Source organism: Aquarana catesbeiana, linkage group LG07 (assembly GCF_042186555.1).
Source record: "Aquarana catesbeiana isolate 2022-GZ linkage group LG07, ASM4218655v1, whole genome shotgun sequence".
In the NCBI taxonomy this organism is placed as follows: domain Eukaryota; kingdom Metazoa; phylum Chordata; class Amphibia; order Anura; family Ranidae; genus Aquarana; species Aquarana catesbeiana.
The window spans coordinates 27210923-27355101 of NC_133330.1; the positions used below are offsets into that span (position 1 = coordinate 27210923).

The 144179-nt window shown below is 44.2% G+C and overlaps 1 protein-coding gene across 1 annotated transcript; it reads left to right on the forward strand.

Annotated features, from left to right (window-relative positions):
- The first annotated feature begins 27582 nt into the window (after positions 1-27582).
- IP6K2 (inositol hexakisphosphate kinase 2) lies at positions 27583-88682 on the forward strand. The gene is made up of 6 exons (XM_073591837.1): positions 27583-27717; positions 71763-72049; positions 74158-74383; positions 77339-77511; positions 79934-80109; positions 85189-88682. The coding sequence occupies exons 2-6, from the start codon at positions 71848-71850 to the stop codon at positions 85699-85701; spliced, it is 1290 nt and encodes a 429-aa protein (XP_073447938.1). The 5' UTR covers positions 27583-27717; positions 71763-71847; the 3' UTR covers positions 85702-88682.
- The last annotated feature ends 55497 nt before the right edge of the window (positions 88683-144179 follow it).

Consider the following 144179-nt stretch of genomic DNA (forward strand, 5'->3'; position numbering starts at 1 on the left):
AGCTTTATTTTGGTGGTATTGGATCACCTCTGTTTTTTTTATTATATAAATGAAAAAAGACTGATAATTTTGAAAAAATATATATATATATTTTTACTTTGCTATAAAACATATCCAATAAAAAATACAAAAAAAATCTAATTTCTTCATAAATGTATGCCAAAATGTATTCTGCTACATGTGTTAAAGCGGAGTTCCAGCCAAATTTTTGTTTATTCAAAGTCAGCAGCAACAAAAACTGTAGCTGCTGACCTTTAATAAACAGCCACTCACCTGTCCCGCGACACAGCAGTGAGCGCTCACCCGCGCTGCATTCTCCCTGCATTCTCCCTCGGCGGTTCCAGCATCTCTACTATGGGCACCTGGCTGTGACAGCTTGCGGCTTCACAGCCGGGTGCCCACTGTGCATGCACGAGGGGCGCTGCGGTCTGTGACTGGTGCTGACATCTTCTAGGTCCTGTCATGTGTCCCAGAAAACTTTGGGAGGGAAAACGTCCACTTCCGATCGCCTAAGGCAACAGGAACGGAAGTGGGAGCAGGTAATAGACATGTGCAATTCATTTCTTTCCGAATTCGTCATTAGTACAGTGACAGTGTATAGTATTATCACTGATCACTGTATTAGTGTCACTGGTGATGTCAGTGTCAGTCAGTTCCCAACCAGTGTCAGTTAGTGTCGGATTTCACGCTGCACTATCATAGTCCCATTATAAGCCACTGATCACCGCCAGTACTAGTACAAAAAAAAAAAAGTCCCAGTATATATATCATAATTTGTAGATGCTATAAGGCAAGGGTGTCCAAACTTTTTGAAAGAGGGCCAGATTTGAAGAAGTGAACGTGCATGAGGGCCAACCATTTTGCCTGACATTCTTTGAACCATTAAAATTCGGTATAAGTGTGTTCTTCTGAGAAGTAATACACCGCTCAACAAGAATTACCTTGCCTTTGTGGCTGTGTGTGGGGAAGAGATGAGCTTGGGCGTGATATTTGGCTATACTGTATTTATTAGAGTTTAACGCGCACCTTCACTTTAAGAGGGAAGTTTCAGGAGAAAAATTACATTTTAAATAAAGAACTGTGAAGCAAAATAAGGGTCAGTGCCCCTCTGCTGCCCCACCGTTGCCATGAATGCAGCAACACCATTGCCATGAATACAACACCACCATTGCCATGAATGCAGACCCACCGTTGCCATGAATGCAGACCCACCGTTGCCATGAATGCAGACCCACCGTTGCCTTGAATGCAGCACCACTGTTGCCATGAATGCAGCACCAACCTTGTCATGAATGCAGCACCCAACGTTGCCATGAATGCAGCCTTACCATTGCCATGCCTTACCATTGCCAGGAATGCAGCACCCCTATTGTCAGGAGTGCAAAACCCCTATTGCCATCAGTGCAGCCTGATTGATGCCCATCTGCAACCTCGAAGGGGACAGAAAGGGGGCGGGATGAGCACCAACAGATTACATACAGCAGAATCTGTTTTCTCCGCGGCCTCTTTAATAGAAAGTCTTGCCTCCTTTGATGGACAGAACAGTCGTCCAATGGCAGCGCAGGAGATGGCACTTCCTATTACAGAGGCCACCATGCAAACATTAAAATCTCCTGTATGTACGGTACTCGTTCCGCCCCCTCCCCTCCAAGGCAGCCAGCATTTATATCTTTTGGAAAAAGATATACATGTCCAAATCATCAGGCGGGCCGTTCGAAACTGGAACGGACTTTGGACATGCCTGCTATAAGGCTAAGTTCACACTAGCATTAAGTGGTTGTAAACTCTCCCCGACAACTTTGTCCCATGTAAATCAGCATAAAAACCCTAATGAACACTGCTTGTAGATATCTCCTTACTTGCTTAGTATTGTTGTAATCCTTTTTGTTTTTTAGAATGACTTTACTGAGCATGACCAGATCTCCCCTGATTTACGGCACACTCTGTGTACTTGTCTGTCCATTATCAGATATTCCTATGGCACGACACTGAAATCCCACGAGACTGCATAATCACTCAGAGCTTCCTACTACACCCCATGTGACCATGTGACATCACATGGAGTGTAAACTTGGGCATTGGACAGGATTACTGCAGCCTTATCAGCTGAAGCTGATAAGACTGACACAGGCAAACACTAGATAATCGGCACAAGTTAATACTATAAAATAAAACAAGTCAGCTATGAGCAGTGAAGCAGGGTTGCCATAGAAAAGTTGGATTGAGAAGGAGGCTTGGTTAACAGTACAGGAAGTGCTCAATGTAAGGGCGGAAATACACTCTACTGTGGACTCAGAAAACAATACTTAAGATGGCGCTGCCTTACCCCTGGAAACAAGTTTTTTAAAGTTTCTTTAAACAGTAAGTAATATGCGATTTGGGCTGGATTACAGTGGCTATAGTTTGATAATTACTTATTATAATGGACTAAATGAAAAGCAGCATCAGAGTGGGAGAGTTTACTTCCTCTTTAAAAGCAGGCGTTTCAGTAGTCTAGGAGTGTTAGCAAAACAACCAGTGTGCATGAGGCCTGAGCTAACTCTGAAAACGTAATTGTACTTTTCCTTTTAGGGAATTAGGTTAGAGGTTGCCCTTCAGAAAGAAAAACAAAATCATTAAGATAAAACCCATCAGTCCTGCCAAATTTGGTTTGCTGAGTCAACCCATTATGCAGAATTTATTATATTAGGAGTCTACAGACGCTCAATTCACATACTAACTGGTCTGCACTTGTCGCTTGGCCAGGCAGCAGAAATCGCTCAGCAAATATACACGTGTATGTAAATATCATAAAGCACATGAAGATTGTAAAATTTAAAGCGATGATCCCTTTATCACAGCCTATGACCAGAAACTTAAATAATAACCATTTTTTCTAACCATTTATGTAATAATCACCTTCCTACATGTTAAAATCCCTTTGACGCAGGATTGTGGTTAGAGAAAAGCAGAAGGAGTTTGCCGGAAAAATACCAATTTTGGAGTGGGCGAAATTTTGCTAAAATGTTGTCACTCACTGATAAGAAAAAAATTGCTGCAAAAAAGATCTACTTTTGTTTTCTTTATTTAGTGGGTGTGTGGTTTTCTTGGAAGGGTGGGTGGATTTAGGGTAGTTTAATTGAATTTACTTAGTCTGCTTTGTATTTGTGTTTTTTTTTTTTTTTTTTTAATTTTGTTAACTTTTTTGCTATTTACATACACTTTTTATTCTACTTATTTTGCTGTCTGTGTTTTCTTTATCTGAAAAAAACAAACATAAAAAGTGAGACAGATGAGGGATTGTTTTACAGCCCAAGAAGAGATAAAGGATAGTTAAAGTGAACCTTCACCCCTTTTTTAGTGTTCTTCAAGATCCCCAACTCCCCTTTCTTTTTCAGAATTGGGGCAGTTTTTTTATTAATCCGGCTCCACACTTTCTGGTTCTCTCGCCTAGGTAAGAATTACATAGCCTTGCTGCTCACATCATCCTTGGACATTAATGGTATGCATCACAGTAGGCTTTGGAGTTATCTACCAAACATTTTGCATGAGCAGTGGTGCACAAGGAACCAGCTACAGGAACCCAAAAAAGACAAAAAGACAGCGGCTCCCGATGATGAAACAAAGGAAGATGGCAGATTGCACCAAACAAGGCTGGATTTGGTAGGTTTGTGATAATGGAACTTTACTCCACTGGCTTTAAATCTGCCCTCTGTTTGTCCCTCTGGTCCTCACGTGTCATACTTCCATAGCTCCCGGGGCACACGTCCCTGGCGATTACCATTCATAAGTGATGCCATGTTTCGTTTTTAGCTGATTTGTAAATATTGGGTCCATAGGTGTGCACAGCCTATTGCATTAGAGTGTGCACCCCAAAGATCAAATACATACAGTATGCGTTTTTTTCTGCATGTGTATATATACTAATGGTTTCAGTAGAGCAATGGTTGGTGTCAGTAGGGCAGAGAATGGTGTCAGTAGCAGTGGACGGTACTGTATCAGTCATTTTTATTTTTATTATTTTATTTTTTATTATTTTTTAAAATTTTATTTTATAAATTAATTTTTTCAATTTTTTTTAGAAGCCCCATTAAGCAGGCTTTGGTAAAATAGGGGGAATCTGCGACACACAGGGTGATTAGGGTGTTCCCAGGCACACCTGACACACTTTGTGCGCAAGCCTGTGATTAGGTTTTTTTTGGTGGCCCTTGGGGTTGGAATAGCTTTATTCACTATGTGATATTATCAGTTTTGCTACATATTATATAATCAATATTCTATATATTTGAATTTGCATCCTGAGGAAGTAAACAGAGATTCACAAAACACGTCAAGTTTTCGGATGCATTCTTTTACTTTAATCATGTGCTAACATCTGAAATGTACGTATATGTGATTGTGTAGTATATTGTATATTGTGTTTTATATGTAATGAGATTTGTATCCATTGATTAATAAATTGGTAATCATGTGCAACAATTATTCATTGTTTGTTTGTTATGCGCCTCATATAAAGCCCCAGGGCAAATGTATTGTGTTTTGGGATTGTGATTATGTTTTTTGAGGGAAACCCAACTGAAAAATAAAATTAAGAAAGGGGGGTGAAGTTCATTATTAAGGAAGCTTCTGTGACCCTCAGGATTTATTAAAAATAGAAGATTTTTTTTTTTCAGAATCATATTTACCTAGGTGAATGCAGCATCTCTCCAGCGCTGCATCTGTCCCCCACTAGCTCTAAGACTGAGGAGTCGGACCGAGTGATCAATCACTGCTGATCGTTTGGTTCTCAGAGCTGCGTGAACAGAGAGCTTGTGACTGTCAGTCACCGGCAGTGGCGGACTGTCCATGCGGGGCGCAGGGGCGCCACCCCCCTAATCCATGCGCCCATCCCCTAATCTACATGTAGGGCGTCGAACGCAAGAATTCCAAGGTTTTTTTTTTTTTTTTTTCCTGAGGCTCTAATTGGCTTAAAAAAATGGTGGGGCTTTGGACCGGGCTCGGGGCCCCCCCATACTCACCAGAGCTCTGGACTGTAGGGCAGGAGTGGCTGACTCAGGCTCTCAGTGGCTCGCTGAAAGGCTGAGCCAGATGTCGGTCCAGGGTTGTGGGCAGATCCAGACTTCATTGTTGTGATCTTGCCCCAGCCTGCACCAGCTCTGTGACGTCAGCCAACAGCAGGCTTCAGCCCGCTGTCTGCTGAAAGTGGGTCAAAGGAGTGCAAAACAATCTGCACCCCTGTGATCCCAAGGAGAAGTTCAGCCAAACAAGCTTTGGCTGTACTTCTCCTTTAAGTACTTCCCGATCGGCACATATACATATAGGTCGGCAGGTTGCCAGCCCTGCGCAAAACGACTTACAGGTACATTGACTCCTTTAAGAGCTTTAGCAGGCGCGCGCCTCGCTGCATGACGGGGGACCAAATGTGCGTGGCTGGCGGTTGCGATGACCGCCGGCCACCCGCGACCACCGGCACAAGAGACAGAACGGGGATCTGTGTGTGTAAACACACAAATCCCGGTTCTATCAGGGGAGGAGAGACAGATTGTGTGTTCCTATTAGTTAGGAACAGCAATATGTCACCTCTTCTAGTCACTCCCATCCCCCCACAAGTAAAACGCACACTGTGGGAACACATTTAACCCCTTGATCGCCCCCTAGTGTTAACCCCTTCCCTGCCAGTGACATTTATACAGTAATCAGTGGCTATTTTTAGCTCTGATCACTATATAAACGTCAATGGTCCCAAAAAAGTGTCAAAGTGTCCGATCTGTCCGCCACAATGTCGCAGTCCCGATAAAAATTGCTGATCACCGCCATTACTAGTAAAAAATAAATAAATAAAAATGCCATAAATCTATCCCCAATTTTGTAGACACTTTTACTTTAACTTTCGCGCAAACCAATCAATATACGCTTATTGCGATTTTATTACCAAAAATATGTAGAAGAATACATATCGGACTAAACTGGTGAAGAAATAATTTTTTGGGGTTTTTTTTTTTTAATTTGGCATATTTATTATAGCAAAAACTAAAAAAATTTTTTTTTTTTTTTTTTTTCAAAATTGTCGCACTTTTTTTTTTATAGTGCAAAAAATAAAAACCGCAGTGGTGATCAAATACCACCAAAAGAAAGCTCTATTTGTGGGAAAAAAAGGACGTCAATTTTGTTTGGGTACCGCGTCGCATGACTGCGCAATTGTCAGTTAAAGCAATGCAGTGCCGTATTGCAAAAAGTGGCCTGGTCAGAAAGGGGGCAAATCCTTCCGGGGCTGAAGTGGTTAAAGTCCAATTGTGCCATTAAAATCACCCAAACCACCTTAATTTGGCTCTCTCAATAATGTACTTCACCAAAATTACCCAATTTTTGCTAATGCCTGATTGTCGTCATTTGAAAAAGTTGTCTTACTTTCTCCCATAGCATGTTATAGGCCTTATGTCTTAGTGGAAAAAGGATCTTACATGAAGGTCTTCAGTTCATTAGTGGTTTGCAGAAAGAAAAGCAGGAAGGAAAAAAATGACAAACACTAGGAAACCAATTACATATAGTGTAGCTCATCAATACTGTTGTTATTACACTTTAAATTTTTGTTTTTGTCATTGGATTGGCCAAAAGTTGGTAACCTTCCCAAGGCGTTTGTTACTGTTGACTACCAGCGTATAGGACTAGAAGGCAAAGATAAAAAATTTACTTAGATTTAATAATAATCTTATAACAATGTATCAATCAGTGTTTTCTAATTCCATTAATAGATAAGCAAGAAGTGAAACTTCCCAATTAGTAGGTGAGTTATTACAATTGGAACGATTATCCCTCTTACATAATACCGTGTCGTCCAACTGTTGGATATATACCTTCCTTCTTTGTTTTTCAACTAGGGCAATCCCATTGAAACTTTGTTTTGACGCCTTCACCATTTTACGTCACTAATATGACCTTGAATGGCTTCATTCATTGGGTGCCCCGGGATACATTCACGATAACTAATATTCAATCATCGGGAATGTCGTGCACAACAAACAGAAACCGGACCCACAGAGCTTGTGCAATCCGTGACACAACAGAGTGATTATTCAATAAGGAATGTCATTAGACAGGGATTAGTGGATCTTGAGGTAAAAACTGTTTATATGCCAAAAATATTATCTATTCCAGCTGTGCCTATTATATCTAAAGACAACAAAAAAAATATATTTTGGTAAAGATACAAAGAGATTCATTGTTTGTAAAGAAAAAAAGTGAATCAGCCAGTAAAAACTGGCAATAATGGAAAGGCATCATGTGCCTTATGAAAATAAATATTAGGATCCCCTACCCCAGCATTCAGAAACTGTTTCCATATTAAGTATCAACTTACATGAATTAGACACAGACGTGGCATTGAACAATAGTGTGTCATAGTCCCCAGATCAGCCCCAATCACTGCACCTTCACAGCTCAGATCAGCTCCAGTTCCTGCGCCTTCACACCTCAGATCAGCCCCAATTCCTGCACCTTCACACCTCAGATCAGCTCAAGTTCCTGCGTCTTCATACCTCAGATCAGCTAAAGTTCCTGTACCTTCACACCTCAGATCAGCTCCAGTTCCTGCACCTTCACACTTCAGATCAGCTCCAGTTCCTGTGCCTCTGCACCTTCACAACTCAGATCAGCTCCAGTTCCTGTGCCTCTGCACCTTCACAACTCAGATCAGCTCCAGTTCTTGCACCTTTACACCATAGATCAACCCCAATTCCTATGCCTTCACACTTCAAATCAGCCCTAGTTCCTACACCTTCAGACCTCAAATGAATCTTAGTTCCTGCACCTTTAGATTTTAGATCAGACCCAGTTTCTTTATTTTCAGACCTCAGATCATCCCCAGTTCATGCACTTTATGACCTAAGATCAGAGCCAATTTATGAACCTGCAGACCCCTGATTAGTCCAAATTCCTGAACCTTCAGACCTAAGATTGGCCCCAATTCTTGCACCTTGAGACTTCAGATCAGCCCCATTTCATGCACTTTTGGACCTAAGATCAGACCCTATTCATGCACCTTTAGACCTCAGAACAGTCCAAATTCATGAACCTATAGACCTCAGGTCAGCCCCAGTTCCTGCACCTTCACACATCAGATCAGCCCCAATAAATGCACTTTCAGATTTAAGATCAGAGCCAATTTATGAACCTGCAGACCCCAGATCAGTCCAAATTCCTGAACCATCAGACCACAGATTAACCCAATTCTTGAACGCTCAGACCAGTCCCAACTACTGCATCTTCACACCTCAGATCAGCCTCAGTTTATGTGATTTTGGACTTCAGATCAGCCCCAATCAATGCACCTTCAGACCTCAGATCAATCCATAATTCTTGCTCCATTAGACCTCAGATCAACCCTCATTTCTACACCTTCAGACTTCCGATCAGTCCCAATTCCTGAAATTTAAGATCTCGGGTCACCTTTACCAGGTCTTAAGACCTCAAATCAGCCCCATTTCCAGAACTTTCAGACCTCAGATCAGCCCCAATGTTTGCACCATTAGACCTCAGATCAACTCCATTACCTGCACCTTCAGACGGTCATTCCCGATTTCTGTATCTTCAGACCTCAGATAAGCCCCAGTTCCTGCATCATCAGGAACGCAGGGTTTTTATACTCATACTTACTTTAGCTGGTGGTTACACTAGGAGGAGAAAGAGAGTAGGCAGGGATCTTCTTCACGTAACATTCACAGTTGTAGAGAGGCCTACTCTGGTACTGGGAGAACTTTAAACTTCAGTTTACACAAAAGTTATATCTCACTTTTTTGCAGAGTTAAACATGGTTTCTTTTTGAACTCTCAGAGAAATGTGGACATTTTTTTAACCTAAATCCTTGGTCTTATATTTATGGTCAGTGGGAAGAATTACCCTTAGGCCCCTTTCACACTGGGGCGGTTTGCAGGCACCATTGCGCTAAAAATAGCACCTGCAAACCAACCTGAAAGTGCTGCTGTTTTGTCTCCAATGTGAAAGCCCCGAGGGCTTTCACACTGGAGCGGTGCGCTGGCAGGACGGTAAAAAAAGTCCTGCTAGCAGCATCTTTGGAACGGTGAATCAATGTAATACCGCGGCAATACTGCCGGCAAAGCGCCTCTGCAGAGGCGCTTTGCGGTGGTTTTTAACCCTTTCTCGGCCGCTAGCGGGGAGTAAAACTGCCCCGCTAGTGGGCAAATACCAACGGTGAAGCGCCGCTAACAATAGCGGCGTTTTAGCGCCGCCCCCTCCCCAGTGTGAAAGGGCCCTTACAGTTAGCTCAAAAGATCTTTTATGTTGCTGGTTCTTATCTAAGAGGCAAAAATTACCCATTGCTCAAGAAAGCCCCAAGCAACCTCGAAAGGAGCCCTAGGATTCCATGGAAGTCTGGTTGAGAAAGGCTGATATAAATAAGGAAAATAACATGGAAATTGCTACAAAGGTTGGGAAGGTCCCAATTTACCTGTTAGTTTCTGTGTTTATATCAGTCTTTCCAAACCAGGGCTCCATGGAACCCTAGGGCTCCTTCAGAGGCTGCTAGGGTTTCCTTGAGAAATTAGACATTTCTGTACCCACAGGGGTTCCCTGAGACCCAAACGTTATTTCAAGGGCTCCTGAATGTTAAAAAGGTTGAGAAAGACTGTTTTATATTATAGAGCAGTGGTTCCCATCCACAGTCCTGAATGTTTTCAGGTTTGCCTTCACCTTGCACAGGTGCTTTCAATCAGAGTCAATGGCATGGTATTTTTTTTTCCAAAAACATGTCCTGTTGGGAATACTTGGAGACTGATGTTGGGAACCATTGTAATGGAGAATGCTGAACAGGGGGAGTTGGAACACAAATCCTGGGTCTTATATTTATGGTCAGTGGGAAGAAATCCCCTTACCCTTAGATCTAGTATGCCCCATATAACCTCAGATGGAGTATGGCACGGCCCTCACTGCCTGGCCTACAATCACTATGGGCAGTGCTTACACCTGTTTTTTGGCCAGTGGACCAGTGTTGCAATTGCATGCATTAAGATAAAAGCCTTCTGTGTGCAGCAGCCCCCCCCCTCCCCCAGCCCCCCTAACACTTAGCTGAGGTCCCTCTCTGTCCAGCGATGTCCACGAGTGTCTCAGCCGTCCGAGATTCTCCCTCCTGATTGGGTAGCAGCGCCATTGGCTGTCGCTGCTCTCAATTAAAGTCAGTTAGTCAACCAGAGGAGAGAGGGGGCAGGGCCAGGTTGGGGCTCCTTGTCTGAATAGAAACAGGGAACTGTGATTCGGCTTGGGTGCCCCCATAGAAAGCTGCTTGCTGTGGGGGCACTGAAACAGGAGGGAGGGGCCAGGATCACAGAAGAGGGACCTGAGAAGTGGAGGATCAGGCTGCTCTGTGCAAATCCACTGCAATAGAGCAGGTCAAATGGGGAAAATAATTATTTGATCTCCTGCAGATTTTGGGGCTGTTTCTCTGCTAAAGGTACAGACCGACTTTGCTGCATTGAGGGGCCAATGGACAGGGCCAGGTATTGTAAAATCTTGGATGAGAACCTTCTCCCCTCAGCCAGAACACTGAAGATGGGTCATGGATGGGTCTTTCAGCATGAGAATGAACCAAATGACCCATACCGCGAAGGCAACAAAAGAGTTGCTCAAGAAGGTCATGGAGTGACCTAGGCAGTCTCCAGACCTTAATCCTATAGAAAATTAATGGAGGGAGATGAAACATCGAGTTGCCAAGTGACAGCCAAGAAACCTTAAAGCGGGATTCCGGCCAGCTAAAAAAATTTTTTAAAGTCAGCAGCTACAAACACTGTAGCTGCTGACTTTAATTAAGTAAACTTACCTGTCCTGGGTGCCCGCGATGTCAGCCGCCCGAGGCCGACCCGTCCCTCGGCTCTCGGGTCCTGGCACCGCCATCCTAGGTAAAGGAAACAGGCAGTGGAGCCTTGCGTCTTCACTGCCAGTTTCCTACTGCGCACGCGTGAGGGGCGCGACGATCTGTGAATGGCCCCGTGGTGTTCTGGGAACACACACAGTTCCCAGAAGACAACGGGGCCGCACACCGAGGAGCAGAACACACCGCAGAATAGGAAGAGGCAGATTAGGAAGACTGCCTAGCAACAAGGGTTTAGGTAAGTATACATTTTTTTTGTTCAAATGTTTTTTAAAAATTTTTTTTGGGTGGAATTTTTTTTTTTCAGGGTGGCCCTCCACTTTAAGTTTGGAGAAGATCTGTAAAAAAGAGTGGACCAAAATCCTTCCTGAGATGTGTGCAAACCTGGTCATCGACTACAAGAAACCTCTTACCTCTTACCTCTGTGCTTGCTAACAAGGGTTTTTCCACCAAGTACTAAGTCATGTTTTGCTTGGGGATCAAATACTTATTTTACTCACTGAACTGCAACTCAATTTTTAACATTTGTATCATGTGTTTTTTTCTGGATTTTGGGTTGCTATTCTTTCTCTATCATTTAAAATATACTTATGATACACATTATAGACCCTTCATTTCTTTGTATGTGGGCAAACCTACAAAATCTACAGGGGATCAAATAATTATTTCCCCCACTGTATGTATTACATGTTTGTTATTTTTATGGGGGAAAAAAAATTAGACTTTACAATCACTTTAAGGTATACTACTGTGGCTTCTCACTCAGTATTAGTGTAAGTCAATTTAGCAGGCCTCAACTGCTAGTTAACACTGTAGCTTAATGAATTGGGGGCAGTGGCGGCTGGTGATCCATTTTTTTTTGGGGGGGGGGCGGCAAACAAACCACCCGAACCCCAACCCCCCCCCCCCCGGTGTGGGGTACCCACGTGGTCGGGCTCTGGCTTGTGTGTTGGCGGCAAGCAGAGCAGAGAGATCGCTCCGATGAGGACGGTCATCTCCCTGTACATCCTCCCCGGTACCAGAAAATACAGTCGCTTATCCTCTCAATCAATCAGGTCTTAAGGTCTTAAGGTCTTCCTGATTGGTCGGGAGGAGAAGCAGGAAGACAATAGCAAATATTAATTCGCTATTGTCACACAACTGGGTGGGCTCAGGGCGCAGTGCTCTGCGCAATGAGACCACCCTTTTTGGAGCCAATTTGAGCCTCAGGCTCTAATCATGTGCTTCAAAAAAAAAAACCCCATTGAAATCCATCTGTCCGCCACCCTGCATGCAGATTAGGGGCCGGGCGCATGGATTAGGGGGGCCCCTGCGCCCCTAATGGAGCGGCCACCACTGATTGGGGGCCAATGCCTTAATCCCTATTTTACAGCTCAGATAGCTGAAACGCCATCATATATTATCACACTTAGTAGATGCCGTGTATTTAATAAAATCTGTGATGCTAAATTTCATCAAACTCAGGCTTGTCTAATGCTATTTTTGCCTCACTGACTTTCTGTAGGGTTGCAGAGAAGCAAAATCTGTCAAGGTGCCAGAAGCCATAGACCTGCTTAGATTACATAACAAGCTTTTTAAAACCCAGGTATCTGAAGATAATGGAGATGCAAATATATTCACAAATTTAAAAGGCCCTTTAAAGAGACGGTAACTAAGAATATATATAAAAAAATAAAAATAAAAAAAGGATTAAGGAAAGATATAAATATAACGCATGAATAAAAATAGCAAATATTAGATTTAAATAGAGTGATTGAAATGTAGCTGCTTCATTGTCTTTGCTTACATAAGCATTCGACTTTCAGTGGGAAGACAGCAATTGTGCACACTGCATAATCCATAGCTGACAGCGTGAGGAGAAAAAAAAGCCGATCGCCGGCTTATGTTAAAGGGACATCGGTCCCGAAGAGGAAGGAGGCACATATGCCTCATCTGAGCCTGCCATTGCCACCTGCCAGTTCCCACAATGCCCAACAGTGCCACCTATCAATGCCCACAAGTGTCACCTATTAATGCCCACCGGTGGTGCCAATCAGTGCCACCTAGCAGTGCTGCCATCAGTGTAAGTAATCAGTGCCCATTATTGCCACCCATCAGTGCCCATCACTGCCACCTATCGGTGCCCATCAGTGCCGCCTCATCAGCGTACATCACTGAAGGAGAAAAATTACCTGTTTGCAAAATTTTTAACAAATTATAAGAAAAATATAATTTTTTTTTTTTTTAAATTCGGTCTTTTTCAAAAACGCCGCAAAAACGCTGCTCAAAAACGTGGCAAGCATGAAAAAAAAACCTCCAAAAACGCCCAAAAGCAACATGCATAGGTGTGAATGGAGCCTTACAAATTAAATAGATTGATTTTTTTTTTTTAAATTTAGCGCTTTTTCAATGTGAAATGTGTAAATATATGTTAATATATATGTGTAAAAATATTCACAAAGTAAACAAAAAAAAAAAGTTTTAATTGTTTATCGTTTATAAAATAGACGTGAACAAAAGAAAAAAAGCAGGAAAATAATAATTATATGGAGGAGAACAGGGAGTTAATTAAGGCTGATTAGAGTAAATTAAGGGTTATTAAGGGGTTAAAAAGAGGAACATTTGTTCATCCCTTTGATCTGCAGATGAAGAAACAGAAATATACACAAAGAAACAATGTTTCTTTTTATTTTAGTGTTTCAGGGCTGAGCAATGTTGGTAATAAACATGGCAGCTTTTTTTTTATTTTGACAGCTCCAATTACCGGACTTCTTTAACACTGGGGAGACCCACTGACAGCTCAAAGAACCGAGCCTGAAAGTATTGGTTTCAGGTATTGGTGCATTTGCATGAGTCCCGATACTTGTGCAAATACTCGGTATCGGCACCGATATCGATACAAGTATCGGTGCAACCCTAATTTAAATAATTTTAAGAATTTTACCATATCTGATTTTTATTTGGTTTACTACTTCAATGAATACCATGCTCTGAATTTTGTAGTCTAATAAAATGACAAAAATTCAGAAAAACATTTTAATATCACACAGGTTCTAATCCATTTTATAGACTTTTGTAAATACCGTATTTATCGGCGTATAATACGCACTTTTTTCCCCTTAAAATCAGAGGAAAAGCGTGGGTGCGTGTTATACGCCGATCCCCCGCCGATTGTGAGCCTCTCGTCGGCTTTCGACCGCTCTCGGCTGTTCTCGGCGGCTTTCGGCCGCTCTCGGCCGTTCTTGGTGGCTTTCGGACGCTCTCGGCCGTTCTTGGTGGCTTTCGGCTGCTCGCGGCTGTTCTCGGCGAAAGCTTCCGAGAACAGCCGAGAGCGGCCGAGCGCTGCCGAGATATACAGGACATCCGACTCTGTATCTCGGCGCCGCCATTTTTAAATGGCTAGGTACTGACAGTGTACAGACTGTCTGCAAATGACACAGGGGCAAGGCTGCAATTGACACTGACAAGGCTGCAATGATGGACACTCATAAGGCTGCAATAATGGACAAGACTGCAGATGGACACTGATAAGGCTGCAAATGACACTGACAAGGCTGCATTGATGGGCATTTAAATGTAAGTTTTTTTTTCCTTAAACTTCCCTCCTAAAAGTTTTTTTCCTTAAAATTCCCTCCTAAACTTGGGGTGCGTATTATACGCCGGCGCGTCTTATACGCCGATAAATACGGTGAATGTATCACTGTCAATTTTAATCCTGTATTTCAGTGCAGCTGTCATTACACCTCTCTCTCTCTCTCTCTCTTCCAGACACAGGTACAGCTGAGGTGACAGGTTTGTTTTTTTAAACAACCCCATGTAATCACCATTATGGCTTATGAATAAGATTGCATGAAACGGAACCAATCAGTGTGGTTCACGATCATCAGTGTCAGACCAGTGCTGATAGTGAATCGGTTAAGAAAACCTGCACTGAGAGATATATATTTAGGCTGACACAGCTAACCTCTTTTCCTTGCGATGCTAATTGTCATTGGTGTCATTGGTGACCCAATTGCTTTACTATTCCATTGTATTTGTATTGTATCTGAGTCACTGACCCACAACAAGTATCTCTGGTTTATGCCTTACTTACCTTGTGGCATTGTTCCCAGTGACTTCAAAAATATTGAATCTAGAGACAGATATATAAGTACAGTAGTACCTTGGATTACGAGCATAATCCGTTCCAGAAGAATGCTTGTATACCAAAGCACTCGTATATCAAAGCGAGTTTCCCCATAGACATCAATGGAAACTCAGATAATTTGTTCCACAGCCACTGCTTGTCTATGCAGTACCGCTTATGGCCAGAGGTGGGGGCGCTGGAGATACTCTGAAACACTCTGAGAAGCTTGGAGACCACTCGGGGACGCTCGAAGACACTCGGGAACGGAGACATATGAGCGGAAGTTTGACTTTTGGGTGGAACTCTGCTTTAAAGAAAAGGATGGCTGTACTTCTCCTGTAGATCACAGGATAGCAGTTCGTTCTGCGCTCCTGTGACCTGTTTTCAGCAGACAGAGGGCTGAAGCCCACTATTGGCTGATGTCACAGAGCCGGGCCAGGCTGGAGAAAGATTGCATCCATAGGGTCGAGATCCACCCAGAACCCTGGACCGGCACCTGGCTCAGCCTCTCAGCAAGACCCTGAGAGCCTGGGCCTGCCGCTCCCACCCACTCCACAGCCCAGAGCTCCAGTGAGCACTGGGGGGGGAGGGAGCAATGACTGACAGGCACCAAGTCTCTGCTTACGGAGCTCTGAGAACTCAGCGATCACCAGTGTTTTATCGCTCGGTTCTCAGTCTCAGAGCCGGCGGGGGACAGATGAAGCATCAGACTGATGCTACATCCACCTAGGTAGGTATGATTCCTTGAGGAAAAAAAAAAATCCCAAACTTCTCTTTTAACTCTACAAAAAAAGTGAGATATAACTTTTGAGTAAACTGAGCCATTAAATACCGCAGGTGGGAAGCATACTGTGAATTTATTTATACACTGTCTCAGCTGGCAATGAACAAAACACCTTGTACTGTCCATTACACAGTAGATAAATCTTACCACCCGGGTTGTAATTGTGGATCGATTGGACTCCTTCAGTCAATATGTTTTACTATGCTTTGGACTGCACTCAACTGTAATAATAATCAGCTGCAATTTTTGGATCTTATCGTGAGGAATTGTGCATTTCCCTGTAATGACAGAAAAGAGAAGAATATAGATGTCGCTTGAAAATAGCTGGATGTCTCGAATATTTAATGCGTTCGTTATATAAGGAGATGAAAGAACTCGGTGTCTCGTTGACAAGGTACAAGAAGATCAGTGTGATTGATATCAGGTACTTCCAGGAAAGCTACCGAGATACTTCAGAAACTTTGATGTGTGGCTCTGGGATCTCTCTGTCCTCACCCATGAACAACATTTTCTATTAGTCACGCATCCAAGGCTCTCCATATTTCCATGTGTGATCATATGGATATAATAAACGGTTATTTACTTTTTTATGAGAGCTGTTTGTTTTTTTTTTTCACAGTGTTTCTAAAATTAGTTTTTACATCGGTTTATGCGGTTAAATCACATGGCTCATTTCCTGGCACCAGCAACAATACAATGCATAGGAACAGTCCAAGATAGGTTTTTATATATTTTTGCCAATAATCTGCATATGAGTAAGCCACCTGTCATTTTGAAGGCCATTGACTGCTAACTCCAGCATTGTGCTAATGGGATGCATAGGCGTGCGCATAGGGTGTGCTGGGTGTGCCTGGGCACACCCTAATCATCCTGTGTGCATGTGTCTGTATGCCAGCAGGGAGATGGGAAAGATCTTCCTCTTACAGGTTCCACCATAAGGCCCCTTTCACACTGGGGCGGTAGGGGGCGTCGGCGGTAAAACAGCGCTATTTTTAGCGCTGTTTTACCGCGGTATTCGGCCGCTAGCGGTGCGGTTTTAACCCCCCGCTGGCGGCCAAACAAGGGTTAAAACCCCTCGTATAGCGCAGCTATAGCTGCGGTATTAACGCGGTATAGCCGTGCTGTCCCATTGATTTCGATGGGCAGGAGCAGTTTAGGCGCGGTGAATACACCGCTCCTTCACCGCTCCAAAGATGCGGCTTGCAGGAGATTTTTTCTTCTCCTGCCAGCGCACCGCTTCAGTGTGAAAGCCCTCGGGCTTTCACACTGAACAAACAGCGGAGGCTGTTTAGGGGCGGTTTGCAGGCGCTATTTTTAGCGCAATAATGCCTGCAAACCGCCCCAGTGTGAAAGGGGCCTAAGAGAAGTGCTTACACACTTCTCTTTCACTGTGCTGGCAGGGAGATCAATGCTGGGTCCATATATCTGTAAACACACGCGCATGTGTGTTGGAGCTTTGGGGTGCTCACCCTAATGCAATAGCCTTTGCACACCTATGGATGGAAGATGAGGTCGGAATAGGGACACGTTACCTGTAGGCTTACTTCTATCATCATCAGTAGTGATGAGCTGAACTGCCTTGGGTTCAATTTGAGCAGGGTTCGGCGAACTTCAAAGAGATTCAGATGCTGAACCCAGACCCGACTGAATTCAATGGAAGCCGAATTTGTCAAATTAACCAGCTCCCGCCCACACTATAACCAAACGACGGCCTAGTTTGCTGGGAGGGCGTCCGTGGATGTTCCCCCGTGATTGCGCTACCTGCACGCCCCCTGCGGCATGCGTGCGATGCGCTCTGTGATCGCCGCATCTTTAGGACACAGCTGATCACAGATCGGGGTAAAGGACCAATCATAGCGGCCTTTTACCACATGATCAGCTGTGTCCAATGACAGCTGATCACAAAGTAAACACAAGCAGGTTATTAGCATTTCTTTCCTCATGCTGACAGCGTGAGGAGAGGAGAGCTGATAACAGGCTTGTGTAAAAGGGACATCTACACTGATAATCAGGGCACTGATTATCAGTGTGCTGATTATCAATGCAGTCGCAACAGTGCCCACCAGTGCTGCCACTCAGTGCCCACCAGTGCTGCCAATCAGTGCTCATCAGTGCTGCCAATCAGTGCCCACCAGTGTCTCCCCATCAGCAATGGCATCCCTAGGGGGGGTCAGATGGGTCCCTGACCCCCTCAACATTATGGTGTGCCCCACCATGTGCCCCCCCTTAAAAATTTTTTTTTTTTTTTTTTTTACAAAAAGGCAATGTCTTTTTGTTTGCATTTGTAGCGGATGCGCCGCATCTTACTCGGGCCACCGCTGGAGTAACACAGTCTCTATTGAGAGGGAGAGCATCCCCAGTCAGCTCCTGTGGGTGATTTATTTCTCTCCCCTCCCTCTGCTTGCTGACACTACAAAATGTGAGCGCTCACACAACCACGGCCGCCCGATCTGCTCCTTCCCCGGCATCCTCATTGGCAGGGAGAAGAGCGAGTTGCATGAAGGACTCCACCAGGACTCTCAGTTACTGAAAAAACAGACTGATTTCTCCAGTCCTTAGGACAGGAGAACCAGCCTGTAAATTCCAAGAGATGCCAGACCAGCACTGTCAATAGCAGGGGTAGGACAGCAGGTGGAGGCTGGGGAACCCCACAGTGGCAGAACACCAGGGCCCGGTGGCAAGACAACCTTTGCAACCCTGATAGTTCTCCCACTGCTTTGGACCCTTATATTTTCTTGGTATGCTGGTGACATATATGTCTTGTTTTCTGCCACTCTGGGGGGAACCCCAATACAGTAGGAAGGGAACTCACTGCAGAACATGTGAAAGGGCCCATTGTGGGAACGTAGAAAAGGGCCCCAGGATATATATATAGATAAATCTATATATATCTATATATAAATATATATATATGATTGCATTTTATAGTTGCCCCCCTACTTTTGTCCCTGTCCCCCCATGTGCCCCTCCTAAATATGAAAGCTGGAGACGCCACTGTCCATCAGTGTCACCTATCAGTGCTGCCCATCAGTGCCACCTACCAGTGCCCATCAGTGCCACCTATCAGTGCCCATCAGTGCCGCTTATTAGTGCCCCTTATCAGTGCAGCCTCATCAGTGGCCACCAGTGCCGCCTCATCAGTGCCCATCAATGCCGCCTATCAGTGCCACCTCATCAGTGCCCAACAGTGCAGCCCATCAGTGCCCATCAGTGTATCCTTATCAGTGCACATCAGTGAAGGAGAAAAATTACCTTTTTGCAAAATTTTAAAACAAACTGAGAAACTGTTTTTTTTTTTTCCAAAATATTCGGTCTTTTTTTTGCTTGTTTAGCAAACAATAAAAAAAACAGTAGTGATTAAATATCACCAAAAGAAAGCTCTATGTGTGTGTAGCATGACTGAGCAATTGTCATTCAAATTGTGACAGCGCTGAAAACTGAAAATTGGCCTGGGCAGGAAGGGGGTAAAAGTGGCCAGTAGGCAAGTGGTTAAAAATGCCCATTTTCTGAGCCCTAAGGGCTCGTTCACACTTTCTTCAAAATGTGGCATTGGACATGTTAAAGCCCTCTGAATGCCAGTGAAAGCACCTGTCACTAAATAAAATGGTAAGCTTACAGTCCTGTTCACACGTTGCATTTTCTTTGCTTTGCTTCACTTAAAAAAATGATCCCCCATGTCGCTTATTGGTGCTTCAAAGCATATCCAAAGCCTCCACAGAAGTCTATGACAAAGTCACTAGCAGCACCTGCAGCTTTTGAGGGGGATTTTATTCAGCTTTAGCTTCGCTTTGTTTTGGAGGTATTGGAGGTATGAGATATCCCAGGATGCACTGGGAAACCAACAAGCGAACCTGAAAGACGTCATCAGCAGTCACTTCTGGTTCATGTGTATATATTCTGGGACTGTCTGGTGCAGACGTCACATCTAGTGTGCAGCGTGGAGCAGCAGGAAGGTGAGCGGGGTGTGGACTGGAGAGAGGACTGAGCGGTGGTGGATCAGCAGGACTGGGGGACCAGAGCAGGAGAAACTAGCAGATGTCAACTGTGGTGCGCAGCATGGGAGCAATATAGCTGGAGGTGAGCAGGGACCAGAGAGAGAGGAGGATCAGCAAGCCAGAGGATCAGCAGAGCTGGGGGTTATTACTGAGGGGGAGATCAGCAGAGCTGGGGTTTGCTACTGAGTGGGGCATCAACAGAGGTGGGGGTTATTACTAGATGGGGTATCCGCAGAGCTGGGGGTTACTACTGAGCGGGGCATCAGCAGAGCTGTGGGTTACTACTTAGCGGGGGATGTTCAAAGCTGGGGGTACTAAGGAGTTGGGGCATCAGCAGAGATGGGGGTACTAATAAGCTGGGGATCTGCTGAACGAGGGTACTAATAAGTTGGGAATCTGCTGAACAAGGGTACTTATAAGCTGGGGATCTGCTGAATGAGGGTACTAATAAGCTTGGGATCTGCTGAACAAGGGTACTAATAAGCTTGAGATCTGAACGAGGGTACTAATAAGCTGGGGATCTGTTGAACAAGGGTACTAATAAGCTGGGGATCTGCTGAACGAGGGTACTAATAAGTTGGGAATCTGCTGAACAAGGGTACTAATAAGCTGGGGATCTGCTGAACGAGGGTACTAATAAGTTGGGAATCTGCTGAACAAGGGTACTAATAAGCTGGGGATCTGCTGAACGAGGGTACTAATAAGCTGGGGATCTGCTGAATAGGGGTACTAATGAGCTGGGGATCTGCTGAGTTGGGGTACTAATGAGCTGGGGTTCTAGTGGGCCCCTTTAAAACAAATAGAAAATTAACACACAGAGCATTTGTGAAGGATCATTAAGCCCTCGTTCAAAATTGCACGACAAGTCGCACCCCACTGCCGGCAATGGAACCGTTCAAATTACCGTGACTTGTGTCGCAGCGACTTTGAAAAAGGTTCCTGCACTACTTTTTTCCTATTTCATTGTGACTTGCATAGACTTTCTGTTAAACGAAGTTGCAAGCTGCAATTAAATTGGAGGTGCAAATCGCACTAATCTGCTGCTTTGAAATCGTGCTGAAGTAGTGCGATGTCAAAGCCGCCCCAGTGTGAACCAGGGCTAAAGCTTCAAAAAAAGCATCACAGAAGCATTAAAAACACATTAGAAAAGCATGTTGAAGCAGTAGGTGCTTTAATGTGTGTCAGGCTGGGTTCACACTTGTGTAATCCCAGACATCGCATGTGATTCGCACCGCATAGCTGTGCAGACCACATGCGATGTCTAAGCGTTGTGAATTCAGCCATACAGTTTGTATGGCTGAAATCGCATTGCATTCGCACCAAAATGGTGCAGGACCCTTTTTTTTGGTCCGCACTGGAATCGGATCGCATGGGTGTTCACACCCATGTGATCACAATTCCTGACCGATTTCACAGTCCGCACTGCAATCCGCGAACTGAGTTGGGGGTGTCATTAACTTTACAATGACATCCGCAGCGGTTCGCAGAGAGCAGTGTGAACTGCCTGCGAGTGAGATGCGATGCCGGAACCCGCGCAGGAATCGTGCTGCTTCCCGCATCCAGCCTAGAAAAAGGACCACTTCAAACGTTAAAAGTTTGAGATTCATTATTTTCATGTAGGCTTTATAGGGCTGCCTATGAGCCCACATTCATACGTTTCAGGGAATATGTTTTTTATAGCGCCATCAATTACACACGCGCAATTCGTTTCATTGCGAATTCGTTTTTTAATGAATTTCGACAAATTTGGCAATTCGTAAGTATACGAATGAACGAAAACCCGCTTTAAGCGGAGTTCCACCCAAAAATGGAACTTCCGCTTTAAGGGAGGTGACCCCCTGGCATGCCACATTTGGCATGTAATTATTTTTGGGGGTGGATACCATCTTTTTCGAGGGTCCCAGCTCCCACTTCCTCTCCCCCCTCCCCTCTCGATCTCAGCAATCATGTGGGACACGTCATAGGTCCCAGACGATTGCCCGGCCAGTCACGGCACGTGGCACGGCACGGCTTGCCTATGCGCAGTGGGTGCCCGGCTGTGAAGCCCACAGTTACAATGCTGGCGCTGCAGAGAGGAGGGGGAGAAGAGCGGGGCTTCGTTCCCCCACATTACTGGACCCTGGACAGGTAAGTGTCCGATTATTAAAAGTAAGCAGCTGCAGTATTTGTAGCTGCTGACTTTTAATTTTTTTATTTTAAGCAGAACTTCGCTTTAACGAATTTTTCCAAATATATAAAAATATAATATATAAATTTGAATATTCAAAAATTCGGAAATTCGGAAATTTGGAAATTCGAAATTTGAAATTTCGAAAATCTGAAATAATAACTAACTAATAATAACTTAACTTTTACTAACTATTAAATTATAGGTTTTGGGTCTTTCATTTCAAATTTGGCTGTTAGTGGACGTAACAAATACGAATTTATCCGAAGTTACAAATTATCCGAAATAACGAATGCCGTATCTAAATGAATGGAACATAACAAATTACTATTAATAGATAACAATAATAATAATAAAAATGTATTATTATTATTTATTATTCATTAGTTCCGTTCCATTTGTTTAGATGCGGCATTCGTTGTTTCGGATAATTCGTAACTTTGGATTAATTCGTATTCGTTACATTCACTAACAGACAAATTTGAAAGGAAATTCCAATACCTATAATTTTATAGTTAGTTATTATTAGTTAGTTAGTTAATCTTTCGAATTTTTGGATTTTCTTTATTATTTTCGGGATTTCAGATTTTTGAATTTTCGAATTTACGAATTTTTATGAATTTTCGAAGTTACGAATTGCGATCATAACGAATGACCCGAAAAAACGAAAAAAATAAAAAAATAAAAAACGAACGAAACGAAAACAAACAAATTTTTTGGCAGTGCATATGTGTACCATCAATTTATACAGCACTTCAGATAATACTGTATATATTTTGTACTATCACAGCTTACAGTCTAAGGTCCCTAAACTCACATTCATAATAGGGCCAATTTAGACAGGAGCAAAATGGCCTACCAGCTTGTCTTTGGGGGGTAGGAGGAAATCAGAGTACCCGGAGGAAACCCACGCAGGCACAGGGGAGAACATGCAAACTCCAAGCAGGAGTTTTCTAGAAATAGGCCCTTCAGGTAGTTGAGATGTCAGTAAGGCAGGTACTAATAAACAAGAAACCAACCAGCATAATATTTGGATAGTGTCATACAACTGGCAAGACGGGATATAGCCCGGCTATAAAACACAATTGCTTTGATACAGAATAAATAAGGTCACTGATTATTTTTATTGTTATTAGGAACTTGGCATTTGTGTCCAGCGGAAAAAAGCTTTTTGCAATCTGTAGCAGTTGTGAGATTGTGAATATGATTACGGCCAGATCAACTACTACGACTGTTACTTTTATGTACCCACCAAGCCCCACTATATTGGGGTTTGTAGCTGGCCAAGGTGCTGGGTCCCAAGTTCTAATAGGAACTCTTTCATGGGAATCTATCCACTGTCCACTGAATGTCCACTGAGGGATAAGATGATGGTTCTTGAGGTAGTTAGGGGACTCTATAGCAGACTTGGTGGCCCTCTAAAGGTATGAGATTTCTGGAGTGAACTGGGGGAAAATGCGGGAGATGGGGGTCTCTCCAGGAGGCTGCTTGATTTGAAGGGGCACTGTAAGACTTTGTTGGAAGTTGGGGGCTCTCTGGGGGGATGGAGGCTTCGTGGCTATCTAGGGGCACTGAAAGGGTCTGGGGGGCACTGTTGGAGGCTTGGTGGCACTGTATGAGGTGGGGGGGGGGACAGTAGGAGCTGAGGGCTAGCAGAGGTCCTGCAACCATGTGGGAGGCCAAGGGGCACAGCGGATCACAATGGGAGCTGGGTGGTGATGTGGTAGGCCGAGGGGCAATGCAGGTCACTATGGGAGGGTTGAGGTGGCACTATGGGAGCTGGGTGGTGATGTGGGAGGCCGAGGGGCACTGCAGGTCACTATAGGAGGGTTGAGGTGGCACTATGGGAGCTGGGAGGTGATGTGGGAGGCCGAGGTGCAACGGAAGGTCACTATGGGAGGGTTAAGGTGGCACTATGGAAGCTGGGTGGTGTTGTGGGAGGCCAAAGAGCACTGCAGTCCACTATGGGGGGGTTGAGGTGGCACTAAAGGAACTGGGTGGTGATGTAGGAGGCCGAAGGGCACTGCAGGTCACTATGGGAGGGTTGAGGTGGCACTATGGGAGCTGTGTGGTGATGAGGGAGGCCAAAGGGCACTGCAGGTTACTATGGGGGGGGGGGGGTTGAGGTGGCACTAAGGGAACTGAGTGGTGATGTAGGAGGCCGAAGGGCTCTGCAGGTAACTATGGGAGGGTTGAGGTAGCACTATGGGAGTTGGGTGGGAGTTGGGTGGTGACATGGGAGGCCAAAGGGCACTGCATGTCACTATGGGGGGGTTGAGGTGGTAACTCTAGTGCTCCCAGGTAGAAGTAACCACTTAGCCACTACGCTGCCCATAGCATTCTATAGTAAGCTTAAAATCCATAAACATCTAGAACCATAATTTGTTGAGAACATGTTTATAGAGTACTTTTCTAAATTGCAGAAGGACAACAAAATCAAACTTTTGAAATGAAAACAAACATGGACCTTACATTTCTATAAATAGGCCCTTCAGGTAGTTGAGATGTCGGTGAGGCAGGGACTAATAAACAGGAAACCAACCAGCATAATATTTGGATAGTGTCATACAACGGGCAAGACAGGATTTGCAGTAATTGCCCGGCTATAAAACATAATTGCTTTGATACAGAATAAATAAGGTCACTAATTATTTTTATTGTTATTAGGAACTTGACATTTGTGGACAGCGGAAGGAGGTTTTTGCAATCTGTAGCAGTTGTGGGATTGTGAATATGATTACGGCCAGATCAGCTACTACGACTGTTACTTTTATGTACCCACCATAAGCTCCACTGTATTGGGGTTTGTAGCTGCCTGGCCAAGGTGCAGGGTCCCAAGTTCTAATAGGATCTCTTTCATGGGAATCTATCCACTGTCCATTGAATGTCCACTGAGGGATAGGATGAGGCTTCTTGAGGTAGTTAGAGGACTCTGTAGCAGGCTTGGTGGCACTCTAAGGGATGAGATTTCTGGAGTGAACTAGGGGAAAATGTGGGAGATGGGGGCCTCTCCAGGAGGCTGCTTGATTTGAAGTGGCACTGTAGGACTTTGTTGGAAGTCGGGGGCTCTCTGGGGGGCTGGAGGCTTCGTGGCTATCTAGAGGCAATGAAAGTGTCAGGGGGGCACATTAGGAGCTGAAGGTTAGCAGAGGTCCTGCGACCATGTGGGAGGCCAGCGGATACAGCAGATCACTATGGGAGCTGAGTGGTGATGTGGGAGGCCGAGGGCCACCGCAGGTCACTATGGGAGGGTTGAGGTGGCTCTATGGGAGCTGGGTGGTGATGTGGGAGGCCAAGGGGCACTGCAGGTCACTATGGGAGGGTTGAAGTGGCACTATGGGAGTTGAGTGGTGATGTAGGAGGCCGAAGGGCACTGCAGGTCACTATGGGAGGGTTGAAGTGGCACTATAGGAGCTGGGTGGTGATGTGGGAGGCCAAAGGGCACTGCAGGTCACTATGGGGAGGTTAAGGTGGCACTAAAGGAACTGGGTGGTGATGTAGGAGGCCGAAGGGCACTGCAGGTCACTATGGGAGGGTTGAGGTGGCACTATGGGAGCTGGGAGGTGATGTGGGAGGCCAAAGGGCACCTCAGGTCACTATGGGGGGTTGAGGTGGCACTAAGGGAACTGGGTGGTAATGTAGGAGGCTGAAGGGCACTGCAGGTCATTATGGGAGGGTTGAGGTGGCACTATGGGAGTTGGGTGGTTATGTGGGAGGCCAAAGGGCACTGCAGGTCACTATGGGAGGGTTGAGGTGGCACTATGGGAGCTGGGTGGTGATGTGGGAGGCCGAAGGTCACTGCAGGTCACTATGGGAGGGTTAAGGTGGCACTATGGGAGCTAGGTGGTGATGTGGGAGGCCAAAGGGCATTGCAGGTCACTATGGGGGGGGGGCTAAGGTGGCACTAAGGGAACTGGGTGGTGATGTAGGAGGCCGAAGGGTACTGCAGGTCACTATGGGAGGGTTGAAGTGGCACTATGGGATTTAGGTGGGGATGTGGGAGGCTAAAGGGCACTGCAGGTCACTATGGGAGGGTTAAGGTTGCACTATGGGAGCTGGGTGGTGATGTGGGAGGCCAAGGGGCACTGCGGGTCACTATAGGAGGGTTAGGGGGCACTATGGAAGCTGGGTGGCGATATGGGAGGCCGAGGGGTACTGCAGGTCACTATAAGAAGGGTTGGGGGGCACTATGGGAGCTGGGTGGTGATGTGGGAGGCCGAGGGGCAATGCTGGTCACTATGGGAGGGTTGAGGTGGCACTATGGGAGCTGTGTGGTGATGTGGGAGGCCGAGGGGCACTGCAGGTCACTATGGAAGGGTTGGGGGGCACTATGGGAGCTGGGTGGTGATGTGGGCGGCTGAGGGGCAATGCTGGTCACTATGGGAGGGTTGAGGTGGCACTATGGAAGCTGGGTGGCGATATGGGAGGCCGAGGGGCACTGCGGGTCACTATGGGAGGGTTGGGGGACACTATGGGAGCTGGGTGGTGATGTGAGAGGCTGAGGGGCAATGTAGGTCTATGGGAGGGTTGAGGTGGCACTGTGGGAGCTGAGTGGTGATGTAGGAGGCTGAAGGGCATGGCTGGTCACTATGTGAGGGTTGAGGTGGCACTATGGGAGCTGGGTGGTGATGTAGGAGGCCTGAAGGGCACTGTAGGTCACTATGGGAGGGTTGAGGTGGCACTATGGGAGCTGGGTGGTGATGTGGGAGGCCGAGGGGCACTGCAGGTCACTATGGTAGGGTTAGGGGGGCACTAGGGAAGCTGGGTGGCGATATGGGAAGCCGAGGGGCACTGCAGGTCACTATGGGAGGGTTGGGGGGGCACTATGGGAGTTGGGTGGTGATGTGGGAGGCCAAAGGGCACTGCAGGTCACTATGGGAGAGTTCAGGTGGCACTATGGAAGCTGGGTGGCGATATGGGAGGCTGAGGGGCAATATAAGTCACTATGGGAGTGTTGAGGTGGCACTATGGGAGCTGGGTGGTGATGTAGGAAGCTGAAGGGCATTGCTGGTCACTATGGGAGGGTTGAGGGGAGCACTATGGAAGCTGGGTGGCAATATGGGAGGCTGAGGGGCACTAAGCTTGAAGTCTAGGAGGAGGGAGACCAGGTCCAGCAGTGGGTCATGGCCTTGGTGACAGTGAACCACTTTCTGGCAGTTTTTCCAGTCAGGCTTCATGAGGTACGTAAACGGTGTACATCTATAGCAAGGGCATTATGCAACGCTGCAGTGTGTTTTTTATCTACAGGAGCCCCTGTACTAGACTATTTTCTGCACTCAGGCCTAGGTTTGTTTTGCTCCACCATTGTCCAACACACACAGGGAGGTGTGAAGGGTGGAAATGGCCTATAAATCCCTAATGGCTCTTCAAATACCTAAGTGTACACAATTTCATCCTTATCCAAACCCTGCTAATCCCACTACAGCTAACACCCCTCCTCCTTATTGTGTGAGGTGACAGGTTCCCTCCTCCATTATGTGAGGTGACAGGTTCCCCCCTCCATTATGTGAGGTGACAGGTCCTCTTCCCTGTCTATATACTGGGCCCTCTTTTTCTGGTAACAACAATCCCCCGCCCCCTCACTCTCCCCCCCCCCCTCCTCGCCCTCTGGCACATTCTACCCCAGCAACCAGCCGTCCCTTAGCAACACGGCCGACGCCTCAGCCAATCTGACAGCGCCGCACACGCCGGGCCAATGGGAAGGCGAGGCCAGAGCGAGGCCAGGAGAAGCCAGAGCCGCCATTTTCATTCCGCTGAGAGACAAAAGAGAGGAAGCAGCCGGAGAGCCGGGCCGAGGGAGGACCTCAGGTAAAGAAATGATCGAGGCCTTCATACACCGAACCGGGGGGGGGGAGGGCACCGGTGATGTGAGAGGGAAGGTCTGCATTGTGTATGGGGGAAGGTGACAGTAATGGACGGTGACAGGAGAACCTGTCGGGGGACTTCAAGTCCCAGTATTCCCTGTCAGGTCTATTAAAGGAAACCAGTGGGGGAGTAGAAGGATGCCTTATGTCTATTAGAGGTGAACAGGGGGACTACAAGTCCCAGAATGCCCTGTCTTGTCTATTAGAGGCACCCAGTGGGGGACTACAACTCCCAGCATGCACTGTCATGCCTATTAGAGGAAACCAGTGAGGGACTACAACTCCCAGCATGCCCTGTCATGCCTAGTAGAGCTTTATAGGGGGATTACAAGTCCCAGGATGCCTTGTCAAGTCTGTTACGAGGAGAATAAGGGGGACTACAACTCCCAGCATGCCCAGGCAGGCCAATTAGAGCAGATCTACGATTCCCAGTGTACCCTTTTAGGTCTATTGCAGGAGAACAAGGGGACTACAAGTCACAGAATGCCCTGTCAGGCCCATTCGGAGACCAGGGGGGTCTATAAGTCGCAGAATATCCGCTCTGTTAGAGGTGACCAGCGGGGACTACAAGTCCCAGGATGCCTTGTCAGGTGTGGTAATGGGAGAACAATGGAGACTACAACGCCCGGTGTCTCTGCTCCTCCTCTCTGTCAATCCCCCTCCACTGGCCTCCGCTCACCCAACCACTTGAGTTCAAAATACTGACAACTACATACAAAGCCATCCACAGCTCCGCCCCCAGCGACATCACTGACCTAGTCCCACAATACCAACCTAATCGTTCTCTGCGTTCCTCTCAAGATCTCCCGCTCTCTAGCTCCCTTGTCACCTCCTCCCGTGATCTTCTCCAGGACTTTCCCAGAGCCTCTCCCATCCTATGGAACTCCTTACCCCAATCTGTCCGCCTATCTCCTACTCCTATTTAGCTTTTAGACCAGGGATATGCAATTAGCGGACCTCCAGCTGTTGCAAAACTACAAGTCCCATCATGCCTCTGCCTCTGGGTGTCATGCTTATGGCTGTCAGAGTCTTGCTATGCCTCATGGGACTTGTAGTTCTGCAACAGCTGGAGGTCCGCTAATTGCATATCCCTGTTTTAGACGATCCCTGAAAACCCTCCTCTTCAGAGAAGCCTCCCCTACCCACGCCTAACAACTTTACTTTCATTTTCTCCATCAGCTCACACAGCTACTGCCCTTTGTTCCACTTGACCCTCCCTTCTAGATTGTAAGCTCTAACGGGCAGGGCCCTCTGATCCCTCCTGTATTGTATTGTAAGTGTACTGTCTTCCCTGATGTTGTAAAGCGCCGCGCAAACTGTTGGCGCTATAGAAATCCTGTATTATAATAATAATAATAATAATAATCTGTCAAGGCCAATTGAAGGAGGTCAATGGAGACGACAACTCCCAGTGTGCCCTGTTGGGTCTATTGGAGAAGAACAAGTGACAGAATGCCCCATTGGTTCACTTAGAGGGGATTAGCGGGACTACAAGTCCCAGGATGCCCTGTCAGATCAATTTTATAAGAGCAGTGGAGGGTTACAAGTCTTAGCATGTCCAGGGTGGATAAAAATTAATGATTGAAAAAAAAAAAAAAAATAGAAACAAAAAAATTTTTTTTTTATTTAAAGTGGATGTAAACCCAATGTCATTCTTTCTAAACTACCGCCATAGGGGTTATCTACAAGGATATACATGCCTCCTCCATGTATCTTTACCTGTCAAATGTCTCCCCTCTGTCTGTTATTAGACCCAAAAAACTGCAGTTTCTGTGGGCGGGTCTGTTGTCTGGAGCTCGGTGGGTGGAGTTGTGATGTCAGTACACTCCCCGCCCACCTCTACACTCCCCGCCCACCTCTACACTCCCCGCCCACCTCTACACTCCCCGCCCACCTCTACACTCCCCGCCCACCTCTACACTCCCCGCCCACCTCTACACTCCCCGCCCACCTCTACACTCCCCGCCCACCTCTACACTCCCCGCCCACCTCTACACTCCCCGCCCACCTCTACACTCCCCGCCCACCTCTACACTCCCCGCCCACCTCTACACTCCCCGCCCACCTCTACACTCCCCGCCCACCTCTACACTCCCCGCCCACCTCTACACTCCCCGCCCACCTCTACACTCCCCGCCCACCTCTACACTCCCCGCCCACCTCTACACTCCCCGCCCACCTCTACACTCCCCTTGTCAAATATGCATTTTCTCCTGTGTATTTCTAACGCTGAACTTCTGCTATGATCTCTAACATCCAGTGAAAAGACAGGAAAGTAACCACATGACTTCAGCATGCCAAATCATGCTGAGGTGTGGAACAGCCAATCCTTGCAGAGCTGCTGAAGAAAGGAGTGGGAGGGAATTAAAAAATAATGCATGTCTTAGGCTAGTGCACGAGATATGTAAATCACCTGTCACTCACAGCAAGGGGGAGGATTTGACAAAGTTTTTCTCAGTTTGTCAAGTTTTATCTCACTGAACAATAAAAGAGGATTGCTCAGAGATGGATTAACTCTGTGTGGAAAGACTGGGCTCAAATGATAGGAAATCTTATACTCTACATTATGACATTTAAAAAAAAAAAAAAATGACATCCACTTTAAATCCTGATTTTTATCAAATTAATTTTAATAAAAATATATCTAAAGGATATTTTTCTATTTAAGATACATTAATAATTTTAGTTTATTCAGCATGAAATGGAGCTTGGTTATGTAGCATGAGGCTGTATATTCTGCAATATTTACATTTTTTTTTAAACACATTCAATAAATGCAAGCTGAGATAACATGCACTGCATTGATGCATTCACACAATGTCACAGTAACCATGAGATAAAACAAAGTTCGGGAATATTCCTTTATCCCATTGTTTTGCAAAATTATGTACACTACAAACTGTATGATTGGATCGGTTCTGATATCGCTGTTTTATTATCCTAAATAGGAAACCTTAATTTTGTTTGCAAATATTAAAGATTCTAACTACCAGCAAGAATGAGTCCTTACATTTTAAAGAGCATCTGTCATTTCAGATCCATCATGGCAGTGCCTGTTAGCGGGCATCCACTCACCTGCTGCCGCCACGTCCCTCACCTTGTTGAGTCACTGCCACATCACCAGCCGTCCCATTAAAGTGAATGGAACTGTTGGTGAGTCAACAGCGGGTCAGAGGAGGAGGAGCTGCTGCGGGACAGAGATGACAGTTGCTCTTTAAAAAATAGGATTTAAATCAAATCCACCCTGGTCCCATCAAATCTATTAGAGGAGAGTGGAGGGAGGAGTCCCAGAGTCCCCTGTGGGGCCAATTAAATGAGACCAGTGGCGGACTAGAAGTCCCAGAATGTCCTGTCAGGTCTATTGGAGAGCTAGATGGCCCACTCAGGTCTATTTGGATAAAGCCAGCAGGGGACAAAAAAAAAAAAACCCGGCATGCCCTTGTTGGGTTTGTGAGAAGTGACTGGCAGGTGACTACAAGTCCCAGCATGCCCTGTGTCAGTCTTTAAGGGGGACTTGGCTCTTGGAAATGTCATAGTGGAAGGGAAGAGCCCAGTGAGGAGGGGATTTAGGCTCATTTTTGCAATGGGGCTTTAAGGAAAGCCCATGAAGATAGAAACTTGGCTCTATGGTTTCTGTCCCCGCAGGTTCTCTTTTATTACTGATGCGTGTTCTCATCTATGTTGCGTCATATTGTTTGCATCCGCCGTCCCCTCCCCCCCTCTGCTCCCATGGGGGGGAGGGGTGATGTAACACTGGTGACAGGCAGCACAGATGTCCACATCCTGCATGTAGGATGGAGGTTCCCGGAGACCCTGGAGGATGGAGGAGCTGACAGATCAGCAGATGGGAATGTCCTGAATTTAATGGAAAAATAGACCCCCAGAACGGCTGAACACCAAACAACATTAATGTCCTAAGCTCAGCAATGAGGGCTCTGTGACCCCCCCCCCCCCCAACCATTCCACCACATATCGGCGTACTTTCCTTAATCCGCCTTTAGCGCCTGTGCTGACTGGCTTTTGTTTGACGGGTTTTGCTTTCCCATATAAGTCATTGGAATGCAAACCTCCGCTTGAAGCAGAGCAACAGCAGGTTCGGTGGTCAACGGCAGGTCAAGTGCATCCAACAGTGAATTTTAAATGATCTCCTAATCATCTCAAACTGTTGTCATGGACACAGGCCCCTTAAAGTGGTTGTACAACCACCTTTACCCACAGGTAAGCCTGTATTAAGGCCACGGTTTAGGAGATATTTACAATAAAGCCGTGCGCCGATGTCTACAGTGCATGCGCACTTTAGAAAGGGCAGATCGTGCCGTATTCTAAACGGGGTCATGCCGTGACTGGCGGCTCCCGTGCGGGAGTGACGTCACGTGACTTCGGCCAGTCACAGAGCTGGAGTTCGCGGCCCCGGAAGGAAGAGGGGTGAAGATGGACGCTCGCTGCTAGTGGGGACATCGGTGACATCGCAGGCTTCGGTTTCAGGTAAGTGACACATAATGGGCTGCATAGTAGCCCATTATGCTTTAACTTTGAAGGGAAATAAAGAAGTAAAACCAATCAGGGTTTACTTCCTCCTTTTAAAGTGGGATTTTAGTCAGAAAATAAAGTCCTGCTAGATGACTTCAGGCTGGCTGCTTTTGCAGGTATAGTTATGTAAAACATTAAAGAGGAAGTAAACCCTGATGGGTTTTACTTCCTCCTTCATTTCCCTGCAAAGGTAAAGCATAATGGGCCGCTGTGCATCGCACAGTAGCCCATTATGTGTCACTTACCTGAAACCGAAGCCTGCGAGGTCCCCACTAGCAGCGAGCGTCCATCTCCCCCCCCCCCCCCCTCTTCCGGGGCCGTGAACTCCGGCTCTGTGACTGGCCGGAGTCGTGTGACCTCACTCCGCCGCCATGACCCAGTTTAGAAAGTGACTGGCTCTCAATGGAGCCGGTTCACCCAGGTCCAGGGCGGCCGAGGTGTGAATTCCAAAAAGGGTCCTGTGCGTTTTTGGGCCTGGTTCAGGTGCGTATGCAGGCAAAAATTCGGGACCTGAACCAGTGAACAGAAACGCACCCCATGCTGGGAATCGCAGTCACACATATGTGAACCCGGCATTAAAATAAGTGTCTATAATGTTTAAAATCCAGTAATACTGTCTCATCCTGCTCTGCACATACTCAATTGCCCTCTTTTTTTTGGCACTGTGATGAATTTGTTGGCCAGTCTGTTGACAGCCTAAAGATTTACTGCTGTTCAGGGGCTCTGGGCTTCAGCAAAATGGCAGCTTCTGGCAAGAAGAAACGTAAGCAATGCTGGTGGCAGTTTACAGCACACGCTAATGTTGGTAGCATAATTATTAATGTGAAATGAAGAGTACCCGTCATTGCCTACTTACTACTGTCACAAGGGAGACAGCAAACGGGAGTCCATTACTACTTCTGGCCGTGGACCCCCCCCCCCGATGACACGCCGCCAGGATCACAGTGTTGGAGCGGAAGTTTCCTAGCATATGTGACTTGCATATTTAAGAAGTGGGGGAGATGTCATTCTTGATAGGTGATGAGGGGTGGGCTGGAACCAGGGAAAAAGAGTAAATAAGCAAAAAAAAAAGGAGGATTGTTGTGGGGAAAAGGAGTTTAGAATTCCACTAAAGTGCATTATTGGTCGGAGGTCTGCTTTAAATCGATCTCGTCAGGCCTTTAAAGGATAAGTGCACGTTAAAATAATATGCACTTATCTTTGTAGATCTAACCCACCCTCCCCTTCCACAGATGCATACTTACCTTGATCTGACGCCTCTGGTGATTGTTTACATCCTGGCCATGCCTTTGTATTACAGCCCTGTAGACTACTATGGGTCTGTATCCTGAGACAGAGTTGTTGCCTATACATGCAGGTAAGTGCGCCAGGGGAGGGGGAGGGTGGGTTGGGTTAGGGCAAGGCAAAAGGGTAAAAAGGATAACTTAAGCTTAATTGGACAAGCTGAAGTTAGAAGCTGATTGATGCAGCTTTGCAATGTAACCAGATTCTGAGCGCTCCAGTTTTAGTAATTCTCCCGCACAGTGTACTCCCCCTCTCTTTCCTGCTACCTCCCCTCTGTTCCAGTGTTGCTAGGAAGAAAAGCCTCTTAAAGGCTAAGTTCACCTGTGTTCACCTTCTTCTTTTTATTTATTTTTATTTTTTTCCTAAACCTCATTAGCACACACACCCTGCATCATCTACCCTCAGCTGGTCAACTCCTTCCTGTGTCATGACCTAAAGTCTGACCAGGAAGTAAGGCAGAAGTAATCGAGCTGTGTGTTTAAACAGCTTTGAAGAGAGATGTGTAATCCGGTGTAGAATTAATAGAAAACTGTTTTATTTTTGCAAAATAAGTACATTAATGCTAATTTGCTACATCTCCATAAACCTTAGATTTTTATTTTGCCATATCAGTGAGTACAAAGACAGTGGCAGACCAGTTTCGGCGATGTGTCTTGTTCACAGCACACACCTTCAGAAGATGCTTTAGCTACAAACTGCTGTTCTATAGGGGAAATAATTCCTCCTCTGTGGTTTAGTAATTACTGGAAATATCTGGGGGGGTTTTTTTTGAGTGCAGAATATAAGTGTATAATCATGATATTAAACATAACATCTACATGCTGGATCTTTATATTTTTCACAGTCTTTGTGTAAGTCCTTGTAAATGTGCCCCACAAAGTCCTTGGTTGTTTAGATCTTTCAGGATATCATTTACAATGCAGCTGAATAGGTTCAGCTTAACCTCCCCAGATCCCAGGGCGGACATAAAGTGGGAGGAAAGGTTTCGCAACCAACATACGTGTTAAATTTTACTTCCCCATTGCTTTTAGATCTTTCACACGGCCATTTAGCCACATACGCTGGATCAGCGGATTCTTGCAACTAAAATGACAGGTGCATGTTCTGCTCAGCTTGTGTAAACTAATGACAGGCTGACAGCCGCCACCGCTGTTTGCCCATAGCTGTACACAGATGTCCGGACGCAGTCGGCTGCATCCAGGCTTGGACATTTGTCCCTAACAGCAGGTAACCGCTTGGTGTGTGGCTCTGTATGAACAGTGGCGGCTGCTGTCAGCCTGTCATTAGTTTTATACACAGGCTGAGCGGTCACCGCTATTCACAGGTCACTCTAGCTGCAAGAATCAGATCTGATGTATGTGGCTAAACGGCCCTGTGAAGGAGGCCTGACGCTCCTCAGACTTTTTCTACTAAATCACCATCTTAATAAAGTTTCTCTGTTCAGTTACATGACCTCAAAGCTCCAGCTCTATCGCCTTTCTCTGATGTTACTTCTGATGGGCGTGAACGATATGTCCTGAAGCTACAGACTCTGGCGGATGTCACCACTGCGCTTGTCATTGGCCAGCAGAGACGCATGGACTAGCTGGAGCTTTGCAGTCACATAACTGCATAGAAAGACTTATTAGAAAAGTTAGATGGCGACTTAGTAGAAAATGCCTGTGGGATGTATAAAGGCCATGGAGAAGCAACGCTTAGCAGGTATATTGTTCCGTATTTCCTTCCATTTTAAAGACTACTTTCACCTTTTTACAACAAATAAAATAAATGCACTTTTTTTTTTGGAGATCTGCATTTATAAAAAAAAAAAAATTAACAGGAGGCTGCAAATTAGTGCAATTTCGGTCTCATGCACACTCTTCCCAGCTTTCTGCCCCTACCTTTTTGTAGCAGCTGTCAGCTTGTAAGCTGAAAAGAGTGTGACTGGGCTACGAGCATACTGATCAGCATGCTTGCCATCCATTCATTCTACAAATCCATGTGTCTTCTGTGACAGATGGGACTTGTAGTTCTCTCATTTATAGGTCCCTGTAAATGAATGACGCAGCTGCACGGGGGCGGAGCCCTGCACAGTTTTCAACATATGACAGCGGGTAAGGGGAGAGGATCCCCCACCTACTGTCCCGGGGAACGGAAGGATCAGGGGGTGCTGGGGGAGGTTGCTGAACATGTTACACCCTAAATACAAGTGTAACATGTTCAGAAAGGTGAACTTCTCCTCCTTATTGGCTTTTCATCTTCTATGAAACTCTTAAGTTTAGCATCTTCTGACTGCTGGAGAGAACGCTGACACTAGCAGTTATGCAATAGCTACTCAAGGTCACTTAAGCATGCGCCAAGCTTGCCGTGTATGATTGTATTGGGCCACATCTTTGCCATAGCAACCAGACTCCTCCCAGTGCAGGTTACAAGATGAAAGTATAGACTCAATGACTGCTGTAGCCAAATTTTTATAAATTACATTCATTAACAAGTCATTATGGTCTTTTAAAGCTGTTTTCTGGTTTCCTTTGAAAAACGACTTCTGCTCTTAAGGAAAGGTAATCAGATATTGGGATCTCACCGTTCTGCTAACTGAGCCATTAGGCCGTAGTGCTCAGAGAAAGTGGGCACAGCGATTGTAATGGTAAAGTGGAAAACCCCTTCTGTATACTTGGTTCATAATGACTGATGTTTTCTGTAATAACTGATAGCTTAACAATTGCATTATGTACCATTCCTTGTAAGGAAAATAACAATATTTCAAGGTTTAATGGAAGATAATATTACATAATGTTACATTTATTCCTTGGTTGGGTAGGGGCTGCGTTTGATCTGGTTGTGAGTTCGTGACTTGGCTGGAAAACACCATCCAGTGTCAAATGTACCCACTTCTAGGATCTGACAGTGATTATGGCCTGTTCCGACAATGTCCTGATACATGTTTTGGTCATTATAGCGTTTGCCAAGCTAGTTCCTATTGAAAGCCCATTTAGAACTGACCTGACCTAACCCTTCCTGTGTCCTGGAACACACACTCCCTTCCATAAATCTTGGGGGGAGGGGGGGGGGGGCAGTGACCTTTTACTGTTTGGCTTTTATTTACAGTTTATTTTAGACCTATAGCATAGCATTATCATCAATCAAATCAATGTAATGCACTCCTATTTCTTAGTGTCCAGCTTTTTATTTTTTTTTTTAACCCTCTAGGGTAATTAAAGGTAACCTGTCATCAAATTGGTTGCATTTATTATTTAAAGTGATTCTAAACATGATTTTTTGTTGTTGTTAATAAACCTGTTATACCATTCCTGCTCTGTGTAATAATTTTGCACAGAGCAGCCCCGGTCCTCTTCTTTTTGGGTCCCCTGCCTGTGGACCTGGCTCACCAGCAGGCTTGCTCCCGAGAATAGACATTGCCCATTCACACACAGAAGGTGGCTTGGCCCCGCCCCCTGCTCTCTTCTCACTGGCTGTGATTGACAGCAGTGGGAGCCAACGCGGAGAGAAACCAGGGACAGCCACTGCTCTCATGCGCATCACTAGATCAAGATTGGGCTCAGGTAAGTATAAGGGGGAGCGGGGGTTTTACCTGAATGCATTAAGGTAAAAAACTTTTCTACCTTTTTAGAACCACTTTAAAGGGGTTGTAAAGGTTCATGTTTTTTCACCTTAGTGCATCCTATGCATTAAGGTGAAAGAACACCTGATGATTACGGCCCCCCAACCCCCCCGGTTTACTTACCTGAGCCCTCGAAAGTCCAGCGCTCGATCGTTGCCCGGGCTTCTCGGCTTTTCATTGGATAGATTGACAGCAGCGCAGCCATTGGCTCGTTACTGCCTCAGTAACGTTTGCTCTACATTATGAAATCTCTGGAATTCTGCCTGCTTTACCATTGTGGGAAAGAAGGGATGGACTTGATAGACTAAACACCTTCTAAAGGGACAAATATGTCATCTCTTATCTTGACTTTCATGCAGATCCAGTGTATGAAGGGCCTTTGGGCTAGTGTAAATGGTATCAGTTTGGCCTCATTTACACAAGGCGTACAGTGTGCATTTGCGGCCATATGCCTGCTCCAATAGAATCCATCTGACCTTCAGGCATGCAGGCAGGAGGGTGTGTTTAGCTGAGAGAACCCCTCATCTCCTCCTGAAGACTCCTGGGATGTGACGACATTTGCCTAGGCCTGGAAACCAGGCGGGAAGTAGCTGAGGAAATGTAGAAAAGAAAAAGACTTTTCAATTATTTTAAAAATAGTTGATTGCGAGAGTCAAGTTCGGCATCAAGCTGCATTGCTTGTTCCTGATCTATAATTGAAGCCGGAGACAGCCAGGCAGCTAGCATTTCCAGCCTACCCTTAGGGGTTAAGTTACTAAAACTGGAGAGTGCGCAAAATCTGCTGTGGCTCTGCAAGGAAACCAATCGGCTTCCCTTTTTTTTTTTTTTTTTTTTTTTTATTTTGTCAAAGCTTAACCACTTCACTACAGGGCACTCCCCCCCCCCCCCCCCCTCCCCTTCCTGCCCAAGCCAATTTTCAGCGCTGTCACTGTTTAAATGACAAATGTGCGGTCATGCTAAACTGTACCCAAAACATTTTTTTTTTTCATCCCCCACAAATAGAGCTTTATTTGGTGGTATTTGATCACTACCTGGGGTTTTTATTTTTTTTTGCTAAACAAATAAAAAAAAAGACAGAATAATTTTGAAAAAAATCAAACAATTTCTTAGTTTCTGTTGTAAAATTTTGTAAACAAGTATATTTTCTCCTTCGCTGGTGGACACTGATGAGGCTGCACAGATGGGTACTTATGGGTGGCACTGATAGGTGGGCACGGATGGGCATCACTGCTATTGAGGCACTGGCAGGTATTGCTGGTTGGCACTGATTGGCATTATGTCCACCAGAGATGCCATACCTGGTGGTCATCAGTGGTGGCCATCCCTGGTGGTCCTGGGCAGGCATCCGCGAGGGGGGGGGGCCATCAGCACAGACCCCCCCCTCTGTCATTGGAGCAGCCGATCGGCTCTCCTCTACTTGCGTCTATTAGACACGAGTGAGGAAAAGCCAATAAACGGCTCTTCCTGTTTACATCGTGATCAGCCGTGATTGGACACGGCTGATCACGTGGTAAAGGGTCTACGTCAGGACTCTTTACCTAGATCGGAGTTGAGGTGTGTCAGACAGTGTATACCTTATTCCATAGAAGCCGATCGGCACTTACGTCACCACCCGGCTCTCTCCTCTCCTAGGCTGACTGCTACAGTGGGAAGGGTCGAAAACACCCGCTGATGTCAGCCGGGAGCAGAAGAGAAGAGAGCCGGGCAACGCTATGGAATAAGGTACACAGCGGCTTTTTAACCACTTCAAGACCGCCGCACGACGATGTACTTCCTAAGTTTGAACGGGGATATCGTTGTTATGGCAGCAGCTAGCTGCCATAACCCCGGTATCCCCGTTTTCGTGCGGCGGCCGGCTTTCAGATAAAAGTGGTCCCTGCGGTGGATTCGCCGCGAGATCACTTTTATCGGTGGTGGGAGAGGGCTCCCGCTGCGATCCGGTGCCCTCCGCCGCTTACTGGAGCCGTCGGTAGCGGCGGAGGCGATCGCGTCCTATCCTGTGGTGCGTCTGGAGACAAGTGAGGCCAAGATGGCGCTCACTCGTCTCCAATACACTGCTGGGCGGAAGCGACCTCAATACGTCACTTCCGTCCACGCCTCTTAAAGGCACATTTTTTTTTTTTTTTTTTTTTTATTGCATTTTAGTGTAAATATGAGATCTGAGGTCTTTTTGACCCCTGATCTCATATTTAAGAGGTCCTGCCATGCTTTTTTTCTATTACAAGGGATGCTTACATTCCTTATAATAGGAATAAAAGTGACACCATTTTTTTGTAAAAATAAATAAAATATTGTAAAATAAATAATTAAAAAAAAAAAAAAAAAATTTTAAACCCCCCCCTGTCCCGACGAGCTCGCGCGCAGAAGCGAACGCATACGCGAGTAGCGCCCGCATATGAAAACGGTGGTCAAACCAGACATGTGAGGTATCGCCGCCACCGGTAGAGCGAGAGCAATAATTCTAGCCCTAGACCTCCTCTGTACCGCAAAATATGCAACCTGTAGAATTTTTTAAATGTCGCCTATGGAGATTTTTGAGGGTAAAAGTTTGACGCCATTCCATGAGCGGGCGCAATTTTCAAGCGTGACATGTTGGGTATCAATTTACTTGGCATAACATCATCTTTCACAGTATAAAAAAAAATTGGGCTAACTTTACTGTTGTCTTATTTTTTTATTCAAAAAAAGTGAATTTTTTCCAAAAAAAGTGCGCTTTTAAGACCGCTGCGCAAATACGGTGCAAAAAAAAGTATTGCAATGACCGCCATTTTATTCTCTAGGGTGTTAGAAGAAAAACCATATATAATGTTTGGGGGTTCTAAGTAATTTTCTAGCAGAAAAACCTGTTTTAAACATGTAAACACCTAAAATCCAAAACGAGGCTGGTCCTTAAGTGGTTAAAAAACAAAACGTCACACACACCTAACAGGGATCCGGAGAGACTTTTACACTGTTCTGTCATCAGGAAGGGAGGTTCGGGGAGCTGACAGGCAGGGAGGGGCGGGGGGAAGATAACGAAGGCACATAAACTGACCACGATGTCGGGTTCAGCAGCCATGATAAACGTGGTCAGTTTACAGAGGGTAGAGTCAGATCAGCCAGGTATTTCAGGGGGCAAAATTACACAGCACAAGCACTGTGCTGTCAAAGGAACAGGATTTTTTTTTTTTTTTTTTTTGGGTTACAAACGCTTTAATTGAACAAGCTAGTTAGAAGCTGATTGGCTGCCATGCACAGGTGCTCCAGATTTTGCACTCTCATTAGTAAATCAACCCTTGTATGACGGCCTACACAAACAGACGCACAACCTGCACTAGTGTGAACTGAGCCTAAGGCTTCTTACTGCTGCTTATTGATCCATGTTCTAGTCCAGTTCTCCTTGGATATAATAAACACTATTGGGAGAGGAAAATTAATGCTGCTCCATCTCCTGGCAGCTGTTCACTTTCATTTTCAGCACATTGATACAGAAACCTTTTCTCAGATCTAGTTGTCATGAGCATCAACTACTTTCTATTCTGTAGGTTTTATATGAAAACAGAGGGACGTCTCTAGTATATTTGCTTAACAAATCTGTTATTCATTTATTGATTTTCAGTTCTTAATGGACAAGTGTCTGTATATTCTTTCCCAGGCATATGTTATGAAATCATTGATTTTTTGCAGGCAGCGTAGAATTTGTGGAGAGGTTTGCTCCTAAGTGAAAAGCCGGCTCTGACCAGTTTCAGTTTATCTTTTTCAGCACCAATTCCCCTTGTTATGGATCCTGCTTGCTTCCTGTGATCCGGTTACATTACATTCTCAATAGAAATATGCATACACACTTATGCAGGAGATATCATTTGTCAACCTTTAAATCAGATAGGAATGGAATGAGTGTTTGTTATAGTAGCCTGGGGCTAGATAAGCCTCTTAAATATTTAATAGAACGTTCTATTTATGGGAAAGCTACAGATTGCTATAGCCTAATTCCATGTTTTCTGTATATAGTTCATCTAATGAAAGCCTTTTTATTTAGAAAACTAGGTCTGAAACACTTTTATATTACATAAAGGTTTGCCCTAAGATCAAAGGACTTGTTATGATTTTCAAGACACCCATTCTGAATCTCTGTTCTCTACAGACAGCTGACTGCTTTTATGCAGCTCCATGAGAAAAGCCCAGAACATATGTAGGTGGCGCAATTTAGGCCGCAGTTGGCTGTACCTGGGAGAATGGTCTGAACCCATGTGGAGATCCGCCTCAACAACACCGTGCATCTTGCTGAAAGCAACATTATGCAAATATGGAAAAAAAAGCTATGCATTTATAAATATCCATCATTTAAATTACTGCTTGAATAACTGCTTGAAATCAATCGTTAGCAGCCCACAGTTTCCTGCACAGCAGAGATCAGAGTGGGAGGTGATACTGTGAGACAGGCTCTGCTGCAGATTGAAAATGTTTTATTTCTATATCGAATATCTAAACCCAAGGACAAAAGTGCACCAATCCTTGGGGATCATACACACAGGCGTAGAGTTTGCTGCATATAGATACGCACATGCTTACTGGTCCAAAACTAGAAAAATTTGCATTTATGGTCAGGCGTGTGTATCAAATATAAAGTGATATTAAAGGCAGATTTTTTTTTCTTTATTATTTTATTACAAACCTGTCATATTTACCTGCTCTGTTTTGCACAGAGCAGCCCAGATCTTCCTCTTCTCAGGTCCCCCGTTGGTGAGGCTGGCCCCTCCCTCCTGCAGAGTTCCCCCATAGCAAGTACCTTGCTAATGGGGCACCCACAGGCTCTCTCCTGAGCCACTGCACTGTCCATTCAGACACGGAGCATGGCTCGACTGTAATCTGCTAATCTCCTCACCACCATGTAATAGAGATGTAAAGAGGAAGACTCTTATTTGAGGGCTTGTTCACTCCATGCTCTTTTTTTTTTTTTTTTTTTTTCAGAGTATGGAGTGAGCAGGGCACATACAAAATAATTGTTTTCTATGTGCCCTGTTCACACTATTCATATGCAGTGGTGTGCAGATAAATCAAGCTCAGCGGATATGGTGTAAACAAGACTTGAAGGCCAATGGGGGTGACAATCATTGTTCACTCTGTAGAAGCAGTGGAGGAGTGAGTGTAGCCACACGAGGACGAGAAGTGTGTTTTATTCACTGGATTACTAGAGGAAAATAAAGGGGGGGGGGGGGGGGGAGCAATGCAGCCACCACATCAAAGAACTGGTATCTGCATTATATAAGTTATTTGGTTATGGGTTCAGATTCAAGGCAAGGATGAGATGAGAAGTGGTGCACACTATTGAGAATCCGCTTTATAGCTATTGGTCGGGGTAAGGGGAGGGGGTGGGGGTTATTTGATCTATGTTAGTTCTGGTTAGCTGGCCCTGTGCAGCCAGTCTCGGAACGGGTATGTTGCCTAACCGAGGACTGTTTTTATTTTTTGTTATGTATGTATACGAGCGCACAAGCAGCACTGTAGTAGGTTTCTCATGTGCCATCGTAGTTTAAAGTACATGTTCAGCCTCACCTTGAGAAATGCAAGTCATAACATTTGTGTATAGATATAAAAAACATAAAGTCCTTTTTATCCCCCCCCCCCCCTTTTTTTTTTTCCATTATAAATGATCACATAATCTCTGTTCTCAGCTGCTTAAAGAACTCAGAGCTGGGGTAGGAGAAACAACAACAAACTGATCTTTCTAGTAAATGGCTGAGGGGGGGGGGGGGGGGGCGGACAGGACAAATCTTGGAGGACAGTAGGCACAGCTGGAAAACTGACCAAGCCGCACACTCGTGCCTAGTGTGGTCAGTTTTCAATAGGAAAGCAGAGGGACTGGCAGGAACACCAGGGATTTCACACAAAGGAAGCAATACAAACAGAACAGGAGACTTTTTCAAACAGGTACATAGTACAGCAGCCACATATCAGAAATATGAAGTGTTGGTTTTACATATTCTTTAATGAGCAGAGGGGTGACAGGTATTGCATTTCTATATTATTGGTTGTTGAGGTGTCGATCCTGCATCCTGTGATGTTTGCTTTAAGAGTGAAATGTCTGAAGTCTGGATGCACAGGTTTCCTGTTTCTGCTCTGTGCAGACTCTTTACTGAACATTTAAATAAACACTTCCTTCCCCTCCTCCTCAAACAAAACTGCTGCTGTTCGTTCTGCTTCTGGGATCTAATGTTTGACACTTTCACTGACTGCTTTATGCCCCAGAATGGAAGCGGAGCAGGCGGCTGTGTGCCACATTCCACATTTTAGCATTGCTAGTTAGAAAAAAAATGAAGTGTGCATTAGTGTTTTTTTTTTTTAAATCTTTATATTTTGTAAAACATATACATACATAACAAAAAATAAAAACAGTCCTCGGTTAGGCAACATACCCATTCCGAGACTGGCCGCGCAGGGCCAGCTAACCAGAACTAACATAGATCAAATAACCCCGACCAATAGCTACAAAGCAGATTCTCAATAGTGTGCACCATCAAACCTAATATGATCTTAAATATGATCTCTATAGGCCGTATTATGCATTCCTCAATGCTCAGATTATATTATAAACACAACATACACATTATACCTCAATAGGGCCTCCAAGCGATCCCCATAACAACAATTCTCAGTCCTTCTCTACTTAATCCACTGTTACTGATGAGTCAAGCCAAGCCTGCCAGACAATGCCAGCGCAAGGTATGAAAAGTTTGGCTTCTATGAAATCAGGCTTTGGAGTGTAATGAGCAAGAGAGCTGCTTAATTCTCATTTACAAAGGGATACAAACTAATGGTAGAGAACTACACTTAACACTAGGGGTGCAACGGATCGTCATCGGTCCGTGATCCGATCTGCGGAGGTTGATCCGTACGGGACACCCGCGATGCGCGGAGCGCTCTGTGGCCTCGGCCGTAGGAAAGGCCGCGGCTTTGGCCTAGCTCCGGAGCAGCGGCCACCTTGGTACACCCGGCGACCGTTTAGCACGTGATCGCTCCGTCAAGTGATAGAGCGCTCACTTGTAACAAACCGGCGTCATGTCATGACGCCGGTTCCTCTCTCCCCTCTGTGTACTGATCTGTACAGTGGAGGGGAGAGATTGGATGGCAGCAGTGCCAATACTCTGCAATGCCCTGCCAATACTCTGCAATGCCCTGCCAATAGGGAGATTGTGGATATTACAGTGGGGGAGATTTTTTTTTTTTTTGTTGATCCGAACCGTGACTCCTGATCCGAGGAACAATCCGAACCATGAGTTTTTTTGATCTGTTGCACCCCTACTTAACACCCCAGTCTATCACTTCCAAGTCCTGATGTGATTTACTACTAGGACTTGAAATTAGGATGTACACATCCTAGTCTTGCACTGCTTTTTGCATAATATATTACATTGGAGATCACAGTAATCGTGCAAACAAATTAAATCTACAGCAAACCTTTACTTTAGAACAGTCCTTTATTTCCAGTTATCTCTTCCAGGCTTAAAAAAAAACAACAAACGTCAGCAACCAATTGAAGCATTTAGCAGAAATTGGCCTTGTTCTGCAATGATCTTAATCCTAGGAACTGGACAAGCACCTTTCACATAATGTGAGCCTCCATAGTCTGAAGCATGATGATCTACAGTGTCTTGAAAAAGTATTTATACCCCTTGAAATTTTCCCCATTTTTGTCATGTTACAGCAAAAAATGTAAATGTATTTTATGTGATAGGTGCTACTTTGTGTTGGTCTAACTGTGAAGTGGAAGGAAAATGATATGGTTTTCGATTATTATTTTTTTTTTACAAATATCTGAAAAGTGTGGCGTGCATTTGTATTCAGCCCCCCCCCCCCCCTTACTCTGATACCCCTAACTAAAATCTATTGGAACCAATTGCCTTCAGAAGTCACCTAATTAGTAAAAAAAGTCCACCTGTGTGTAATTTAATCTCTGTATAAATACAGCTGTTCTGTGAAGCCCTCATAGGTTTGTTAGAGAACCTTAGTGAACAAACAGCATCATGAAGGCCAAGTAACTTACCGGACAGGTCAGGGATAAAGTTGTGAAGAAGTTTAAAGCAAGGTTAGGTTTTAAAAAAAATATCCCAAGGTTCGAACATCTCACGGAGCTCTGTTCAATCCATCATCCGAAAATGGAAAGAGTATGGTACAACTGCAAACCTACCAAGACATGTCCGTCCACCTAAACTGACAGGCCGAGCAAGGAGAGCATTCATCAGAGAAGAGCCAAGAGGCCCATGGTAACTCTGGATGCACACTATACCATTTTCTGCAGATTTTTTTTTTTCATTTAGATTTACCAAAACCATATAATTTTAATACGAGGTCAAACCTAAACACTTTCAATTTGTATGCAATCAGCCAGGCCCTTGTACTACATAGTTGAAGGTAACTCTCAAGGAAATCTGAAAACAAAACTTGTATAGTGTGTATCCAGCTTTGGAGGAGCTGCAGAGATCCACAGCTCAGGTGGGAGAATCTGTCCACAGGACAACTATTAGTCGTGTTCTCCACAAATCTGACCTTTATGGAAGAGTGACAAGAAGAAAGTCATTGGTGAAAGAAAGTCATAAGAAGTCCCGTTTGCAGTTTGCGAGAAGCCATGTGGGGGACACAGCAAACATGTGGAAGAAGGTGCTCTGGTCAGATGAGACCAAAATTAAACTTTTTGGCCTAAAAGAAAAATGCTATGTGTGGCAGAAAACTAACACTGCAAATCACCCTGAACACACCATCCCCACTGTGAAACATGGTGGTGGCAGCATTATGTTGTGGGGATGTTTTTCTTCAGCAGGGACAGGGAAGCTGGTCAGAGTTTATGGAAAGAGGAATGCAACCAAATACAGGGCAATCTTATAGGAAAACCTGCAATGCCCTGTGACACACGGTCGGACATTGATCGGACATTCCGACAACAAAATCCATGGATTTTTTCCGACGGATGTTGGCTCAAACTTGTCTTGCATACACATGGTCACACAAAGTTGGCGGAAAATCCGATCATTCTGAACGCGGTGACGTAAAGCACGTACGACGGGACTATAAACGGGGCAGTAGCCAATAGCTTTCATCTCTTTATTTATTCTGAGCATGCGTGGCACTTTGTACGTCGGATTTGTGTACACACGATCGGAATTTCCGACAACGGATTTTGTTGTCGGAAAATTTTATAGCCTGCTCTCAAACTTTGTGTGTCGGAAATTCCGATGGCAAATGTGTGATGGAGCCCACACACGGTCGGAATTTCCGACAACAAGGTCCTATCACACATTTTCCGTCAGAAAATCAGACCGTGTGTACGGGGCATTAGAGTCTGCAAAAGACTTGAGACTGGGGAGGAGGTTCACCTTCCAGCAGGACAACGACCCTAAACATACAGCCAGAGCTACAATGGAATGGTTTAGATCAGGGGTCTCAGACTGGCGGCCCTCCAGCTGTTGTGAAACTACAAGTCCCATGAGGCATTGCAAGGCTGAGAGTTACAAGCATGACTCCGTCAGGCAGAGGCATGATGGGACTTGTAGTTCCACAACAGATGGCGGGCTGTCCGTTTGAGACCCCTGGTTTGGATCAAAGCATATTCATGTGTTAGAATGGCCCAGTCACAGTCCAGACCTAAATGCAAATGAGAATCTGTGGTAAGACTTGAAAATTGCTGTTCACAGACGCTCTCCATCCAATCTGACAGAGCTTGAGATATTTTGCAAAGAAGAATGAGCAAACATGTCCCTCTCTAGATGTACAAAGCTGGTAGAGACATCCCCAAAAAGACTTGCAGAGAAAGGAGGTTCTATAAAGTATCGACTCCGGGGGGGAGCTATACAAATGTACCCCACACTTTTCACATATTTATTTGTAAAGAAAATTGAAAACCATTTATCATTTTCCTTCCACTTCACAAATATGTGCCACTTTGTGTTGGTCTATCACATAAAATCCCAATAAAATACGTTTACGTTTCTGGTTGTAACATGACAGTGTGGAAAATTTCAAGGGGTATGAATACTTTTTCAAGGCACTTTATTTTCTCATTACAGTAAATGGATGTGCTGTGTTTATCTCCTCCTTATATTAATAGAAACAAATAGAAGATTGGATGATAAAATCTGGCCATCAGTGCCACTGGTTTCCTGTGCAATTGTGTGCGCATCCTCTGTGAATGAAGAAAATGACAGAACTACAACAGACAATGAGCTGATTGGTTTCTATGAGGAGCTGCACCAGATTTTGCACTCTCCAGTTTTAGTAAATCTCCCCCAGTCTGTGTTGGCATTACAGGTGCCTGACTTTGACATCCGCCCCGACATATCCCACACACTGCTGCTGTAAACTACATTATATAGTGTAAGTACTTTTATCACTTGTCTCCCACATTAGGTCCACCTTAAGTAAAGAAGTCTATTTATTGTATTGCTTGTAATTTGTGTGCCTCTGGGGGTTATTTACGAAAGGCAAATCCACTTTGCACTACAAGTGCAACCTACAAGTGCAAAGTGCACTTGGAAGTGCAGTCGCTGTAAATCTGAGGGGTAGATCTGAAATGAGGGGAAGCTCTGCTAATTTTATTGTCCAATCATGTGCAAGCTAAAATGCTGGTTTTTATTTTCCTTGCATGTCCCCCTCGGATCTACAGTGACTACACTTCCAAGTGCACTTGTAGTTCAAAGTGGATTTGCCTTTAGTAAATAACCCCCACTGTGTACACTGCACCATCTACAAGCTGTGCTGCACAGTATAACCACGTTGTGTACACAACTATCTATTACACCATCTTTGACAATATCCATATGGCTGTGTTTGAGAGGTCCAACTCTTGGAGCCCTACAAATGCACCAGCTGATTGGTGATTATAAAATCGCTTCCATTCACTTTCAACATGGACAGAGAAACGGATATTTCTTCAAAATAACAAAAGGGGAATCTGCAACAAAGTATGTTAAAATCCCTGCAATGTACATGGATCACCCAGAGGGCAATGTTTTTTTTTTTCCCTCAACAAAAGTGGAGTTACCCTTTAAGTTCTGTGGTTTACTGGAGGAAAGGTCTCGCTGTTGTAATTGCGGTGTTGCTTTTACTGTCCCTGCCCCCATGTGCACAGCACCTGCACACCAATAGCTGCTCTGCATGCAGCACCTGGATTACTTATCTACCGATGATGGTTATCTCTTGTTGATTATATAATTGCTATATAAATTGACAGTGTGCTTAACAAACAGCAACTGTTCTCTCCTGCTGCCAGTTATCCTGGAGAAAGAGGTCTGATTACAGTCTAGAAATGTGTCTGCACTTGTCACAGAAAATGCTGTGCTGTATACTCCGACTTCCGCTGATCTATATCAGTCTGTTCACTCATCTCTGTGACATTACTGGTTAGTAGATAGAACATGGGGACTGTCACATGACTTTAACATTGGGAAATGGATCACGTGATTTCCTTGTGATAGTATCATTGAAGGCTTCCTTGTTTTGAACACACGGTCCCTTATATATTTTTGGAAGACAACAGTCATATGTATAGTTGCTTGTTCCAGTGATAACCTTGCAAGGATTCCATTTGGAATTTTGTGGGAGTTGATGACGATGAGGTATGGTGGAGCAGGAAGCAGGAATACATGATTTTACTGCACACTCAGTATAGTATTCCAGTATCAATTTATTTCGTATTACGGGTGTTTACGAGCAATATCGTAAGTTTAGTTCCCTCCTGCAAAAATGTCAGAATTTTAAATGATCTAAATTTATTAAACCTAAAGGGACTCAGTAACGTGAAACATATGGATTCCATACTTGTGGGTCACGGACCTGGAACAATCCTGCTATTAACAACTTGACCCCTGGAAGATTTACACTGTATTGATTGGTTTACACAAAAGTTATAGCATCTACAAACTATGGTGTGTGTGTGTGTGTGTGTGTGTGTGTGTGTGTGTGTATATATATATATATATATTATTGTCTTACACCACACAGGGCTCAACATTTCAAGTCCTGAGCTACTAGCCAGGCCAAATATGCCCTCATAATTTATCTCGTGAAATGACACTTAAATGTTTTATGCAGACTTAAGTTACAAAAATAAATTAAAAAACAACTTTACCAGTGCCTCTAAGCACAGCCTCACCAGTGCCCATCAATGCAGGATCATCTGTGCCCATCATTGCAGCCTCATTGTGCCCACCATTGCAGCCTAACCTGGGCAGAGGAAGTGCGAGGGCGACTGGGTCATGACTGGAGGAAGAGGAAAGCTGTGGGATCACAGAGCAGGACAGCATGCCAGAACGGCTTACATTACAATTGCCTTTACTCTGCTCACCGCCTTGCCTCCCCCTGACCCCGCACCTGTGATAGACAGAATGCATCCCAGCATTGGACCAGAATAGAGCGGAGGCAATTTATTGTAAGCTGTTACAGCGGGTTATCCGTGCGCTGTGATCCCGCTGCTCTCCTCTTCCTCCATGCTCTCTTCTCTTCCCCTTAGGTTTTTTATATATATATATATATATATATATATATATATACATAATGGTGATCAGCGACTTATAGTGGCACTACAATATTGCGGTGATCAAATCGGACACCAACTGATACTTTTGGGGGACCAGTGACTGTAATAAAGTGATCAGTGCTAAAAAAAAAAAAAAAAAAAAAAAGCACTGTTTCTGTACTAATGACACTGACAGGGAAGGGGTTAAACATCAAGGGCGATCAAAGGGTTAAATGTGTGCCTAACTAGTGAATGCTGTGCGATTCCTGTCCGAATTGCATGCTGTTTTCCCACCGCTCCTATGTGAACCCAAGCTTGTCAGGCTTGACTTCAGCCTGAGTTCACACAGGAGCAGTGTGGGAAACCAAATGTGTTTCTGACAGGAATTGCACTGCATTCCTGTTCAAATTGCATACGATTATTTGCAGTGTGGTTTGCACCCATTTGTTTTGTATGGACTGGAGTTTCGGGTATTGGGAGCATTTTTACGAGTACTCGTGAATATACTCGGTATCTGTGCATCCCTAATACTAACATTCCTCATTGTCTTGGTGCTGTTTTCTTTATAAGCCCAATTTTTTGTGGTTTTTTTTTTTTGTTTTTTTTTTTTGTTTTTTTTTTTTTTTACCATCCAAATCTCCAAATCCATATAAGCGCAGCCATCCTTGATCCCTTGTTGCAGCCTATGGTCTGCTACATAAGGCCAAAAATACATTTCCTAATGACAATTTCCCACGGTTTTCGAATTTTCAACAATTTGTTACTTGTTTTGCTGGTTGGTGAAATTTTTCTGTGTGGGGGTCTGGTTAATGCCTATAAACGTTGTGTAAGATGTTATTTGAATGGCCTTTTATGTAATGGTGCCTTTTGCAAAGCTGGAAGTCATGTTTAGGTATGGTGATCGTGGCACGTTCCTTTCCATTCTTCACACAATACACGCTTTGTTATATTCACTCCGCTGTTTTGCAAAGCTCTTGGTAAACAATGTTGTTTCTGTACTGAATGGTGGGATTAGCCCCATGTTTTATATGACAAAGTTATAGAGAATCATTCATCAGATTTTCATTCGTTCCTTTTTTTTTTTTTTTTCCCAGTTTACCAAGTAATGATGGTTAAACTCAATAGTCTGGAAAGAAGATTGCTCCTCAGGGCTATGATTTCATACTGTGCTGCAATGTACGGTATATGGAACTGTGCCAGGGACCTGCACATATACAGTATATGGAACTGTGCCAGGGACCTACATATATACAGTATATGGAACTGTGCCAGGGACCTACATATATACAGTATATGGAACTGTGCCAGGGACCTACATATATACACTATATGGAACTGTGCCAGGGACCTGCACATATACAGTATATGGAACTGTGCCAGGGACCTACATATATACAGTATATGGAACTGTGCCAGGGACCTGCACATATACAGTATATGGAACTGTGCCAGGGACCTGCACATATACAGTATATGGAACTGTGCCAGGGACCTGCACATATACAGTATATGGAACTGTGCCAGGGACCTAGATATATACAGTATATGGAACTGTGCCAGGGACCTACATATATACAGTATATGGAACTGTGCCAGGGACCTGCACATATACAGTATATGGAACTGTGCCAGGGACCCGCACATATACGGTATATGGAACTGTGCCAGGGACCTGCACATATACGGTAGATGGTAATGTGCCAGGGACCCGCACATATACGGTATATGGAACTGTGCCAGGGACCTGCACATATACGGTATATGCTTCATGACTTTGCAGGCTCGTTCCAGGAATGGCCCTGTATTTGTCTCACAGATGAGCATAAAGAAATCTGTCTAGGGGTAGTACATAGTTCAGCGTTCAGAACACTCTCTCCTCGGCCAAGATTTGATTTTTTTTTTTTTTTTATCTGTGCATTAGGCACTATTGGTATTGCCAAAATAAATCACTAATGAGAATGTGGTGAAAGGTTCCCTTTTAAATAAAATCTGAAGATGCTGAGCTTGTTTACTTTGGGATTATTGGCATACTCTTGCAGTTTATTAATGGAACAGCTACCTTATTCCATTATATTATACCAAAATTAGTATTATTGCAAACCCCGCTGTCTTAATGCTGCTTCTATCCTTAATGACTTCACTGATCGATAAGTAACACAAGGACTGATTCCTTCTCTGCCAAGTCTAGAAATACTGATCGTTACAGCAGGTTTAACCACCTCAGTACTGGGCACTTTCACCCCCTTCCTGTCCAGACCAATTTTTCAGCTTTCTGCGCTGTCACACTTTGAATGACAATTGCGCGGTCATGCTACACTGTACCAAAATGAAATTTTTAACATTTTGTCCACACAAATAGAGCTTTCTTTTGGTGGTATTTATTTATCACTTGGTTTTTTTATTTTTTGTGATATAAGCGAAAATTTGGGGAAAAAAAACTATTTTCTACTTTCTGTTTTTAAAAGAAGTCCATTCAAATCAAATTTAGTCATAAATTTAGGCCAGACTGTATTTTGCTACATGTCTTTGGTAAAAAAAAAAAAGTCCTGATAAGTGTATGATAATAGATTTGTGTGATCACTGGGACAGATGTGCGCAGATGATCACTGGGACAGATGTGCGCAGATGATCACTGGGACAGATGTGCGCAGATGATCACTGATGATGGGTGAGGGGGGAAAAAAAGCCGATTACCAGCTTCTGTTTACATCACGTGATCAGCTGTCATTGGCTGACAACTGATCACGTGATAAGGGGCCAGGATCAGCCGCTCGCTTTGATCTGTGATCAGCCGAGTCTCATGTATTCTATTCGACTTTTTAAATGAATACATCATGAATTTAAATGTGCTTCCCTTGCAGTGTCAAAAATCCTGCTTGCCGCATTTTTTGGTGCATATTTAGTAAGTTAAAAAAAAACAAAAAAACTCCCCCTTGAAATGCATTGAAAACGTGGCAAAAACGCAACCGTGTTGCAGTTTTGATGCGTTTTCTGAGTCACATGACATGAAAAACGCACTGCAAATATGGTCAAATTGTGAGTTTTTTGGTGCCCATTACCGTACCCCCTTTTTTTTTTCTTCTGGCAAAACACAGATAAATCGGTGCATCGCTACTTTCACTTTAATTAAATGTCACTTTCTGACATTTCAATAAAGGTTGTTTAAAAAGAAAAAGTGAACAGTGCGATGTTCTGCGATTTGGTCCTTTGGCACGTCATCCGAGCGCACACCAGCTGCTGCATTATAACCCAGCATTCAGTGTGAATAGATCCTAAATCTGTGTCTTTCATAACTGAGTGGAGTTAAAGGGGTTGTAAAGGTAAAAATTTTTTCACCTAAATGCATTCTATGCATTAAGGTGAAAAAACTTCCGACAATACCGCCGCCCCCAGCCCCCCCCCTGTTTTACTTACCTGACACCTTGGAATTCAGCCGCTCGCTCCTGACATCCATTTCGCCGCTCAGCCTGGCCACTGATTGGCTACAGTGGATGGATTGAAAGCAGCGCAGCCATTGGCTCGCGCTGCTGTCAATCACATCCAATGACGCGGCGCGCCGGGGGGCGGGGCCGAGTGATACAGTGAGCGGCTATAGCCGCCGGCTGTATCACGGGAGCGCGCCCGAAAGAACTAACCACCATGCGAGGGAGCTTTATTAAGGTGGTTAGTTCTTGCGGGGAGGAGCTGAAACAGCCGCCGAGGGACCCCAGAAGACCAGGTTCGGGGCCACTCTGTGCAGAACGAGCTGCACAGTGAAGGTAAGTATAACATGTTTGTTATTTAAAAAAAAAAAAAAAAAAATTTACCTTACAACCCCTTTAAGTTTTTTGGTAAATTTTAAACTGGACTAGCTGGATGCAACATCGGTCCCCCCGACTGTCAGTCACTTCTGTCTGCTCTGCCCCCCCCCCCCCCCCCCCCGGCTCGCTGAGAGGGCCGAGCTGGGTGCTGGTCCAGGCCTGTGGGTGGATCCCGACTTAATCGTCGCGATCTTGCCTGAGCCTGGACCGGCTCTGTGACGTCAGCTGACAGCAGGCTTCAGCCCCGCTGTCTGCTGAAAACGGGTCACAGGTGGGCAGAACAAACTGAAAATCCAAACGAGCTTTGGCTATCCTCCTCCTTCAATTCCTTGTTTAGGGATTTACATGTACAAGCATGTTCACTGGTTGCAGCACAGTTTGGGACTTGTAGTTCTTGGTAGTGAGACCTGGGATGGATATACACCGTCTGATATACCCAGAGAATGGTAATGTGTGCTTTGTGTTTATGTATCAAGTGTATCATTGAACATGGGCCAGGGGGACAGCTGGTGTGGTTTCAGATGTCCCAACTAAATAATTAATCTCTAAAACATGATTCCACCGGGGTGGGGGGGGTTGTCTTTTACAGAAATCTACTGCATGCTTTTTTTTTTTTTCTTCACACGTCACATTAACATTAACCAGGTATTATACTGTTCTTCTGTTAAACACTATAGACACAGGTGTCACGCAGATATTCCCAGATCCTCGCTTCCCAGGAGACTGTATAATGCTTCTTAGTAGAAGATCCTTCATTCCCAGCGGAGCTTTCTGCATCACAGGCAAGGCAGTCATGACAGCTCTTTATCCTGACAGCAAAAGAGGTCAACATGACAGAAAACCTGCTTATAAATACACCTCACACAGGCAGCAAAACATCTCTGTGCATAATGGAAACGGTCGCCTGTAAAATTTGGAAGTACGGCTTAGATTTCATGTTCATCGCAAGATAAAAAGTAAATTATTCAAAACAGCCATCTTTAAACTTTTTATATATAATTTCTCAGCCTTTGCTGTTTTAACCCCTTTCCGACCGCTGTACGCCGATGTACATCGGCGCAATGGCAGCGGTGGGTAAATGGGCGTAGCTGTATGTCCCCTTTAATTGGCGGGGCTATTAGATTGTAAGCTCTTCTGAGCAGGGCCCTCTTAATGCCCCTGTATCTTATTGTATTATAACTGTATTGTCTCCCTTTTATATTGTAATGCGCTGTGTAAACTATTGGCGCTATATAAATCCTGTATAATAATAACAATAATAAGAGCAGACACACGCCGCCGCGTACAGCGTGACCGTGCCCTGTAATCGCTGCCATGTGAGTTGAAGCCCCCCCCCTAACACACACACTTAGTATCACTCCCTAGGACACACTTAACCCCTTGATTGCCCCCTAGTGTTTAACCCCCTTCGCTGCCAGTGTCATTTAGCATCGATCGCTATATAAATGACAATGGTCCCAAAATAGTGTCAAAAGTGTCCGATGTGTCCGCCATGTCGCAGTCACGATAAAAATCGCAGATCACCACCATTACTAATAAAAAAAAATAAATAATAATAAAAATGCAATGAAGCTATCCTTTATTTTGTAGACGCTATAACTTTTGCGCAAACCAATCAATATACGCTTATTGCGTTTTGTTTTTTTTTATACCAAAAATATGTAGAAGAATACATATCGGCCTAAACTGAGGAAAAAAATTGTGTTTTTTTTTTTTTATATTTTTGGGAGATATTTATTATAGCAAAAAGTAAAAAAAATTGTATTTTTTCAAAATTGTCGCTCTTTTTTTGTTTAAAGCGCAAAAAATAAAAACCGCAGAGGTGATCAAATACCAAAAAAGAAAGCTCAATTTGTGGGGAAAAAAGGACGTCAATTTTGTTTGGATGCAACATCGCACGACCGCGCAATTGTCAGTTAAAGCGACTCAGTGCCGAATCGCAAAAAGTGCTCTGGTCAGGAAGAGGGTAAATCCTTCCGGGCTGAAGTGGTTAAATGACAATTTTTTTTTTTTTTTTTATTGCATTTTAGTGTAAATTTGAGATCTGAGGTCTTTTTGACCCCAGATCTCATATTTAGGAGGTCCCGTCCTGCTTTTTTTCTATTACAAGGGATGTTTACATTCCTTGTAATAGGAATAAAAGTGACACATTTTTTTTTAAAAAAGAACAGTGTAAAAATAAAAGGTAAAATAAATAAGGAAAAAAAAAAAATTTTTTTTAAACGCGCCCCATCCCAATGAGCTTGCGTGCAGTAGCAAACACATATGAAAACGGTGTTCAAACCACACATGTGAGGTATCGCCGCGATCGCGGTAGAGCGAGATCAATAATTCTAGCCCTAGACCTCCTCTGCAACTCAAAACATGCAACCTGTAGAATTTTTTAAACGTCGCCTATGGAGATTTTTAAGGGTAAAAGTTTGTCGCCATTCCACAAGCGGGTGCAATTTTGAAGCGTGACATGTTGGGTATCAATTTACTCGGCGTAACATTATCTTTCACAATATAAAAAAAAAATTGGGCTAACTTTACTGTTGTCCTATTTTTTTAATTAAAAAAAAGTGTGCTTGTAAGACAGCTGCGCAAATACGGTGTGACAGAAAGTATTGCAACGACTGCCATTTTATTCTCTAGGGTGTTAGAAAAAAAATAATTTATAATGTTTGGGGGTTCTAAGTAATTTTCTAGCACAAAAAACTTTTTAAACAACAAATCTCAGAAAGAGGCTCGTTCCTTAAGTGGTAAATGTTTAAATAACAAGGACTATGTGCACTTGGTAATGGGTTTCTGGCTGCTCTTTGCTCTGTGTTATGACATTACTGCTTGTTTAGCACATCATGTGTTCCAGAAAGAATGTTCAGGTGATGTTGTGTCACCGTATAATCTTTCCACAGATCAGACTGCTGAAGCTTTTCTAATGCTCAGGCAGGGATTCCCCATAATGGAACTAAACTGCCTTTTAATTACCTCTTAACTTATTCTGTAAATTGCCAAGGAATGTTTGAAGATTTAGCACTTTGCTTAGAACTTGGGTCTTAAACTATCAGTATTCCTTCCTGCTAAGACCTGGAGAAACTTTCCCCTCTGATTGCTGTAGGGGAAAAGCCTTGACTTTCTCGTAACACATTGATACAGCACGCCATTAGTGCTTTTTGTATTGTGAAATCTGGAAGGTACAATTACAAAACAGAAGCTGATAATTTGCCTCAGTGCCTTGAAAAAGTACTCATACTCCTCAAATATTCCACATTCACATTTTGTCATGTTACAACCCAAAACGTAAATGTATTTTATTGGGATTTTATGTGATAGACCAACACAAAGTGGCACATAATTGTGAGGTGAAAGGAGAATGATAAATGTTGTTGTTTTTTTTTTTTTCACATATCAATATCTGAAAAATGTGGCATTTGTATTCAGCCCCCTTTTACTCTGATAAACCTAACTAAAATCTAGTGGAACCAATTGCATTTAGGAGTCCCCTAATTAGTAAATAGAATCCACTTGTGTGTAATTTAATGTCAGTATAAATACAGCTGTTCTGTGAAGCCCTCAGAGGTTTGATAGAGAACCTTAGTGAACAAACAACATCATGAAGGCCAAGGGACACACCAGACAGGTCAGGGATAAAGTTGTGGAAAAGTGTAAAGCAGGGTTAGGTTATAAAAAAAAAAAAAAAAAAAAAAATATCCCAAGCTTTGAACATCTCACGGAGCTCTGTTCAATCCCTCATCTGAAAATGGAAAGAGTATGGCACAACTGCAAACCTACCAAGACATGGCCGTCCACCTAAACTGACCAGCCGGGCAAGGAGAACATTCATCAGAGAAGAGCCAAGAGGCCCATGGTAACTCTGGAGGAGCTGCAGAGATCCACAGCTCAGGTGGGAGAATCTGTCCACAGCACAACTATTAGTCGTGTTCTCCACAAATCTGACCTTTATGGAAGAGTGACAAGAAGAAAGACATTGTTTAAAGAAAACCATAAGAAGTCCCATTTGCAGTTTGCGAGAAGGCATGTGGGGGACACAGCAAACATGTGGAAGAAGGTGCTCTGGTCAGATGAGACCAAAATTCAACTTTTTGGCCTAAAAGCAAAACTCTATATGTGGCGGAAAACTAACACTGCACATCCCCCTGAACACACCATCCCCACCGTGAAACATGGTGGTGGCAGCATCATGTTGTGGGGATGCTTTTCTTCAGCAGGGACAGGGAAGCTGGTCAGAGTTGATGGGAAGATGGATGGGGCCAAACACAGGGCAATCTTAGAAGAAAACCTGTTAGAGTCTGCAAAAGACTTGAGACTGGGGCGGAGGTTCACCTTCCAGCAGGACAACGACCCTAAACATACAGCCAGAGCTACAATGGAATGGTTTAGATCAAAGCATATTCATGTGTTAGAATGGCCCAGTCAAAGTCCAGACCTAAATCCAATTGAGAATCTGTGGCAAGAGTTGAAAATTGCTGTTCACAGACGCTCTCCATCCAATCTGACAGAGCTTGAGATATTTTGCAAAGAAGAATGGGCAAAAATGTCCCTCTCTAGATGTGCAAAGCTGGTAGAGACATCCCCAAAAAGACTTGCAGCTGTAATTGCAGTGAAAGTTGGTTCTACAAAGTATTGACTCCGGGGGGGGGGGCTCTATACAAATGTACCCCACACTTTTCACATTTATTTGTAAAATAATTTGAAAACCATTTATCATTTTCCTTCCACTTCACAATTATGTGCCACTTTGTGTTGGTCTATCACATATAAAATCCCAATATACATTTTTGGTTGTAACATGACAAAATGTGGAAAATTTCAAGGGGTATAAATACTTTTTCAAGGCACTATATATGGGTATATTAAAGTGGTTCTAAAGGCAGAGGGTATTTTACCTTAATGCATTCTAATGCACACTGAACTTATTGCTGACAAAAGGCCAGAAAACATCCCCTGATTTCCTGCACTCACGGTTCAGTATATTAATAATGTGGCAATATTAGGTGATAACTGATCTCTGTGTCTGTTCTGCTGCCGGTAACTCCGATCTAACTAGAAAAGACAAAAAACAAAGTGCTCCTCTATATAAAGCATCCAGCGTGTTTACTGTGTCAAGGTTACATAAGTAGTATCTGGGTCATTTCTGTATACACTTTTTTTTTTTTTTTTTTTTTTGTTTGTTGTCGTCTAACTAGGGTGATTATGAAATATATTGAATGAGTAACCTGGATAATTTCCAAAAAACAGGTAAACAGAACATGTAAAGATGACAGCTGATATCTCGCTTTAATAATACTCACCGTGCCGTCTGACTCCTTGCAATGCCTTGTCTGCTCCTAGGTTGGGCTTCCCATATTCTGCATTTTAAAAATGGACCAAGTCATTTGTGTGTCAGATTCCTTGATATATGCTGTCAGTGCAAGAATATGGCATCAAATCTAGATGGGCACATTGTTACAATCGAATAAAAAATTCCGCACAACACTTTTTGCCTCAGTCTTTACTAGCAAGTGTGTGCAGAGAATAATTCCACTTATTGTCTATATGGTTACAATCATTCAGAAGTTGCAGATATAAAGACCTTATTCACGTGAACATACAAGTGTACACCCATGTGAAGGGCAGTGTGTGCCCACATGGCATGTGCAGATGTTTTATGCATCTCTGTGAAGACCGTCCCATTCATGTCAACAGGGATACAGCTGCCGCTCCCAGTTTGACAGCCGTGTGGGTGCAGATAGAATTTGGGGATCATGGCGGGCAGATCTTGCCTTTTGGGGTAATAAAACAAAAATAAGTATAAATAAAGGAATTCAGAGACTAATGCTGGCCATACACTATACAGAAAATCGGCCGTACCCATTTTCGAAAAACGAACGTTCGACCGTGACCGCAAACAATCGTGCCATCATATAATGTCCGATAATCTGTTCAGTGGACATGAATAAATAATTTTGTGTTCGTTTTTTTACATATACCTAGTGCAGGCAGTTCGGACGGGAAACACATTAACCTTGCAATTTATCGTACGTTCGGCAGAAATTTTCCAAACATGCCGTTCGTTTTTTTTCCACAAAAACATCACAAACGATTATCGATTTGTACCCACTAACTTGCCGAAAAACGAACTAAGTGTCCATACGAACGATTTTTCGGCCGATTTTTCGTATAGTGTATGGCCAGCATGACTCCTGCCTAGAAATAAAATATCACTCTTTGACCCTGTAGGTCCTATAATTTTTTTGTGCGTTTTTCGAACAACATGCATAGGGGGCAGCTTATTCAATTGGATGGACCACCCTACATGCCAAAGAAGCTCATGTGTCTTTTTCAAGCGTTGAGCTTTGCATGTATTTTTACAATTCATTTGTTATTTAGCCCTGGTTCACATTGATGTGATTTGGCATGCGATTTGACATGTCAAATCGCATGCCAAATTGGCGGCTATTGCCCGCAATGGAACCGTCCGAATCCCAAAAGTAGTTTCTGTACTACTTTTGGCGATTTTTTTTTTTTTTTTGGTGCAATTTCAATAGACAGCAGGAAACCGCACAGATGTCTCTGAGATCGTCGGACTTACATGCGGGAATTAAATCGTGCGCGTTCAGCTTAACTCGCACAATTTCAATCCAGCAGCAGTATGAACCTGGTCTTTAAAGAATAATTTCACCTTCGGGAACATGTTACACCTGTTTTTAGGGTGGAACATGTAACCTGTTCCCGCGGCTCAGCGATCCGAGCCCTCGGTGTGACAGCACTACAGGGAGAAGTTACCTGTATCAGCTGTCACTTTTCGTACACAGTGCAGCCCGCAGAGTTCTGTGAATGAACTACAAGTTCATTCAGAATACATATTGGCCTAAATTTATGAAGAAATTTGGATTTAAAAAAAAAAAAAATTATTGGATATGTTTTAAATCAAAGTTTAAAAAAAATATTTTTTATTTTTTTTAAATCATCTGTCTTTTTTGTTTTAAAGCGCAAAAAAAATAAACCGCTGAGGTGATCAAATACCACCAAAACAAATCTCTATTTGTGTGTGGGGGGGATGCCAAATTTTTTTTTGCGCTGTACCCAATCATCAGTTAAAGTAATATAGTGCCGTATCGCAAAAAATGGCCTGGTCATGAAGTGGGGGGGGGATAAATCTCTCAGAGGTTAATAATGAGGGTGTGACAGGCGTTCTGTGAACTCACAGGTGTGAATGGAACCTTATGATGCATTTGCAGATCCTTTATACCAGGGATATGCAATTAGCGGACCTCCAGCTGTTGCAAAAACTACAAGTCCCATCATGCCTCTGCCTCTGGGTGTCATGCTTGTGGCTGTCAGAGTCTTGCTATGCCCCATGGGACTTGTAGTTCTGCAACAGCTGGAGGTCCGCTAATTGCATATCCCTGATTTATACCCTGTGTTCCTCTTTGCTCTAGTAGCCCTGCTGTATTTCAGAACCTCACCCAGCTCTTGTGTTTTGATTCAGTTATTCTGTTATTTGTACTGGTATTACGTCTTGTGTTATGGAAAGGGTTCGCTATCCCCGTCTCCAGTGCCTTAAACGAAAAGCAGATGTCTCCAGATCGGGTTTGTTTGCCGTTTTCTTACAAGTCCTCTCCGTTTCGATCTCGTTGCTCGGCCTCAACAAAAACAAAGAGTAGTCGGCGATTTACGTATAATAATAACACTGGGTCGTTTTTCTTGCCTGGCGGTCTTGTTTTTCCTGTGATATTCGGAGGGTTCCAAGCAGCCTGTTCTGATTTGTCGTTCTGTTTTGTACAGAATATCCACACAGATTGCAGCTGGCAAGGAGGAAGAGCTTTTTATGTAGTTCCATTTTATTTTTGTCAGATATTCCACTCTTCTTGTGTGTATAGAAAGATTACACTAATGTAGTTATAATAGATGCAGTCATTATCTGCACAAAGCAGAAAAAAACTGTTTTGTTAGCTGCTTCGTATTTAGCAGATCAATTCCCATTTATTTTATTTATAATGTTATTAAAGTGGAACTAATCCCTCCTATCTTTACAGGAATCTTCCATCTTAGCCTCGGTTTGATCAGCAGTTGTTATGGTGCTGCACATGACACCAGCTATTTGATGGTTTTGACAGTTTGGTTGTGAACACAAGTAACTGTGCTAGTTATCGTTCACAGCATGCCGTGAATGTAACTGAGGAATGAGTTAAATGAATGGGTTTAGTTCTGCTTTATACTTCTATTAACTACTTACTTTAGTTCCAATGCTCCCGCGTCCATCACTGGCGCCGGTATCTTCTTCCAGGTGCCGGTCTTTGCTGTCTTGATTGGCTGAAGCAGGATGATGTCATCCCCGTGCTGTGCATGGTGTATTATTACAGAAGAGACATTGCATATCTCTACCATACAGAGCCTGCCTCTTCTTTCTCAGAGTTTGTTGATTTGTATCTACTGTACCATGTACTTGTATGAAAAAGTATCCAGTTCTCTTTGTATTGCTTCCTTTGTGTGAAATTCCTGGTGTTCCTGCCAGTCCCTCTGCTTCCCTATTAACTTACCACAATAAGCAGGAGAGTATAGCGTGGTCAGTTTTCTAGCTGTGCTGCTTTCCTATTAACTTACCACAATAAGCAGGAGAGTGCAGCGTGGTCAGTTTTCTAGCTGTGCTGCTTTCCTATTAACTTACCACACTAAGCAGGAGAGCGCAGCGTGGTCAGTTCTCTAGCTGTGCTGGGAACTCGGTGTGTTCTCCTCCAATGATCAGATTTGTCCTGGCAACCCCTGCTGCTCCAAACACAGCCATTCACTGGAAAGTTCACTGTGCTGCTGTTTCTCCTCCCCCCAGCTCTTATGCAGAGGAGAACAGAGGGAATGTGATCACTTGTAAAGGAAAAAAAAGGTTTATATTTTTGTGTGTATGTATGTGTGTGTATGTATGTGTGTGTGTGTGTGTATATATATATATATATATATATATATATATATATATATATATATATATATATATATATATATATATATATATATATATATATATAAAATATAGGTGCCCGGGCCTTGGTGCTGAGTGGCCGCATATTTGCATGCAGTAGCACCGACAGTGCTGTGCCGAGAGCATGCGCCTTGCACGCTCTCGGCAGTGACCGGCGGCTCATGGAAAGTTCCTGATCGGGATTATTCTGATCATGTGACAGCCAATCGCAGCAGTCATGTGGCCATAAGCGGCCTCGCATCCCGGCATAGCAAACCCCTTAAAGGGCCGGCGCCAAGGGGTTAAACTGAATCGGTCACATATACTTTAAAGCGGTAGTAAACTCATTATTTTTACCTATAGGTAAGCTTCTAATAAAGCTTACCTGTAGGTAAAATTAATATCTCCTACTTGTGCACCGTTTAGGTGATATTCTAGCCAGCAGCCGGTGATGTCACCGCCGCATACGTTTTGAAGGAACGGCACATCTGTGCTGTTCCTTCAGAGCTATGTGACGTCATCGCGGCTCGGGGCCAGTCAAGCAGCCGCAGCAAACCGACCCAGAAGGAAGACCGGGGGATGATGGAAACACCTACAGTGGTGACAGCGCGCCGCTGGAGGGCTTCGTTTTCAGGTAAGTCCTTTGTAATTTATGCAATGCACAATAGCACATAATGGCTTTACCTTGCAGGGGGTAACTTCTTTTTTTTTTTTCTCTTTCTATTTATTTTTTTAACAGATCATTTCACCCTTTGCATATCTTCATAAATGTGGGGGTGGGGAAGAGGGTATATAGTAGACAGAGGTGAACTAGGCAGGGGTGTAATACTGCCTGAGATTACAGTGCAGGAAGTTAGGAGCGTCAGGATTTCTGGCAGAATAACAGGTGTTTTTTGCACATATTAAACAGATATAGGAAAACTCTTTTAATGGTTTGTTTTAAATACACTTTTGTCATTTAAAAAAATAACAGGTTTTTTTTAATCTGCATTCTATGCATAAAGATAAAAAGGCTTCTGTGTGCAGTAGCCCCCCTAATACTTACCCGAGGTCCATCTAGATCCAGCGATGTTGTACGAGAGACTTGGCTGTCCAGGACTTCCCTCCTTATTGGCTGAGACAGCAGTGCAGCGCCATTGGCTCCCGCTTCTGTCAATCAAAGTTAGTGAGCCAATGAGGAGAGAAAGGGGGCTGTGCCGCGGCTCCGTGTCTGAATGGACACACGGAGCTGCGGTTTGCTGTGGGGGGCACTCAGCAAGGAGGGAAGGGCCAGGAGAGCCGAAGAGGGACCCGAGAAGAGGAGGATCTGGGCTACTCTGTGCAAAACCAACTGCACAGGTCAGGTAAGTACAACATGTTATTTTTTTTTTATTATTAAAAATAACAAACAGACTTTAGTATCACTTACAAGTTTGCTCAGACATCCACTTTAACTGATCACTGAAACCAGATCCCCAAGCAGTATGTGTCCATCTCCCACCATTAAAAGCTCTGAAAGTCATAGGAGGCATGTGAGATTTGGAAGTCCTCCACCTGTATAACTGATCAGAGCCATGAGAAGCCCACAGACCTTGATATAGCCTAATGGGGTTATCTGAGTAGAAGGAAATAACATCTAAATGCTCTTAGAGGCAGCAGACTTTCTCAACCCTTTTTAACACCGAGTAACCCTTCAAGTAAATGTTAGGCCTCTGGTAACCTCCTGCTTGAAATGACTATACCAACATATCAGAATATATTAGTATGAACTGTAAATTGGGATATAAGAGTACAGAATAGAATGAGGCCGGCTTCACACTGCTGTGGTGCGGTTTGACCGCAGTGCAGGTGTAGCTGTGGTTTTAGCTGCGTGCCATAGAAGTTCTGTTGGTTTGTGCAGTTTCTGAAAGCACACAAAAAGTCCTGCATGCTGCATCTTTGGTGCACGTTCAGAAAACATGAAACCTCATAGAGGTCTATGGGACTGTGGCTAAAACCATCGGAAAAGCACACCAAAACTGCAGATACACCCGTGCTAGGGCAAATCCGCAATGCAGCAGTGTGAAGCCGGCCTAAGGTATGTAGCATGCTTAGAGTATGCTACTCTGAACAATGACATTTCCTTTTTTTCATTCATATCAAAATGAAACAAATATTATAATTGACAGAAAAGCAGATGTGTCCCTATATAGTGACTATCAGAAAAGTTACTCAGTGGGAAGAATGATCCTTACATTGGATGTCAGTGGGAAGAATGCTCCTTACATTGGTGGTCAGTGGGAAGAATGCTCCTTACATTGGTGATCAGTGGGAAGAATGCTCCTTACATTGGTGATCAGTGGGAAGAATGCTCCTTACATTGGTGATCAGTGGGAAGAATGTTCCTTACATTGGTGATCAGTGGGAAGAATGTCCCTTACATTGGTGGTCACTGGGAAGAATGCTCCTTACATTGGTGATCAGTGAGAAGAATGCTCCTTACATTGGTGATCAGTGGGAAGAATGCTCCTTACATTGGTGATCAGTGGGAAGAATGTCCCTTACATTGGTGGTCACTGGGAAGAATGTCCCATACATTGGTGATCAGTGGGAAGAATGTCCCTTACATTGGTGGTCACTGGGAAGAATGTCCCATACATTGGTGATCAGTGAGAAGAATGTCCCATACATTGGTGATCAGTGGGAAGAATGTCCCATACATTGGTGATCAGTGAGAAGAATGTCCCATACATTGGTGATCAGTGAGAAGAATGTCCCATACATTGGTGATCAGTGGGAAGAATGTCCCATACATTGGTGATCAGTGGGAGGAATGCTCCTTACATTGGTGATCAGTGGGAAGAATGTTCCTTACATTGGTGATCAGTGAGAAGAATGCTCCTTACATTGGTGATCAGTGAGAAGAATGTTCCTTACATTGGTGATCAGTGGGAAGAATGTCCCATACATTGGTGATCAGTGAGAAGAATGCTCCTTACATTGGTGATCAGTGAGAAGAATGCTCCTTACATTGGTGATCAGTGAGAAGAATGATCCTTACATTGGTGATCAGTGGGAAGAATGTTCCTTACATTGGTGATCAGTGGGAAGAATGTTCCTTACATTGGTGATCAGTGGGAGGAATGCTCCTTACATTGGTGATCAGTGAGAAGAATGCTCCTTACATTGGTGATCAGTGGGAAGAATGTCCCTTACATTGGTGGTCACTGGGAAGAATGTCCCATACATTGGTGATCAGTGGGAAGAATGTCCCATACATTGGTGATCAGTGAGAAGAATGTCCCATACATTGGTGATCAGTGGGAAGAATGTCCCATACATTGGTGATCAGTGGGAGGAATGCTCCTTACATTGGTGATCAGTGAGAAGAATGATCCTTACATTGGTGGTCAGTGAGAAGAATGTTCCTTACATTGGTGATCAGTGGGAAGAATGTCCCATACATTGGTGATCAGTGAGAAGAATGCTCCTTACATTGGTGATCAGTGAGAAGAATGCTCCTTACATTGGTGATCAGTGAGAAGAATGATCCTTACATTGGTGATCAGTGGGAAGAATGTTCCTTACATTGGTGGTCAGTGGGAAGAATGTTCCTTACATTGGTGATCAGTGGGAAGAATGCTCCTTACATTGGTGGTCAGCGAGAAGAATGTTCCTTACATTGGTGGTCAATGAAAGGTCCTAGTACATTGGTCAGTGGGAAGAATGGCTCCCTTAGGCCCCTTTTCACATGGGGTGGACTCTCTTTTGATCAGCAGGGGATCTGTCCGCTGATTGGAGTAGAGCGGGTGGATGACAGGTCCGTGTCCGCTCATTTTCCACAGAGCGGACACGGACCGAGCCTGCTCTGCTCTATTGGCGGCGGGTGTAAATGGACAGATGGAGGAATGTGGATTCCCTCCTGTGTATTTGTATTTTTTTTTTTTTGCCCATTTGGATCGTAGGTAGACAGTGGTAAAGGGACACAACTCCATTTTACACTTGCTGGTCCATAGGGGTAAATGGAGGGTCCAATCAGGTCCACCTAAAAAAGATAGGTGGAACTGATCAGGCCCTTCATGTGAAAGGGGCCTTACAGATACACAGTAGCTAAAAATGATAACTTTTCAGTGGTTACCTATGTGAGACACAGAAATTACTTAGTAAAACCCTAACTGGAGGAATCCTGGTTGACAACATAGGAGGTCCTACACTGACACTTGCAGCTGAAGAATGTCTGTGTAGATTAAGCTTCACTTGTTGGAATCCTTCTCTCTAGAATGCTCTTTAAAAATGTAAAGCAAGTGCTGTGTATAAAACCTGACCCCAGTAATGTTTTCTTGAATCCCTAATTATCTGAGGGACTCTGGAAACGGATTGAAGCAACAAAGCATCCGGAAAGCTGGAATGTGTGGCGTCACCGTGAGCTTTCTAATGAGCTCATCTGAGAGTCGGCAGGGTGTGGCCGGCACTTGTTTCTGTTCATGTTTTCTTCTCTTTTCTGTGTACTTGTAATGATCTCAGAGCGCTGTGCACTTGCTGTGGCCGAATAGAAGCTTCTGTCAGGGGAACTGTGTAACGTGTGTTTGAACGATGAAATAAGTTTGAGGTAAAATCACATACAGTAGGGGGCATAGAGGTTTAGATCCATGGAATTTTTTAATATTATTATAAAGAATTTATATTGTGCCAACAGTTTGTTCAGCGCTTTACAATATAAAGGGAGGCAGAACAGTTACAATACAAGAGGGTTAAGAGGGCCTTGCTCATAAGAGCTTACAATCTAATAAATATGTAGTTGCATGGAACAGATACACAGGGCACAAACCCTGTACTTAAAGCGATAGTAAACCACTGCTTTTTTTTTTTTAAACCTGCAAGGTAAAGTCATAATGTGCTAGTATGCATCACATACTAGCACATTATGTTAAACTTGAAAACGAAGCATTCCAGCGCTGCACTGTCAACACTGCAGGCACTCCCGTCTTCACCCGCTCTTCCTTCCGGGTTCGCAGACTCTGGCTGTGTGACCGGCCAGAGTCGCAATGACATCACTCCCGGACATGTGCGTGGGAGCCGCCGTTTACGGCACAGGACTCTGAAGAGAAGGCCGGGTGGCCGTTCCTTCACAGCGCATGCGCCGGTGATGTCACTGTCTGCATGTACAATAAATATCTTCTAAACGGTGCACTTTTAGGGGATAATTACAGTATCTATAGGTAAACCTTGTTATAGGCTTACCTATAGGTGCAAGTCAGAGATGGGAGTTTCCTCCAACTTTAATAGATCCATTCCATGCATTTGTGTATTTAATTTCATTTCTGTGTCTTAACCAGAAAAAGCCATAATGCTGCCTTTCTCTCTTCCCGGGATCTGTGGGACCCCCAGAGAGGATGCTAGGGGTTCTCTGAGGGGAGAGCAGTGGAAGACTACTCTCCCTTTTTCAGAGATGTACCCCAATACCACCAAAGGGTCACTACTGAAAGCGACGCTCCACACAAAAGGGGAAGCTCACTTTGCCGCTGAGAGGGCTGACATCCCCCCCCCCCCCCCCCGGTCTTTCTTCCAGGTTCGTGCGCTCTGGCTATGTGATTAGCCGGAGCTGCGATGACGTCGGGAGCCCTCGGTTCCGTCACGAAGCTCTAAAGGTCTGGCAAGGAATGCTGCACCTTCAGAGCGCATGCGCTAGTGACGTAACTGGCTGCATTCAGGGTGAATATCTTCTCTAAATGGTGCACAATTAGGAGATATTCATTTTGCCTACAGGTAAGCCTTATTATAGGATGACCTGTAGGTAAAAATCACCAACGGGCTTTTACTTCTGCTTTAAAAACAGGCCGTTGAAGATAGTATGCAACTGCTCAGGGTTGTACATGTCGTAGCAAAATACTCCCATCGTGCTCGGCAGGCAGTACCACCTCCAGTCCTGGGGGGGGGGAGACACAGGAAGCCTTCTTGGTCAGCAGAACACATTGACTGCTGCTAACGGCTATTGCTGCCAGCAGTAATAGAAAGTGAAGAAATCCGACTGGATGTTTGTACCCAAGTTGATCAATAGAGATCTAATCAGCTGCCCATACATGGATCAGACGGGCCCTGCTGAACTGGACATATTTTAGTCCATGTATGGCCAGGTTTCCCCCCCTTTTTTTTTTTTTTTTGCTCTGACTCTGAAGCAAACCTGTTACTTTGCTCTGACTTTCTTCTCTTTATTATTGATGTGTATGTTTAGCTGAGTGAACCTGATAACCCTTCTTCTAAGGAGAACAGCTCAATTATCACAGCCGCCTCAGCAGTACTTTTCTCTTGTCAGCCTGATTGAACAGTCAATATTTAAGTGCCTTAGGCAGGAAGATAATAGTTTAGGTTCAACGAGTTCCTTTTAAACCAAAGCCTTAAGGAGAATGCATTGTCAGTGGAGCATCATTTATCTAAATATAATCCAACAATTGAACTACAGCCAAAATATTTTTTTATTTTTTTTTTGAGGGGGGGGGGGGGGTGTATTGGATGTTTGTAACCCGGGGACCGCCTGTACATATTTTAGGAAAATGTCAAAAACATTTGCAGAAGAAACCAATTACAGAGCAATGTGCAGCAAGAGCTGCAGCCACTTGTTTTTTTGTTTGTTTGTTTTGTTTTGTTTTTTTTTTTGTTTTTTTTTTTTGAGTGTCTATGATTGGGCCTCTCTCTCTCTCTCCAAAACAAGCTCATGGTACCAAATCTTGGCAGAGGGCCAGGATCCGGTTTTCAATTCCACAACAAAGCCGGACAAAAATTGTGGCATTCATTCCATATGTACGATTCTTGATCTGTTTTGTCCTCGGTGAACCTCTGTTTGTTCATTTTGCTGTTCATATATGTCCGCGTTCTTCTACATATTGGAATGCAACAATCTACAATAAATATAGATGATCCTACAGCTTTCCATAATTCTTTTTAGAGAGAGAAAGAAACCAATGTAATTTCAGGATTAAACAAACGAATAATAACTAGATCAGCGTTGGCCGAACGACTGGCTGACAAAACTGGCCTACAGCGCCCTCTGCTGGTAAAATGTGTAGAAATCAGAGCATGGATCCTGATGACTTGTATCTGTTGTGCAAAATAATTTGCTGCAATATGCAGACCTTTTCTTTCTCAGCACTGTGTATCTTTTTCACAAGTAATTCTTAAGCTCAATGCTGCATATTTTACATTTTTTATTGTTTTTTAAAGATCTCTATTGTAGCAGTAGTGAAAATGCATGCTACCATTTATTTCAAATACAGAAATTTTATATCATCTGACATAATATTCCTGATGTGATATGTCACAGAAAATAAAGTATAGTGTTCTCTGCTTGATTTTGGATTAGTTGCTTTGCTGAAAACCCTTTTGGGGGTTATTTACTAAAACTAGAGAGTGCAAAATCTGGTGCATAGAAACCCATCGGCTTCCAAGTTTTATTGTCAAAGCTTAATTGAACAAGCTGAAGTTAGAAGCTGATTGCTTTCTACGCACAGCTGCACCAGATTTAGCACTCTCCAGTTTTAGGAAATCTCCCCCCTTTGTGCATTTTAGATTAAATCGCCTTGTTTATATTAACATTATGGGGTTGATTTACTTAAACTGGCGAGTACAAAATCTGGCGCAGCTCTGCATAGAAACCATTCGGATTCCAATTATAGTGCCGGTGGTTCACACTATGCGCTGTGGGAACCGCATGCGATTTTGATCAGGAATTGCACTGCATTCCTGTACAAATCACATGCGATTCTTCAGCAGTGCGGTTTGAGCCATTATTCTGTATGGCTCAAATCACACTATAAACGTGCGGGACCCTTTTTTTTTTTTTTTTTTTTGGCTGCACCAGAATCAGATCGCATTGAGCGTTCATGCCCATGCAATCCAATTCTGAAAATCACACTGCGCTTTGCAAACCAGATTTCTGGGTGTCTTGAACTTAATGTACCACCCAACCCCCCCCCGGCAATGGTTCGCATGAACAGGGTGCATTTTGGATGTGGTACGGAATCCGCAGTGCACAAGTGTGAACTGCCACTTATTGTTAGGGATGCACCGATACCATTTTTTTTTTACGAATACAAGTACCGATACTTTTTTTAAATTATTTTTATTTTTTTTTTTTAGTACTCCCTGATACCAATTAATGATACTTACTGCAACTGTTTTGTTTACACTTCAGCTGTCAGCAATGGTACAAAGCTTTGAAAAGTCATTTACATATTAAATAAATTTAGTTTTTTAATTTTGCACTTTTTTAAATGTGTAAATATATATTAATATATATATATATATATATATATATATATATATATATATATATATATATAAAATATTCACTAACAAACAAACAAAAAAGGTTTTAATTGTTTATCGTTTATAAAATAGACACGAACAAAAACAAAAAGCAGGAAAATAATTAAATGGAGGAGAATAGGGAGTTAATTAAGTCTGATTAGAGTAAATTAAGGGTTATAAGGGGTTAAACAGGAACATTCGTTCATCCCCACTGACAGCTCATATATATGTATGTATGTGTGTGTGTGTGTGTATATATATATATATATATATATATATATATATATATATATATATATATATATATAAAAATTATATTATGATTTTAACAATCTTTTACTTCTTTCCATGTTTAAAAATGTTTAGCAGCAATTATTTTGCGCATTTTGTTTATTACATTTAAATGGGCTATCTACTGACAAGTATATCATGCCTACTGTTGTATTTTTTTTATTTTTTTTATTCTTTAGTATATTTTATTCCCAGGCCACCCTGTAATGCAGGCAGTGGTCTCCCAATGTTTAGCATCAATTATTGTGCCCGTTTTGTTAATCCCATTATATTTAAATGGGCTATTTACTGACAAGTATGTCACAGCTATTGTTGTCATTTTTCAGTTTTTTATTTATATACTTTATTCCCAGACCGCCCTCTCCCATAACCGAATACTGTCAAGTGTTAAGTTTCTTTGGCTGTTGTATCACATCAACATTCAATGTTTTAGAAAGGAAAAAAAAAAAAACAGCTGAGAGCAGCAATGTTTTTTTTTTTTTTCTCCACCTTCTTTTGTCTCTCCAGCTTGCCTTGGGGGCTCCTCCCAGCCTTCCCAAGATGCCTATCTGATTGGCTGGATGTCACGCAGGAGGAGCCAGCGAGATTGTTTTTCTTCTCCTGCGTGACCTCACTCTATTTGTCTCGGTGCTGCAAGCCTGGGAGCTCAGTTGAGGATTTTGCCTGGCTGGGGAGAGACGTGCTGTGGATTATGTTTTAGGAAATAATGAAAAGATATTTATTAATACGCACGGACTGAATCTCACATTTGACTAAACAAAGGGACCTCTTTTTTTTTTTTTTGCATTTGTTTTGACAGAGACGTTCGAAACGGGTAAGCCACGTTAAAGAGGACAGATCTGAGAAGCTATTTTGCGGCTCGCCCTCTCTAATGTGCAGTAACAATGAGCCCAGCATTCGGAGCCATGGAAGTGGAGCACTACGGAAAGGGAGTCCTGCTCGAGCCTTTTTTACACCAGGTCGGAGGGCATTCTTGTGTCCTTCGCTTTAACGACAAGACCATCTGTAAGCCTCTCATTCAAAGGGAGCACCTGTTTTACGAAACGCTCCCTGCCGAAATCCGAAAATTCACACCACAGTACAAAGGTAGGTCATCACTTCTTTGTGGCGGGTCACCGCTTTTTTATTTCACTGTCCTTTGTATAAAATGTTTGTCATGACTTGTTCTCCCCGAAGGCTCTTTCTTTTACGGAAGCAGTTTTATGGGAATGATTTTTTTTTTTTTTTTTTCCATATATTTTGATTGTTGTCAGGGACAGGCTGTGATGCGTGTGTTGGAGATTACGATTGGGTCTCTTGGCTGGCTAAAAAGCTTTAGAATTTAGACAGCTGTGCTTGCGGCCCTGTGTCTCCCTTAGACTCCGGTGGGTAAGTGAAACCTCAGGAGACCAGCGTTTTAAAACAACCTGGTCCTGTTTCCTTTCTCTTTCTCTCTCCCAATTTATTCTCCTACTTTTCTTCTTTGGCTGCCGAAAAGAGGTTGGTTTTTGGTGGAAAAAAAAATCCACATTATTTTTCTTTTTTTTTAACTTCGATTTACATGAGTTTTGGTTAAACTGTTATGGTAAAAAAAAGAAATTAAAAAAAAAAAAGAAAGCTGCAGAGGCTGAGTATTTCCTGTACCTTCTACATACTTTACCTTTCAGAGGAAATAAAAATGTATTTTTGGATTAAAGGATTGCAGCAAACTCTCTCGGAGTGAGTCACCTCAAGTAAACAAGTGGAGTTCCCGCTACGAGGGCTTTGCGCTCCAGAGTCAGTATTCTTTGTTCCTGAGTAATAACATTAATTGCAGGTGATTCAGAGATTTGGGATATGGGCCATTTTTTTTTTTTTTTTATATTCTCTACACAATGCTGCTGGGGTGTCCTTATCAGCCGTACAGTCCTGTATTTTGAACATGGAACAGGTAAACAGGGTGGTACAGGTATGGAGTTACTGAACTATTTATTGCAAACAAACACACGGGTAAGCAGCCATGACTTTAAAATGTTACCGTAAAATCTTATAAGCTGTGTCTTTTTTTTTTTTTTCTATTATTTTGCTTTTTTTTTTATTATTATATATTTTTTTTTTCTGGTGTTCTAGTTTGTGATATGGTGGAGGGTAGGAAAACAGCTCCACACAGTCCTGACTTTCCTCGGCGATAAAGCTGAAAGCTGTTTGCTAGCTGCCGTCTACGATTTTTATTTTTTTAACCTTAGCCCTTCCATTTGTGCTTGAAAGCAGCCTGCTGTTGTCCCCCAGCTCTCCTGTTTTAGTCCCAGGTCCGCCTGCCCTGAGGGAAGCGAGCGACAGCAAGTACAGCAGACACTAGGACCAAAAATAAAGGGACAGTTCAGGACTATTGAGGACTTTTATGGCACTCCTGGAAAACAGCTGAATGGCTTAAAGACTTAAATTAAATAAAAAAATAAATAAAATAAAAAATGGGTGCACTAAAGACTGTACTAAGCAAAAGGTGCTTTTTTTTTTTTTTTAAGAGTTCACCATGGATGATATTAGGTTTGCTTTGTGTGTTTGCGTCCCAGTTTAATAACACTACAAATAAAGACGCTTTTCACTAATACTATTAAAAAAGTTTATAAGCTATGGTGACTCTGGATAGATGCATTTTAGGTAGTTTTTGCTGTATTGTTTGTCTATTCCCCCTGTTTTTATTTTGCTCCGCTTGCACATCTAATGCCTTGATCCCTTCATAGTTGTGTGACATTGAATGCCTTTTATTTTTTTTTATTTTTTATTTTTTTATTCTCGCTTTGCTGCAATGCATATGAAACACATGGTGTTTCACTGCAAGATGTAAATAAAGTTTGTTTTACATCTTTATTTCACATGCTACCAATAAAAAAGAATATTTATTTAACTTCAATAAATATTTTAATAAATGGAAATTGTCTCCTGTTATTATTTTGTCAGTGTTGTGCTTTTGTTGGGGTTTTTTTTAATATGAAATGCTTCCATACAGCAATTGTGCCTTTTGAATTATGCTTTCTCTTCTGTGTCGGGTGTTTTTTCTGTGTTTAGCCGCTTTTTGATATCTGCTAGGTTGGCAGATCAGGCTGGGCCTGTGACAGGATAAGTGCTAAGGATTGGGTAAGACACAAACCGCTGTCATTTGTAAAACCTTTTTTCATGCTGAGCTTCACATTCCACTTTGTTCTCTAAATGTGCCCTCCTCTGTGCCCCTGCAGGTGTGGTGTCGGTAAGCTTCGAAGAGGACGAAGATGGCAATTTATGCCTAATAGCCTATCCCTTAAAGCGGGACCAAGACAACCTTGAAAACGTAGACTATTCAGACTGCAGCGAGCCAAAAAGTAAAGTGCTCAGGTGGTCTAACAAGAAGGCCCTCCTGCTGGAGAACGACAACCTTGCCAAGGAAAGAGTTCGACAGCACCGGAAGGAGGAGAAAATCAAGAGGTGAGCCATTGGAAGAAGTCCATTTAGGTTTTTTAGTGTTTTTTGTGTTTTTTTTTTTTTTTAAGAGTTTTCCCAATAATGGTATTCTAGTTATAGATAGAGCTTGGTAGGCTAAGTCAGCCCCTTGCTTCCTATACACCAGGGATATGCAATTAGCGGACCTCCAGCTGTTGCAGAACTACAAGTCCCATGAGGCATAGCAAGACTCTGACAGCCACAAGCATGACACCCAGAGGCATGATGGAACTTGTAGTTTTTGCAACAGCTGGAGGTCCGCTAATTGCATATCCCTGCTATACAAGTTGGGCAGTTTTGGGCATCCCCACCAACCTTTGTGTGTTTCAGCTCCTCCTGTTACATTCTTAGGCCTCTTGCACACTGGAGCTTGAAAATGCTCAGTACGGCTTATATTTTTTACTGAGCTAAACTGCAGCACCCAAATTGTAATGTGCCTATGCACACAGGCGTGTAAACAAGCGCTTTTGTATTCTTTAGAAAAAAAATAAAAATGGAAAAATCTGCATTTTTGGTCAGTAATTTACGCCTCATGCGCGCAAATGCATACAGATTTGTCCATTGACATTGTTAATCCGTGAACAAGCTCCTGCGCATTGCGCAAATTAGTGTGAAAATTGCGTGAATGCATATGCATATAGATGTGCAAGAGGCCTTAATCATGTCAAATAAGAATAACAAAGAGAATAGTTGTAATTCCTTATAACGGGCACAGCAGTAGAGTGAAATCTTCAAGTTTTTGTTAAAAAAAAAAAAGTCAGGTGGTTTAATGTTTTCCAAAAACGAAATAACTTGAGTGCTGTCATTATCTAACTCAGGGGTCTCCAAACTTTATTAAAGTGTCAGATTACTGTGCTTAAGACTTTAGGGGGTCAGAATGTGGCCAGCAGGAGTTGAAAATTTCCAGTGGTCAGTGGGATTAGACAATGCCTCAGGCTTGGTGGTCAGAGGGAGTAAGAAAATTACATGGTACCTGTGGTCAGTAGGAGAAGGAATAGTGCCTCGTTGTTGGTGTCAGTGAGAGGAATAGTGCCCCATCACTGGTGTCAGTGAGAGGAATAGTGCCCCATCACTGGTGTCAGTGAGAGGAATAGTGCCCCATCACTGGTGTCAGTGAGAGGAATGGTGCCCCATCACTGGTGTCAGTGGGAGGAGTAGTGCCCCATCACTGGTGTCAGTGGGCGGAATAGTGCCCCATCACTGGTGTCAGTGAGAGGCATAGTGCCCCATCACTGGTGTCAGTGGGAGGAATAGTGCTCCATCACTGGTGTCAGTGAGAGGAATGGTGCCCCATCACTGGTGTCAGTGGGAGGAGTAGTGCCCCATCACTGGTGTCAGTGGGAGGAGTAGTGCCCCATCACTGGTGTCAGTGGGAGGAGTAGTGCCCCATCACTGGTGTCAGTGGGAGGAATAGTGCCCCATCACTGGTGTCAGTGGGAGGAAAAGTGCCCCATCACTGGTGTCAGTGGGAGGAGTAGTGCCCCATCACTGGTGTCAGTGGGAGGAGTAGTGCCCCATCACTGGTGTCAGTGGGAGGAGTAGTGCCCCATCACTGGTGTCAGTGGGAGGAGTAGTGCCCCATCACTGGTGTCAGTGGGAGGAGTAGTGCCCCATCACTGGTGTCAGTGGGAGGAGTAGCGCCCCATCACTGGTGTCAGTGGGAGGAGTAGCGCCCCATCACTGGTGTCAGTGGGAGGAGTAGCGCCCCATCACTGGTGTCAGTGGGAGGAATAGCGCCCCATCACTGGTGTCAGTGGGAGGAATAGCGCCCCATCACTGGTGTCAGTGGGAGGAATAGCGCCCCATCACTGGTGTCAGTGGGAGGAATAGTGCCCCATCACTGGTGTCAGTGGGAGGAATAGTGCCCCATCACTGGTGTCAGTGGGAGGAAAAGTGCCCCATCACTGGTGTCAGTGGAAGGAATAGTGCCCCATCATTGGTGTCAGTGGGTGGACTAGTGACCCATCATCGGTGTTGGGGGGGGGGGGTAGTGCCCCATTGTTGGTGTCAGTGGGAAGGACTGATGTCAGTAGAAGGAATAGGCCCCGAGGGCTGGATAAAGGCAATCAGAGGCCTGCATCTGGCCCATGGATCACAGTTTGGAGACCACTGATCGAACGGACAGCATGTCTCTGACAGCATGTGGGTAAAAAGTTGCTAAATTCTTACCCTGGTGCTAATTTGCCTCTAAATGGAATGTTACAGCTTAACAGGCAAAGCTATGTAGCAATGGTGTGATATATTCTGGCTAAATAAGGCAGTGCTCATTAGCATCCAGTTGGATTTGGTTTCAGAGATGATCTATAAATGATGAGTAAATGATTGCTGTGGATTAGTGCACTGTGGATACTCTGTATATGCTGAGATGGTTTCATGGCCTGGCACCCCAGGTGATGTGTATATTGAGAAGGTTTCTTGGTCCAGCATACCAGCTGATGTATATGTTAAGGTGATTTCATGGTCTGGCACCCCAGGTGGTGTATATGTTAAGATGGTAACATGGTCCGGAACCCCAGGTGATGTATATGCTTAGAGGGTTTCATAGTCCAGCACGTCGGGTGATGTATACGCTCCTAGTCCCGCACCCCAGGTGGTGTATATACCAAGATGGTTTCATGGTTGGGCACCCCATGTAGTGTATATGTTAAGATGGTCTCATAGTCCAGCACACCAGGTGATTTAGATCTTCAGTTTCTAGAAAACCTTGCTGCCTACTGTCTTCAAACGTCTCTTAGAGACTTATAGCTAAGATACAGCTGGAGTAATAACCTATTCTGCCCTTAGCAAGACCATACATTAAGTTTGTATGTTGCACATTACCTACATTATTTTGCAATAATTCTTCTGCTGTAGTGCATTTTATCTACTTCTATGAACCAGGCTAATAGCAGAAAAGAAGTTGTGTCTATATCCTACAAATGTCTGTTTTCTTTTTTACAGCCACATGCTAGAAGAAGAGTTTGAATGGTTAAAGAAATCTGAAGTCTTGTATTATAGTGTGGAGAAGAAAGGGAATGTTAGTTCGCAATTTAAGCACAATCCTTGGAGTATGAAATGCCACCAGCAACAGCTCCAGCGAATGAAGGAAAACGCCAAACACAGGAACCAATACAGTATCCTTTTCTACTAATGGCCACTTACAGTGTGTGAACCAATTTCTTACTGTAATGCTGCATACAGACGATCGTACATTCCGACAACAAAATCCATGTTTATTTTTCCGACGGATGTTGGCTCAAACTTGTCTTGCATACACACGGTCACACAAATCTTGTCGGAAATTCCGAACGTCAAGAAAGCGGTGACGTACAACACGTACGACGAGCCAAGAATAATGGAGATCAATAGCCAGTGCGGCTCTTCTGCTTGATTCCGAGCATGCATGGAATTTTGTGCCTCGGAATGGTGTACACACGATCGGAATTTCCGACAACAGATTTTGTTGTCGGAAAATTTGAGATCCAGATCTCAAATTTTGTTTGTCGGAAATTCCGACGGAAAACGTCCAATGGAGCCTACATACGGTTGGAATTTCCGACAACAACAAGCTCCCATCGAACATCTCCCGTCGGAAATTCCGACCGTGTGTAGGCTCCGTCTGAATTTCCGACAAACAAAATTTGAGATCTGGATCTCAAATTTTCCAACAACAAAATCTGTTGTCGGAAATTCCGACCGTGTGTATGCAGCATTACTCTTGTGTCCCCTTTCCCCTGTGCACTTGCACTCAGCTTCATATTAAAAATACCATCCTCCTGAATCTAATTCACGCCCGCAGTGTATAAATGGTTGGCATCAGGTCTCACTGTATACACTTTTCTAAAGCAAATCTATTTTTGTGAGTCTGTTTTAAAGTTTCTTACCTGTAGATCCTGTCAGTAACAGCACTTCTTTTTTAGGCTAACCGTGCCAAATCACTACCTTGTGTTTAGCAGCAGCACTGTCAGTTTTTTTAAGAATCCTACTTCCCTAGGTGGATGCAGCAAAGGAATGCCTCTGTCCCCTGCCAGCTCTAAAACTGAGAACTGAGCGATCAAACACCACTGATCACTCAGGTTTCCAAGAGCTCCCTGATCAGAGAGCTGGTGACTTTCAGTCACCGCTCTCAGCGGCTCGGGTTGGGGGTGGATCACGACCATATTGTCGCGATCTTGCCCCAGTCTGGACTGGCTCTGTGGCATCAGCCAACAGGAGGGCTTCAGCCCTCTGTCTGCTAAAAACGGGTCACAGGAGTGCAGAATGAACTGCATTCCTGTGATCCACAGAAGTACAGGCAAGCCCAGCTTTGGCTTTACTACTTCTCCTTTTAAACATGTTTGGGATTGTTGATATCATGGATTTGTAGGATGCTAACATCTGAAAATGGACATCTCAAACTGATACTGTAACTAACAAATATTTGATGCCGGAAGCTGACTGTATTGTAATACTAATTTATTAAATAAAAACTTTTCTGTTAAAAAAAAACATGCTTGGGATGGAGCACAACTTTCTGTAAAGAAAAGCACAGAGTTCTTTTCAGTCTGTTAGTCGTAGCAATATGGAGGCTTTCCTTGTGGTCGGAGGTTTCTGCAACATTTCATTCCCTTGTTGTCCAAGTGTAAATACCTAATGTGAGTGTTTCGGAGTAAAGTACTGAATATGTGTGTATAGTAATGTGTATTTTGTATCTAGACTGTGGGCGCTGAAGAGCAGTGGAAGTATAGTGCATACTGTTTTTATATTGCTTTTTGCAATGCTTGAGAGAGTTCCCGTTAATCGATTGACTACTTGCTGATCAGCCAGCTTTCCCCGCCTTTTGCACCCTGTCACTGCTCGCTCGCTGTCTTGCACGTAGCCAAGTTTGCACCCTTCAGCAAAGGTGACTCTGTAGTCGGTTTAATCTCTGTTTATTATATCTTAAGCAGTCTGGTGATTAGACTTGTACTGGGAAGTGAAAGCTGATTAAATTTAAATGCCTCGTGTCACTTCCAATGTTCTCATCTTGTACTGAGATGTCTGTGTCTTTCTGTAACTTTGAGGTTCAATCTTCTGTAATACCATCGACAGGTGACACGGGTCTGAGTCTTGTCTGGACATAAACAAAGCTGCAAGCAGGGAGCCATTTGCCAACAGATCATCCTTCTGGCATAAAATCCATAGAGTGGAAGTTGCTAATCTCTTTTTGAAAGTGTTGTAACTCTGGAGTATAAAAGACTTTGTTGTTTACTGTTCCTATAATAGGCAGATTTATTTCCAACCGGAGAACAAATGCGTCTTTGTATACACACTCAGAGAATCAGTAATCTGCATTATTGCCATATAAAAGGTTTTCTTTGATCACTTCTTTTTCGATTTGCTTTTTAGCGGAAGGATTTTTTACTCAACAAATGTGTTTTTAAATGATAGCTTATCTAGAATATATTGCTTTAGAAGTATCTAACTCGGGCTCACTCTGCTCCAGCAGGGCTTGCAGTAGGAATTTGTAGTACTGGTTATGATAAAAGACCTTAGATAGTCGTGATAATTAGTTGTGTATGTTCCTTAACTAATCAGAATTCATCCTATTGGAAAACCTGACATGTCGGTATCAAGTGCCATGCGTCCTTGACCTAAAGATGGGCACACGACAGCATGGGGATGATGCATCGGAGGAGAAAAAAGCTAACCAGATCCAGAAGTGTCAGCAAAGCACATCTGCAATAATTGGGGTCCGTGTTTGCGGGATGCAGGTGAGTTTGCAAAAAAAAACGGGTTACTTTGTTCACATAAAGACAGAGACTGCCTGTTCTACCATATTGCTAGTTGGGGGTCTACCAGTGCTATAGAAGCAGCTTTCTATGCTCCCCAAGCTGACCACAGAGTATGCTGAGATTTTTCATTGGCTAATCCTTAGTTCATGATATGATTTGTATTTTAAGCATTTTTATATCCCCTGATGTTTATTACACTAGGGAAATTTCAACATTGCCCTTGCTACTTGTTAGCAAGTTGCTGATCCCTGTGTTAAAGGTACCTATCTACATACCACCATCAGTAATTGCTCAGCAAACACAAACTATAAGGCCCCTTTCACACTGGGGCGGGAGGTGCCTCGGCGGTAAAGCTCCGCTATTATTAGCAGCGCTTTACCGTCATTTTAGCGGCAGTATTCGGCCGCTAGCGGGGCGGTTTTACCCCCGCTAGCGGCCAAGAAAGGGTTCCCTTCCCTCCAGCCATTTTGCATATTATTTTATATATACTGTGATTCTGTCCTTGCCAAATATGCTGCAGAAATCTCCCTCCACTGAGCCTGGCTGCAGCCATTTTAACTGTGGGCAGCTGAAGCTGCTGCCTGTTCACTTCCTGGATTTACACAGACGCACAGAGGCACACCTCCAGCTCTGTAACTTTTATTGGCCCTCTTATGTCTCATCCCCCCTCCCTTCCTAGCATACTCTCTGTGCATGACAGCAGTGGATGATGTCATAAGCCTAGGCTAATGACCAGACAAGAAACAGGAAGTGGGCTGTATAAGGTATTTACTGGCAGAAAAAAATGTTTTACTATCCAAAGTTAAAGGGGTTGTAAAGGTGTTTTTTTTTTTTTTTTAAAATAACAAACATGTCATACTTACCTTCACTGTGCAGCTCGTTCTGCACAGAGTGGCCCCGAACCTGGTCTTCTGGGGTCCCTCGGCGGCTGTCTCAGCTCCTCCCCGCAAGCATTTACCACCTTCATGCGAGCTCTCTCGCACGGTGGTGAGTGCTTGCGGGCGCGCTCCCGTGATACAGCCGGCGGCTATAGCCGCTCGCTGTATCACTCGGCCCCGCCCCCCGGCGCGCCGCGTCATCGGATGTGATTGACAGCAGCGCGAGCCAATGGCTGCGCTGCTTTCAATCCATCCACTGCAGCCAATCAGCGGCCAGGGTGAGCGGAGGAACAGATGTCGGGAACGCGAAGCTGACTTTCGAGGCGTCAGGTAAGTAAAACGGGGGTGCTGGGGGCGGCGGTTCTGTCAGAAGTTTTTTCACCTTAATGCATAGAATGCATTAAGGTGAAAAAACTTTTACCTTTACAACCCCTTTAAAACAACAACAAGAGCAGAAGATTCAGTAGATGGAAAGATGAAAAAAATGACTGAGGGTCCGCTTTAAAGGTACACCCATGCAAAGGTGTTCCATGCAGGCAGTCCCATTTGTGTCAGTTGGGACAAAGTCCTAACTCCAGCCAAAGCTTTTTAACTGGATTGAGTAGGTAAGGGTTAGAACAGTTTTTTACTGCAGGTAGGTACAAAGGCATCTCAAAAAAACATTTCCAATATACATATATACATTTTCTAGTACAGTGAGAAAAGTATAGATCTGTAGGCTTTTGTATTGCTTCGTTACTATTCCACGTGCATGTCGGACACATGGCAGCCCCATAAAATATATGGGGTATAGTTATGAAGCAGTGAATGTCACATTCACCCAACCTTAATTACATGTAAATCTTCCAGGTGCATATTTTTTAAAGTGTCACTAAACCAACATCATTAAAAAAAGCGATCAACAAATGGTGTAGTACATGCTGTTCATACTCAGTCACTCTGAGATTTGTTTTCTGTATTCTGCAAAAAAAAAAAATAGTTGATCCTGCTGCTCTCTATCTCCCCTTTCTGTCCATGTCCCCAATTCAGCTAGGGATTTCGCAGCTGTAGTGGTAACTCTGCACATGCTCAGTTTTCAGTGAATTTCTATGCTGAGCATTTCCTCCCCATCATATCTGAGCAGCCCATGTGACTATAGAGTTACACATGTGGGTGTATACACAGTGATAAATGAAGGCCCACTCCCTCCCTCCTCCATGCCCACTAACCAGCTAAACACAATGGGGGCGGGATATTACATAATGTACTATAATTACTATAATGTAGATTGATGGAGGCTTCACCTCCCTCGTAGTCTAAGACACAGGCTGGAGGGGGGGGGGGATGTCACACAGCTTGTGACTGGCAGAAATCCACCCAAACCATGTTATTGCCAAAAATAATAAAGATTTGTTTTCAGATATATATTTTTATGGTGATTTAGACCGTTTATTGATATGAATTCTTTTCTAAGGCTTTTCATTTTTTGAAAATGTGACCAGCAGTAGAGGACTAGAAGCTCCTTCTTCTTATGTTTCCCTGCAGACAGGCTGGGACAGAGCTGGGTCATGTGACAGCTGTATACAGATTAGAAGAAACATACTTAGATTATTTTTTATTAAAGTAATGACAGTGCCATCATTCATATACAGACATAAAAGGGACAATGTAAATTATACAGCGTGTGTTTAGTATCAATTCAAATTACAGGTCACCTTCACTGTTTGAATGTCACATTCACTGCTTTATATGCCCCCATGCGCTCTCTTTTAAAAGGAGGGAAGTGGCATTTCTAGAGTAAGACGCGCGGGGGGGGGGGGGGGGGGGGCTGTACAGCCATTCTAGATGAAGATAGTGATTAACGTGTAAGACCGGCCTTTGTGAAATGCGTGGGAATCGTATTTTTATTTTTTGTTATTGCCTTAGTAGTGTCCATAGTATTCAAGTCTGGTGGGAAATTATAGCAGTTTTTTTTACATGAAGTAAATATTTTTGTATTTCCTTTAAGTCCGTTAGTAATGGAAAGCCGAGGTAGGCACCCTGTTTATATCTCATTAGGAGCAGAATGAGTTGATCCCACCACATGAAAGGGTTGATTATAACTCTTCTCATCCGAAGGGAGGACATCACAGCAAAATGACTGGTTGTGTTTGGACATTGTGCTCCGGGGATGACAGCCTGGAGGGTACCAGACTCCACCGAGTGGAATTGTCTAAGCCCTGTGTAAACACCGGCTGGCCTCCTTGTTTCATATTTAATATAACAGTTTGGGAAACGGTTAGCGCCGGTTACAAAATGTTCCCATGTATTGAGTAACCTGGGTTTGTCTTGGCTCTTTAGTCCTATTATCTGCCTCTCACTAAAGAACACATAGAAATGAAACCACCTCCTCCTCTGCTGCAATATTACTAGGAGGGTGACGGCCCTAGAGTTGGCATAATTAAATGTCAGTGGTGGCAGCTGTCATTTTTTTTTTTTTTTTTTTTTTCCCCAGACCAGTTCCTTTGGAAAGTGAGCGATTACACTGACTGTATGACAAATCGTTTGCTGAAGCACCCATGTGTCATAATTGCCTTTTTTTTTTTTTCATACTGTCTCTACAACTGTTCCTCCTTTGCTACATCTCAGTGGTGCCGATCTCCTCCAGACTTTTTCAGACACTTCTTTATATGCGCTCCAGTGACAGCTGCATATCATGGCTCTGAACTGGTTTCCTTCTAATAATATAAGACCGTGCTTACACAACATGTTTTGGCATGGCTCCCTGTAGTCTTTGTCCGTTGTATGTTTGACAAAGATAACAGAGGAGAGCACTGTTGTCACCCATTGGCAGGAAGTGACTGAACAGGGACCCTCATGGCAGGATCACCACATGTTATTTTAAAGAATTTTAAAGTGACATCTGAAATTACATCAACATGGTAAAGCTTATATGAAATTGTAGCGCTTGAGTTTAGGTATATGTTAGTGATTGTAAAGCTTCCTGTTTTTTTTTTTTTTTTTCACGTTAAAATAATAAACAGGTTATACTTGCCTGGTCTGTGGTTTTGCACAGAGCAGCTCCAATCCCCCTGTTCTCGGGTTCCCCGCCGGCGCTCCTGGCTCCACGCCCCCTGCGCCTGCCCTGCCACCTCTTCAACGCACATCAGTGAAGGAGAAAAATTACTTATTTGCAAATATATATAGATACATAGCTATAGATAGAGAGAGTGAGCTCTATCTATCGCTAAAGTGTGTGTGTATATATAATATACACAATGTGTGTGTGTGTTTTGTATGTATGTGTAATATATAAAAATATATATTTAAAAAAAAATCTTTTTTGCAGAAACTAAGGGAAACTTTTTTTTTAATGTTCAATCTTTGTTTGCTGGGCCATAAATAAAACCGGGTGGTGATTAAATATCACCAAATGAAAGCTCTGTCTGTCTCAAATAAATATACAAATTTCATATGGGCACAGAGTTGCATGACCGTGCAATTGTCATCCAAAGTGTGAGAGCGCTGAAAGCTGAAAATTGGCCTGGGCAAGAAGGGGGTGAAAGTGTCCGGTAAGCAAATGTTTAAAGGGCCAGCAGAGGAGGGGAGGAGCTTTATGTACCAGAGGAGGTATGTTATTCTGAGTAGAGAGCGTGCTGTGAGCCCAGGCACCACATGCATAGGGAGAGGAAGTGTTTGACCTGAGCAGAGGATTCGCATACTAATAAAGGCAGAAAATCGTTGGGGTGCCGATAACATTGGAGGGATCAGCCATTGCAGTAGAGGTTGGATAGCATTGTTGGCTCACCAGAGGAAATAAAGTAATACACAAAGGGCAGGATTGCCAGATACATTAGTGAAACTAAACCTGACTTAACAGTTTAAAAATAAAAATGCCCACATTCCTGGCGCTGTCACATTGGTTGTGCTTTCAACGAAACCGTGAAACCATCAAATGGCTGGAGTCATAACTGATTACATTTGCAGCACCGTGACAGATGAAGATCAAACAGGCCAAGAGAGCAGCTTCCTTGGCTGGAAACAATGGAAGGGTTTAGTTTGGCTTTACCTGAGGCAAAAAAGGAGGAGCATTTTGAGAATTATATTATGGAAACCTTGGAAAACACATTTGTCACGAAATGTTACTTAGATTGTTTTTTTGTGCACTTTGAATAGTCCAAATAGCCCAACTAATGACCTTGTTCTCCCACTTTCCTTTCAGGTCTATCAAGCTGGTACGGGGCAATTAATGTTTATGAACAAATACCACGGCAGGAAGCTTTCAGTTCAGGGTTTTAAAGAAGCACTTTACCAGTTTTTTCACAACGGCAAAATCCTACGCCGGGAACTGATCGACCCTGTCCTTAAAAAACTGACAGAACTCAAAATGGTTTTAGAAAAACAGGAGTCTTATCGGTTTTATTCCAGCTCTTTGCTCATCATCTACGATGGGAAGGAGTTACAGGAAGTTTCCATGGACTCAGACCCCGAAGATCTGGGGGACTTGTCAGAGGAGTCTTCGGACGAATCGGCAGGGGCCTACGCCTACAAACCGTCTAGTAATAAACACAGCGCCAGCACGGTCGACGTGCGGATGATAGACTTTGCGCACACCACCTGCAAATTTTACAGGGAGGACAGCGTCGTACACGAAGGCCTAGACACCGGCTACATTTTCGGACTCCAAAATTTAATAGCCATTATTAAAGAAATAAGAGATGAAAATGGAGAATGAGAACTGAAGAAACTACGTTTCGTACTGAAGCACTATAACTAACTATGTTGATTCCAAAACGACAGCCACTATGTGGTGGTCGAAATCATGACAGGGTTCCACGGGTGTGACCCGTGAGAAGACTTGTCCAAAAATAAAATATAAAAAAAAACAAGAGGGCATTTACTTAGCTGTGCTGGACAGAGCACCGGTTAATATTGTTATACTTATTTATTTTAAATATTTCTAAAACATTCCATATTTGATGATTCAAATACCTCTGTTACACCTGTGTGTATATATATATTTTTTTTTTTTTTTCAATAAACTTCCTTTTTTTTTTTTTCTTCTCCTCTCCTCCCCCCTTTTTTTTTGTTGTCTACCCTCGCCCTTCACCCTTTTTTTAAGTTTGTCGTGTTGCAGCCACCAGCCGTAGAAATCAAATGGACTCTATTTAACATTAAGCTTGGCCCTCTGTTACATACCTGAGGCTATAACGTTTGCCTGAACTACAGTTTATATGCCAGATTATCCATTATTGCATACAAAAAGCTAATGAAAACACAAACAAAAAAAATAATGAATTTGTATTGGATATTATTGCCTGGTCTAGCATTGTAATCTAATATTTCTATTTATTGGGCCCCGAGCCCAAGTTACAATAGCACTGGAACATGATGTAACTTCATGAACATATGTGCCTTTTGAATCACACGCAAATACGAAATGCCAACAGTTCCGGGCCGAGGGCCCGCTTTTTGTGTGAATCGAATTGATATGTTCCCCCGATAAGCCTTGAAGTTTACCACAATGGCGTTCCATGTCATTTGCACTTTTATTTTTTTTTTTTTTTTTGCTTCTTTGAAGAGATCATTAAACCAAATACTATTTTGTGATATGTGTTTGTTAAGGGGATCAGCATAAAATTATTTAAAAAAAAAAAAAAAGAGGAAAAAGCAAATTACATGCTTTGCTGACATAGAACGGGTATCTTTGCTTTAATAGGAATTGGCAAGATAGCTGTGTGAAAAGCCGCCAATGGAAGCTGCTATGCTGTATGCCGGATTCTAGCTCAAGACCAGAGATGTCATTCCCGTCTGGGATGAATTCGTGTCACTTCAGATGCTACAGGCCAATCAAAATCCGGCAGCGTCCATAATGAGGCTTTGAACACAAGTATCTTGTTTTGGTAACGGGTTCCTTTTTTTTAAAGTGATCAGGTGCTTTATATACATGGGAGGTCGCCATTTTTATTTTGTGAACTGGCCCCATCATCAAAAGGGTTTTCGCGATTGAAAATGCCTGCAAGAACTACTGCCCAAGCTGCACCTTCCCCATCAAGAAGTTTCTGTTTTTCTGAAATATTAAATGCGATTGTGTGCTGGGTGCAGATCTTTTTCAGACATTTCCCACCCTGAAGTGATGATGGCGCTATTTTAACGTTCAAACCCCCCTGATAAAAAAATGGCACCTTGCATGTATGTAGGCCTACGTATACTTAAAGCGTGCTAAAGCCCAAAAACAAAAATGTAATATATGGCAGCTTACCGCTCCTTAGGTCAGGTGACTGGTTTTTGCTTTTTTTTTTTCTTAATTTTTCACCTGGTGATCCGGCCAGTCATACATTTCCTGTCCTAGGGTGACAACGCTCACTTGCTGTACTTTTATAAAGGAGCAGTGTAGTCACCTTAGACTGCTCCCCTTATTTGGACTACAACCAACTCCCCTTTTCCTCATCTCCTTATCGTAGGAATGCTCAGTTGTGTAGGTCACAGAAGATAGCTTGGAGCCTCAGTTCACACTGCTGCGACCCCCCCCAAAGTCATACGACTTTTGTGATTAGCTATTGCAGTCCATGGCACAAGTCACACCAAAGTTGCAGGAACCTTTTTTTTTCTTATGTCATTGCAACTTGAGCATTGATTGAAATGGCATCCGTTAAACTGAATGTGTTCTGGCTTGTCATGCAACTTTGTTGTGTTGCATGATAAACCTCAGCAGTGTGAACCAGGGCGGAGGGCTAACATTGTGTGAGATTTCAGATCCGTACACAGAAAGCTACAAGAGCACTGGATTTCGATCAAGATCTGTACATGCAGAAAATATTCTTAGCCTGACACAAAGAAAACTAATGCAGCCACCCCACCCCACATCTAAGGACTGGTAAGCTGCAGTGTGTTGTATTTTTACTTTTGGGTTTAGATACACGGCATTAATGGCACTCTAAGGGTGTTTTCTGTTAAAGAGCCATCTGTTAAAGACCGGGTTTAGTTCTGCCAACTTGTGTTTTGTTTATATCTATATATATCTATATATATATATATTGCTGTAATGCATACGGTTCAGTTTCGGTTAAAGACGAATCAGATCATTTCTTTGCTTGATGGTGAAGCTCCTGTGGAGTTTGCAAAATGTAGGGACTTTGACCATCATGCCTTGTAGGAAAGAAAAAAAAAAGGTGGTAATTATCCCTAGGTGTGTCACAATTACAGAGCTGGGTTTGCATAAAGGTTTTATAAGCAATATGTTTTGAGAACGTAGCTTGTCACCATCTGATGTTATTACCAGCGAGCACAATCGTAGTTCCCGAAGACGAGAATAGAGAACTTGGAGGACTTGAACAGCTGTTGTTTAACAGTAACTTCCATGACAACCATTCAAACACTACAACCGCAATATACAGAGGTTCAAAACCTTTGCTTCCGGCAGAGGAGAAGGAGGAGGTGGGTTCGCATTTTGTGGGCTCAGACAATTTTCTTGAGAACGCGGCCTAAGCCCTCTGTGATGTCACAGGTTCCTGGCACATCTATGGGCTGCCTTCCCAGGAATATTGTTTTCCTTTTCTAAATGGCTTCCTCAGATGTTTGCATGAAGTTGGTACGTTCTCTCTATTTCTGTCTTCAGGGAATGCTGTTGGGAGAGACCCGTTGTTGTCAATCGGTGAGCAATGGATGCTCTTTGTGTTCATGGAATAGTAAATAAATATCTTCTATGACTTGTAACGGCTGTGTTTTCTGTTCTATTAAACACTTTCTAAATTTGAGTACATGGTTCTGTTCAAAAAAAATCCTTTCATGTTTTATTTTGGGGTCATGAAAACTTTACAGATCTGCCATTTAGCCAGAAACTTAAAGTGGAAGCAAACCCTTCCTATCGTTTTCAGCCAAGGAGGCTGCCATCTTGGCCTCTGTTTAATCTGCAACTTCCATGATGCTGCACATGTGATCTGTTATGACACCGGCCATTGGATGGTTTGACAGTTTGGTTGAGAGCACAAGCAAAAGTGACAGCTAGCGTTTCCGGCATGCTGGGAATGTTAACTATTTTTTTTAAAACTATCAAAGTGATGGGTTTACTTGCGCTTTAAGCCACTATATATACACACTTGAGACATACACTGATCGTCTATAACACTGTGACCGCTGTCAGGTAAAGTGGATAACATTTGATTATTTTATAAAAATGGCACCTGAACGTGGGTGGGGATATTATTAGGCAGCAAGTGAACATCATGTTGTCCCTAAAGCTGATGTGATGGAAGCAGAAAAAAAAATGGGAAAGTGTAAAGATTTGAGTGACTTCGATGAGGGCCAAATTGTAATGGGTAGACAACTGGGTCAGAGCAACTCCAAAACTGTAGCTCTTATGGAATGTTCCCGGCCTGCAGTGGTCAAGACCGATCAAGAGTGGTGCAAGGAAGGAGAACTGGTGACCAGGGTTCTGGGCATCGAAGGCTCATTGATTCATGGAAGGAACGAAGGCTGGCCTATGTAGTCTGATCATATAGAGCAGGGATATGCAATTAGCGGACCTCCAGCAATTGCAAGTCCCATCATGCCTCTGCCTCTGGGTGTCATGCTTGTGGCTGTCAGGGTCTTGCTATACCTCATGGGACTTGTAGTTCTGCAACAGCTGGAGGTCCGCTAATTGCATATCCCTGCAATAGAGGAGCTACTGTAGCTTAAATTAAAGTTAATGCTGGTTCCAATACAAAGGTGATAGAACACACAGTGCATTGCAGTTTGCTGTGTACGGAGCTACGTTGTCGCAGAGAGGTCAGGGTGCCCATGCTGACCCATATCCTTAGCCAAAATTGCCTACAATGGGCACGTTGGCGTCAGAACTGGACTACAGAGCAATGGAAGAAGGGGTCTTCAAGGTGTTGATTTTGGCTCCAAATTCTCCAGACCTCAATCCAATCGAATATCTGTGGGATGTGTTTAAAAATCAAGTCCGAACCATGGAGGTCCCACCTTGCAACTTACATGACTTAAAGGATCTGCTACTCACGGCTTGGCGCCAGATACCACAGCATACCTTCAGAGGTCTAGTGGCGCCCAGACGAGTCGGTTCTGTTTTGATGGCAAAAGGGGGACCTACTAAATATTAGTCAGGTGGTCATGTTATAGGTGAACTGTTTTACTGGGCAAAGGAATAGGGCTCTTTCACACCAGAATTTTCTTTCATGCACCGCAGTGGAGCTGACATGAGGTGTACTGCAAACAACAAATGCAATCCACCTCAACACGACATTATGGTGTGAACATGGCACCTAGAAAACAATTGGTTTCTATCTGCCCTTGCAGGAGCTTGAGTTGATCTGTGCAGATTAATGCAGGTCACTGCACATGGTGTGAATGAGCCCTTAGTGTGTATGTAGGGAAGGGTTAAACCCTGTCCAGTTTGTTCTTTCATGTTTGTATCCTGTTGGGTTGATCTTCCTTCACTATCTGTCCCAGAGATACCACATGAGCTGATAAGTTAATCATTACAAGGTGAAGGGATTTCCTCTCTTGGAGAGTTGTCACCTGAGCAGGTGTCCCCATTGGAAAACAAACTCTTCCCGTTCTGAACACAACTGTTAAAGTTTGGATTTCTTATCCATTTATGTCTCGGTGACAACTGGCCTCATGTACACGGGACGTTTTTACAACCTCTCCTGAACGATTTAACTTGACAGATAGTTACTTGAAAAAATAGCTAAAAATGAAAAAAGCCTGTAAACGAAACGTGAGTTACCGCGTTTTGCGCTTGAAATGCCCCTAAACTCAGCTTCATTTTTTTTTGTGTCCCAAAAAAAGCCTCTAAACTCAACTGCCTATAAACCACCCTGTGTACATGTACTGATAAGATAACATAGAGGAGAGTTCAGGAGCAGTTGAATAAAATGCTCAACTGCACCCAAACATCTGTTTAGCAGCAGCAGTAGTGTACATGAGGCCTTAGCAGGACAAATAGGCAAGGTGAAAATACCTACCGGGGACACAAATGGCAATAAAAACCTACCAGGGGTGTTAACTCTGCCCTACTCCATTAAAAAAATTTTAAATTGAATTGACTATATGAACACTTTAGAGCGGGAGTCCACCTAAAAAATATATATATTAAAAGCCAGCAGCTACAAATACTGCCACTGCTGACTTTTAATAAATGGACACTTACCTGTCCCAGGGTCCAGCGATGTCGGCAGCTGACGCCGATCACTTGCTCGATTCTCGGCAGCTGCCGCCGCCATCCTCGGTAAGGGAATCAGGAAGTGAAGCGTTGTGGCTTCACTTCCCGGTTCCCTACTGCGCATACGCGAGTCGCGCTGCCCATCTTAACTGGTCCCCGCTATCTCCTGGGACCTGTGTGTTTCCCAAGAGACAGCGCGGGGGGGATGGGAAGTGGCGTAGACTCCCGTGGGAGTCTATGCCAGGAAGTGGGTCTAAATACCTGTCTTAGACAGGTATCTGCACCCCCCTCCCCCCGAAAGGTGCCAAATGTGACACCGGAGGGGGGGAGGGTTCCAAAAAGCGGACGTTCCATTTTTGTGTGGAACTCTGCTTTAAGGCTTCATCATGTACACTAGCAGCTCCTAAACTCTTTTGCCAGAGCTCCTAAACTCAACTCATGCGTCAATGTACACATAGGCTTTTAGCAGAGTTTAGGAGCTGCTGCGGTTAGGTAAGGTTCAACCTCCCTCTCCTGAACGCGGAAAAATCGCGTTCAGGATCGGAACGTTTGATCGTCGGCCACGGGAAAACGCAAAAGCACAGTAAAATTGCGCCGCGCGATTTCCTGCAGCCACGGTAAATGACGGGCAATTGTATGTGAAGCCTAATGCCCTGTACACACGATAGGATTTTCCGACAACAAAATCCATGGATTTTTTCCGACGGATGTTGGCTCAAACTTGTCTTGCATACACACGGTCACACAAATCTTGTCGGAAACTCCGAACATCAAGAATGCAGTGACGTACGATGACATTCAATAGCCATTGCGGCTCTTCTGCTTGATTCCGAGCATGCGTGGAACTTTGTGCGTCGGAATTGTGTACACACAATCGGAATTTATGACAAACGGATTTTGTTGTCGGAAAATTTGAGATCCAGATCTCAAAAATGTCCGACGGAGCCTACACACGGTCGGAATTTCCGACAACAAGCTCCCATCGAACATTTTCCGTAGGAAAATCCGACCGTGTGTATGGGGCATTATTCTGCTTAGCTAGTTATCCCTGATAACCCCCCCCCCTTTGATTTGTGCTTTGTCACCTGAGCGGCCATTGGATCAGAATTGGGTTGTGTGATCCAGTCTCATAGTTCGCTAAGCAGGCAGGAGGGAGGGAAGTTAACACATGAAAATGCAGAGCTCAACCAGGATATTAAAGCAGAACGTCCACCAAAATGAGAAGTTCTGCTTTATGTCCTCCTCCTACCCTCCTCTTCTATTTCATTTGGTACATTACTTTTTGGGAGGGAGGGGAGCAGGTACCTAGTTTTGATAGGTACCCACTCCCACTTCCACTCAGATCGCCTACGTGGTTCCAGTGAAGGTTCAGCCCCTTTCTCTTTGCCCGAAGGAGGCCGCAGGACCCTTCGCAGAGCACAACTCTGCTCACGCATGTGCAGTCGGTGTATGCTGTGGGCATGGAAAAGTTGGTTTACATGCATACACCATAAATGAACCCTGTTGGTGCCACTGCTCAGGCCCGTCATGTGAAAATATAGTAAAATGCGTCCAGCAGCAGTGCTGCCGAATGTACACTGTTGATACGTAAATATTGGCACTGAGCGAGTCATTCATGTGGCATGTGCAGAATGATCTTGGCCTTCAGCCCTTTCAGAATCGGTTGGGGTCATTCTGCACGTGCGCCACCGCTGCATTATTAACCCTTTCAGGGCTGACATATAAATATTAAACGTTTGTAATCAGCGGCGGCGCTGCTGGCTACACATTTTGTATATTTACATTGGACCTGAGCTGTGCCAGTAGCCACTAGGGACCTTTAGCACTGTGCTAGCATAACCATTAACAAGAGCCTGCGTAATATTACTTATACAGCTGTATAAATGTTTTGGTAAAAGTTCCCATGGAGTAAAGGCAAGAGCATTTCACACCATGTCAATAAACCGTAATTACTGTTATATTAGTCAGTGTCATGTTTCAGTAAGTTTGTTGTGGAATTACTATGGTAACTGTCAAGTATATAGGAGCTCAGTAATAGATTGGTACAGTATTAAGGAGGGCAAGTAGGGGCTCACCATCTCCCTAGATCAGGGGTCTCCAAGCTTTTTCAGTCCGAGGGCCCCATTGTATATTTTATAAATATTCGTGGGCTGAAAAAAAAAAATCAGTTTTATAAATGAACGAATAAACACACTCCAAGAGAGAGCTTCACATTAGCAGCCATCCTTCACATCTAAAGCGCGCCCCCCTCCATCAGAAGTCACGCTTCACAACAGAAGCCCCCCCCCCCAATCACATCAGAAGTCACCTTTTCACATAAGAGTTGGCCCTTCACATCAGAAGTCACCTTTTTACATAGAAGTCGCACCTTCAAATAAGAAACCCCCCATCACTCCAGAAGGCACCAGAACCCCCTCATCATATTAGAAGTCATCCTTCACATCAGGAGTCCCCCATCACATCAGAAGTCACCCTTCACAACAGAAGCCCCAACATCACATCGGAAGTCAGCTTTTCACATAAGAGTTGCCCTTTCACATCAGAAGTCACCTTTTTACATAGGAGTCTCCTCTTCACATAAGAAACCCCCCCATCACATCAGAAGGCACATTTCACATCAGAACCCCTTCATCATATTAGAAGTCACCCTTTGCATCAGAAGTCACCTTTTTACATAAGAAACCCCCCCCCCATCACATCAGAAGGCACCCTTCACATCAGAAGTCCTCCATGGCTTCAGAAGTCACCCTTCACATCAGAAACCCCCCATCCCATCAAATCAGAAGTTCCCCTTTTAACATCAGAGTCCCCCCCCACCCATTACATCAATTTCCCCATCACATCAGAGCCCCCACCCCCCTCCCACATCAGTTTTATAAATTAACCTGCTCCAAGAGAGAACCCCCTATCACAGAAGTCACGCTTTACATAAGAAGCCCCTCATCACATCAGAAGTCCCCCTTCACATAAGAGTCACCCTATCACAACAGAAGTCCCCCATAACATCAGAAGTCTCCCTTCACATCAGAAGCCCCACATCACATCAGAAGTCCCCCTTCATACAAGAGTCGCCCCTTCACATCAGAAGTACCCCATCACATCAGAAGTCACCCATTGCATCAGAAGTCACCTTTTTACATAAGAGTTGCCCCTTCACATAAGAAATCCCCCATCACATCAGAAGGCACCCTTCACATCAGAATCCCCTCATCATATTAGAAGCCACCCTTCAAATCAGGAGTCCCCCATCTCATCAGAAGTCTTCCTTCACAACAGAAGCCCCACATCATATTAGAAGTCCCCCTTCTCATCAGAAGTCCCCCATTGCATCAGAAGTCACGTTTTTACATACGAAAACCCCCCCATCACATCAAGAGGCACCCTTCACATCAGAACCCCCTCATCATATTAGAAGTCACCCTTCACATCAAGAGTCCCCCATCCAATCAGGAGTCCCCCATCACATCAGAAGGCACCCTTCACATTAGAAGTCCTCCATCGCTTCAGAAGTCACCCTTCATATCAGAAACCCCCCATCACATCAAAGTTCCCCCATCCCATCAAATCAGAAGCCCCCCTTTTCTCACAGCCCCCACCTCCCCTCCAACATCAGTTTTATAAATTAACCTGCTCCAAGAAAGAACCCCCCATCACAGAAATCATGCTTCACATGAGAAGTCCCTCATCATATTAGTAGTCCCCCTTCACATAAGAGTCACCCCATCACAACAGAAGCCCCCCATAACATCAGAAGTCTCCCTTCACATCAGAAGCCCCACATCACATCCGAAGTCCCCCTTCATATAACAGTAGCCCCTTCACATCAGAAGTCACCTTTTCACATAAGAGTCTCCCCTTGACATCAGAAGTCCCCATCACATCAGAAGTCCCCCATTGCATCAGAAGTCACTTTTTTACATAAGAGTCGCCCTTTCATTTAAGAAGCCCCCTTTCATATCAGAAGGCACCCTTCACATCAGAACCCCCTCATCATATTAGAAGTTACCCTTTCCTTTCAGGAGTTCCCCATCACATCAGAAGGCACCCTTCACATCAGAAGTCCTCCATCACATCAGAAGTCACCTTTCACATCAGAAACCCCCCATTGCATCAGAAGTCACCCTTCGTATCAGAAGTCCTCTATCACGTCAGAAGTCAGCTTTTCACATAAGAGTTGCCCCTTCACATAAAAAGCCCCCCATCACATAAAAAAACCCCATCACATAAGAAGTCACCTTTTCACATAAGAGTCGCTCCTTCACATAAGAAGCCCCATCACATCAGAGTTGCCCCATCCACAAATCAGAAGCCGCCCTTTTCCCTTTTCACATCAGAGTTGTCCCCCCCCATTACATCAGTTTCCCCATCACATCAGAGACACACACATCAGAATTCTCTCTTCACATCAGCCATAGTTTGGAGACTCCTGGCTTAGATGAACATTGGTGAAAAACCTGCTGGCTGGCCCTAAAATAAAATACTCCTTTTTTGCAAAAGAGGTCTTCTTGGACAAGTGTGTACAAAGGATGAAACCCGTCAACAAGAAAACATAAAAAGGAACCAAATTATTGAAAAATTATTAATTAATTTATATTGTCACCAAAGTTGAGTTAAATTGTACCAGTATATTAAAGCTATGGGCACAGTTGATTGTTTTTACTCTTCTTACAAGATTACGGGTGACTTTGTGCACCTGCCTTATTCCATAACTCAAAGGGGATCTCCTCGTCATCAAGGTCTATCTTATATCCTTCCATTATCCCCCTATGAACATATTCCTATAGCATGCTGATATATTTATACGTCATTGAATACAGAGCTCCTTCCTTCCGCAGTTCCCATGCTGTTCTGTGTAATCCTACCTGCTCCGGGTTTGTACAGTCTTTCATATAACAACACAGGCACTAGGCGGGTGTGCTAATTTTACACTGTTGCTGTGGACGGAGGCAGTGGATCAGAGCTGTCAGCGCTGGCCTCCCTCCCTGGCCACACAGAGAGCAGGGTGGCAGCGATTAAAGGAGCCGTCATATACCCTATATTACCAAAAGTATTGGTACGCCTGCTTTTACACACACATGAACTTTAATGGCATCCCAGTCTTAGTCCGTAGTGTTCAATATTGAGTTGGCCCACCCTTTGCAGCTATAACAGCTTCAACTCTTCTGGGAAGGCTGCCCACAAGGTCTATGGGAATGTTTAACCATTCTTCCAGAAGTGTATTTGTGGGGTCAGGCACTGATGTGGATGAGAAGGCCTGGCTCGCAGTCTCCGCTCTAATTCATCCCAAAGGTGTTCTATCAGGTCGAGGTTAGGACTCTGTGCAGGCCAGTCAAGTTCCTTCACCCCAAACTCGCTCATCCATGTCTTTATGGACCTTGCTTTGTGCACTGGTCCAAATCATTTGGTGGAGGGGGGGGACTATGGTGTGGGGTTGTGTTTCATTGGTTGGGCTTGGCCCCTTAGTTCCAGTGAAAGGAACCCTTATGCCCTGTACACACGATAGGATTTTCCAACAACAGATGTTGGATGTGAGCTTGTTGTCGGAAAGTCTGACCGTGTGTATGCTCCATAGAACATTTGTTGGCGGAATTTCCGCCAACAAATGAGAGCAGGTTCTCAAATTTTCAGACAACAAAACTTGTTGGCGGAAATTCCGATCGTGTGTACACAATTCTGACGCACAAAGTTCCACGCATGCACGGAATCAAGCAGAAGTGCCGCACTGGCTATTGAACTTCGTTTTTCTCGGCTCGTCGTACGTGTTGTACATTCCCGCGTTCTTGACCTTCGGAATTTCCGACATGATTTGTGTGACCGTGTGTATGCAAGACAAGTTTGAGCCAACGTCCGTCGGAAAAAATCCATGGATTTTGTTGTCGGAATGTCCGATCGTGTGTTCAGGGCATTAGTCTGTAGGATTCAATATTGAGTTGGCCCACCCTTTGCAGCTATGATAGCTTCAACTGTTCTGGGAAGGCCGTCCACAAGGTTTAGGGGTATGTTTGTACGGGGCATAAAGGCATCAGCATACCAAGACATTTTGGACAATTTCATGCTCTCAACTTTCTGGGAACAGTTTGGGGTTGGCCTTTCCTGTTACAACATGACTGCGCACCAGTGCACAAAGCAAGGTCCATAAAGACATGGATGAGCGAGTTTGGGGTGGAGGAACTTGACTGGCCTGCACAACCCGATAGAACCCCTTTGAGATGCATTAGAGCGCATAGAGCAATCATTTGGTGGAGGGGGGATTATGGTGGGGGGTTGTTTTTCAGAGGTTGGGCTTGGCCACTTAGTTCCAGTGAAGGGAACTCTTAAGGCTTCAGCATACGAAGATATTTTGGACAATTTCATGTTCCCAACTTGTGTGGGAACAGTTTGGGGATGGCCCCTTCCTGTTCCAACATGACTGCGCACCAGTGCACAAAGCAAGGTCCATAAAGACATGGATGAGCGAGTTTGGGGTAGAGGAACTTGACTGGCCTGTCCTCAACCCAATAGAACACCTTTGGGATGAATTAGAGCGGAGACTACATGCCAGGCCTTGTTGACCAACATCAGTGTCTGACCTCACCAATGCTCTTCTGGAAGAATGGCCAAACATTCCCATAGACACACTCCTAAACCTTGTGGACAGCCTTCCCAGAAGAGTTGAAGCTGTTATAGCTGCAAAGGGTGGGCCAACTCAATATTGAAGCCTACGGACTAAGACTGGGATGCCATTAAAGTTCATGTGCGTGTAAAGGCAGGCGTCCCAATACTTTTGGTACTATAGTGCATGGACGATTACAACGATAAATGGTTGTGAAAACAAAGTCAAGCTATTGTCTGTAGCAACCAGATTCCAGCTGTCTTGTCTAGTGTACATCGATCGCTCGCTATGATGACCTTTGAAGTGCACGCATAGCACATAATCAGGTCAAAGCTATCTTTAGCACAATGTAGTCTTAACACATCATGGCATGAGAAAAAAAAAAAAAACAGCCTGTATGCAGACTAATTGAAACCTGATAGAATTCCTTATAGCGGGCCGTAAACCTGTTCTGAAATGTATTACAAGGCGATATTGCTGTATAGCAAGTAATAAAAAAAAAGGATCACACTGACACTGCACCAAGGCTGGAATTCACATCCAACAGTAAATTATAAACCAGCTTTTACTGGGGGGTTAATAAATCATTAAAACTGGGTGGAAAAAAAATATATCACACTTGCCATGCTTTATTATCTAGCAGTAACACTGAGATACTGTACATACTAATATAGGCTTTTATCACAGGTACACTGCCTTGAAAAAGTATTCATACCCCTTGAAATTGTCCACATTTTGTCATGTTACAACCAAAAACGTAAATGTATTTTATTGGGATTTTATGTGATAGACCAACACAAAGTGGCACATAATTGTGAAGTGGAAGGAAAATGATAAATGGTTTTCAATTTTTTTTTTTACAAATAAATATGTGAAAAGTGTGGGGTACATTTGTATTCAGCCCCCTTTACTCTGATACCCCTAACTAAAATCTAGTGGAACCAATTGCCTTTAGAAGTCACCTAATTAGTAAATAGAGTCCACCTGTGTGTAATTTAATCTCAGTATAAATACAACTGTTCTGTGAAGCCCTCGGAGGTTTGTTAGAGAACCTAAGCGAACAAACAGCATCATGAAAACCAAATAACACATCAGACAGGTCAGGGATAAAGTGGTGGAGAAGTTTAAAGCAGGGTTAGGTTACAAAAAAATATCCCAAGCTTTGGACATCTCACGGAGCTCTGTTCAATCCATCATCAGAAAATGGAGAGAGTATGGCACAACTGCAAACCTACCAAGACATGGCCGTCCACCTAAACTGACAGGCCGGGCAAGGAGAACATTCATCAGAGAAGCAGCCAAGAGGTCCATGGTAACTCTGGAGGAGCTGCAGAGATCCACAGCTCAGGTGGGAGAATCTGTCCACACGACAACTATTAGTTATACTATTAGTTGAGCCTGTGCGAATTGTAGCCTCAATTTCCTGTTCTTAGCTAACAGGAGTGGAACCCGGTGTTCAGAGACGGTATTCTGCATACCTTGGATGTAACGAGAGGTTATTTGAGTTACTGTTGCCTTTCGATCATCTGGAATAGGTCTGCCCATTCTCCTCTGACATCAACAAGGCATTTTCCTCCACACAACTTCCTCTCACTGGATGTTTTCTCTTTTTCGGACCATTCTCTGTAAACCTGAGAGATGGCTGTGCGTGAAAATCCCAGTAGATCAGCAGTTTTTTTAAATACTCAGACCAGCCCCGTCTGGCATCAAAAAGCATGCCACGTTCAAAGTCACATTCTTCCTCATTCTGATGCTCAATTTGAACGTCAGCAAGTCGTCTTCACCACGTCTAGATGCCTAAATGCATTGAGTTGCTGCCATGTGATTGGTTGATTAGCACTTTGTGTTACCAAACAATTGAACAAGTTTTCCCAAATAAAGTGGCCGGTGAGTGTATATAGAGGGCTGTTATCGCTTTAAGAGGCTGGCTCTGTACATCAGTATCTCCCAATCAAGCTCTTCCTTCAGGTTACAGCAGCTCATATAAAACAATCATGAATATAGAATAAGAATATATCAAGAATCTTGATATTGTAAAACCATCACAGATTTATTTAAAAAAAAAAAAAAAAAAAGTTAAAATCACACTCACAAGTGTACAAAGGCTAGTGCATCATATAGTCACATCTGCAGTTTGTACACAACCATAGAATCCTCTGTTCAGTCGATAGATCCTCCCAGCGCGATTACACCATATGGCTCCGCCCACCTTTTTTTGTAATATTTTACCTAAATACACTTAAATTTTAGCACACACAATATAAAACACAAAAATATAAAAAATACAAAAGATGACGTTGCACTGAATAAATAAATACCAAACATGTCAAGATTGAAAATTGCACACGCCTGTAAAATTATCCATAAGAAATGCTTTAAAAGACTTTACAAGTTTATGTGAATGGACACAGCTGATCACGAGGTAAAGAGCCTCCGTCAGAGGCTCTTTACCCAGATCAGAGATGCAGTGTATATATATATATATACGTATGCTGAACAGGAAGCGGTAAAAGCAGTCGCATATAATACAAAAATAATGATAGTCCACTAATGCCGCGTACACACGGTCGGACTTTTCGTCTACAAAAGTCCGACAGCCTGTCCGACAGACTTCCGGCGGACTTTCGGCGGACTTGCAGCAGACTTTCTAACGAACGGACTTGCCTACACACGACCACACAAAAGTCCGACGGATTCGTACGTGATGACGTACACCGGACTAAAATAAGGAAGTTCATAGCCAGTAGCCAATAGCTGCCCTAGCGTGGGTTTTTGTCCGTCGGACTAGCACACAGACGAGCGGATTTCGGGGTCCGTCGTAGTTACGACGTAAAGATTTGAAGCATGTTTCAAATCTAAAGTCCGTCGGATTTGAGGCTAAAAAAGTCAGTTGAAAGTCCGGAGAAGCCCACACACGATCGGATTACCAGCCAGCTTTAGTCCGTCGGCGTCCGTTGGACTTTTGTAGACGAAAAGTCCGACCGTGTGTACGCGGCATTAAAGATAAAATAAAAAGCAGCTTTTTCTGCAATACTAACCTGCAGCTGGAGCTGTCCCCCACAGTACTTCTTATCTGCCACTAGATGTCCTTTAGGGTTGGATGATGACCAGCATCATTTAACCAATGTCCTCTGTGTCTGGGCTGTTATAGACCCACCCCCAGCCTGCATTATACACATCAGTTAAAAGGGGTTCCCAGATTACTGAGAAAAGAGATTGGTATTAGTAAGAAGAGGTACTCATGTACTCTGTGCTCATTCCCCTAGTGGTTGGGGGGGGGGAGGCGGAAGAACATATTTGGTCAATGACTTTGCCTGACTTTGCCTGTAATCCCCATGTCATGTACAGTGCCTTGCAAAACTGCTCCAGCTCCTTCAAGTTGGATGGTTTGCGCTTGTGAACAGCAATCTTTAAGTCTGACCACAGATTTTCTATTGGATTGAGGTCTGGGCTTTGACTAGGCCATTCCAACACATTTACATGTTTCCCCTTAAACCACTCAAGTGTTGCTTTAGCAGTGTGTTTGGGGTCATTGTCCTGCTGGAAGGTGAACCTCCGTCCTAGCCTCAAATCACACACAGAGTGGTACAGGTTTTGCTCAAGAATATCCTTATATTTAGCACCATCCATCTTTCCCCACAGCATGATGCTGCCACCACCATGTTTCACAGTGGGGATGGTGTTCTTTAGGTGACGTGATGTTCTGGGTTTGCACCATACATAGCGTTTTCTTTGATGGCCAAAAAGTTCAATTTTAGTCTCATCAGACCAGAGAACCTTCCTCCATACATTTTGGGAGTCTCCCACATGCCTTTTCGCAAACTCAAAACGTGCCATTTTGTTTTTTGCTGAAAGTAATGGCTTTCTTCTGGCCACTGTGCCATAAAGCCCAACTCTATGTAGTGTACAGATTATTGCCGTCCTATATACAGATACTCCAGTCTCTGCTGTGGAACTCTGCAGCTCCTCCAGGGTTACCTTAGGTCTCTGTGCTGCCTCTCTGATTAATGCCCTCCTTGCCCGGTCCGTGAGTTTTGGTGGGCGGCCGTCTCTTGGCAGGTTTGCTGTTGTGCCATGTTCTTTCCATTTGGTTGTGATAGATTTGATGGTCCTCCTAGGGATCATCAAAGATTTGGATATTTTTTATAACCTAACCCTGACTTGTATTTCTCAACAAAATTGTCCCTTACTTGTTTGGAGAGTTCCTTGGTCTTCATGGCAGTGTTTGGTTAGTGGTGCCTCTTGCTTAGGTGTTGCAGCCTCTGGGTCCTTTCAGAAAGGTGTGTATATGTAATGACAGATCATGTGACACTTAGATTGCACACAGGTGGACATCATTTCACTAATTATGTGACTTCTGAAGGTAATTGGTTGCACCAGAGCTTTTTATGGGCTTCATAACAAAGGGGGTGAATACATATGCACATGCCAATTATCAGTTTTTTATTTCTGAAAAATAGTTTTATGTATATATATTTTTTCTAATTTTACTTCACCAACTTAGACTATTGTGTTCTGATCCATCACGTATAATTCAGATTAAAAAAACATTGAACTGAAGGCTGTAATGTAAAAAAATAGGTAAAAAGCCAAGGGGGGTGAATACTTTTGCAAGGCACTGTAGCTGGTTGGAGGTCAAAGTGAGAGGGCTTCCCTTCTGGCTAAGCGCCGAGCACCCCTGAAGGTGATGACAGGGAGTGCAGGGCTCAAAGAAGCATGGGTTTCCTGGTGGAGTCTGCTTATGGAGATGTACGGCTAGAAGGTTACTGGACAAGGCATCAGCCGAAGCACTGGAACCCCCAGAGGGGAGATGGGCCCCCGAATGGCATAGAGTGGTAGGTGGTACCTGTGGAAGGCAGATGGTCAGACTGGCAGAACAAAAAAAGGAAAGGAAAAAGTTTTGGGACTTTAACCAATTCCTGACTGCCGCAGTCCGATATACATCCTTACTTTGAAGAGGGATATCTTTGTTATGGCAGCAGCTAGCTGCCATAACCCCTGTATCCTCTTCACTGCGGGCGGTCCGATTTCCGATAATAGTGGTCTCTGCGGTGGATTCGCTGCAAGATCACTTTTATCGGCGGTGGGAGAGGGCCCCCCTCCCGCCACGCTCCGGTGCCCTCCGCCACTTACCGGAGCCGTCGGCAGCGGCAATTGGATCCTTCTTTCTGCTAGGTATAGAGACGAGTGAAGGGAAAATGGCCCCCACCCGTCTCCATCTCATTGCAGAGCAGAACTGAAATGGCGTAGTCAGGATCAGAGCCGGGGTCATGCACGGAGGATCAAGCAGAGGAAGAGGCAAGAGTCTAGTCAAGACTGAGCCAAGGTAATGCACAGGAGCCAAGTGGGAGGTCAAGAGGGTAGTCAGAAGAGCAGGCCAAATTCATAGTAACACAGGCAACAAAGGAGCACTGGGAAGCTGATGATCAACCAGCAATCTCCAAATGATGCTGTCATCCTTATAAAGACCGTTTAGCCCCAATCTTGAATGGCATGTGCCAGTGCGCCACACTGCGTCAGAGCACAGACGCGCCGGCGCATGCCATTCAAGATTGGGGCTAAACGGTCTTTATAAGGATGGCAGCAGACTTTGGAGATTGCTGGTTGATCATCAGCTTCCCAGTGCTCCTTTGTGCTCCTCCCGTGCCAGTGCGCCACCCTGCGTCAGAGCATGGGTGCACCGGCGCATACCTAACACCCCTGCGCGCATTTCTATGCAAACAAACATGCATGTAGGGTATTGGCAATGGTGCCGGGTCTTTGCTTCAGTGCATGTACATCTTTCATTCGAGTTGCACCCTGAGACCCCGGTTAGTCTGTACACAAACAGAAGCCACAGGTTTGGCTGGGCGAACTGGCTTAATTTGCCAAAGCGATCATGAGTTTAACCCAAACCCAAAGCTCTTCCCTAAATACAGAAACCAGTGCATTCCCCTCAAAGGCTTCATTTTTAGGTTTGACTGAGGTGTAACCATCACGGTGTACAAGTACTATAATTTCCGTGCTCTTTATTTTAAATGTGTGTGGCCCCTGCAGTCTGCTTGCTCTGGGTTAGAGAGCCTCGTATTTAGCCTTCTATCTCTGAGGTCTATGGCAGTTGCTGACCTGAAAGGGAAGCTGAGCATGGCTGTGGAAAATCAATGAACTTAATATGCCTCCAGGATAGTGAAAGAAAATGGACTGCCGGGATTGGTGTACACAGATTCGGGATCAGTAGGTCATTTGTAGAGTTCAATTTTCAGCTCTCACATGCGGGGCTCTGACTGCTAATGAAAGGTATTGACCAAGTGTGACCTCCACACGCTCATGAAATGTTGTATTCAGAGGGCGACTCAGGACAATCGGATTTGTTTCACTGATAATTAGGATTGCTTAGGAACAGTTTGAAATTGACCCCTTTGGATGGCCACAGGATGCAAGGATCCCTTTCACTCATAATTAAGATTGCACAGGAACCGTTAGAAGTTGGCTCCTTTAGACTATAGAGGCTCGAGCATGCTCCCCACTGCCCATAGACTTGGTGCTTTGGATCCCCTCAAAATATGTTGGACGAGAAGGCCTGGGTCGCAGTCTGCTTTCCAATGCATCCCAAAGGTGTTCTCTCGGGTTGAGGTCAGGACTCTGTGCAGGCCAGTCAAGTTCCTCCACCCCAAATTCACTCATCCATGTCTTTATGGACCTTGCTTTGTGCACTGGTGCGCAGTCATGTTAGAACAGGAAGGGGCCATCCCCAAACTGTTCCCACAAAGTTGGGGAGCATGAAATTGTCCAAAATGTCTTGGTATGCTGAAGCCTTAAGAGTTCCCTTCACTGGAACTAAGGGGCCAAACCCAACTCCTGAAAAACAACCCCACACCATAATCCCCCCCCCTCCACCAAATGATTTGGACCAGTGCACAAAGCAAGGTCCATAAAGACATGAATGAGCGAGTTTGGGGTGGAGGAACTTGACTGGTTGAGTCCTGACCTCAACCCAATAGAACACCTTTGGGATGAATTCGAGCAGAAACTGCGAGCCAGGCCTTCTCATCCAACATCAGTGCCTGACCTCACAAATGTGCATCTGGAAGAATGGTCAAACATTCCCATAGACACACTCCTAAACCTTGTGGACGGCCTTCCAAGAAGAGTTGAAGCTGTTATAGCTGCAAAGGGTGGGCCAACTCAATATTGAATCCTACAGACTAAGACTGGGATGCCATTAAAGTTCACGTGCGTGTAAAGGCAGACGTCCCAATACTTTTGATAATATAGTGTATATAAATTAAAGTTTTTGTGCCCAGTTTTACTTAACAAAGATGGCGAGGTCTTCCAAATCCACGATGGCAGCGCAAATTGTTTTGTGGCTGAAAAGAAGGGAAGGCCTGATTAGAGTCCAGCTTTCCTCTAATTGTTGTGCCATTGTCTGGGCTCACCGCCGGCTCTCGCACAAGGAAGTGGCCGCCGTGTCATAAAAACCTTATAGGAAATTTCCACAGTCGACCAATTTTCCATAATCCTCTTTCTCAAATCCCAAAATGAATTTGAGATTTTAGTCATTAGTAATCATCCTCGCCTGTTTTCACATTCCATGTCGCCTTTCTGAAAATCTCATCCGTCTAGTTTATTCCCCATATTAAGCATTTCTTCAGTAACTGGCAGGTGTGCGCATAGAGGGGAAAATATAACCTGCGGAATCTACAGAATCTACAGACATACTCCCAACTGACAATGATCTTTTTTTTTTTCTTCCAGGAGGGGGCAAAAAGAAATCTTTCAGAAAAAAAAAGTTTTTTAATTCCCTTACCACATGGAAAATTTCAGGAATTTTTTTTTTAACCAAAAACACTGTAGTTATAATACAGAGAAGATTTTGTAAAGGGCAATAAACAGTAACATGCTTTCCTAATTAAGATTTTCAAGGAAAACATTTTTTTTACATTTTTTATTCTGCAAAAAAAGATTTAGCAAAATTTTTTGTTTTGTTAGTGGCGTCTCTTCTAAGCAGAGCTCATGAATGGCAAGCATCAACAATTTCAAAAAGCAGAAAGGGCCAGGAGGACTCAGGAAATGGCAAAAAAAATTAAAATTTAAATTTAAAAAATGACAGCACAGGTGTTGCAGGCACAGAGTGTGAATGTCAGACTTCGAGAGCACCCGTCACAAACCTGAACAATTCATAACGAACATATGATGGGAAAACACAAACATCAAGGCTGTCACCACAACTAGTGTCCCCATTGGAAGATTTCCCCTTTATTCCCGTTCTGGTGACAACACAAATTTGGTATCTTCTTCTCTCTCTGTGATAATGGCAAACAGGACAAACGGAGAGGGTGAATCTCCCTTACGGAGACTCAGCAATAAAAACTCTCAGATGATACACAGAGATAAATTTAAATTATACAAGTTGCACATGTCTGCAGTCTTCTCTTTTTTACAGCCGTTCAAAGTGCAGAATTTATACAGCTTGTCTAAGCTTTCAGAATGCAGGGTGCGGGAAGATGAGGTTACACTCTGCAGAGCTCATTAGGAGCTGGTTGGAATGAAAGGACACCCCCCCCCCCCCTTCACACAGGAACATAGCTCATAGCTGAGGCTGTCAATCACAGGCTGCATGCTGGATCTCTCTCCCCTGTCACCTTTTTATCTCTTGGTGTCAGGAAAACCTGTCAGACGTGACTCATGCAAAATAGCAGGGGAACGAGGCAGCAGACAGAAATGACACTTAGTGCTCTGAATAGAGACAAGTACACACTATAGAGGGACATGCTTTGTTTATATTTAATGTTAGAAGTGTACAACCACTTAATGGCTCATACACATAGGTGCAAAAAAACAAAAACACTGCAGTCAAATCCGTACAGAGTTTTTTTATTTTATTGATATGAATCTGAACACAGCTTTAATTTAGCTAATGTGTCCATGGACTAAAGCCCACATTTGCACACAAGGCTTTCAGGCATCTAACATAAATTGCGGGCGTAGTTCTGCACATAGGAGAAACAGCTGCAGTTTAGATCCGCCCATAGCAATGGCCAAATAGCTGTACTCCAGCTTATGTGGGTATAAACCGTACATGGGTGCTTACAGGCATTTCTAGATTATGAGCTCTAACGAGCAGGGCCCTCTAATTCCTCCTGTATTGAATTGTATTGTAACTCTACTGCCTTCATGTTGTAAAGCTCTGCGCAAACTTTATCCTATGTAATAATAATATTAATAATAATACAACATAAGCACTGCATAGACCACCATTCATTTCTACAGGCGGCTGTACATAGCGGCTGTCTCTCCCAGGCACCGGTATATACCCTGAAAGCACCCATGTACATGAGGCCTTAACCTAGGTTCACACCTCTGTAGCGCATTTGAGGGCACGCGCTGCGGGTACAGCAGCCCATTCATTTGACATCCTTTAGAAAACATTCTGTAGGACGAAATGCGTACGGGCGGAGCTAAGCGGCGACGTCATCACACCGGTTTGGGCAAGCAGCAGTGTTTTAAGGAGCTGTCTGAGTATTTTCTACATGTGTAAGTATATACTCTTGCTTTTTTAATAAAAATTGAGTTAGAATTACTATACTATGTGGCTTCTTCTGTTCCTTCTCTGTGTTTATTTATTATATGATGGGTCTAAATTGGAGTTTGTGTGACAGGGTCACTTGAACAGGAGATTCTGTGTTTAGAACCCGAGCAGACATAAGCCAGGACTTTGCGTGCTGTATTGTATTTTTATAACCGGCGTGCCTTGGCATGGTTCCAGGGACACACATTGAGTGATGAGAGCCGGCCAAGGGCCGGGAATGTCTTTGGGCCACATAGCATGCTCGCTCACCGGATTCCACGCTATAAATACCTGATATTTAATAAGCAATGCAAGGGGAGCGAGGCGGGCCCAGGAGGCCGGTCACCAATCATCTTTCGCGAGCTGTAAAGTAAATTATATTCAAAGCAGACTATAGATAGGCACGGGAGGGAGATGACACTATACAACAGCAGCACTATCGATTTACTAAGACACCGCCCTCTAGGCCAACTAGCGAGAGCATATAACGGCACACTTTTCGCCTCTAAATCACCAAAGCAGCTTTAAAGGAAACCTGGCATGGAAATAACATGTAGGCTGCCTTTGCTGGGATCTGAACTTTGGGCAGCCCTCTTTCAACCAACAGCTTGCTATTGTAATGAGCAACTTCACGGACCAATATTGGCAGGATTTGTCGGTAACTACCAGTGTACAGTCACATGACCAGTGCCATGCCAGTGCCCTTTAGAAATGGTACCTGTGTTACTGAAGGACTGCATGCCTTCCCAACTAGAGACCTGCTGGTATATTAAAGTGTAGCATCCCTCTGTAGATTGGCTGTCTCAAACAAGAGCCTTTTATTCATTCATCCTCCAACAGTGCTGTAAGGTCCTGGGCCACACCCCCAGCCATATGCATCTTGGAGTCCTTCAACCCCTCTTTTGCATCAGGAACAAACATTGAGCCATCCAACATTCTTCCACCGTAAATGCCACAGATATACGCTACCTGTTCCTCTGCTGACACATTTCCCCTCCTGCTGGGGCTTAATTATAGAGTTATGAGTAGAGTACCATTTAGCCCCTGTGGAGGCGAAACATGTCAGAGAGGAATGGGTTGAGTGTGTCATTTGCACCATAAGATTTTTTATGAGATGGAGGAAACTGCTCTGCACATAGAGCAGCCTTTATCAACCTTTTTATGCCAGAGGAACCTTTGAAGTACTTTTCAGATCTCGGGGGAACCCCTGCTAAAACCAAATCAATAGTGAACAGTGGGAAAAATGCCCCTTACATTGGTGGTCAGAAGGCCACCCAGACAGCTAAAAAGATGACGTTGACCACAGAACTATGTGGCACCATCAAATGGGACGTCAATCAGCCACAACTCAGGGAAAACTGATCAACCTATGGAGGAATCTTAGAATTCTTCAGAACCCTGGTTGAGAATGGCTGCTATAGAGCTTGCTGTCAGGTCACCTGAGACCAGGTGACAGATGCACTCCGCAGGAGTCGGAAGTGCACCGCTAAGGTAGTGGACCCTAGGACTGACTGCTGCGGATTGTACCCAGGGAGGTTCAGGAAGCAGGTCTACTGGATCACTAACACAGATCCCAGTGGGATCTAGAGCATAGATTCCCCAGGGCGCGGAGTCTAAGAGCAAGCAGGTGTTCACCAGAGCCTCTAGTGGTGAGGATGGACTGCGCTGCAGTCTGGCTCCAGGTCGCGGCCCCTAGGGTCTCACAGCTCATGCTCACGGTAGACTACAGGAGAAGGAAGCAGCAGGCTGGAACAACAAGGATAGTAAAGGAATAAGGCAGAGGTCAGAGCGACTAGCAGACAGGAACAACAGAGTACACGCCAAAGGTTCAGGGTCACAGACAAACAGGGATAGTCGGGGACACGCCAAAAGGTCAGGGTCATGAGCAGACAGGAATAGTCGGGAACACGCCAAGGTCGGTAACAGAGACAAACAAAGAGCACACGGCAAGCAGGAAACAGGAAGCCAAACACACAATGAATACACAATGGTTGATCAGCACTGCTGGCTTGCAGTGCACAGGTTAATATAGGGTTCCCTGATAGGGTCTGGGGTGGAGCCATGCTTAGAGGAGAGGTTATAAAAACAGCCAGGTTATAGTACCTGGCCTCTTAGTCTGAACACATGAGATGAGGTAAGCTGACAGAGAAAGGTTACTGCATAACCATGACACTTGCCCTGTAAGATATCTTGAATCAAATGCAAACCATGTTTCCTGATATTTCCATGGCATTACAGACAGGTTGACTCCACTCCATGCTCAACCCTTTCAGGAAGTCCTATCCTAGCAGGAGTGTTCCTTTTTTTATTCTCCTGTCCCCAGGACGAAGATTTCCTGCCTACCTCTATAAATCTGGGGAACAAAGATTCAGATTACATGCCTCTAAATAGGGTCGTCTGAGTATCAGATGGTTCCATGGTGTCTAACTGGCTAAACGCACCTTTTGGATGCCATAATGATCTTTGTTGTATTGAGGTATGCCCCCCTGGGGCTTGCTGACCCCTTTCTATAGTTTCTGCCCAAATAGTTTTCCTTGTTCTTAGGCTAGACTTTCTACCCAAGGTACCATCCAGGTTTCAAGCTCAATGAAGAACTAGTCTTACCGAGCTTCACCACACTAGAGGACAGCCAAGTGGATCCACTCAATGTGGGCAAAATCTTAAAATCTCTTCTCCAGTCAAGAAAATCTGTTATTCCTACAGGAAGAAACAAGGGTAAGGAGGCTTCCCTGGAGCAAAGTCATCAACCAGATCTATATGGCAAACTCCTCCAGTGCCAGAAGGGTTGACTGCTCATACAACACACAGTGTGTCCATATCATGGACGGTGTCAAGGATGTCAATTGAGATTATCTGCAACATAATTATCACCAAACATATTCCTATCTCATTATTGTGTAGCTTAGGCTACATTTATTGTGGTCAAGTTTGGACCAAAAGATTAAATCTGGATAAGCACTAAGAAATTTCCATGCAAGATGTCATGGAGATGTCAGGAAAATTGATTCTTACCATAATTTTTCTTTCCTGGCTATTTTCATGTCATCACACAAGCCTGCTCTGATTAGGAGTACTTAGTTACCCTGTTAGGGTGGAATGAAAATTATCTGATCAACAGTTGGTGGGGTTGAGTGAGAGGCAAATCCATATGTCTTGGTAGGAAAAGAGGAGGTAAGAAGGCCGTTGGTGAAACAAATGGCAGAGGCGTCCATGTGGATGGGTCAGACTCATCATGTTAGATCAGGGGTCTCCAAACTTTCTAAACAAAGGGCCATTTTACTGTCCTTCAGACTTTAGGGGGTCCGACTGTGGTAAATGGGAGTAGAAAATACCCTATTATTGGTGGGAGAAGGAATATTCCCCTATCATTGATATTTGTGGAGGAATAGTAGCCTATCATTGGTGTCAGTGAATGAAATATTGCCTCATTGTTGATGTCATTGAAATGAATAGTGCCCCTTCTTTGGTGCCAGTGGAAGGAATAGTACCCCATGATTGGTGTCAGTGGGAGGAATAGTGCCCTATCATTGGAGTCAGTGGAAGGAATAGTGTGCCATCGTTGATGTCATTAGGAGGAATAGTGCCCTATTGGTGCCAGTGGAAAGAATAGTGTTCCATTGTTTTTTATCAGTATTAGAAATTATGGCCCAATGTTGGTGTCAGTGGAAGGAAAATTGCCCGATTGTTGGTGTTATTGAAATTAATAGTGCCCCTTCTTTGGTGCCAATGGAAGGAATAGTTCCCCATGGTTGGTGTCAGTGGGAGGAATAATGCCCCAAGGAGCAGACAGAGGCAAGCAAAAGGCCACATGCGACCCACGTGCCACAGTTTGGAGACCACTGCTGGTTTAGATGGACGTCGATTAGCTTCTTTTCACCAAAAGACGTGTTTTGTGTCTATGACTTTCCACTTCCTCAGTTTACAGTGAATCGCAAATGTTTGACATTTCTCGATGAATCTTTCCACTCAAGAGTGTTTGTCATTTTTTCTTTTCTTTTTTTAATTTCTCGCAGTTTAGAAAATAATTACATTTAGATACATTATAAGGGCTCTCCCACATCTCCCCTCTCTTGTTCCGGTGGATCTCTTAGGCCTTTTTATGGGTCTCCAATCTGCTTATTCTGTCTGACCCCTTGGACCTTTGAGGACCAACACCTCTTGAATCCCCAACCCATGTGTGATGCCATGGAGATAGGAAAGGAAAATTATGGTAAGTTTTGGTGATCTATTTTCCGTTATTGTCTCACTGGACTGACCCTTGTGAAGGAGGAACTTTGCACCTTCCCCATGAGGACATGCTAAATAAAAACCCAGGTTTCTATAAACCTGAAAAGTACATTGACTCCCCGATGCCTTCTGCGGAAGGATATATAAACTGTAACCGGAGACGGCCAAAGAGTCGGGTAATGCAATACAGTATTTAATAGACCAGCAAAGGACATTTCAGGAACTGTCAGGCTCATGTTTAATTTGTCTTTAATTTCAGCCGTATCGCAAATGACTCATTTACCATGTGAAATTGTTGTTTTGGACATATCTAGGGTTGTTTATATAACTAGACTAAACTTAAAAGCGTATGTCCAAACCTTGTGTTTTTAATTTTGGATGGAGTTTGGAAGGTTTAGAAACCCCTGATGGATTTTTATTGCTGTCCCCACTGGGGAGATTCATCTTCTCAATTTGTTCTGGTGACCATTATCTCCGTGACTGAAATTGAAGGAAAATCCTACACTTTAGAGGTTGTCTCCAGAAAAGGAAAAGAGTGGACAACTTCCAATGGGGACACCTGTGTAAAAGAAGATTTACCTATTTTTTTTTACAGATTTCCTCACCTCCTGTTATGTCTATGATACAGGAGGTGAAGGGAATCTTCCCCAAACTTGACGCAGGTGGCAGATCCTTACAAAATTTAAAACATTTTAGAATTTTCAGGAACGTTTAGCACTTTTTTGGGCTGAACTTCCTCACCTAGACAAGAATTTTGTGGACTCCTACTACTTCCTTCAATGTGTGAGATGAACATCCCGGGACAATCCAGTGTTTTACTGAAGTTTGTGGATATTGTGTCTCACCAAGATCCCAGAAACCGAAACCAGTGACCTGTGTGAGCATGCAAGAGAAACCTTCCACGTGTACAAGGACCTGCCACGGCTTTTTGCTGGATCCCAAATACTTGGCAGAGACCAAGCAGGGTATTTGAAGTGGTTGTAAACCTCAGACATAAAATATGAACAAAGCATATCCCTCTATAGTGTGTACTTGTCTCAATTAAGAGCACTAAGTGTAATTTATGTCTGCTACTTCAGTCCACCTGCTAGCAGCATAAATCACTTCTGACACCAAGAGAATGGTGACAGGGGTGGGAGGGAGCTCCAGCATGCAGCCTGTGATTGACAGCCTCAACTCTGTTCCTATTTTCTGTGTGAAGAGGGGGGTGGGTGCAGGGGCGGACGGACCATTCGGGCACTCGGGCACTGTCACTAAGGGGCCCCATCAGGGTTGCCAGCCTCATTAAAACCAGGGACAGTATGTAAAAATCTGTGTTTTTTTAAAAATCCCAAGATTATAGCTGCCCCGCCTCTCCAGTACCTTTTCAGGGTGTGTATGTGTATTCTGTGTGTGTATACTGTGTGTGTATATTGTGTGTCTGTGTATGTATACTGTATGTGTGTGTGTGTGTATACTGTGTGGCCCCATAATCTATTGCCTGGGGGCCCCATAATCTCCTATTGCCTGGGGGCCCCATAATCTTCTCCTATTGCCCGGGGGCTCCATAATCTCCTATTGCCCGGGGGCCCCATGAGTTGTCAGTCCGCCCCTGGGTGGGTGTCAGGGTTGCCAACCTCCCGCAGCATTTTTTACTGACAAAACATGGAAATTTTACTGGCAGAGCACATTTTTTTACCAGTAACCTGACAAATTACGGAACTCCTAAACTAACACAGTGAATATTTAAACAGTATAAACAACATGATATGGAAACTGACAATACCTATAACAAAGTAATTTGCTTGATTTACACTTAAAACGTCAACACAGCATGAAATTATCAGCCACTGATATTTACTGGCAGTTGTAAAAAAAAAAAAATCACTGATTTTTACAAACTGTCAGTAAATTTACTGGCGGTTGGCAACCCTGGTGGGTGTCCCTTCCTCCAATTCAGCTCTCACTGAGCTCTACAGAGTGTAACTTCAGCTCCCCCTCCCCTGCTTTCTAAAGACTCAAACAAGCTGTATAAATTCTGGACTTTGAATGGATGTAAAGAAGAGAAGACGGCAGATAAATAGGTACAACTTATGTAGGAGGATTTGTTTCATCTTTGTGTATCACCTGAGGCCAGTCACTTCGCTGGGTATATGGAACGGTTTACAACCACTTTAAAGGTGGCGACATAGAAGAAGAGCGTTGAAAAGAGAATTTTGCCGGGGTGAAATTCCTCTTTAACCCTTCCCTACTCCATCCAAAATGAAAAAAAAAAAAAAACAAGTTTTGGGTAGATACTCTTTAAAGTCTTGTTTTGGGTGAGAACATGTTAGCTCTAAACTTGTAATGCCAGATTCTTTATTTTCAGAAGTGCCCATACTGAAGATTCCAACCCAGCCCCTAGTAGATGTCCATTTTTTTTTTTGGGTGAAAGCATTGGCTGGATTTAGGGAGGGGGTGGAGCATGCCATGGAATTACATTGTGAGCAAAGGCTAGTTTGTAAACCAGAAGCACCTTATTAAAACGGAACCCTTCAGCCTTGCACAGTTGTACCGGCTCCTCTCCTGGACTGAGCTGGCTTACTCTGATTTCACTGCACACTGTGAGCTTCTCACAATGTGCATTAGAAACCGCAGCGAGTCAGACAGAGGATTTCAATCCTTTCAATCATAGAGGCTCTACATCACAGGTGGCTGTTCCCACAACGTCCTGTCTTCAGCACCTTGCTGAGATGGGTTGAGGCTTGCATAGAATCGCATTGTGTGTAAAGGCAAGCTTGTTATCCTGTTACAGTCCCAAACCTATTATTTATTATTCCAACCAATGTCTTTCCTGGTGTTCTATTCCATCCAATGTACAGGGTCAGTGTTCCATTACCAGCAGTCTATTTGTGGACACAACAGGCGTGAGTTGTGGTCCCTGTACTTTGCGTTCTCGCCGGTCATGTGACAGGGAATTTCGGGTCTGATACAGAGAGGCCGGGGTGTGTTATAAACGAGCCGACGTACGGGGGGGGGGTTTGGAAACTGGGCCACTGCTGAGCTATAAGTGTCAGCGGAAAGGTCAGACGGCTGACAGGTTGTGTGGTGCAACATGGGATCAGCATAGCTCCATGGGAATGTTTCAGGCCCTGCGACTGAAACTCAGTATGACACAACGGAAATGTACCGCCACCTCTATGACCACCGCACCGCCCATACCACCCAGCCTTGTACGGGACCCTTTTTAACCCTTTCCACGGTGGACAGGACCATAGCAACACTTGTCTCCGGGGCCCCTCCACTCAAAGGGGTCAATTCACTAACGTTTACCGCATGTGATAACACTGTCAAGTGACTCATTTGCATAAATTATCGCATGCGGTAAATATAGTCCATTTCATAAAAAAATAAACAAATAACAATTAAGCGGTATTTACCGCAAAATGAAAAATGTGCCGGTAAATATTGTTTAAAAACGGACCAGAGAGTAAAAAAACATGCAATATTTACCACCAGCTGGCGGTATCACATGCAGCAGTGGCACCCCATTCATAAGGGGCACAGGGGCGCCGCCCCCCTAATCCCTGCGCCCGGCCTCTAAACTACGTGCAGGGCGCCGGATGCAAGGATTTCACATGATTAGAGCCTGAGGCTCTAATTGGCTTAAAAAAAGGGTGGGCTCAGGGCGCTATTGTCTTCCTGATTCTCCTCCCGGCCAATCAGGAAGCGGGTCCTGAGACCCGATCATGTCTGAGGACACACTTCTTGTTCGGCCGGGAGGGGAAGCAACGGCCCGACTCTTCCTTCCCCCTGCCTCCTAAGGTAAGGCCTCTGATCGCTGCCTTCCTGTCCGTTTCCCGCTGGGGGGAAAGGTCAATCACCGCATTCCCATCCATCTCCCATGTTGCGGGAGGGAATAACCGCTTTCCCGTTCGTCTCCTGGAGAGGGGGCGGGGGGGTGGCATTAGTTTGCCGCCCCCCCCAAAATATTGAGCACCGGCCGACCTGTTGTTTTTTGATGAATAGCTGGTTGCTAAGGAACAGACCAACAGACCAGCCGCTGCGTCCTTAACAGCGGATGACTCATCAGCTGTCAGCGGGTTTCCTGCTGACAGCTGAATGTAAAAAAAAAAAATGCAGACAATTAAAAATGATGAATTAAAAACAGCACTGGGTCCCCTCCAATTCATACCAGGACCGTCTGGTATGGATTTTACGGGGAACCCACGGCAAATTTTTTTTTTAAAGGCCAAGGGGACCCCCCCAAAATCCATACCAGACCCAAAAAAATCCTGCCAAAAAATCCTGAAGAAAAAAAAAAAACAGAAACCCAACGCCAAGATTTTTTTAAAAATGGCGTGGGGTCCTCCCCAAAATCCATACCAGCTCGAAGGGTCTAGTATGGATTTTAAGGGGAACCCCACGGCAAAATAAAAAAAAATGGCGTGGCCCCCCCCCAAAATCCATACCGGAGCCAAAGGGCCTGGTATAGACTGGGAGGGACCCCGCGCTGTTTTTGTTTCCGTTGTTAAGGATGCGGCGGCCCGCTCCTTAGCAACCAGCTCAGTGGTGTAAATTATGGATTTTAAGGGGAACCCCACGGCAAAATTTAAAAAAATGGCGTCCCCCCCCCAAAATCCATACCGGACCCAAAGGGCCTGGTATAGACTGGGGGGGGACCCCACGCTGTTTTTGTTTCTGTTTCCATTGTTAAGGACGCGGCGGCCTTAGCAACCAGCTCAGTGGTGTAAATTACCGCCTTAAATAATGCGGTAATTACCACTAAATTGAACAACTGCATTCGGTATTTAACAAAAAGCTCTTAGTGATTTGAACTTTCACTACCGATTTAACGCATGCATTATTTTACCACATTTTATTTGTCATCCTTTAATCCTTATGAATTGACCCCAAAATCACCAATTTCAGACGTTATCCAAAATTCTAATTGCAAGCTCCCCTCCTGTACTGAAATGGCTTACTCTGATTTCTCGCACACTGTAAGTTTCACACAATGTGCATTAGCAAAGGTGGCTCTAGGCTTTGTGAGGCCTTAGGCAAAACTTAGACATAAGGCTCCACTCACACCTATAATAAGAAAAATAAGCTTCAGAGCTCCAGAAGTCTTAGGTAATGAGAGGTGAGTGTAAAGGTGCCTCTGCACAGCAGCGTTAAGGTGTCCTGTCACCTCTAAAATAAAGTCACGCTGCAGAGGCGGAACTTGAACCTTCAAGGTTCAAAAAACCACCCAAGCACGGGGCCCTTTACTCTCATTGCTGGGCCCTTTAGTATGGTCCTGCAGCTGGGTCCCTTCCTGCCCTTACATTAGAATAAACCTTACATCAGAGTTCCCAGTATTCCCATAGCCCCCTTTACATGAGAGTTTCTCTGCAGACCCTGATGTAAAGGGGAACTCTGTGGACCCTGATGTAAAGGAGAACTCTGCAGACCCTGATGTAAAGGGGAATGTTGTGGACTCTGGTGTAAAGGGGAAACTCTGGTGTTAGAGGTTCTCTGGTCACCAGCGCCTCCCTTACATCAGAGTTTGCAAAGTTCCTCCTTACATCAGAGTCCGCAGAGTTCCTCTTGCAATGTAACTCTGCTAACTCTGATGTAAGGGGGAAATCTGCGGGGGGGGGGGGTGTAAAAGTTTCTCTGGTGTCCAGAGAAACTTTTACACCAGAGTCTGCAGAATGAATACACTAAGGTAAAGAGTAAAGAGGTTCACTGACGTAAGAGGGGAGTGAGGACACTGATAGAAGGGGGGGACATTTATATCAGTGTCTCCCCCTTACCTTAGGGTCTCCACTCGCTCCTTACATCTGTGACCCCCCAATAGAGTGACTGACTGACACACTAACCTGTAATTGCCTGCAGGCTTTGGTCCTCCTCTCCCCCACACCCCGCTGCTTGCAGATGCTTTCAAATTTGCTGGACAGGCACCAAGCACCATAATGTCACCGCGCACTTGACCAGTGGCCCGCCAACCACCCTCCTCACCCTCCCCACCACCGCTCAAGGCAATCCACGCCCAAGCCAAATCCCCGCTGAGTCCTAGCTGAACTCAGCCGATTACTGATGCACAGTTCTGGAGCCAGCTGATTGGTAATTGGCTGAGCTCAACTCGCTGGTAAGGCGTGCAAGGGCGGGCACGGGGGAGAAGATGCTCTAGGACAAGAGTAGTTTTAACTGGCATTTTTGTGCTTTTTATGGACCGCAGGAAAGTGCCCTTTTTTTACTTGCAACACTCCCCCTCCACAATTGCGGAACACCAGGGCCTGGTCGTATGTGCGACCTTTGCGACCCTAGTTGCTCCTCCACTGTCACACTGCAAATCGGCAGTTCGGCTGCCGCAAGTCAGGGCTCTCAATGCTGCCTGAGCACAGCACAAGTAAGGTCCCCTGTCCCTCAAAACTGGGGTAATTCGTTAGGCAAATTAGGCGGCCGTAAAGCCCCCATAAGCGCGAGGCCTTAGGCGACCGCCTAATTTGCCTAATTAAAGAGCCGCCTCTGTGCCTTAGAAGCTGCAAATCAGATAGAGCCCATCTTATTTCCCAGCTGGAGGACATTCAGCATCATCTAACGAGAATTAAAAATGAAGCTTCACATCACTGCTAAGAGGTCCACATACAACTTTATTCCATTAAAAGTCAGGGGTACATTGCAAAAAGTAACCAATGCGTTTCGGGTGTGCAAGGGCACCCTCTTCATCAGGGCTAGAAAGAACATAGGAAGATCTCCATGTCAATTTAATATCAATATAATATCCCCTCCATGGGGATTGTAATATCAAATTGTATAATGCATGGTTCAAGCTATACACATATCAGTTTTTAAATATAATTTACAGTCTTTCCCCTGCCAAGAGCCACCATAGAAAGCTGCTTGCTCTGGGTGTACTCATACAGGCTTGCTACCAAGCCGGCTCTGTGTGTCCATTGATACACAGAGCGCGGCTCGGCCCCTCCCCTGCTCCTTCCTCACTGGTTGTGATTGACAATAGCGGGAGCCAATAGCTCTCGCTGCTGCCTCTCTGTCCCTTGAGAAGAGAGAGCCAAGAGAGCCGCTGCTCTCATGCACATCCCTGGATCAAGATTGGGTTACAGTAAGTCATATAACATCCTCCACGATGCAGAGCAAGCTCATCAAATAATGTGACAGTGCTTAATTTAAAACAATATAATAGTCCTTCTTTGTAATAGAAGCTATATTTCTTCCACCATCGTGGTGTGATTTATCTCTTCCTGCCCCTTTTTCACAAAAATTATACATTTTTAGCTATCAAAATAAGCAAATAAATCCTTGCGTCAATGGAAACCATAACACTCCCGGGGGCACACTGAACTTGGACAGTGTGGTGATAAAACCACTCCTATCTGGAGGGTAATCATGAATTATGAGGCTGTAAATATCGGAGGAAGGTCAGCTCTGGATCTTGCCTTGTAAGGCTCACTGGCACATAATAACAAAGGTCTAATTCCACACAATGAGCAGCAAACCCAAAGAAGGTATCAGCCTGTCATTGCTGTGATGTCACCAACGGACAAATGACGAGTCATCGGGATATGTGCGATTCACTCTTCCTTGAGCTCCAGGATTTCTCTGACTCCGTAGGTTTGAAGTAGGAGATCAATACTAATACCAGATCAAAGACAAAGATATCAATAAAAGGGAACAGTCTTTCCACTATGTAGATCAAAGAACGAGGAAGGAGGAAGTAGCTGCTGGCCTTTTTTTTTTTTTTTAAATTATGAAGGTTTTACTGTATTTAGAAAGATTACATCAATGTAGAAATTAAGTCATAAAATAAAAACCTGCAAAGGTTTGCAGAAGAGACAAGTAAAGTCTCAATGATCAGATGTCCCCCGGGATTGAAAAGTCTCAATGATCAGATGTCCCCGAGATTGAAAAATCTCAATGGTCAGATGTCCCCAGGGACAGAAAAGTCTTAATGATCGGATGTCCCCAGGGACAGAAAAGTCTCAATGGTCAGATGTCCCCAGGGACAGAAAAATCTCAATGGTCAGATGTCCCCAGGGACAGAAAAGTCTTAATGATCGGATGTCCCCAGGGACAGAAAAGTCTCAATGGTCAGATGTTCCCAGGGACAGAAAAATCTCAATAGTCAGATATCCTCAGGGAGGAAAAGTCTCAACTGTCAGATGCCCCCAGGGACAGAAAAGTCTTAATGGTCGGATGTCCCCTAAGACAGATAGGTCTCAATTGTCAGATGCCCCCAGGGACAGAAAAGTCTCAATGGTCAGATGTCCCCAGGGACAGAAAAGTCTCAATGGTCAGATGTCCCCAGGGACAGAAAAGTCTCAATGGTCAGATGTCCCCAGGGACAGAAAAGTCTCAATGGTCAGATGTCCCCAGGGACAGAAAAGTCTCAATGGTCAGATGCCCCCAGGGACAGAAAAGTCTCAATGGTCAGATGTCCCCAGGGACAGAAAAGTCTCAATGGTCAGATGTCCCCAGGGACAGAAAAGTCTCAATGGTCAGATGTCCCCAGGGACAGAAAAGTCTCAATAGTCAGATATCCTCAGGGAGGAAAAGTCTTAACTGTCAGATGCCCCCAGGGACAGAAAAGTCTTAATGGTCGGATGTCCCCAGGGATAGAAAAGTCTCAATGGTCAGAAGTCCCCAGGGACGGAAAAGTCTCAATAATCAGATGTCCCCCGAGATTGAAAAGTCTCAATTGTCAGATGCCCCAGGGACAGGAAAGTCTCAATTGTCAGATGCCCCCAGGGACAGAAAATTCTCAATGGTCAGATATCCCCAGAGACAGAAAAGTTTTAATGGTCAGATGTCCCCATGGAAGCATCGGCTCTGCTCTCTATTGCAGCTGAATGCTTCCTATAGTGCCGGCACCATTCTTGACCCTGATGCTCTGGAATGGCAGGTCAATAAGCCACGATCTGGGCTTGCCGACCTGCTGTTCCCCAGGCTGGTATTGCTGGCGGCTGCTGCTGTATCCTCGGAGCGGGTATGGCTGGTGGCTGCTGATGTCCCCCAGGGCAGATATGGCTGGCAGCTGCTGCTGTCCCCAAAGAGGGTATGGCTGATGTCTGCTGCTGTCCCCCCAGGGCGGGTATGGCTGGTGGTTGCTGCTGTCCCCCAGGGGAGGGTATGGCTGGTGTCTGATGCTGTCCCCGAGGCATGTATGGCCAGCAGCTGCTTTCTGTCCCCCGGGGTGGGTATCGCTGGCGGCTGTGGTCCCAGATGGAGTACATTTGGTATCGCTCCACCTGTGATAGGAACCGGCGCTATACTGGAAGCATCGGCTCTGCTCTCTACTGCAGCTGAATGCTTCCTATAGCGCCGGCACAATTCTTGACACTGATGCTCTGGGATGGCGCTTCAAGAAGCCGCAATCTGGGCTTGCCGACCCGCAATCCCAGAGCAGGAGGTGGCGGGCCACTTCAGAGGGCGCTGCGAGCCAGCGGTTAGGCACCCCTGATCTAGTCCTTTCCTCCTCTTCCTAACGCTCCTTGACCCGCCCCATTCATCCATTGGATTTCAATACTTTCCTTAATAAAGGCTCAACAGCACATGTGGAGGTTATCTAGGGCAGTCTACATTCAAATACATCCTGTGTAGGAACACTTAATCCTCCAGACTAACATTCACCCATCAAAGCATTTTGATATTTGGATACCTCTTCTGCATACATCAGGGCTGAGGACTCTTGAGAGGAGTACTGAGGACGGTGCTGTGATGTTTTCTGGAAGGTATGTACAGCCCCCTGCCAGCCTCTTCCACCAGCCATGATCTGCCTGCATTGCATAAAAAAGCACTGAGACTGAGTGATGACAAAGTCTTAATTTAAAAATTTAATTAGCATATTGATAAAGAAGGGAAAGGCGAAATATAAGCAGATTAAACTTCAGATTTAAATGTTTTCACATGCAGAGAAGTGACACAGCAATGTTCCTGAAGTGTGAGAACTGTTATGCAATGCTTTATGTCTCACTGAGCTGCATACTAACCAGGAGATGGGCTAAACTTTAACTCTAGCTACTAATGTGACATAGATTCTTCACGTTCACTTTCTTCACGATAACAGAATCTTGGTGAAGTTTGTTTATTTTTAACTATATTAGACCCAATGACTATCCTGGTATGTGCGTCCCGGCATTTCTTCAGGATAATGCTGACTGTACAGAAAAAAACTGTACAGATATCTGATCTGTGCTTACAAGGAAATTCTCTGGGTTTTCGGGCGTAGGCCAAAGGGTAAAAGTCCTGACAATCTAATGCTGACCATACAAAGGCAAATCTCAACAGATCTGTTCATTTTGGGGTAGAGGGTGGCAATGAATGGTTGAATGCCTGGGAAATGTCATGGTAATGGTTCCCACAATGGCCAAATAGAAGCTGGGCACCAAAAATGATATTATAAATTCCTCTATTAGATTATAAGTATATGTGTTTATTTTCTCTCCTGTCTTTGCCTTTTTCTTCCCCCTACCAGTTCTTTCTTTCTCCCTTCCCTCATTTCTTCCGTGCTTCTTCCTTCCTCCCTGATTTTCTTCTTTCCCTTCTCCTTTCGATTCTTCCTTTCCTCCCTGCACTCTCCTTTTCCTTCTCCCTTCTATTCCTCCCTGTATTCTCCTTTCTCTTCTCCCATTTCTTCCTTCTTTCTCCCTGCTCTTCTATTTTCCCTTCTGCGATTTCTTCCTTACTCCTCACTGCTCTCCCCCCTTCTCCCTTTTCTTCCTTTCTTCCTCCATGCTTTTCTCCTTTCCTTCTCCCTTTTCTTTTTTCCTTCCTGCTTGCTTTTCTCCTTTACCTTCTCCCTTTTATTCCTCCCTTCCTCCCTGCACTTCTCTTTTCCCTTCTCCCATTTCTTCCTCATTGGTCTCCTCTCTTCCCTTCTCCCTTTTCTTTTTTCCTTCCTCCTTGCTTTTCTCCTTTCCTGCTCTGATTTCTTCCTTGCTTCCTCCCTACTTTTCTCCTTTCCTTCTCCCTTTTCTTTTTTCCTTCCTCTTTGCTTTTCTCATTTCCCCTTTTCTTTCTTCCTTCCTCCCTGCATTCTCTTTTAAAGTCTCCCTTTTATTCCTCCCTTCCTCCCTGCTCTTCTCCTTTCTCTTCTCCCTTTTTATCCTTCCTTCCTCCCTGCATTTCCCTTCCCCTTCTTCCTTTTCTTCCTTCCTTCCTCCCTGTTCTTCTCCTTTCCCCTCTCCCTTTTCTTCCTTCTTTCCTTCCTGCTTTGCTCCTTTCCCCTCTTACTTTTATATGCTTTCTTCCTCTCTCCCTGTTTTTCTCATTTCCCTTCTCCCTTTTATACCTTCCTTCATCCCTGCTTTTCTCAATTCTCCTATTCTCTTGCTTCCTTCCTGCCTTTCCTTCCTTCCTTCCTTCCTTCCTTCCTTCCTTCCTTCCTTCCTTCCTTCCTTCCTTCCTTCCTTCCTTCCTCCCCGTCTTTCTCCTTTTTCCTTCCCTGCTTCCTTTCTCTCTTCCTTTCTCTTTACTTTTCTTCTTCTTCTCTCTTCATTCCTCCCTACCTTTTTTCTGCATTCCTTCCTTCTTTTAATTCCTCTCCTCCCCTCTTTCCTTTCCTCTATCTCTCAATTTTCCCCTTGTTGCCCTTTTTCATCCCCTTCTCCCATTCCACTCCTTCTTCATTTCCCCCCTCCCCCCATTCTCTTTTCCTTCCTCCTTGTTTTTCTTCTTTCCCCTCTCCCTTTTCTTCCTTCCTCCCTGCATTCTCCTTTCCCTTCTCCCTTTTATTCCTCCCTTCCTCCTTGCTCTTTTTTTCTCCCTTTCTTCTACCTCCCTGCTTTTCTTTTTTTTTCTCCCTTCTCCCATTTTTTCCTTTCTTCCTTCCTTACTTTTCTTTTTCCCCTTCTCCCTTTTCTTTCTCCCTGCTTTTCTCTTTACCCTTCTCCCTTTTCCTGCATTCCCCCCCATTCCATTCCTTTTTCATTTCTTCCCACGGCCCGCCCTCCCATTTTGTTCTTTTATCTAGATTGGGCCTACAAAAGAAGACAACCGATATGGGGCCATCAGCCTGTATGACTAAACAAGTCATCTGCCCAGGGTTGGGGGTCTTAAGGTTTCCACAGAGGGGCCAAATATGTGGTTGTATCACGCCTTCTCTGCTGAAAAGTCTGTTTGACGTGTGCCACCAACTTTGGAGGCCTTATCTGCTTAGGTTTCAAACCACCATGATGGAATGTGCAGTCTTATAGGGGGCATATTGGTTAATACTTGTGGCTGAGACATACCATTTGTTGCATGATATGAGCATTCAGCACCTATCCCATGTTCCCATATCTAAGGAGGGCAGAATATGCTGCAGAAGAAGGGTCAGACAGCCTAGTTGTTGGTATGGGCAACTTTGTATTACGTTGGACATTTACCTCCTTCACACATCTATTTCTGCACAATTCAAGTACTCCTTTAAGTACCGCTCTAATCAGGCTTTGAATTATATAGTGAGGAAACCCCACACAGCAGAGACAAGGAGAGTATGTGTAATGTTTGGAAGAACCAGTTATCTCTACTGTGTCTCAAAGGTCTGCAGTGACTATCTACAGAGAAATTTAGATAATGCTCTGCACCACTTCTGTCCATGGCTGAGATCACTTTACACCTATCTCTGGATGGTGACATATGAGCTTATGGCATTTAACAAAGATAAGAAAAGTGAATAGGGTCAAGTGAAACAAAGTTTACTCTGCAACACCTATCTACACAAATACAGCAAAATGACTTGATCTGATAGGGAACATCTAGAAATGTTCATTGTACCAAGCAGTATCCTGAAAGTCCCTTTGTCTTGAATTACTTCAGAAAATCAGCAGGGAACCTCATGTGCCTAGGAACCCTTTTACCTACAGCCGCATAGCTGTACATTTGCGGTGTGAGATCATCTAAGGAACGGTTGACTGCTATTCTTAGGGGATTTTGGAGTGAGATTTGGTGATGTAACTACTGTGCTGCAGTGCTCAATATTTTTATTGCTGGAGGGAAAGCTGCATCTGCAGACCTAAAGTGCAAGGATCCTCCTGCTCCTGCTTTATCCATTCTGTGGGTCTGTGATTTTTCTACTCCTGCGACTTTTTGAAGAGTCTCATAGCTGGGAACTCTCCTGATAAGGCCCAAAGATAATGGAAGCTTCGCTTTCCTGCTGGGTCTCTAGGCCACCAAGAGTCCGCTTGGGGATTTGGCAGAACCTTTAAGGTGCGGAGCGGCAGAACACTCTGTGTTCCAGCACCCAGCATGCTTGAGCCAGCATCACAGGGAGGCATTGAAAATCAACGTCAAACGGCACCTGTCGGGGAGTGGAGTCCCATTACTTCTCTTGTCCTGCCATGTGACACACTAAATTACCAAAAATATTGGGACGCCTGCCTTTACACACACATGAATTTTAATGGCATCCCAGTCTTAGTCCGTAGGGTTCAATATTGAGTTGGCCCACCCTTTGCAGCTATAACAGCTTCAACTCTTCTGGGAAGGCTGCCCACAAGGTTTAGGAGTGTGTCTATGGGAATGTTTGACCATTCTTTCAGAAGTGCATTCGTGAGTTCAGGCACTGATGTCAACGAGAAGGCCTGGCTCGCAGTCTCCGCTCTAATTCATCAAGGTGTTCTATCGGGTTGAGGTCAGGACTCTGTGCAGGCCAGTCAAGTTCCTGCACCCCAAACTCGCTCATCCATGTCTCTATGTACCTTGCTTTGTGCACTGGTACGCAGTCATGTTGAAACAGAAAGGAGCCATCCCCAAACTGGTCCCACAAAGTTGGGAGCATGAAATTGTCCAAAATGTCTTGGTATGCTGACATCTTAAGAGTTCCCTTCCCTAGAACTAAGGGACCAAGCCCAACCCCTGAAAAACAACCCCACACCATAATCCCCCTCCACCAAATGATTTGGAGTTGGACCAGTGCACAAAGCAAGCTCACTAAAGACATGGATGAGTGAGTTTGGGGTGGAGGAATTTGACTGGCCTGCACAGAGTCCTGAACCCTACCCGATGCCTTTTGGATGAATTAGAGCAGAGACTACATGCCAGGCTTCTTGTCCAACATCAGTGCCTGACCTCACAAATGCGCTTCTGGAAGAATGGTCAAACATTCCCATAGACACACTCCTAAACCTGGTGGACAGCCTTCTCAGAAGAGTTAAAGCTATTATAGCCTCAAAGGGCGGAGCCAACTCAATATTGAACCCTACAAGCTAAAACTGGGATGTCATTAAAGTTCATGTGGGTGTAAAGGCAGGTGTCTCAAAACTTTTGGCAATATAATGTATCTATCACGTGAAATAACCAGAGAAAGAAGGGGAAGTTTAATCTTCAAGTGGTTGTCCATCTAGCAAGAGGTCTAAAAGTAAGTGAGGAAAAAGGGGTCTCTGCTGCACACAGCCTCCTGCAATGCCTTTCATTGTCTTCTACAGTGCAATTCCCCCTCCACAGACTCTACTAAAGGGCCCGCAGCCCACACTGTGCCTCCCAGCCTTTTTGAAGAGCTTCCAGCCACTTAAAGTGCCCCCCAGTCCCCCCAGAGCCCCCGAACCCTGCAAAGCCTCTGACAGTGCACTCCAGCCCCATGCAAACACCATCAGCCCCCACCAGAGCCCTCAGCCTCCTTCAATGCCCATCAGTCTGTTGCAGAACCCTCAGCCCAATGTACAACTCACAGTGCTGCCCCAGCCCTCTCCAATGCCGCTCTAGTTTATACTGTAATGTTAGCACTGTTGCGAAGACTATATTACTATTGTTGCGAAGACTATATTACTATAAAGGTTTAGCACTGGGAAACACTTTTGGAAAGATAAAAAGAGCATTTTAAAAAACAAATGAGGGACAAATGAGGAGGAAAGAGGGACAGAGGGACATTTGCTCCAAATCAGGGACAGTTGGGAGTTATGCAACTAGGGTTCTGTGGAACTAAGACACAATACAGAACAAGGCATGGTAATGAGTGATGGGGAGAAGATCATCTACAGGGAGACCACAGGAAGCACTGGTGACTAGTTCTTTGCCCTCTGCCTGCCTTTTTTTGGGGCACAGCTTCAACAGTTCAGGTTCTCTCTAAAGAAAAGCTGTAAAAGTTCTGGGTCTATTTTATCTTTGCCTTGACATTGCTTCCACTAAGGGCCAATGAAAGGAACACTGATTCTGCACTAAAGTAAATAAAATAAAAAATATTGCAGCACTAATAAAGTCAACAAAGTAGTGAACGAACAACAATGTGCAAGTGAAATCCCCAAAAATGTATGGAATGACGAATAAAGTTCACTTAGTGGTGCAAAAAATGAATAGTTGACAGATGATGTGCGTGATCCAACCATCACCAACGTGCTCCACCACCAAGGGTAAGATGGACCCTTACCAGAGTTAGAGGACTCTGTCACAGAGTCAAATAAGCTCAGATAAATGAATGATCAGCAATCAACCATCATGGATCTTTCCAGGAACAGATGCTGTTCAGTGATCCCAGTAGAAGACAAATGGACGTAGGGCAAACAATGTATCTCATATATGTAAATGAAGAAGAACATCCTCATAGTGTAGTAACGCAAACACTAGTTTATGGCACACAAACAGAATAAAAGATACTCACATCTCATAAGATAAAAGCAGGCATGTGTGCATTGTAGACCATGCATAGAGATCGATCAATTGGTGTACACAAAGAAAGCGTGGCCACGGCACGTACATATGCTCCACTCTACGTGTTTTGTCACAACTGACTTCATCGGGGTCATTTATCAGAGCGTATTTGACTCCGTGACAGAGTCCTCTAACTCTGGTAAGAGTCCATCTTACACTTGGTGGTGTAGCACGTTGGTGACGGTTGGATCACGCACATCGTCTGTCAACTATTAATTCTGTAGGGCGGAGCCCATATATGTGCCGTCGCCACGATTTCTTTGTGTACACCAATTGATCGATCTCTATGCATGGTCTACATTGCATACATGCCTGCTTTTATCTTTAGATACCTTTTATTTGAGTACCCTTTATCCCGTTTGTGTGCAATAAACTAGTGTTTGCGTTACTACACTATGTGGATGTTCTCCTTCGTTTACATATATGAGATACATTGTTTGCCGTAGGTCCATTTGTCTTCTATTGGGATCACTGAACAGCATCTGTTCCTGGAAAGATCTGTGATGGCTGATTGCTGATCATTCATTTATCTGAGCGTATTTGATTCCGTGACAGAGTCCTCGAACTCTGGTAAGAGTCCATCTTACCCTTGGTGGTGGAGCACGTTGGTGCTGGTTGGATCACGCACATCATCTGTTAACTATTAATTTTTTGCACCACTAAATGAACTTTATTCCTCTTTCCATACATTTTTTGGGATTTCACTTGCACATTATTTTGTTTGTTCACTACTTTATTGACTTTATTAGCTCTGCAATATTTTTTTATTTTATTTATTTTATTGCACAGTTTATCTGGCTGTTTTTTTTTGCTAGTTGCTTCCCCATCACATTTTGAGACTTTTCATTTTGATTTGTCGGCGCGTTTTCTTCCCTCTTTTTTTTTTTACTGATTCTGCACTGGTTTCCTCATTTATTTCCAAGGCCTTAGATGTGTTTGGAAATTGTATTTTCTGCTTTTTTTGTCTAAATCCATTTAGTAACTAAAGTTCTCATTTTTATTTTAGATGTCATACTTCAGCTTAGCTATTTTCTTAAACAGTGATTGAAATTCTATTTTCAGAGTCGCGCTGGGAGGTTCAGGTGCCTAATGAATGAAGCTGCTGCTTTTCCTTCTGAGTTTTATTAGTTCTTGGTCCCGTATGGGTCATGTTGTTATGACAACATACTTGACTTTTACGATGTCCTTCGAGAGAAGGTCTTCCAGTGTGTTTCTCTTCAACTATCTAAATCAATGAATGAGAATGGAAAAAAGATATCCTAAAAAATGACCTTCTTTTTACACAGCCTTGACAGAGCACTTGGTGGAAGTCAGACATGCTTGCCAAGGCACCCCACCGTTTTAGCCTTTGTCTGAAATTTGTCTTAAAGAGGAACTTCATCCCTATCCAACCAATTGCTCCTTTATTGAAATAAACAAATACATACTTACTAGTCCTTGGAATCCAGCGTTGTCCTCCTTCCAGCCCAATGTACTTCAATGCTCCAGCTCCGTCCATCTTGGCCACAACATCTCGCGCAGACAAGGCGCAAGTCCCTGCCAGATCTATCCAGTGGCAGCCCATCCATAGAGGGTGCATGGGTGCCGCCTCCCCTATCCATGCGTCCGCCCCCCCCTGATCTACATATCAGTGGCGCCGGACCATGGATTCCAATGCGGAGTGGGTGTTTATTGAAGCGCCTGATTAAAGCCAAATGCTCTAATAGGCTTCAAAAAAAAGGGCGGCCTCGGAACGCAGAGCATTGCGCTCCGAGGCCACCCAGTTGTGTGACCATAGCAAATGAATTTTCGCTATTTTAACACTAAAGTTCCTCCCCGCTAATTAGGAGGCAGGTCTGTGAGACCTGATTCCCAATTGGCCAAAGCCTCAGGTGATCCTATTGGATGCCTAGCGTTTTAGCGGTAGAGGAGACACATAGCGGAGGAAGCCCCTGGAGGAGCGGACACCGGAGCCGCCACTGCCCACACTCCAGGAGAGGAGGAGAGAACACCATAGCCCCGCGGGTAAGTGCCAGACAACCCCGGGGGGGGGGGGGGGCAGTGCCGTGTCACTGTTTGCCACCCCCACTAAAGAAGAACCCACCAGCCGCCACTGTATGAAGAGGGTTGCCACATCATCCCTTTAATCCAGGACACATATTAATTACACAGGTTCTGAGGCTGATTTAATGTAGATAAGGCACCAAGTGAGTTTAATTATTTTAAATTTTAATTCGGAATGAAGCGCACATGTCTATTGCATTTCCATGTTCTGTGTACTGTGGGAGGCCAGATATAGTGAATGCAGAGTCCTGGGTTTAGTAACACTTTAAAACAAACACTGCAAATATAGCTCAAAATTGGTCCTTACTAATAATTTAACTAATTTACTGCTTGTATATAAATGCATTTAATGTCTCCCCTGACATTTCTAATAACTATGCAACATTAAATTATAACTATTTGAGAAAACTTTCAGTTGCTATTCTTCTATATACAGAAGTGCCCCCTGAACCTTGTGGGGGTATGAAGGGCGGAGAGCCCCCCGGCCTGTGGAATATCCTCTCTGTAGGGAGACGTCAGACTGATAACTTCAATACAAGTCCTCATTTCCCTGTTCTGGGACCAGTACAGACCATTGCTGCTCTGCTGTTCTGACACATAATCCCCCTATTCTCCTGAGGACCCCAATCTGAAATCATTCTCTCCCCTGACACCAGCAATGAGAAACAATTGCGCTATGCAGGGGAGCCGCCGGTGGCCTCAGATTACGCCATCCTTTGTTTTTCTCTAGATTTTTTTTTTCTGTCCCAAATAATGTTGAACCCTTTCGTGACCAAAGCCCATTGATAGGTGGATGCCCAGGCAACATCAGCATGCATCAGTTACTGTGACAATAAATCTGTGATAAGTTATCCTTCCTAGATAATATTTTAAAGTGGTTCTAAAGGCTAAAGTTTTTTTTTTAACAAATGCATTTTCTGCATTAAGATAAAAAAAAAAATGTTGCTCCCTCCAGCTCTTTTCCCAGATACTTTTACATGAGCCTGATCTTGATCCAGCGCTGTGCCTGAGAGCAGCGGCACCCTCCTCTCTCTCTCTCTCTCCTCACTGGACATGAAGGCAGCAGCGGCAGCTATTGGCTCCTGCTGCTATCAATCAAATCCAGGGAGGAGGAAGAAGGGGGTGTGGCCGAGCAGCTCTGTGTGTGTCTTTAGACACACACAGCCCAGCTCGGGGGTGAGCCTGCAGCGTCTGCCCCCATACAGTAGCAAGCAGCTCGCTTTGAGAGCAGACACAGAAGATGAGAAGCGAACAGCACCGGTGAGGGACCCCAAAGAGGAGGTTCAGGGGCTGCTTTGTGCAATACCACAGAGCAGGTAGTTATATAGTTATATAGCCATATGTTTGTTATTTTAACCACTTGCCGACCGCCTAACGTAGATATACGTCGGCAGAGTGGCACGGGCAGGCAGAATCACGTATATATACGTGATCTGCCTCCCGCGGGCGGGGGGTCCGATCGGACCCCCCCCCGGTGCCAGCGGCGGTCGGCATCTGACTGGGAGCGTCGGGAGGCGAGGGGGAGACCATCCGATCGTGGCCCCCCCCTCGCGATCGCTCCCAGCCAATGGGAATCCTCCTCTGCCTGTGTGTAGTTTCACACAGGCAGAGGATGTGATGTCATCTCTCCTCGGTCTGGCAGTTTCCGTCCAGCGCCGAGGAGAGAAGACATGTAAGTGCACACAACACAAACACACACAGTAGAACATGCCAGGCATACCTTACACCCCCGATCCCCCCCCGATCGCCCCCCGATCCCCCCCCAATCACCCCCCCCCCTGTCACAAACTGACATTAGCAGTATTTTTTTTTTTTTTTTTCCTGATTACTGCATAGTGTCAGTTTCTGACAGTTACAGTGTTAGGGCAGTGAGTGTTAGGCCCCCTTTAGGTCTAGGATACCCCCCTAACCCCCCCTAATAAAGTTTTAACCCCTTGATCACCCTCTGTCACCAGTGTCACTAAGCGATCATTTTTCTGATCGCTGTATTAGTGTCGCTGGTGACGCTAGTTAGTGAGGTAAATATTTAGGTTTGCCGTCAGCGTTTTATAGCGACAGGGACCCCCATATACTACCTAATAAATGTTTTAACCCCTTGATTGCCCCCTAGTTAACCCTTTCACCACTGATCACCGTATAACTGTTACGGGTGACGCTGGTTAGTTCGTTTATTTTTTATAGTGTCAGGGCACCCGCCGTTTATTACCGAATAAAAGTTTAGCCCCCTGATCGCCCGGCGGTGATATGCGTCGCCCCAGGCAGCGTCAGATTAGCGCCAGTACCGTTAACACCCACGCACGCAGCATACGCCTCCCTTAGTGGTATAGTATCTGTACGGATCAATATCTGATCCGATCAGATCTATACTAGCGTCCCCAGCAGTTTAGGGTTCCCAAAAACGCAGTGTTAGCGGGATCAGCCCAGATACCCGCTAGCACCTGCGTTTTGCCCCTCTGCCCGGCCCACCCAAGTGCAGTATCGATCGATCACTGTCACTTACAAAACACTAAACGCATAACTGCAGCGTTCGCAGAGTCAGGCCTGATCCCTGCGATCGCTTACAGTTTTTTTGGTAGCGTTTTGGTGAACTGGCAAGCACCAGCCCCAAGCAGTGTCAGGTTAGCACCAGTACCGCTAACACCCACGCACGCAGCATACGCCTCCCTTAGTGGTATAGTATCTGATCGGATCAATATCTGATCCGATCAGATCTATACTAGCGTCCCCAGCAGTTTAGGGTTCCCACAAACGCAGTGTTAGCGGGATCAGCCCAGATACCTGCTAGCACCTGCGTTTTGCCCCTCCGCCCGGCCCAGCCCAGCCCACCCAAGTGCAGTATCGATCGATCACTGACACTTACAAAACACTAAACGCATAACTGCAGCGTTCGCAGAGTCAGGCCTGATCCTTGCGATCGCTAACAGTTTTTTTGGTAGCGTTTTGGTGAACTGGCAAGCACCAGCGGCCTAGTACACCCCGGTCGTAGTCAAACCAGCACTGCAGTAACACTTGGTGACGTGGCGAGTCCCATAAGTGCAGTTCAAGCTGGTGAGGTGGCAAGCACAAGTAGTGTCCCGCTGCCACCAAGAAGACAAACACAGGCCCGTCGTGCCCATAGTGCCCTTCCTGCTGCATTCGCCAATCCTAATTGGGAACCCACCGCTTCTGCAGCGCCCGTACTTCCCCCATTCACATCCCCAACCAAATGCAGTCGGCTGCATGAGAGGCATTTTCTTTATGTCCTCCCGAGTACCCCTACCCAACGAACCCCCAAAAAAGATGTCGTGTCTGCAGCAAGCGCGAATATAGGCCTGACACCCGCTATTATTGTCCCTCCTGTCCTGACAATCCTGGTCTTTGCATTGGTGAATGTTTTGAACGCTACCATTCACTAGTTGAGTATTAGCGTAGGGTACAGCATTGCACAGACTAGGCACACTTTCACAGGGTCTCCCAAGATGCCATCGCATTTTGAGAGACCCGAACCTGGAACCGGTTACAGTTATAAAAGTTAGTTACAAAAAAAAGTGTAAAAAAAAAAAAAAAAAAAAAACACATACAAAAATATAAAATAAAAAAAAATAGTTGTCGTTTTATTGTTCTCTCTCTCTCTATTCTCTCTCTATTGTTCTGCTCTTTTTTACTGTATTCTATTCTGCAATGTTTTATTGTTATTATGTTTTATCATGTTTGCTTTTCAGGTATGCAATTTTTTATACCTTACCGTTTACTGTGCTTTATTGTTAACCATTTTTTTGTCTTCAGGTACGCCATTCACGACTTTGAGTGGTTATACCAGAATGATGCCTGCAGGTTTAGGTATCATCTTGGTATCATTCTTTTCAGCCAGCGGTCGGCTTTCATGTAAAAGCAATCCTAGCGGCTAATTAGCCTCTAGACTGCTTTTACAAGCAGTGGGAGGGAATGCCCCTCCCCCCCAACGTCTTCCGTGTTTTTCTCTGGCTCTCCTGTCTCAACAGGGAACCTGAAAATGCAGCCGGTGATTCAGCCAGCTGACCATAGAGCTGATCAGAGACCAGAGTGGCTCCAAACATCTCTATGGCCTAAGAAACCGGAAGCTACGAGCATTTTATGACTTAGATTTCGCCGGATGTAAACAGCGCCATTGGGAAATTGGGAAAGCATTTTATCACACCGATCTTGGTGTGGTCAGATGCTTTGAGGGCAGAGGAGAAATCTAGGGTCTAATAGACCCCAATTTTTGCAAAAAAGAGTACCTGTCACTACCTATTGCTATGATAGGGGATATTTACATTCCCTGAGATAACAATAAAAATGATTAAAAAAAAAAAAATGAAAGGAACAGTTTAAAAATAAGATAAAAAAATAATAATAATAAAGAAAAAAAAAAAAAAAAAAAAAAAAAGCACCCCTGTCCCCCCTGCTCTCGCGCTAAGGCGAACGCAAGCGTCGGTCTGGCGTCAAATGTAAACAGAAATTGCACCATGCTTGTGAGGTATCGCCGCGAAGGTCAGATCGAGGGCAGTAAGTTTAGCAGTAGACCTCCTCTGTAAATCTAAAGTGGTAACCTGTAAAGGCTTTTAAAGGCTTTTAAAAATGTATTTAGTTTGTCGCCACTGCACGTTTGTGCGCAATTTTAAAGCATGTCATGTTTGGTATCCATGTACTCGGCCTAAGATCATCTTTTTTATTTCATCAAACATTTGGGCAATATAGTGTGTTTTAGTGCATTAAAATGTAAAAAAGTGTGTTTTTTCCCCAAAAAATGCGTTTGAAAAATCGCTGCGCAAATACTGTGTGAAAAAAAAAAATGAAACACCCACCATTTTAATCTGTAGGGCATTTGCTTTAAAAAAAATATATAATGTTTGGGGGTTCAAAGTAATTTTCTTGCAAAAAAAAATTATTTTTTTATGTAAACAATAAGTGTCAGAAAGGGCTTTGTCTTCAAGTGGTTAGAAGTGTGGGTGATGTGTGACATAAGCTTCTAGATGTTGTGCATAAAATGCCAGGACAGTTCAAAACCCCCCCAAATGACCCCATTTTGGAAAGTAGACACCCCAAGCTATTTGCTGAGAGTCATGTTGAGTCCATGGAATAATTTATATTGTGACACAAGTTGCGGGAAAGAGACAATTTTTTATTTTTTTTATTTTTTTTTGCGCAAAGTTGTCACTAAATGATATATTGCTCAAACATGCCATGGGAATATGTGAAATTACACCCCAAAATACATTCTGCTGCTTCTCCTGAGTACGGGGATACCACATGTGTGAGACTTTTTGGGAGCCTAGCCGTGTACGGGACCCCGAAAACCAAGCACCGCCTTCAGGCTTTCTAAGGCCGTAAATTTTTGATTTCACTCTTCACTGCCTATCACAGTTTCGGAGGCCATGGAATGCCCAGGTGGCAAAAAAAAACCCCAAATGACCCCATTTTGGAAAGTAGACACCCCAAGCTATTTGATGAGAGGTATAGTGAGTATTTTGCAGACCTCACTTTTTGTCACAAAGTTTTGAAAATTGAAAAAAGAAAAAAAAAAAATTTTTTTTCTCGTCTTTCTTTATTTTCAAAAACAAATGAGAGCTGCAAAATACTCACCATGCCTCTCAGCAAATAGCTTGGGGTGTCTACTTTCCAAAATGGGGTCATTTGGGGGGGGTTTGTGCCACCTGGGCATTCCATGGCCTCCGAAACTGTGATAGGCAGTGAGGAGTAAAATCAAAAATGTACGCCCTTAGAAATCCTGAAGGCAGTGCTTGGTTTTCGGGGTCCCGTACGCGGCTAGGCTCCCAAAAAGTCCCACACATGTGGTATCCCCATACTCAGGAGAAGCAGCTAAATGTATTTTGGGGTGCAATTCCACATATGCCCATGGCCTGTGTGAGCAATATATCATTTAGTGACAACTTTGTGCAAAAAAAAAAAAAAAAAATTTGTCACTTTCCCGCAACTTGTGTCAAAATATAAAACATTCCATGGACTCAACATGCCTCAAAGCAAATAGCTTGGGGTGTCTACTTTCCAAAATGGGGTCATTTGGGGGGGTTTTATGTCATCTGGGCATTTTATGGCCTTCAAAACTGTGATAGGTAGTGAGGAGTAAAATCAAAAATGTACGCCCTTAGAAATCCTGAAGGCAGTGATTGGTTTTCGGGGCCCCGTACGCGGCTAGGCTCCCAAAAAGTCCCACACATGTGGTATCCCCATACTCAGGAAAAGCAGCTCAATGTATTTTGGGGTGCAATTCCACATATGCCCATGGCCTGTGTGAGCAATATATCATTTAGTGACAATTTTTTGTAATTTTTTTTTTTTTTTTTTTTTTTGTCATTGTTCAATCACTTGGGACAAAAAAAATGAATATTCAATGGGCTCAACATGCCTCTCAGCAAATTCCTTGGGGTGTCTACTTTCCAAAATGGGGTCATTTGTGGGGGTTTTGTACTGCCCTGCCATTTTAGCACCTCAAGAAACGACATAGGCAGTCATAAATTAAAGGCTGTGTAAATTCCAGAAAATGTACCCTAGTTTGTAGACGCTATAACTTTTGCGCAAACCAATAAATATACACTTATTGACATTTTTTTTACCAAAGACATGTGGCCGAATACATTTTGGCCTAAATGTATGACTAAAATTGAGTTTATTGGATTTTTTTTAGAACAAAAAGTAGAAAATATCATTTTTTTCAAAATTTTCGGTCTTTTTCCGTGTATAGCGCAAAAAATAAAAACGGCAGAGGTGATCAAATACTATCAAAAGAAAGCTCTATTTGTGGGAAGAAAAGGACGCAAATTTCGTTTGGGTACAGCATTGCATGACCGCGCAATTAGCAGTTAAAGCGACGCAGTGCCGAATTGTAAAAAGTGCTCTGGTCAGGAAGGGGGTAAAACCTTCCGGGGCTGAAGTGGTTAATAAAAATTAAAACATTTTTAAAAAAACATTAGTAATGCTTTAACCTTGAGCCGATCACCATGTTGCCCATGTGCAGCAGCAAGGGAGGTGGGCTTTAACATCCACATGCTGCACGTATGTATCCATAGGAGCACTCACTGTGCACTCCCAGCACAGTGACTGAGCTGTCATCAATAGCTCCAGGTCTCTATTTATGATCAGCTGGTGGGGCGGGCTCTCAGTCTTGTGACCACCGTGACAGCCAATCACAATAGACATGTAATCGGGAAGTCCTATTTCACCCCTCCCCCCCGTATTAAGACTTAGTTAAATATACTGACCATGACCTTGACCATGACACTTACCTAATTCAAGCTTTCATCTAGCTATTTTATCTGCATTTATTATTATTTTATTTTTTTGCTACATTCTTTGTATTATCTTCTTCATTAGAGGAGAATGTTAGTACAGATTTTACTGAGTGATCACTGTGATAGCCAATCACAGGCTATCATAGTGATCATGTGACCAGGAGCCAGTCCTTCCGCCAACTCCCTATTGTTAGTATCCAGACCAGGAGCACTTGGTGAGAGCTCAATCTCAGTGCTGGGAGTCCATTTCCAGCACATATGCCATTGCCCTGTAAGAAGGCCCACCTTGGTGATGCTGCATATAAACTATAATACCAAAAGTATTGGGACACCGGCCTTTACACGCACATGAACTTTTAATGGCATCCCAGTCTTAGTCCCTAGGGTTCAATATTGAGTTGGCACACCCTTTGCAGCTATACCAGCTTCAACTCTTCTGGGAAGGCCGTCCACAAGGTTTAGGAGTGTGTCTATGGGAATGTTTGACCATTCTTCCAGAAGCGCATTTGTGAGGTCAGGCACTGATGTTGGACGAGAAGACCTGGCTGCAATCTCCACTCTAATTCATCCCAAAGGTGTTCTATCAGGTTGAGGTCAGGAGCAGGCCAGGCAAGTGCCTCCACCCCAAACTCACTCATCCATGTCTTTATGGACTTTGCTTTGTGCACTGGTCCAAATCATTTGGTGGAGGGGGATTATGGTGTGGGGTTCTTTTTCAGGGGTTAGGCTTGGCCCTTTAGTTCCAGTGAAGAGAACTCTTAAGGCATTAGCATACCAAGACATTTTGGACAATTTCATGCTTCCCAACTTTGTGGGAACAGTTTGGGGATGGCCCCTTCCTGTTCCAACATGACTGCGCACCAGTGCACAAAGCAAGGTCCATAAAGAGATAGATGAGTGAGTTTGGGGTGGAGGAACTTGACTGGCCTGCACAGAGTCCTGATGTCAACCCGATAGAACACCTTTGGGATGAATTAAAGCTAGCCAGGCATTCTCAACCAACATAAGTGCCTGACCTTACAAATGCGCTTCTGGAAGAATGGTCAAACATTCCCATAGACACACTTCCTAAACCTTGTGAACGGCCTTTTCAGTTGAAGCTGTTATAGCTGCAAAGGGTGGGCCAACTCAATATTGAACCCTACAGACTAAGACTGGGACGTCATTAAAGTTCATGTGCCTGTAAAGGCAGGTGTCCCAATACTTTTGGTTATATAGGGTATATGTGATACCGCTGGGAATGAGCATAAAAATGTGTTGAGTCCATAATGGTATTATCTAATGCTCTGACAAAGATTTTTCTGAAATTCCATACAAACTTTTAAGCGAAATTGGAAATTTAAAGGCTAAGTTCACCTTTGTTCACCTTTTTTTTTATATTATAAAATTCCAGCTCCCCTGTGTACCAATATAGCATTAATGTACTTCTTTTGCAAAAATAAAACAGCTTTCAATTCATTCTACACACGCTTACATCACTCTTCTAGCTGTTTAAATACACTGCTCCATTACTCCTGCCTTACTTCCTGGTCAGACTTTAGGTCATAACACAGGAAGAAGTTGACCAGCAGATGATGCGGGGTGTCTGCTAATGAGATCAGCTGGCCAACTCCTTCCTGTGTCATGACCTAAAGTCTGACCAGGAAGTAAGGCAGAAGTAATGGAGCTGTGTTTTTAAACAGCTATGAAGAGAGTGAGGTAAGCGTGTGTAGAATAAATGGAAAGCTGTTTTATTTTTGCAAAAGAAGTACATTAAAGGGGTTGTAAACCCTCTAGTTTCTTCACCTTAATTCATCCTATGCATTAAGGTGAAAAAACTTCTGACAGTGACCGGCCCCCCAGCCCCCCGTTTTACTCACCTGAGCCCTGTAGATCCAACGGCGGAGACGGGCTCTTCCTCTCTGCCCGGGGTTCTTGGCTCTTGATTGGATAGATTGAAAGCAGCGCAGCCATTGGCTCCCGCTGATGTTATGTTTCTTATTTTAAAAAAAAAACAAAAAACAAAGGTTTACAATCACTTTAATGCTATGGAAAGAAGAAAGAAATGGCTGCACATCCAGAACTTCCGATAGCCTTTTATTTTGTTTCACAAAGATAACACCAAAGACACCAAACTGTGGTCACGTAGACGCGTTTCACACATACATCTTGTGCTTAATCATCAGTAATGATTAAGCACAAGATGTACACATTGGTAATGATTAAGCACAAGGTGTATGTGTGAAACGCGTCTACGTGACCACAGTTTGGTGTCTTTGGTGTTATCTTTGTGAAACAAAATAAAAGGCAATCGGAAGTTCTGGATGTGCAGCCATTTCTTTCTTCTTTCCAAGTTTCCCACGGGGGCTAACACTCTGCAAGATACTCCAATCAGCCTTATCTCTATACACATGGAGCAGCGGTTCTTTTTCTTGTACTTTAATACTATATTGGTACATAGGGGGACTGGAATTTAGAAAAAAAAAAAAAAGGTGAACCTAGCCTTTAACATAGTTCCATTGGTCCAGTTTGGGTTCCCTGTGGAAGATGGAAATCACTGTAGTAGGCACCTCTACTCCAGTGATCTCCACTAGCTTCTGGGTCCAAAGCTGAGTGACTTCCATGCTGCGGTCAGCCGCTTGGCACAGGCGCCATTTAGCGAACACTTTTCTCAATGAATGCAAAGTGTTCTCTGATTGTAGGGGGCGGAGATTGTGATGTTACCAGCCTGCCACTTTGACCAATCATAGAGCTCTTTACATTCATTGAAAAAATGGAAAGTGTTCTCTGAATGACACCCATGCCCAGCGGCCGGCCTCCTGTGTTCACAATGTAGCAGGCCAACGTTCAGCACGGGACCAGAAATCTAGTGCACATCACTGGAGTATCAATGTCTTTAACAGTGATTTCCTTACACGGGGACCCCACAGGTATGGTATATGCATAGTTACATTGATCCAGGCTGGACCAATGGAACAATGTAAAAATATCCATGTCTTGCATTCATCTTTAACGTTGTCTTGGTATGGGGAATCGTTCTATGGAAAGCAGATCTACAGGCTGCGGACTTGAACCAGTTAATGTGTATTTTTAATGCCTGCAATTAAAGTGACTCATGGAACATGTACAGTACAGCCTCCACCTTGACTAACATTCTCCTTTAATATCGCAGTGCAGTTTTCCTTTATCTTCAGGCAGTAAATCTCCTTCACAGGCTCAGGACTTTCAAATCAGAAATTCCTCAGTGCCTGCGGAGAAAATTTGTTTCTTATTCTTAATCCATTGAATAATCACTGAGCTCCCGGTGAGCTACTTGTGTCCTGTCATCCACGTGGACTCCAGGAGCTCTGTGTTCCCGGCATGTTCTGGGCAGGCAAACTGGGACTTGTAGTTCCTTAATAGTTAAAGGCCTTTCTGCAGAATGCTCAGAGGTACACATACCTTGGGGTGTGGGGATTTGTTAACAGACAATAAAATATTCATACAATCTTTGTTTTAGAACCGCTAGTTGGCTGTTGTTGGCAGACACACACGGATGGCAAGATGTTTGGGAACGGTTCCCATAGATCATTAACCTGCATGCACATTGTGACAAGTGAATGTTGCAGTGAGAATCTTCCACACATTGATACAACAGATTAATGCAAGGAAACTTCAGCGTTGGTAGTTTTTGATATAGAGTTCACCTCCCTAAAAACCAGGGCTTTTTTTCAGCGGGAACGCGGAGGAACGCAGCTCCGGCACCTCCAGCACTGACTGTATGTAATGGTAAGGGGGGCTGGGGTGTGCTGCAGGGTCTATTGATGCTGGCTGCTGAGGGATCTATTCTACCTGGAGGGGATCTATTTTTGCAAGCGGGTCTATTCTTACTGGTTGGGGACCTATTGTTGCTGGGGGTGGGTCTTATATTGCTGAGGGGTCAGTTATGGCTAGGAGAGATCTACTGTTGAGGGAGGAGTCTATTGTTGCTGGCTGCTGGAGAGTCTATTGATGCTGGCTGTGAGGAGATCTGTTGTTGCTGCCGGGGGATTTTTTTTTTCGGGTGGCACATTGTTAATGGGGGGATCTATTGTTGCTAGAGGGGGCTTTATTGTTACTGGCTACAGGGGATCTATTTTACTGCTTTTCTTGTTATCAATAACAAATTCCATACACAATACTTATCACCACAAAATGATACTTGGTTCTGTATTCTCTAAAAGGGCAGTAATAGGAGGTAGGTAGAGGGTGCTCGGAGGTGGGTAGAGGTGGAGAAAAGGGGTGAAAAGGGGGGGTTCCTGCAACTATTCTCTGAGAAAAAAAGCCCTGCTAAAACCCAATATTACCCCTTCTTGTAACCCTAACACTAACCATCCCTGTAACCCTAACACTAACTTTCTCTGTAATCCCAACACAACCCTTCCTTTTCTGTAACCCCTACACCAACCCTTGCTTTAACCCTAAAACTAACCCTTCCTGTAATCCAACACTACCCCTCCCTGTAACCACAACACCACCTGTAATCCCAACACTAACCCTCTATCTCTGTAAACCCAAGACTAACCCTTCCTGCAAACCTAACACTAACCCTCCCTGTAACCCCAACTAGCTGTTACACTCTGTAACCCTAACGCCAACCCTCCCTATATACGTTATACGTTCATTTGATTCAACCAGTGGGCTGAACAAAAGAAAAGAATTTTGATCCCTGTATGACTGGCTTTACATTAACCCTTCCTGTAATCCAACACCACACCTCCCTTTAACATTAACACCTGTAATCCCAACACTAACCATCCATCTCTGTAGCCCTAAGACTAACCCTTCTTGCAACCCTAACCTTACCTGTAACCCTAACGCTAAGCCTTTTGTGATCTCCACACTCCACACTCACATTTAGTAATCCTTCCTAATCCTCCCTATAACCCTCACACTAAATTTCCCTGTGGCCTTCACACAAACACATTCTTTAACCTTAACACTAATCCTCCCAGTAACTATAATGCTGCGTATACATGGTCGGACTTTTCTACGGGAAATGTTGGATGTGAGCTTGTTGGCGGAAAGTCCAACCGTGTGTATGCCCCATCGGACAATTGTTGTCGGACTTTCCGCCAACAAATGTTGGCTAGCAGGTTCTCAAATTTTCCGCCAACAAAATTTTGTTGTTGGACTTTCCAATCGTGTGTACACAAGTCCATCGCACAAAAGTCCACGCATGCTCTGAATCAAGTACAAGCCGGAAGCGCTCAGTCTTGTAAAACTAGCGTTCGTAATGGAGATATCACGTGACTATTGAACTTCCTTTTTATCGGCTGGCCGTACGTCTTGTACATCAGTACGTTCGTAATTGTTGGCCAACATTTGTGTGACCGTGTGTATGCAAGACAAGTTTGCGCTAACAACCTTCAAACATAATTCCACGGTTTTGTTGTCCGAAAGTCCGATCATGTGTATGGGGAATAACACTAAACCTCCCTGTATCCCTAACACTAACCCTCTCTGTAATTCTAATACCAAGGTTAAATTCACACTTATGCGGCGAAGTAGCCTATTTATTTTAATTATGTTTTCCAATGGCCAGAGGTGCCATTCAGGGCCACTGATAGAAACAAGGTACAGCCACCTGACGGGGCCCCCTTCAGCCACACCCTGAACCCCACCCTTGGTCCTGCCCCAGACCCCACCTTGAAACAAAGTGCAGGTTTGTCTTCAAGTAATATTTATCTTTCTCCAGCCTGTTATAAATTTGATTATCCCAAATTATCATTGTTTTCAGATGAGAACAGACCTCTTTAAAATCTATAGGCAGACCTGATCTGACCCTCCATTCACTTCTATAGAGTGATGGATGTAAACATACTTGTGTCCATTTACACCCGCCTACCTCCAATCCAATCCGCTAAACAAAACGGAAAAAGGAACCGTTCCCCCTCCATCTAGCGGATCGGATTGGAGGGCAGTGGTGTGTAAACGGACAGCCGGTTTGTTTACACCAGGCACCCTTACAGCAGAGTGGGCTGTGTCCGTGTCTGCTCTGCATAAGCTGAGTGGACACGGACATGTCATCTGCCCACTCCGCTCAGCGTGGCATCAACGTACAGATCCCCCGCTGAACAAGCCGATTTCACCCCATGTGAAGAAGCTTTCTGTTAACACACCGCACAGGATAAGATCATCAGCATTAGGATAACTCACGGGCAGGTGCTCTATCATGGCTGGTACTGTCACAGTGTGTCCTATGACATGGCTGTTGGGTGCTGACCTTGTTAGCCTTATGACCAATAAGTTAACAACATCAGCACCCAACAGCCATGTCATAGGACACACTGTGACAGAGAACCTGCTGACTGCTGTCTGTGTGTTATATCACCATATACCCCTTGACATTTTCCACACTTTGTCATGTTACAACCAAAAACATAAATGTATTTTATTGGGATTTTATGTGATAGACCAACACAATGTGGCACATAATTGTGAAGTGGAAGGAAAATGATAAATGGTTTTCAACATTTTTTACAAATAAATATGTGAAAAGTGTGGGGTACATTTGTATTCAGCCCCCTTTACTCTGATACCCCTAACTAAAATCTAGTGGAACCAATTGCCTTCAGAAGTCGCCTAATTAGTAAATAGAGTCCACTTGTGTGTAATTTAATCTCAGTATAAAAACAGCTGTTCTGTGAAGCCCTCAGAGGTTTTTTAGAGAACCTTATCGAACAAACAGCATCATAAAGGCCAAGGAACACACCAGACAGGTCAGGGATAAAGTTGTGGAGAAGTATAAAGCAGGGTTAGGTTATAAAAAAATATCCCAAGCTTTGAACATCTCACGGAGCTCTGTTCAATCCATCATCTGCAAATGGAAAGAGTATGGCACAACTGCAAACCTACCAAGACATGGCCGTCCACCTAAACTGACAGGCCGGGCAAGGAGAGCATTCATCAGAGAAGAGCCAAGAGGTCCATGGTAACTCTGGAGGAGCTGCAAAGATCCACAGCTCAGGTGGGAGAATCTGTCCACAGGACAACTATTAGTCGTGTTCTCCACAAATCTGAACTTTATGGAAGAGTGGCAAGAAGAAAGACATTGTTGAAAGAAAGCCATAAGAAGTCCTGTTTGCAGTTTGCGAGAAGCCATGTGGGGGACACAGCAAACATGTGGAAGAAGGTGCTCTGGTCAGATGAGACCAAAATTGAACTTTTTGGCCTAAAAGCAAAACACTATGTGTGGCGGAAAACTAACACTGCACATCATCCTGAACACACCATCCCCACCGTGAAACATGGTGGTGGCAGCATCATGTTGTGGGGATGCTTTTCTTCAGCAGGGACAGGGAAACTGGTCAGAGTTGATGGGAAGATGGATGGAGCCAAATACAGGACAATCTTATAAGAAAACCTGTTATAGTCTGCAAAAGACTTGAGACTGGGTGGAGGTTCACCTTCCAGCAGGACAACGACCCTAAACATACAGCCAGAGCTACAATGGAATGGTTTAGATCAAAGCATATTCATGTGTTAGAATGGCCCAGTCTAAAGTTCAGACCTAAATCCAATTGAGAATCTGTGGCAAGACATGAAAATTGCTGTTCACAGACGTTCTCCATCCAATCTGACAGAGCCTGAGATATTTTACAAAGAAGAATGGGCAAAAATGTCACTCTATAGATGTGCAAAGCTGGTAGAGACATCCCCAAAAAGACTTGCAGCTTTAATTGCAGTGAAAGGGGGTTCTACAAAGTTTTTACTCAGGGGGGCGCCATACAAATGTACACTACACTTTTCACATATTTATTTGTAAAAAAAATGTGAAAACCATTTATCATTTTCCTTCCAC

Coding starts and splice junctions, on each gene's coding strand:
- IP6K2 (XM_073591837.1), top strand. CDS start 71,848: ATGAGCCCAGCATTCGGAGCCATGGAAGTGGAGCACTACGGAAAGGGA. Junction 74,384..77,338: donor AAGGAGGAGAAAATCAAGAG/GTGAGCCATTGG, acceptor TCTTTTTTACAG/CCACATGCTAGAAGAAGAGT. Junction 77,512..79,933: donor CAAACACAGGAACCAATACA/GTATCCTTTTCT, acceptor TTAACTAATCAG/AATTCATCCTATTGGAAAAC.